The sequence below is a fragment of the Antechinus flavipes genome, chromosome 5, assembly GCF_016432865.1.
Source record: "Antechinus flavipes isolate AdamAnt ecotype Samford, QLD, Australia chromosome 5, AdamAnt_v2, whole genome shotgun sequence".
In the NCBI taxonomy this organism is placed as follows: Eukaryota; Metazoa; Chordata; class Mammalia; order Dasyuromorphia; family Dasyuridae; genus Antechinus; species Antechinus flavipes.
The window spans coordinates 166,062,864-166,207,042 of record NC_067402.1 but is presented as its reverse complement, the minus strand read 5'-3'; positions in this window follow the sequence as shown (position 1 = coordinate 166,207,042).

The following is a 144,179-nucleotide window of genomic DNA, read 5'->3' as shown; positions in this document are numbered from 1 at the left end:
TCTGATTCCTTCTCCACATGTAGAGATGCAAGCAAATCCTCTCCCCCAAGCAGTTAGCCTATCTGGTCTCTTCCATTCACCACTTTCTGGATCTCTCCACATCACCTGGCGATTATCTAAAGATAGTGGAGCTGCTCGCACTGGACACTGCTCTTCTGGTGGGTTATAAAACCTGTCTGCTGGAGCCAGTGCATCTTTATCAAAGATTAAAAAATTAATGGTATAGAGAACTAAATTTAGAAGTTCTCTAGGGTTACCCGTGGCTCCCCCTTTCTTTTGTTTTTGGAGAAGTGTCTTAATGTCCCTGTTTCTTCTTTCTACTATTGCTTGACCTTGAGGATTGAAGGGTATGCCAGTAGTGTGTAAAATCTTATACTGTGCACAAAACTGTTCAAAATGTTTGGAGGTATATGCTGGTCCATTATCTGTTTTTATTTCTTGTGGCACACCCATAATTGCGAATGCTTGAATGAGGAATTCAGTGACCACTCGGGCTGTCTCTTTTGCTGCTGGTATGGCAAAAGTGAATCCTGAAAAGGTGTCTACCACAACGTGAATAAAAGACAGACGACCAAAAGATTTATAATGGGTCACATCCATTTGCCAGATTTCATTGGGTCTCAAACCACGAGGATTCTTCCCTGGAGGCAGTGTAGGAGCATGGAAGGGAAGGCAAGCTGTACAGCTTTTTACTATGCTCCTAGCTTCTTCTTTTGTAATCCCAAACTGTAAACGCAGAGCTCGAGCAGCCTGATGGTATTTAGAATGGGATTCCTGGGCCTCCTGAAATAAAGGCGTACTGGCCAACATAGTTAAAAGGCTATCTGCCTTTGAATTTCCATCAAAAATAGGACCTGGAAGTCCACTATGTGAGTGGACATGCAGGATAAAAATCTTTCCTGGATGCTTTCTCACTTGCTCTTGAAGTTCCTTAAAGAGCTGATATATATTAGAAGCTGCAAATTTTATTTGGGCTGTGGCAATTCTTTGTACCACACCTACTGAATAGGCTGAATCAGATATTATATTTATGTTGCCTGGGTAATAAGTGAGAGCTAGCATGATCGCATATAATTCGTTCTGCTGAGTGGACTGAAAAGGAGTTCTGACTACTCTTTTTACGGTTAAATCATGAGAGTATACAGCACAAATATTTTGTTTGGCTGCGTCTGTAAAAATAGTTGGTCCTTCAAGAGGAACCTTAGAAACCTTCTCCTCAAAAATCCATTGCCAATTATGCAGTAGTCTGGTTATCTTTAATGGAGATCCATGTGCAAAATTTGGAGCCATGGTTAATAAAATTTGCCACTCTGGGATGGTTTCACAGCATACATTAATTTGTGCATTTGTATAGAAGGTGTATATCTTGTCAAGTCTTGTCCCAGATAATTGTACTGCTCGCTTAATGGCCTTTAATAGAATCCTAGCCACAAGCACTGGGTAAGGCGTAAGGCTTTGTTCTGGTTGTGCTGGGAGGTTCACCCACTCTATCACACTGTCTCCTTGATGAAGGACTGCTGTGGGTGCTTCTTTCGTAGCAAAAGCTGATATTTCCAAGGGTTCTTGAGTTACTCTTTCAACTACATTGGATAAAGCCAGTTCAACTTCTCTCAAGGTCTCTTGAGCTTCTTTTGTAAGCTGGAGTGGTGAACTTAAAGCAGTGTCTCCCCTTAGAATGTCATTTAGGGGTTGCAATTGATTGGTAGTTAAACCTAATACTGGACGCATCCATTGGATATCTCCTATTAATTTTTGGAAATCATTTAAGGTGTTCAACCTCTCTGTTCTTAAAGACAGTTTTTGTAGTGTAAGTGCCTTAGGATATATTTCATATCCTAAATATTGAAAAGGAGCATGCCTTTGAATTTTTTCTGTAGCGATATGAAGTTTGTAGTATCTTAGTGTTTCTATGGTTTTTTGTAAACATGCTTCTAGCATTTGTTCCTCAGGTGCACATCCCAATATATCATCCATATAATGTAATAGCATAACTTTTGGAAATGCTTTACTTATTGGAGCAAGAGCAGCAGCAACATACATTTGATACATAGTGGGGCGTTCTTCATTCCCTGTGGCAAAACTGTCCATTCATATCTTTTATAAGGCTCAGCTAAGTTAACGCTGGGCACTGAAAAGGCAAATTTCTTCATATCCTCCTTATCCAGAGGAATGGAATAGAAACAATCCTTGATGTCTATAACCCAAAGAGGCCATTCTCTAGGAAGCTGAGGAGGAGATGGAAGTCCAGGCTGAAGAGTTCCCATAGTTTCCATCTGTTCGTTCACTTTTCTTAAATCAGTGAGCATCCTCCATTTTTCCGATTTCTTTTTTACAATGAACACTGGGGAATTCCAAGGACTTAGAGAAGGTTGTAAATGCCCTTGTTCAAGCTGCTCCTGTACTATATCTAATAAGGCCTGAATTTTATCACTACTTAAGGGCCACTGTTCTATCCACACTGGTGTATCAGTTTTCCATTGGATAGGAACAGGTGAAAGTGTTGGCAGGCCTTCAACAGCAGCCCTGCTTAAAAAACCAAAGTACTCATTTTTAACCCCAATTGCTGTAAAATGTCTCTTCCCCACAGATTGATGGGGATTTTTTCAACTATAAAAGGAGTAAAAACTCCTGTTTTGCCTAAAAAAGTCCATCTCATAGGTGCAGAACTAACTTCAGCTGCTATTGATCCTCCTACTCCAGACATATAGGTATCTGCTTTAATCTTTGGCCAGTGACTGGGCCAACTGGCACCTCTAATAACTGTACGATCCACACCTGTGTCTACCAATCCTTCCAATGGTAGGCCATTTATATAGATAGTGAGCATAGGTCGGTCAGCCGTTACTGCTGCTGTCCAGTATATTCCTGGATTTTGTGGTCTAGAGTCAGAACCTGGGTGACTATCACGAGGCTGCTTATTAGGATTCTGTATGAGTAAACCTGATGCTACTACGTCTCCTGGGTGATAAGTCACACATTGCCTACCTGTATTAGTGACTGGGATATTATCTACACATTCCCCAGTTTCCCACATCAGTGTGTGGATGGACACTGTTTTGTACATACAAGGAGGTGAAATGGTCAAGCCTACTGTGCCTGGAGGTAGGGGATCCATAGGCTGGAGAGGAACAGATTTCACCTCTCCAGGGGGTATCTCAGTTGTCCCAGCTGCATACAGCTCTATTCTCCCCAATTGTAATTCCCTTCTGCCATTAGGTTGCTTCCTGGCTGGTTGACTGTGTAATCCCCTTCTCCCATCATATGGCTTTCTGGCTGATTGGTCATGTCTGGGTACTGGACTTCTAGGCACTCTCTGGGTGCACCATTGGCTGCCATCATGCCCCAAGTGTTTTTTGCCTTGGGCCCTGGGGCTGGGCCCCTCATCCCGTTTCCCTGAATCTGTCTGCATTCTGAGGCCCAATGGAAGCCTCTGTTGCATTTTGGACATGGGGTTTGGGGTCTTGTTCTCCCACCTTGTTTTCCCATTCTATCTCTATACCAACATTGAGCTTTCAGATGTCCTACTTTTCCACACTGAAAGCATCTACGAGTCTCTCTGGAAGTCCCTTGCCAAGAGGGACTCTGGCTTCTCATGTTTGGATTTTGGGAAGTCTGCATCATAGCCTGGCTATAAAAGGCACCTGTGTCCACTGTGGCACAGCGTCTTATGAGCTCCTCTAAAGGAGCATCCTTGCGCAGTCCTAGTATAATTCTTCTGCAAACCTCATTAGCATTTTCCTTAGCAAGTTGCCTTATCAAAATGTCTGTTATTGCATTTTCTCCATTTGTTCTTGTGATAGCTGTCTGCAAGCATCCCACAAAGTCAGCGAAGGGTTCATTTGGCCCTTGTGTTATTTTTGTGAAGCCCCCCCCCTTGTCGTCTTTATTGTGAAGAGAAGCCCACGCTTTGATAGCATTATCAGCAATTTGCTGATATGCTGCTACAGAATAACTAATTTGTGCTGCGACATCTGCATAAGGACTTGTACCTGTTAGTAGGTCACAGGTGATTGCAGTATGAACTCCACTTTGACTATTTTGTTGGGCTTGTATCCTACAGAGCTCACTATATTCAGAAAGCCACAAGTAGTTCTGTCCAGGTTCTAGGCATATTTTTGCTATAGATTTCCAGTCATTAGGGGTCAAGATTTCAAAAGACAAATTTTGTAATAGCATCTTAACATAAGCTGATGTAGCCCCATAAAGAGTGCAAGCTTTTTTCAGGTCTTTGAGGATTTCTATATCAAAAGGTGAGTATCTTCTACTTTCTTGACCTGAAGAATTAAACTGTTGAATTACAGGAAAAATGTGGTGTTGAAATTCTGATACATTTTCCCCTTATTCTCAGGCCTTAATTAGTCCCTTTTGCAATCTACTCATAGGAGCAGCTGGATGCTGGGGGGGGGGAGGTGCTGGATGCTGGGGGGGAGGTGCTGGTGCTGTCACTGCCCCCCCCACTACCCCTCCTCCCTCCATTCCGGAGGGTGGAGTTGATGGAGGAGAGTCAATTACCTGCTCCTCAGGTGGGGCTGAGGCTGCCTCAGATTCACCCCACCCTTGAGCCTCACTTAAGTCTCCCTGCCCTGTGGGGATATGGCCATTAATCTGTTCTCTGTCTTCCTCCTTTATCTCAGGCTTCCCCCTTTGGCTATCCCTAGAGTTTTTTCCTTTTCTCCTAGAACAAGTACGGTATTTTAAGGCCATCTGTATCATATTGTATAAATAGAATATTTCAATGGAAATTGAACGAGGACCATTTTCATTGTTATATGCAGAGATCTGTTGACCAACCAATGCCCAGTTTTTTAGAGAGATTTGCTCTTCCTCTAAGAACCAAGTGGAGGTGCGTTTTAATGTAGCCAGAAGTCTAGCTGCCTGTCCCCAAGTTACAAGTAGCGCTTGATCTTCTATCAGCTTAAGCAGGCTTTCTATAGCACCACTCCTGGGTGGGGCTGGGGTTGGGGGGGTTGGGGTGGGGGATGGAGAATCTTTACCTAGGATCTGTCCCATTTCAGCCAAAAAAGGTTGTACTCACTCAGTTCCTGGTCACTGGAGACTTCTTCAGTGAAAGTAGGGTCCTTGGTTCCCACGCTTGGGCACCAAATGTTAGAGTTCAAATGTTGGAGTTCTTGTTCTTCTCAAAGCACAGCCGGTTTAGAGGCTTAGAGCCCTTCGGATGTCTCCAAATCCAAAGGTTCTGTCCTTCAGTCTCTGCCTCTGCGTTCTTCAGCCTCCAACCAACACAGAGATGGAATGTCCAACCCTTCGTCTGCCACCAGAGTCACTCCTCTCGAGTCCAGCTGAGCTCTCTTCTGCGACCAGCCAGCTAAGAGGAAAAAATGTATTCTGCAATAGATCCCTCATCGCTGGCCTTTTATCTGACTCTTCTGAGAGAATGGGATTATGGGTTTTCTCCCATAGTGCTCTCTGGCCCAACGAGCTTTAAGGGAGGTGTAGACTCCCTTGAAGTTAGAAAGTATACTTTGTGAAGATAGCATACTTGTGGACTCCAATGAGAAAAGGTGTGAACACAAGCCTTGTATTAATTAGTTCTACTTAGTACCTTGTTTCAGGTTCTGGCCAAAATCTTCTTGTAAGATTAGATCAACTCTAATTAGTTAGCAGTTAGTAAGGATTCCAACACCTGGACTTTAATTCCTGGCTGAATTTGAGGTGATTATTACACTGAACTGAAACTAAGGCTGCCGCCAGAAGCCCCCAAGAAACCTGCTCCCAGAGAATGTTATATTTTAGAGAAGAATATTACACATACTCTTTGATACCCCTTTGATTCTATTGGGCTTGAATCCCAAAGAGATCTCAAAGAAGGGAAAGGGACCCACATGTGCAAAAATGTTTGTGGGAGCCCTTTTTGTAGTGTTAAGAAACTGGAAATTGAATGGATGTCCATCTGTTGAAGAATGGCTGAATAAATTATGATATATGAATGTTATGGAATATTATTGTTCTGTAAGAAAAAAAACAACAGGCTGATTTCAGAGAGGCCTGGATAGACTTACATGGGCTGATGTTAAATGAAATGAGCAGAACCAGGATATCACACAGCAACAAGAAGGTTGTATGATGATCAATTCTGATTGACATGGCTCTCTTCACCAGGAGATTCACCAATGATATGATTCAAACCAGTTCCAATTGTTCAGTGATAAAGAGAGCCATCTACATCCAGAGAGTAGAGGAGACTTTGGGAACTGAATATGGTTCACAACATAGCATTTTCATTTTTGTTGTTGTTTGCTTTCATTTTATTTTGCTTCTCTTTTTTTCTTGTGGGGCATGACAATTGTATAAATATGTATACATATATTGTATTTAACATATTTCTACCATGTTTAACATATATTGGACTACTTGCCATCTAGGGGAGGGTGTGGAGGAAAAGGGAAAAAGTGCAAGTCAATGTTTTGCAAGGGCTAATGTTAAAGAATTGCCCATGCATATGTTTTGAAAAAAGAAAATATTTAATAATAATAATAATAATAAATACCAGGATATCTTGTACAGAGTAACAGGCAGGTTGTGTGATGATCAAATATGACAGACGTGGTTCTTCTCTGTGGTTCTATGACTATCTCAATGCATTTTGCATGGAAAATGTTGTCTGCATGCAAAGAGAGAACCACAGAGAATGAATATAAATCAATATAAGCTACATTAATTTTTCCCCATTTCTCTTTTTTTTTATTTTATGGTTTTTCTGTTATATTCTGACTTTTCTCTCCCAACATGATTCGTGGGGATCTTTTTTTCTTTTTTTGTTGTTGTTTGTTGGTTGGTTTGTTTTTTTAATGATTGTACATGTATAACTAGAAAAAAATAAAACAAAAAGTTTTTAATAATTTTGTTTCTAACATCTCCACCAATCTACCCTCAACCAATCCTCTCTTCTTTTGCCTCTTGCCTCCTTCCTTCTTGAAGAGTAAGATAGATTTCTATACCTAAGAAGATTTGTGTCTTAATCCCTGTTTGAACCAATTTTGATGAGAACAAAACTCACTCTTCTTGTGTTCTCCCTTCATTCACTACACTGCAAAAGGTCTTTCACACTTCTTTTATGTAAAACAATTTACCTCACTCTACCTCTTTTCTCCCTTCTCCCACTGCATTCCTTTTTCACCCCTTAATTAATTTGTAGAGATATCACCTCATCATATTCAAACCACAACTTCCCCTCTATGTATGCAAATTCCTACAAAACTGCCTTAATAATAATCAAGGTTTGTTATCTTCCTATATAGGGATATAAACAAGTTGACCTTATAGAATCTCTAAGGGTTCTCTTTCCTACTTGCCTTTCTTTGCTTGAGTCGCTTATTTAAAAGTCAAATGTCTATTCACCTCTCATCTTTTCATCAAAAATATATGAAAGTTCTCAATTTCATTAATGTCCGCATTTTCCTCATAAAGGATTATATTCAGTTTTGCTGAATAGATAATTCTTGTGTGTAATACCCTGCATGTCTGTTGAACCAACTTCTAAAAAGTCAAAATAGATTCAAAATTATATTTACATATCCAAACATTTGTAAAATGTCAAATGTACAGTCACCTTTTCCACATTAAGATTTAATAAATAAAAATTTAAAAATCATTTCCCAATGTTGTATGGGGTTTCAACTATAACAGAACTGGAGCACTTTACTATAATAAAAGGCAATGTTTCTATAAACAAAAGCGGCTGTCTTCAGCTAGCCATTCTAATGGATAAGATTTCCATTTAATGTCACAAATTGGCTTTAGAAGAAAACACTCTAAATACCAAAGCTTTTGATTTTTTTAGCTTCTAAATTGTTTAAAGTAGAAATAAGAAATGGGTTAAGGAAATATTTAAAATATAGAAATTAAATCTCATTTTTGGGTGGGATATTTAATTGTTTTGGGAAAAAGAAGGAAAAATCAAGACTAAAGGTGTATCCCAAAAATATGCCAGAAGAAAGCTATTTGTACCATGATGTTATAGACTTTCCAGTATTAGAATGTAAATGCTACATTTTAAAATAAACCAGAACATGAAAGAATGTCATTTTCCCTTTATAACACCAGATCACAAAAGAAATGTTGCTCTCAGAATCAGGAGAAGCAGCCTCCTGAGTGTTCTGTGATCAAAGATGAGGAAACCACTCATGTGGCAAGACTTATCCCCATATTTTGCAAGACTTTTTTCCCTATTACTGGTAGTAATAGAAAGAACAGAAGACACCTTGGTATACTTAATCCATTTATAGAATCAATTTCTTTACAGGAAGGATAGGAAACACAAGAAAAGTCAAGTACTCAATACATAGAATATCTCCATTATAAGAAAATATATTTGCCAATTAGAAGTGATTCCTAATTGTGCTAAATGGATTTTAAAAAAAAAACACAACATAAAATAATACTTTTCTCCCCCATTTCCATTCAGAAATTATATTAAAATAACAAGCATTTCATTACCATACTATGCTATGTCATTCCAGACATCCTAACTAACCCCCTTCCCTGTCAATAGTCTTAAGGAATCTACATTGAACCACAAAACTGACAGAGTAGCTTTCATTTCATCTTCCCTGGACCAAGTCTTCACAAAACTATGAACAATCTGTGCTATACCACTGTATATAGAAGTCTCTATTCCTTTGGGGATCCTTTATGGGTTTCCTCCAAATGCTAGAATGTCAACATCTTGAGAGAAAGGGTTATGTTGTTTGCTTCTCTGTGTACTCTTAATACTTAGTACAGTGCCTGAATACAGTAAGAACTTAATAAATGTTTTATTTATGTTTCTAAAATGTTTTAAAAACTGTTTTAAAAAAGGAAACAAAACTTTTCACTCAAAAAATGGAGATTCAATATTGTTAACACAAAATATATTGATACAGATATATTGATATATAGACATGGATATCAGGAATGATGAAGGGAACCTTTGATTTAATGGAAGATAGTGCCTTTTCTGGAACTGGGCAGGTTTTCCACTTTCTCTGTAAGTGACTTTCATCCTCATGGGATAGCACAGAAAACTTCTAATCCTTTCTACCTAGGAAAGTACCAAGAAGATTTCCAGCTGAGAGAAAGAAAGACTTCTCAGAAGATAGTGGATTTCCCTTCATCTACATAAGGACTGAGTCAAAGCTACATTTTCCTTTTGTGAATTTTTTCTGGCATTTTTGGACTTCGAGTGGATAAAGGGGAAGGTGAAGATATAATTTCTCTTCCCATTTCCCCCCAAAGTAGTAGTCATATCTCGGGACACATGTGTTTGCCTTAGTTAGCCTGAGATTAGACCTTGCATCTCTATAAAGTAACCAAAGGAAGTAAAAAATAAGTACTCTTAGAATTAAGACAGTTAGTTCAAGTTCTGCTTCTTGTACATGCTGTCTGTGAAACCAAATCCCCAAACTCACTAAATCTTTCATTGTCTCCAGACAACCTAGTATAAGAGACAGAACAGTAATCAGTCTGTATTATTAAAGAAAGTTTCTTCACTGTGAACTCCTTACACAAATGAAAGTGCAAGTTCAGAAAAAAAAATAAAAAAAAAAATTCTACCAAAGAATAAAAAGCAATTACAAAAAGAAGAGAATGCTAATCATTTGTGTGAATGGATGTGTTTGTATTGGGGAAAGGAGATTCAGGAAATGTCTCATGAAGTGCCTGAATTGGCCTATGAATGAAATTAGGGATTAGGGAATATGAAAGTAAAGAGGAAGTGCAATTCAGATGCAGAGATACTGTGCATATGCATGAAGGTGGAAGATGCAATAACATATGTAAAGTAAGTTTAACAGATAAGTTTTGCTGTAATGGAAAAATCAGAATGTGGAATACTATAGAGATATCTAAGTGGAAATGAATAAGGTACCAAGTCTGGAATCAGGAAGACTTAAGTTTAAATTTTGCCTCAGACGCTTATTTTCTGACTCCATGCAATTCACGGAACCAGTCTGCCTCAGTTTCCTCATCTGTGAAATAGGGATAATAATAGCACATTTCTCAAAATTGTGAGGATTAAGTGAGATAACAATTGAAAAGTATTCTGAAAATTGTCTGTTCATATCCTTTGACCATTTATCAATTGGAGAATGACTTGATTTTTTATAAATTAGAGTCAATTTTCTATATATCTTGGAAATGAGGCCTTTATTAGAACCTTTAACTGTAAAAATGTTTTCCCAGATTATTCCTTCCTTTGAATCTTGTTTGAATTAGTTTTGTTTGTACAAAAGCTTTTTAATATGATATAATCAAAATTTTCTATTTTGTGATCAATAATGATCTCTAGTTCTTCTTTGGTCACAAATTCCTTCCTTCTCCACAAGTCTGAGAGGTAGGTATACTATCCTATGCTACTCTAATTTATTTATAATCTCATTATTTATGCCTAAATCGTAAACCCATTTTGACATTGTCTTGGTCTATGTTGTTAAGTGTGGGTCCATGACTAGTTTCTGCCATATTAATTTCTAGTTTTCCCAGCAGTTTTTGTCAAATAGTAAATTCTTATCCCAAAAGTTGGAATCTTTGTGTTTGCCAAACACTAGATTGCTATAGTAGTCTATTTCTTAGCCAATACAAAATGGTTTTCGTGACTGCTGCTTTATAATATAGTTTTAGATGAGATACAGCTAGGCCACCTTCATTTAATTTTTTTTTCCATTAGTTTCCTTGAGATTCTTGAACTTTTGTTCTTCCATGTGAATTTTGTTGTTATTTTTTCTAGGTCATTAAAATAGTTTCTTGGGAGTCTGATTGGTATAGCACTAAATAAATAGATTAATTTAGGTATTATTGTCATCTTTATTATATTTGCTCAGCCTATCCAAGAGAACTTAATATTTTTCCAATTGTTCAAATCTGACTTTATTTGTTTGGAAAGTGTTTTGTAGTTTTGCCCATATAATTCCTGACTTTCATTTGGCAGATAGTCCAAAATATTTTATGCTATTGACATGTATTTTGAATTGAATTTCTCTTTGTGGGACTTCTGGCCAAGATGGTGGAGAGGAGGCACACAGCTGTGTAAGCTCCACATTTTCTCTCAGAATCCATTTCATTACAAGCCTCTGAATTAATGCTTGACTGAAAAAAAAAAGCCCACAAATAGTTACCAAGAGAAGACATCCTTGAGATTCGCCAGGAAAGGTCTGTTTTTGCTCGAGGGCGGGGGAGGTTTTAGATGGGGCACAGGCTGAGAGCAGGTGGCAGCAGTGAGAGCCCAGCAAGCAGCTCATAGCCAAGCAGACTGGAGGGGGGTGGGTTATGATCTCTTCCATCTCTGTGGGGAGAACTTTGCTGCAGGATTGGATACTTTGCTCTGGCAGCAAGTCAGCAGCCCAGCAGAGAAGCTAAAAACACTGGGGATGAAGAATACAACCCCAAACAGCTGGAGTCTCTTGGGACCTGGCCATCTCTCCCCCATAGTGTCTCAGTACAATCTTGGAGTCTCAGAGCAAAGGCCCAGCACAGTCCTGCTAGTGCCTCGCTGCTGCCCCCGTAGTCTGTAGAGGAAGCTCGGTAACACCAGCCAGCCCCTCCCCCAAAAAAGCAGACTCCATTTAGGGTTTTGTTCTTTTTTTTTTTTTCTTTGCTAGTTTGTCTTTGATTCTTTGATAAAATGAATAAAAATTGAAACTGTGCATACCCTTTGATCCAGCAGTGTTCCTACTGGGCTTATACCCCAAAGAGATACTAAAGAAAGGAAAGGGACCTGAATGTGCCAAAATGTTTGTGGCAGCCCTGTTTGTAGTGGCTAAAAGCTGGAAAATGAAAAGATGCCCATCAATTGGAGAATGGTTGAGTAAATTGTGGTATATGAATGTTATGGAATATTATTGTTCTGTAAGAAATGACCAGCAGGATGAATACAGAGAGGACTGGTGAGACTTACATGAACTGATGCTGAGTGAAATGAGCAGAACCAGGAGATCATTATATACCGCAACAACGATACTGTTTGAGGATGTATTCTGATGGAAGTGGATCTCTTTGATAAAGAGAGCTTTAATTGATCAAAGATGGACAGAAGCAGCTACATCCAGAGAAAGAACACTGGGAAATGAATATAAACTGCTTGCATTTTTGTTTTTCTTCCCGGGTTATTTATACCTTCTGAATTCAATTCTCCCTGTGCAACAAGAAAACTGTTCGGTTCTGCACACATATATTGTATCTAAGATATACTGTAACCCATTTAACATGTAAAGGACTGCTTGCCATCTGGGGGAAGGGGTGGAGGGAGGGAGGGGAAAAATCGGAACAGAAGTGAATGCAAGGGATAATGCTGTAAAAAATTACCCTGGCATGTGTTCTATCAATAAAAAGTTATTTAAAAATTAATTAATTAATTAAAAAATAAAATAGTAATTGGACCATACTCTATTAATATATAAGCTTGGAGAAAGAATGGCCCCCGCCCACTCTTTGTGGAAGTCCTGATGTGTTGTATAGGAAATGACGATTCTGGTGGGTGGAGGCAGGGGAGTGAAAAAGGAAGGGGAGGAGAGCTCAGATCTCTCTCGCTCTCTCTGCTACCTGGCTTCCTGTTGCAGCTGCCCATATTGCTATCGCAATCCTTCTTGCCCATATTGCCATTGCAATCTTTTTTCACCTCTTCACTTCAATAAAGACTGAAGATTTTTCCCTTAATCTGAGTTCCTGACTCCAGCTGATTTTAAATATGCGATCATTACAATTGGCACCCAGGAAGGGGAGGAGATGGCTCAGTGGGTAGAGCACCAGCCCTGAAGTCAGGAGGACCTGAGTTCAAATCCAGCCTCAGACACTTAACAATTCCTGGTTGTGTGACCATGGGCAAGTCACTTAACCCCAACTGCCTCAGCAAAAAGAAAAAAAGAAAAAGAGAAAACAAAAAACAAAAGTTGTCAAAAGCAGCGAAAGCAAAAAGAAGAAGAGAAACAAGAGAGAGAGAGATCTGAGCTCTCCTCCCCTTCCTTTTTCACTCCCCTGCCTCCATCCACCAGAATCGTCATTTCCTATACAACACATCAGGACTTGCACAAAGAGTGGGCGGGGGCCATTCTTTCTATAAGCTTATATATTAATAGAGTATGGTACAATTACTATTTAGCCTCATGTGCTTGGGACCTCAGTGCATCAACTCAAGCCTCAGCCCATTACAAATATTTCTTAGAGTTTTGATTTGGGGATCTCTTTCTGTAGGTGACTGATGGATTCTTTCAACGTCTATTTTACCTTCTGTTTTTATAACATCTGGGCAGTTCTCTTTTATACTTTCTTGGAAAATAGTGTCCAGGTTCTTTTTTTTCATCATATTTATCAGGAAATGCAATAATTCTCAAATTATCTCTCCTTGATCTAATTTCCAGGTCTGTTGTTTTCCCAAGAAGATATTTCACATTTTTTCCCATTGTTTCTTTTTTGTTTTATTTTGTTTTTTCTTTCTTTCTTTCTTTCTTTCTTTCTTTCTTTTTTTTTTTTTTTTTTGTTTTGCTTGATTGATTCTTGGTGTCTCCTTGAGTCACTGAATTCCATTTTTTTCAATTCTGATTTTTAATGAATTATTTTCTTCACTCACTTTTTTATTTCTTTTTCTTTTTTATTCTTTTTATTATAGCTTTTTATTTTACAAGATGTATACATGGGTAACATTTCATCCTTGACAATTGCAAAACCTTTTGTTCCAACTTTTCCCCTCCTTCCCTCCACCCCTTCCACCAGATGGCAGGTTGACCAATACATGTTAAATATGTTAAAGCATAAGTTAAATACAATATGTGTATACATGTCCAAACAGTTATTTTGGTGCACAAAAAGAATCAGACTTTGAAATAATGTACAATTAGCCTATGAAGGAAATCCAAAATGCAGGTGGACAAAGGTAAAGAGATTGGGAATTCAATGTAGTGGTTCATAATCATCTCCCAGAGTTCTTTTCCTGGGTGTATCTGATTCAATTCATTACTTCTCTATTGGAACTGATTTGGTTCATCTCATTGCTGAAGATGGTCACATCCATCAGAATTGATCATCATATAGTATTATTGTTGAAGTATATAATGATCTCCTGGTTCTGTACATTTTACTCAGCATCACTTCATGTAAGTCTCTCCAGGCCTTTCTAAAATCATCCAATTGATCATTTCTTACAGAACAATAATATTTAATAATATTCATATACCACAATTTAGTCAGCCATTCTCCAATTGATGTCCATCCACTTAGTTTCCAGTTTCTGTCAACTACAAAGAGAGCTCTCATAAACATTCTTGCACATACAGGTCCCTTTCCCTTCTTTAAAATCTCTTTGGGATATAAGCCCAGTGGTAACACTGCTGGATCAAAGGGTATACACAGTTTGATAACTTTTTGAGCATAGTTCCAAATTGTTCTGCAGAATGCCTGTATGTATTCACAATTCCACCAATAATGTATTAGTGCCCCAGTTTTCCCACATCCCCTCCAACATTTTTTATTTCTTTTTCTAATTGTTCAATCGAGTTTTTACATGAGTTGTTTTGTTCTATGGAATTTTTTCCCATTTCACTAATTTTATTTTTTAGAGAGCTATTTTCTTTTTACAATTCACTAATTCTATTTTTCAAGGATTTGATTTCTTTATCCACTCTATCTTTTAATGCCTTATTCAGACCTTCTTGCCAAGCTTCCCTTTTCTTTTCCCACTTTTCTTGCAGCTCTCTTATTGGAATCATTTTAATTTCTTCTATGACAGCTTTATGTGCTAGGGACCAGATCATATCCCCTTTGTGGATTTATCTGTAGACACTCTGTTTTTAGTCTCCTCAGGATTTGAAGTCTACTCTCTATTCATATAGAAGCTATCTATAGTTAGAGCACACTTTAATTTTTTGCTACTTTTTGACAAAAAAGAATCAAAGAAAACAAACAAGCAAACAAAAAAATTAAATGTTGTCTGCTTTTTGGGGCAGTGTGGTATTACCACGCTTCCTCTATAGACAACTGAAGTAGCAGTGAAACAGCAATTGCTACATTTCCTGCATAGCAGCCACTCTCTGAGATTCTCAGAGCATGCTGAGTCATTCTGGGTGTTGGATGGGTGTGGTCAGGCCCTGAAAGACTCCAGTGTTTCAGGATTGAGGTCTTTACTACCTGTGTTTATAGCTTCTCTGCTGATCTACTGGATTGCTGCCAAGACAAAGAAGTTCACAATGGGTAAAGTTCTCTCTGGAAGTTTTTCAACAGCTGTGACTACACTTTGCCCGCTTTAGTCTGCTCAGTGTGAGCTGCCTTCCATGCTCTTACTATCTGCCTTCAGTATGCTCCTGATCTAACCATTCCTGCCCATGAGCAAAAACAGTTCTTTTCTGGTGAATTTTGAGGATATCTTCTGTTGGTAATGTATTCATGTCATAAAAAAAAAAAAGTATTCTGAGGGCAAGAAGGAGCTTAGATGAATGTGTGTGTCCTCTTCATCATCTTGGCCAGAAGGTTGTCATCAACTCTTCAATAAAAAATATGAATAAACCAAATTTGTGAGTTATTTTCTTCATTAGCTTTTTTTAACTTCTTTTTGTATATGTGCAATTGAGGTTTTAAATGAGTTGTTTTGCTCAATGGAATTTTTTTTTGTTTCACTATTTTTTTATGGAGTTATCTTCTTTTTTCCAATTCAAAATCCTACCTTTTCCAATTCATATTTCAGGAAGTTGTTTTCTTTTTCCACTTTATCATTTTTTTTTTCTTTAAGTGAGTTATAAGCCTTTTCTGTATTGTCTTGTGTAGCTTCTCTTTCCTTTCCCCATTTTTCTTCTAGCACTCTTTGAAGATTTTTTATAATTTCTTCTAGGAGATTCTTGTGTGATGGGGACCAGATTACATCCTCCTTTGGCATTTTGTCTGTACATTGTCTGCTATTAGTCTCCTTGGGCTTGAAAACCTGATCTCTTTCTGTATAGAAGCTATGAGTGGTTAGCCATCACTTGGCCTTCTTACTCATTTAAAAAAAAAATCCCTTAGGGTCTGCCTTCAGAGAAGGGGGTTACCAGCTTCCTCTGCAGAGCAGGGATAGATATATGGACAGTAGATATCCTGCAAATGGACTGCTAAGAGAAGCGGATTTGTGGAAATGTGCTGGGAAAAGCCCCACACTGGAAGTGTCTCTGCCCTGGGTAGCACTGGCCAATCTGCAGAAGTGTCCTGTGAAGACCCCCCCGCTGTGTGTATCAGTGATTGCTGAGGGGCTAGAGGCTGAGCAGCGAAAGTGTCACTGCCCCAGGTAGAATCCGAGTATGGGAATTAGCAGTTGCCCTGGGAAGAGCCCCACACTGGAAGTGTCTCTGTCCTAGAGAACACAGTTGGAAGTTCTGGGTGTTTTTCATTTGTTCCTTTTCTAGCTTTTTTAGTTGCAAACCCAATTCATTAACCTTCTCTTTCCCTATTTTATGCAAGTAGGCCTCTAGAGATATAAAATTTCCCCTTCTTACCTCTTTGGCTGCATCCCACACATTTTGGTATGACGTCTCATTATTGTCATTTTCTTGGGGGAAATTTTGTGGATGCCCTAGGCAAACACCCCCGCCCTGGTATGCAGAAGTGTGATTACTCTGGCAAAAGCCTTGTGCTGCAGAATGCTGCTGCACATATGTGCTGTGGTCTGTGCCAAGTCACTCACTTTGGGTTTTGGGTTTTTTCCATTTCTCCAATTTTGTTTTTTAGAGAGCTGTTTTCTGTTTCGAGTTCACTAATCCTATTTTTCAAGGATTTTACTTCTTTATCCACTCTCTCTTTAACTGACTTCTCCAGGCTCTTTTGCCAAGCCTCACTCTGCTTTCCCCATTTTTCTTCTAGCTCTCTTGTGAGAGCCTTTTTAATCACTTCTATGAGGTTCATCTGTGCTGAGGAACAGATGATCTCCTCCTTTGGGGATTCACCTGGGGACTGCCTGTTTTTAGTCTCCTCAGGATTTAGAGTCTGCTCTCTATCTGTATAGAAGCTGTCAAGGGTTAAAGTCCTCTTCAGCTTCTTGCTCATTCTGTCTAATAATCAAAGACAAACTACCAAAGAAAAACAGAAAAAACTGGAGTCTTTCTTTGGGGGGGGGGGGGGGCTGGGTGTGTTATCGAGCTTCTTCTACAGACAGCGGGGGGCAGCAGTGAGGCACTAGCCCGACTGTGCTGCGCGTGCGCTCTGAGATCCCAAAGCGTGCTGAGTCACTGTGGGGGGGGGGGGGAGGGGGAGGCGGCCAGGTCCTGAGAGACTCCAGCTGTTTGGGGTTGTTTTCTTCAGCCCCGGTTTTTTTAGCTTCTCTGCTGGGCTGCTGACTTGCTGCCGGAGCAAAGTATCCAAACCTGTAGCGAAGCTCTCCCCGCAGAGACGGCTGCGATCACTCCCCACCCCCTCTCCAGTCTGCTCCTGTGCTCTCACTGCCGCTGCCCGCCGCCTGCGCCCGATCTAAAACCGCCCCAGCCCTCCAGTAAAGACAGACCTTTCTTGGCGGATCTCAAGGATGGCTTCTCTTGGTAACTATATGTGGGTTTTTTTTCAGTCAAGCATTGATTCAGAGGCTTGTAATGAAGTGGATAGTGAGAGAAAGCGTGGAGCTTATGCAGCTGTGAGCCTCCTCTCCGCCATCTTAACCGGAAGTCCCCCATATATATTTTTAAAAGAGAAGGTGGAGAGAAGGACTTATTTGTACCATGAAAAATCAATAGGTTTTTTTTTACATTGCCAAAGAATTGGAAATCAAGGAAATGTCCATCTATTGGGGAATGGCTGAACAAGCTGTGAAATATGATTGTGTTGCAATATATTATTTTGCAAAAGAAGTAATAAACAGGATGATTTCAGAAAATGATGGAAAGACAGAAGCTGATGAAAAGTAAAGTGAGCTGAGCTAGGAAAACATTGTACACAGAAACAGCAATATTATACAATGAAGAGCTACAAATGACTTAGCTACTTTCAAAAATACAATGATTTAAAGTTTTCTGATCAAACATGCTATCTGAATGCAGAGAAAGAAATTATATTATCTAAATGTAGGGTGAAAGATACTACTTTACTTTCTGTTTTTGTTTTATTTCTTTGAACTTCTTGTGCAAAATGAATAATATAAAAGTGTTTTACATAAGTGAAGTATAAGCTATAACAGATTAATTAATCTAGTTACCATCTCAGGAACTCGGGGCAGGACAGGGAGGGAGGGAGGAATAGAATGTGGAACTCAAAACTTCATTTAAAAATATACAAAATGATTTTATTATATATATGGGAGAATGTGATATTTTTCTTCTTTTAAAATAGTTCTTTCTGGGAGAGAGCAGGTTTTCTGGAAACAGCCTTAGTTTCAGTTAAGAGTAATAATCACCCAAAATGCAGCCAGCTGGTAAAAATGCAAACATTTATTTTCTCCTTCCAAAATGGCCCGGTTAGTTGAAGCCTATATCTCTGCTTGGTTCTAAGAGCTCTTGCAGCTTTGTCCTTTGCTTCTGCCTCTGCTTTCTCCAGCCTCCAGCCAGCCAAGTGGAAAATGGAATGAATCTCTCTTGCCTTGGAGAGAGGGCTTCTGGCTCTCAATCTCCCAGAGTGCTCTGTGTCTGTCCCAGCGTGCTCCTCTCCAATCTAATTCAGCTGAACTCCCGACTGAGTCCACTTCTTATATATCATCTCCCAAAGGTTAACTCCTCCTTCTTGAGGCACATCTAAGGGAGGTGTGAATTCACAAAATTACAAAGTTTTCTTGGTGAATCTCCCATACTTGTGAACTCCAATGAGTAAAGGTGTGAACACAAGTATTGTATCAATTAGTTCTACTTAGTACCTTGTTTCAGGTTCTGGCCCAAAACATCCCCTTGTAAGATCAAATACTGAACCATGCTAAAATAGATAATTATTTTCTCTATCAGCTCTAATGACTTAACAGTGTAAGGATTCCAACAAGAGAAAATAAAATCTTATTCAAAAAAGAAGTCAAATTTTTTTAACTGAAAAAATTAAATAAAATTACCTTAAATACTTTATTTTCTTCAGAAGCATGAAAAATAATTTTTAAAGTGATAAAAATCCTAGGGATGTCATCTTTTAACAAAAAGGAAACCTTTTTTTAAAATCATTTTCCGACTTCCGGTTAAGATGGCAGAGAGGAGGCACACAGCTGCATAAGCTCCACGCTTTCTCTCACTATCCATTTCATTACAAGCCTCTGAATTAATGCTTGACTGAAAAAAAACCCACATATAGTTACCAAGAGAAGCCATCCTTGAGATTCGCCAAGAAAGGTCTGTCTTTACTGGAGGGCTGGGACGGTTTTAGATCGGGCGCAGGCGGCGGGCAGCGGCAGTGAGAGCACGGGAGCAGACTGGAGAGGGGGTGGGGAGTGATCGCAGCCGTCTCTGCGGGGAGAGCTTCGCTACAGGTTTGGATACTTTGCTCTGGCAGCAAGTCAGCAGCCCAGCAGAGAAGCTAAAAAAACCGGGGCTGAAGAATACAACCCCAAACAGCTGGAGTCTCTCGGGTTCTGGCCGCCCCTCCTTCCCCCCCCCCCCCCCCACAGTGACTCAGCACGCTCTGGGATCTCAGAGCGCACGCACACACAGTCCTGCTAGTGCCTCACTGCTGCCCCCTGCAGTCTGTAGAGGAAGCTCGATAACATACCCAACCCCTCCCCCAAGGAAAGACTCCAGTTTTTTCTGTTTTTCTTTGGTAGTTTGTCTTTGATTATTAGACAGAATGAGCAAGAAGCTGAAGAGGACTATAACCCTTGACAGCTTCTACACAGATACAGAGCAGACTCTAAATCCTGAGGAGACTAAAAACAGACAGTCCCCAGGTGAATCCCCAAAGGAGGAGATCATCTGTTCCTCAGCACAAATGAACCTCATAGAAGTAATTAAAAAGGCTCTCACAAGGGAGCTAGAAGAAAAATGGGGAAAGCAGAGTGAGGCTTGGCAAAAGGAGAGGGAAGCTTGGGAAAAGGAGAGGGAGGCTTGGCAAAAGAGCCTGGAGAAAGTTAAAGAGAGAGTGGATAAAGAAGTAAAATCCTTGAAAAATAGGATTGGTGAACTGGAAAACAAAATTGGCGAAATGGAAAAAAAATCCACAGAACAAAAGAACTCAATGGGACAATTAGAAAAAGATTTTTAAAAAGTGAGTGAAGAAAATACTTCACTGAAAATCAGAATTGAACAAGTGGAATTGAATGACTCGAGGAGACAAGAAGAATCAGTCAAGCAAATCCAAAAAAATCAAACAATGGAGAAAAATGTGAAATACCTTCTGGGGAAGACAACAGACCTGGAAAACAGATCCAGGAGAGACAATCTGAGAATCATTGGACTTCCAGAAAAACATGATGAAAAAAAGAGCCTGGACACTATTTTCCAGGAAATTATCAAAGAGAACTGCCCAGAAGTCATAGGAACAGAGGAAAAAATAAACATTGAAAGGATTCATCGATCACCCACTGAAAGGGATCCTAAAATCAAAACACCAAGGAATATAGTGGCCAAATGCCAGAACCCTCAGATGAAGGAAAAAATATTGCAAGCGGCTAGAAAAACCCAATTCAAGTATCAAGGAGCCACAATAAGGATCACCCAGGATCTGGCAGCATCCACATTAAAAGATCGAAGGGCCTGGAATATGATATTCCGAAAGGCTAAGGAACTTGGTATGCAACCAAAAATAACTTACCCAGCGAGAATGAGCATCTTTTTCCAGGGAAGAAGATGGACATTCAACGAAGTAAGCGAATTTCATCTATTTCTGATGAATAAACCAGAACTTAACAAAAAGTTTGATCTACAAATATAGAACTCAAGAGAAATCTAAAAAGGTAAAGATTAATCTTGGGAACTATATTTTGACTATATAGATGTATAAAGAATACATGTATACCTTGTTCTAGAAATTGATGTGGAAAGGACATTGTATCAGAAAAAGGGTAAAGTGGGGGTAGTACATCTCATGAAGAGGCATAGGAAACCTATTATATCTGAGAGAAAGAATGGAGGGGGATGAATATAGTGGGTATCTTACTGCCTTCAGAATTGGCTTTAAGTGAAAAATCTTAAGACATATTCAATCTATGGTGAAACTTCTCCCACCTCATTGAAAAGTGAGATGGGAAAAGTGAAAAGGGAAGGAATAAGCTAAGCGGAAGGGAATACGGGAACTGGGAGGGAAAGGGGTAAGATAGGGGGAGGAACTCTAAGGCGGGGGGAGGGATACTAAAAAGGGAGGGCTGTGAGAAGCAAGTGGTGCTCACAAGCTTAATACTGGGAAGGGGGGAAAGGGGAAAGAAGGGAGAAAAGCATAAACCAGGGTTAACAAGATGGCAAGTAATACAGAATTGGTCATTCTAACCATAAACGTGAACGGGGTAAACTCCCCCATAAAGAGGAAGCGGTTAGCAGAATGGATTAAAAGCCAGAATCCTACAATATGTTGTTTACAGGAAACACACCTGAAGCGGGGAGATACATGCAGGTTAAAGGTAAAAGGTTGGAGCAAAATCTACTATGCTTCAGGTGAAGTCAAAAAAGCAGGGGTAGCCATCCTGATCTCAGATCAAGCTAAAGCAAAAATTGATCTAATTAAAAGAGATAAGGAAGGGCACTATATCTTGCTAAAGGGTAGCATGGATAATGAAGCACTATCTATATTAAACATATATGCACCAAGTGGGGTAGCATCTAAATTCTTAAAAGAGAAACTAAGAGAGCTGCAAGAAGAAATAGACAGTAAAACTATAATAGTGGGAGATCTTAACCTTGCACTCTCAGAATTAGATAAATCAAACCACAAAATAAATAAGAAAGAAGTCAAAGAGGTAAATAGAATACTAGAAAAGTTAGATATGATAGATCTCTGGAGAAAATGTAATGGAGACAGAAAGGAATACACTTTCTTTTCAGCAGTTCATGGAACCTATACAAAAATTGACCATATATTAGGACATAAAAACCTCAAACTCAAATGCAGTAAGGCAGAAATAGTAAATGCATCCTTTTCAGACCACGATGCAATGAAAATTACATTCAACAAAAAACCAGGGGGAAGTAGAACAAAAAATAATTGGAAACTAAATAATCTCATACTAAAGAATGATTGGGTGAAACAGCAAATCATAGACATAATTAATAACTTCACCCAAGAAAACGATAATAATGAGACATCATACCAAAATGTATGGGATGCAGCCAAAGCGGTAATAAGGGGAAATTTCATATCTCTAGAGGCCTATTTGTATAAAATAGAGAAAGAGAAGGTCAATGAATTGGGTTTGCAATTAAAAATGCTAGAAAAGGAACAAATTAAAACCCCCCAGTCAAACACTAAACTTGAAATTCTAAAAATAAAAGGTGAGATCAATAAAATTGAAAGTAAAAAAACTATTGAATTGATTAATAAAACTAAGAGTTGGTTCTATGAAAAAACCAACAAAATAGACAAACCCTTAGTAAATCTGATTAAAAAAAGGAAAGAGGAAAATCAAATTGTTAATCTTAAAAATGAAAAAGGATAACTCACCACTAACGAAGAGGAAATTAGAGCAATAATTAGGAGTTACTTTGCCCAACTTTATGCCAATAAATTCGACAACTTAAATGAAATAGAAAAATACCTCCAAAAATATAGCTTGCCCAAACTAACAGAGGAAGAAGTAAATATCCTAAACAGTCCCATCTCAGAAAAAGAAATAGAACAAACTATCAATCAACTCCCTAAGAAAAAATCCCCAGGACCAGATGGATTTACATGTGAATTCTACCAAACATTTAAAGAACAATTAACTCCAATGTTATATAAACTATTTGAAAAAATAGGGATTGAAGGAGTCCTACCAAACTCCTTTTATGACACAGACATGGTACTGATACCTAAACCAGGTAGGCTGAAAACAGAGAAAGAAAATTATAGAACAATCTCCCTAATGAATATTGATGCTAAAATCTTAAATAAAACATTAGCAAAAAGATTACAGAAAATCGTCACCAGGATAATACACTATGACCAAGTAGGATTTATACCAGGAATGCAGGGCTGGTTCAATATTAGGAAAACTATTAGCATAATTGACTATATCAATAACCAAACAAACAAAAACCATATGATCATCTCAATAGATGCAGAAAAAGCATTTGATAAAATCCAACATCCATTCCTAATAAAAACACTTGAGAGCATAGGAATAAATGGACTTTTCCTTAAAATAGTCAGGAGCATATATTTAAAACCATCAGTAAGCATCATATGCAATGGGGAAAAACTGGAACCTTTCCCAGTAAGATCTGGAGTGAAGCAAGGTTGCCCACTATCACCATTATTATTTAATATCGTATTAGAAACACTAGCCTCGGCAATAAGAGTCGAGAAAGATATTAAAGGAATTAGAGTAGGCAATGAGGAAACCAAACTATCACTCTTTGCAGATGATATGATGGTATACCTAGAGAACCCCAGAGATTCTACTAAAAAGCTATTGGAAATAATTCATAATTTTAGCAAAGTAGCTGGCTACAAAATAAATCCCCATAAATCCTCAGCATTTTTATACATCTCCAACAAAACTCAACAGCAAGAGATACAAAGAGAAATTCCATTCAGAATAACTGTTGATACCATAAAATATTTGGGAATCTATCTACCAAAGGAAAGTCAGGAATTATATGAGCAAAATTATAAAAAAGTCTCCACAGAAATAAAGTCAGACTTAAATAATTGGAAAAATATTAAGTGCTCTTGGATAGGCCGAGCGAACATAATAAAGATGACAATACTCCCTAAACTAATCTATTTATTTAGTGCTATACCAATCAGACTCCCAAGAAAATATTTTATTGATCTAGAAAAAATAACAACAAAATTCATATGGAACAATAAAAAGTCGAGAATCTCAAGGGAATTAATGAAAAAAAAATCAAATGAAGGTGGCCTAGCTGTACCTGATCTAAAATTATATTATAAAGCAGCAGTCACCAAAACCATTTGGTATTGGCTAAGAAATAGATTAGTGGATCAGTGGAAAAGGCTAGGTTCACAAGACAGAATAGTCAACTATAGCAATCTAGTGTTTGACAAACCCAAAGCCCCTAACTTCTGGGAAAAGAATTCATTATTTGATAAAAACTGCTGGGATAATTGGAAATTAGTATGGCAGAAATTAGGCATGGACCCACACTTAACACCATATACCAAGATAAGATCAAAATGGGTCTATGACCTAGGCATAAAGAACGAGATTATAAATAAATTAGAGGAACATAGAATAGTTTATCTCTCAGACTTGTGGAGGAGAAAGAAATTTGTGACCAAAGATGAACTAGAGACCATTACTGATCACAAAATAGAAAATTTTGATTACATCAAATTAAAAAGCCTTTGTACAAATAAAACTAATGCAAACAAGATTAGAAGGGAAGCAACAAACTGGGAAAACATTTTCACAGTTAAAGGTTCTGATAAAGGCCTCATTTCCAAAATATATAGAGAACTGACTCAAATTTATAAGAAATCAAGCCATTCTCCAATTGATAAATGGTCAAAGGATATGAACAGACAATTTTCAGAGGATGAAATTGAAACTATTACCACTCATATGAAAGAGTGTTCCAAATCATTATTGATCAGAGAAATGCAAATTAAGACAACTCTGAGATACCACTACACACCTGTCAGATTGGCTAAGATGACAGGAAAAAATAATGATGAATGTTGGAGGGGATGCGGGAAAACTGGGACACTAATACATTGTTGGTGGAGTTGTGAACGAATCCAACCATTCTGGAGAGCAATCTGGAATTATGCCCAAAAAATTATCAAATTGTGCATACCCTTTGATCCAGCAGTGTTTCTATTGGGCTTATATCCCAAAGACATACTAAAGAAGGGAAAGGGACCTGTATGTGCCACAATGTTTGTAGCAGCCCTGTTTGTAGTGGCTAGAAACTGGAAAATGAATGGATGCCCATCAATTGGAGAATGGCTGGGTAAATTGTGGTATATGAATGTTATGGAATATTATTGTTCTGGAAGAAATGACCAGCAGGATGAATACAGAGAGGACTGGCGAGACTTACATGAACTGATGCTAAGTGAAATGAGCAGAACCAGGAGATCATTATACACTTCGACAATGATATTGTATGAGGACATATTTTGATGGAAGTGGATTTCTTTGACAAAGAGACCTGAGTTTCAATTGATAAATGACAGACAAAAGCAGCTACACCCAAAGAAAGAATACTGGGAAACGAATGTGAACTATCTGCATTTTTGTTTTTCTTCCCAGGTTATTTATACCTTCTGAATCCAATTCTCCCTATGCAACAAGAGAACTGTTCGGTTCTGCAAACATATATTGTATCTAGGATATACTGCAACATATCCAACATATAAAGGACTGCTTGCCATCTAGGGGAGGGGGTGGAGGGAGGGAGGGAAAAAAAATCGGAACAGAAACGAGTGTCAATATAAAGTAATTATTAAATAAAAATTAAAAAAAATAAAAAAATAAAATAAAATAAAATAAAATCATTTTCCTCAGTTACATGTGAAATATTTTTTAAATATTTTTTAAACTTTGGTTTCCAGAATCTCATCCTTCCCCCCCCACCCTACCCCCATTGAGAAGGCACACATGAAGTTATGCAAAACTTTTCCAAAAGAATCATGTTGAAAAAGAAGACATCATTTTCACCCAAAATAAACAAACAAATAATCCTCAAGGAAAAAAGTATGTTTCATTCTGCATTTGGACACAATTAGCTATTTTTCTCAGTATAAATAGAAATTTTCAGCATAAATCCTTCAAAGTAGTCTTTGATCATTGTATTGCTGCAAACAGCAATGTCATTCATAAGTCATCACGCCACAATATTGTTATTACTTTGTTCACAATACATTTCACTTTGAACTTATGGGGGATTTTCTTGGTTTTTCTGAGAGTATCCTCATCTTTTTTTATAGAACAATACTTCATCATAATCACATACCAGATTTTTTGTCATTCTCCACCTGATGGGCATCTTGTTAATTTCCAATTCTTTGCCCTTAAAAAAGAGACACAATAAATATTTTATACGTATAGGTTCTTTTCCATTTTTACAAAAATATCTACTGTAAAAAAAATCTCTTTGGGAATTCATGCCTTGTACTTGTATTGTTAGGTCAAAGAATCCATGAGCAGGAGCTCTGACACTCACAGACATGGAGCAGCCCCCAGGGATAGAGATGGACCACCGGCGGCCAGAGAACTGGTCACCGCTTTCTGAGCCACAGTCTGAACTTGTGACTGGGCAGGCGTGGGGCGGGGGCCATTCTTTCTCCAAGCATATATATTAATAGAGTATGATCCAATTAGTATTTAGCCTCATGTGCTTGGGACCTCAGTGCATCACCTTGAGCTTCAGCCCATTACATCTCCCACTTTTTTTTTTTGTTTTAGAACACAGGTGGTCATGCCATCCTTGACTCCTCAGGGAGGTCAGAGACCCCAAAAAGAGATGATCACACCCTCCCTGACTTCTCAGGAAATGAGGTGAAAGCACCGAAAAGGAGGTGATCACAACCCACCCCCCCCCCCGACTTCTCAGGAAGGGAGGTGAAAAGCACCAAAGGGTAGTGAGGGTTGCTAGTAGGTTTCTGGGCTGAAGGGTCTCATTATGCACAAACCCATCAGCATGGGAGGTATTACACAAGCACATAGAAATAACGCAGAGGCTATTAGTGATAACCCTCCCCTCAGTCAGTGCAGGCTTGATGTGGTGTAACAAACATCAATTGTACATGCAAGTAATGGTATAACAAACAATATAAATCAACATGGTGTTGTAAAAGATTGACAGAAGTCCTAGAAGGAGGGTATGTAAACGACAGGCACACATATGCCTTCTTCAGCAGCCAAGAGATAGTCCAAAACCAATTATTGTCCATTACTTCACATGTCAGGGAATCCAAGGATTTCCCCAAGTTTTTGAAATCCTACAAAAGTCTTTTTATGTATCAGGGAATCCAATGATTCCAGCAGATTTTGAAGTCCTGTAACAGTCTTATCATTTCTCAGAAAATTCAATGATTCCTGCGGGCTTTCAAGTCTTATGTCTCAGAGAATCCAATGATTCCTGAGGGTTTTCAAGTGCTTCAACAATCTTATGTCTCAGAGAATCCAATGATTTCTGAAGGTTTTCAAGTACTACAACAATCTTATCATGTCTCAGAGAATCCAATGATTCCTGAGGGTTTTGAAATCCAACAATTTTCGATGTCCATGAGTCAAATGCCAGAACAGCCTTGCTCTTTCAATGGTGAGCACAGTCAGCAACAGAATCACCCTATATTTCTTGGGTCTTCTCCTTCATTTCAAGGGTCTGCTCCATCTCTCTGTAATAGACAAGGTGAATACGGTTCGTTGGCACCCATCTGATTCCTTCTCCACCTGTAGAGATACAAGAAAACCCTCTCCCCCAAGCAGTTACCCTATCTGGTCCCTTCCATTCACCACTTTCTGGATCTCTCCACCTCACCTGGTGATTATCTAAAGATAGTGGAGCTGCTCGCACTGAACACTGCTCTTTTGATAGCTTATCAATTGGGGAATAGCTCTTATTTGTTTATTTTCTAATTTTTAACTTAATTCCCTAAACAGTGAGAAATAACTTCATTAGAGAAATATGCTTCAAAATTCTGTTCATAATTATTGCTAACTGTATTTTCTCCTTCTTTATTCTATTCCATCTTTCCTTTCACCCTGTCCTTTCTCAAAAAGTGTTTTGCTTCTGACCATTGGAGAATTCCGAAATTTGACTATAATATTCCTGAGTTTTCATCTTCAGACCTCTTTCAGAAAGCATTTGTGGATTTGTTCCATTTCTATTTTACCCTTTGGTTCTAGAATATCAGGGCAATTTTCTTTAAAACTTTCTTGAAAAATGATGTCTAAGTTCTTTTTTTAATCATGACTTTTAGGTAGACCAATATTATTTTTTTTAATATCTCCTGGATCTATTTCTCAGCTTATTTGTTTTTCCAATGATATATTTCACATTATTTTCTATTTTTTTCATTCTTTTGCTTTTGTTTTATTGTATCTTATCATAATGTCATTGGCTTCCATTTATTCAATTCTATTTCATATAAAATTATTTTCCTCAGTGAGCTTTTGTACCCCTTTCCCATTTAGTCATTTGCTTTTTTAGGCATTTTTCTCACAAGTAAGAGACAGAAAATAAAATGTTCTGGGCAATTATCATCATCATCATCTTGAACTCATTTTGCCTAAGACATTGATAAAAAAATTCCTAAAACCCTGATTGAGAGTTTTAAAAGTAACAAAATTTTAACACAATGCTAGAAACAATCATTGCAGGAAGAAACCTTTGTGGTTGTGTACTCTGCTCATTTATATGTATTCTGTTATAGCCATAACTGCTAAAGACAGAAAGAACAAAGTCTATCATCAATATCCTTAATTTTCAAACAGTTTATCATCAGAAACCAATTTAGTGAAAATGACATTAAAGAAGGGGTATTAACATCTGCTTTACCATTGTACCCTAAGCACAACAAGATTTTATTTGATTTTCAGATAAAATCTTCCTTATATTTTGTCTTCTTCTTTTCAATGTGAAATTCTTGAGATAATGACCATTATTTTTGTTTTCATGCACATAACTTATCACAAAATATTTAATCCTTTCATCCAGCTGATATTACCTATTAATGTTACTTAATTATCCTTATGCCTTGCCAATCAACTCACCATTGCTGTTGAAGGTTTATAGTCATTTATATTTGCCCTGCAAAAGAACTTTTTGTGTTGCCTCCCTCATTTACAGCATCAGCTGTAAGAGAATATGAATTCATGAGAATATGAATGCTATTATTTTTTATTTTTATGTTAGAGAACTTAGTATTTTTATCATATAATACATCCTATGTAAATTGTGTTTTTTTCATTCATTCAAAAATTCAAGATCATTCACCATTCTATAAATTTTTTATCTGAATGTTTGATAATATCTTTCCTAAAATATAGCAGCCAGTACTGAAAACAGTAGTATAAATATGCTCTGACTAGCACAGACTAAAACAGGATTTTTGTCTTTGTTATTCTGAATTCTGCGTCTTTCTTTGTGATGACCGTGTTTAGCAACCAGAGTATATTAGAATCAGCTGGAGTCAGAATAAGGGAAAATCTTGTTCTTTATTCTTTGTGGAGATGAAGGGAAATGGGAACTTCCGGGGGCGGAGCCAAGATGGCAGAGAAGGCACATGACTCTCTAAGCTCCTCTCATTCCCCTCATAACCAACTATTTAATTCAGCCTCAAAAATAGCTCTTCACTGCTTAAATTCATGAAAATTAGAAGCACTACAACTTACCAGCCGAAGTCAATCTGGAAGATCCCCAGGAAAGGTTTGTCCTGAGGGGCCAGGAACAGACTGGCACAGACAGCGAGAGACTAGCATCCTGAGCAGACCAGGGGTGGGGGTGACTTCTGTGGCTAGAGAAGTTACAGAGACGACTCTGCTATAGGCTAACTGCTCTGCCTTGACCACAAAGCAGTAAGCTGGCAGAGAAATTAAAGCCTAAAACAGAGGGTACTCTAAAAATGCCAGAACCTAATGAGATCTGGCTGTAACCACTCAAACCCAGAAGTGACTCAGGCACACTGTAAGGGAGCCCTGCAGCCACATCCTGCAGTTCAGGGCTTTTTCGGGGGCAGTTACTAATCTGCACAGCAGGGGGGGGGGCACAGCCTGGGTAGCCTCTAATCGGCAGAGTGGGGGGCTCAGCTTGGGGCAACAGAACTTCCCCAGCAGACTGTGCTTCCCCAGCAGACACTTCCCATCCCTGCAAATCAACTCACTGCTCAACTGCTAATACCCACAGCCCGAGGGAGGAATTTGGCTTGGGGTAGTGAAACTCTCACTTCTCAGCATCTAGCCCCAGGGCAGTCATTATCTCACACAGTGTTCTTTGCAGAGCACTTTCCCAGCTCAGCCCTGCAGCCCTGAGTTAGTCCCGGGTGGGGAACTCTTTCCCAGAGCACCCCAGTACCTCACTGCTTTTTGTAGCCCGCTGGCAGGACAGCTACACATCCATACACCTTTCACTGCTCTGCAGAGGAATATCCTAGCTCTGAAGGCAGACCCTACAGGCTTTAACAAAATGAGTAAAAAAAAAAAAAAAATTGATAGTTTCTATACAGAAAAAGAATAGCTTTTCAACCCTGAAGAGACTAATAGCAGACAGTCTCCAGACAACTGTTGGTCTCCAATACAAAAGGCTCTCCTAGAAGAGACTATTAAAAACCTTAAAAGAGAATTAGAAGAAAAATGGGGAAAGGAAAGAGAAGCTATGCAAGAGAGCAACAACTTTCTAAAATGTGAATTAGAAAAGGTAAAAAAAACTCCCAAGAAGAGCAGGGAAACAGAATTTGTGAATTGGAAAAAGAAAATAACTCACTAAAAAAAAAAAAAAAAAAAAAAAAAAATTAGTGAAATGGAAAAAAAATCCATAGAGCAAAACAACTCAATTGGACATATACAAAAAGAAGTAAAAAAAAAAAAAAAAAAAAAAGCTAATGAAGAAAATAACTCACTAAAAATCAGAACTGAACAAATAGAAATGACTGATTCATTGAGATATCAAGAATCAGTCAAGCAAAACCAAAAAAAAAAAAAAAAAAGAAAGAAAGAAAGAAAAAAAAAAAAAAGAAAGATTGGAAAAAATGTCAAATATTTACTTGGAAAATAGATCTAGGAGAGATAACCTGAGGATCATTGGACTACCCGAAAATTATGATGAAAAAAAAAAGTCTAGATACTATTTTACAGGAAATCATCAAAGAGAACTGCCCAGAAGTAATAGAATTGGAAGGTAAAATAGGTGTTGAAAGAATTCATCGAACACCTTCTGAAAAAGACCCTAAAATAAAAACTTCGAGGAATATTGTGGCCGAACTTCAGAATAATTTTCAGACTAAAGAAAAAATTTTACAAGCAGCCAGGAAAAAACAGTTCAAATACTGACATGCCACAATAAGGGTCACGCAAGATCTGGCTGGCTCAACATTAAAGGATCGAAGGACCTGGAATCAGATATTCTGAAAGGCAAAAGAGCTTGGAATGCAGCCAAGAATAAACTACACAGCTAAGCTGAGTATCTTTTTCCATGGAAGAAAACAGACATTTATTGAAATAGAAGGATTTCATTTGTTTCTAAGGAAAAAACCAGACTTAAATAAACAATTTGATCTCCAACAACAGGACTCAGGAGAAGTAGAAAAAGGTAAAAGGAACTCTTGGGAACTGTATTTCGTTTGTGGATATACAGAAAACCATATGTATAATTTGATTTTACCGATATAACATAAAAAAGGGAACTAGAAATGGAAAGGCTATAGTGTCAGAAAAAAAAGGGAAAAGGGGAGATAAAAAGAGGGAAACTACATATAACGATGAGGCAAAGGAAACCTATCATATTTGAGGGAACTTAGAGAAGGAAAGGAACATTATGTGAATCCTATTCTCATCAGAGTTGGCTCAAAGAGGAAATAATTGACATATTTGTTTTAAAGAGATTCTTCTCTCACTTCATTAAAAAGTGGGAGAGGAAAAGGGAAAAGGAAAAAGGGAAGGGTACAAGAAAGGGGAAGTTATTCAAAGGGAGGAGAGAGGGATACTAAAGAGGGAGAGCTGCGTGATGCAAGTGGGACCAATAAGTTTAATACTAGGGAAGAAGGGAAGGAGGACAGGAAAAGAAAAGTATAATCTGGGGATATTAAGATGGCAGGGAATACAGAATTAGTCATTTTAACCGTAAATGTGAATGGGATGAACTCTCTCATAAAGAGGAGGCAGATAGCAGACTGGATCAAAAGTCAGGACCCTACAATATGTTGTTTACAGGAAACACATTTAAAACAGGGAGATACATAAAGAGTAAAGGTAAAAGACTGGAGTGGAATCTATTATGCTTCAGGTGAAGTTTAAAAAGCAGGGGTAGCCATCCTTATCTCAGATCAAGCAAAAGCAAAAATTGATCTAATTAAAAATGATAAGGAAGGAAACTGTATCTTGCTAAAGGGTACTATAGACAATCAAGCAATATCAGTATTAAACATATATGCACTAAGTGGTATAGCATCTAACTTCCTTAAAGAGAAGCTAAGAGAGTTGCAAGAAGAAATAGACAGCAAAACTATAATAGTGGGAGATCTCAATCTTGCACTCTCAGATTTAGATAAATCAAATCACAAAACAAATAAGAAAGAAATTAAAGAGGGAAAGAGAATATTAGAAAAATCAGGTATGATAGATCTCTGGAGAAAACTTAATGGTGACAGAAAGGATAATACTTTCTTCTCAGCAGTTCATGGAACATAAAAGGACATAAAGGTCTCAAAATTAAATGTAGGGAGGCAGAAATAGTAAATGCTTTCTTTTCAGATCACAATGCAATAAAAACTACATTCAACAAAAAGTTAGGTGTAAATAGACCAAAAAGTAATTGGAAACTAAATAATCTCATCTTAAAGAATGATTGAGTGAAACAGCAAATTATAGACACAATTAATAATTTCACTCAAGATAATGACAATGGTGAGACATCATACCAAAATTTATGGGATGCAGCCAAAGCGGTAATAAGGGGAAATTTTATATCCTTAGAGGCTTACTTGAATAAAATAGAGAAAGAGAAGATCAATGAATTGGGCCTGCAACTTAAAAAGCTAGAAAAAGATCAAATTAAAAAACCCCAATCAATTACTAAACTTGAAATCCTAAAATTAAAAGGAGAAATTAATAATATAGAAAGTAAAAAAAAAGCTTCTGAACTAATTAATAAAACTAAGAGTTGGTTTTATGAAAAAAACAATAAAATTGATAAACCCTTGGTAAATCTGAATTGAAAAAGGAGAAAGGGAAATCAAATTAGTAGTCTTAAAAATGAAAAAGGAGAACTTTCCACCAATGAAGAGGAAATTAAAGAAATAATAAGGGGTTATTTTGCCCAACTTTATGCCAATAAATTTGATAACCTAAGTGAAATGGATAACTATCTCTGAAAAATAGGCTTCCCAGATTATCAGAGGAGGAAGTAAATTGCTTATTTAGTCCCATTTCAGAAAATGAAATAGAACAAGCTATTAATCCTATTAATCAACTCCATAAAAAAAAAAAAAAAAAAAACCTGGGACCAGATGGATTCACATGTGAATTCTACCAAACATTCAAAGAACAATTAGCCCCAATGCTTTATAAACTATTTGAAAAAATAGGGAATGAAGGAGTCCTACCAAATTCCTTTTATGACACAGACATGGTACTGATACCTAAACCAGGTAGATTGAAAACAGAGAAAGAAAATTATAGACCAATCTCCCTAATGAATATTGATGCTAAAATCTTAAATAAGATATTAGTAAAAAGACTACAGAAAACCATCCCCAGGATAATACAGAATAATATCAAGTAGGATTTATACCAAGAATGCAGGGCTGGTTCAATATTAGGAAAACTATCAATATAATTGGCCATATTAATAATCAAATTAACAAAAACCATATGATCATCTCAACAGATGCAGAAAAAGCATTTGATAAAATCCAACATCCTTTCCTATTAAAAACTCTTTAGAGTATAGGAATAAATGGACTTTTCCTTAAAATAATCAGTAGCATCTATTTAAAACCAGCAGTAAGCATCATATGTAATGGGGACAAACTGCAACCATTCCCAATAAGATCATGTTTGAAACAAGGTTGCCCACTATCACCATTACTATCTTATATTGTATTAGAAATGCTAGCTCTGGCAATAGGAGTTGAGAAAGACATTAAAGGAATTAGAGTAGGTAATGAGGAAACCAAATTATCACTCTTTGCTGATGATATGCTGGTATACGTAGAATTATGATGAAAAAAAAAGAGTCTAGATACTATTTTACAGGAAATCATCAAAGAGAACTGCCCAGAAGTAATAGAACCAGAAGGTAAAATAGATGTTGAAAGAATTCATCGAACACCTTCTGAAAAAGACCCTAAAATAAAACCTCCGAGGAATATTGTGGCCGCACTTCAGAATTTTCAGACTAAAGAAAAAAATTTACAAGCAGCCAGGAAAAAAAAAAAAAAAAAAAACAGTTCAAATACTGACATGCCACAATAAGGGTCACACAAGATCTGGGTGGCTCAACATTAAAGGATAGAAGGACCTGGAATCAGATATTCTGAAAGGCAAAAGAGCTTGGAATGCAGCCAAGAAATGAATGTAACTGTTTGCATTTTTCTTTTTCTTCCCGGGTTATTTATACCTTCTGAATCCAATTCTCCCTGTGCAACAAGAGAATTGATCGGTTCTGCATACATATATTGTATCTAGGATATACTGTAACCTATTTAACATGTAAAGGACTGCTTGCCATCTGAGAGAGGCAGTGGAGGGAGGGGAAAAATCAGAACAGAAGTGAGTGCAAGGGATAATGCTGTAAAAAATTACCCTGGCATGGGTTTAAAAAAAAAAGAGAGAGATGAAGGGTAATGGTGATACAAAGTGAGAGCAATCGCAACATGAATCTGGTCAGCAGTGCCTCTGCCTCTCTCCCTCCACTACCAAATCGTCTATGCAATGTCCTATATAACACATGAAACTTTCACAGAGAGTGGGAGGGGCCATTCTTTCTCCAAGCATATATTAATAGAGTATTGGACAATTGCTAATTATCTAAAAGTGCTAAGAGAGACCTCAGTGTAACGAGAGCTTCAAGAACTTCAGCCCATTACACCTCTTAATAGAGTTTAAAACAGCATTAGATTATTTGTCTATATTGTCATATCACTTGTTACATATTGAGGTTGGTATATAATGAAACCTCTAGTTACTTTTACTTTCAAATAAACCAAAAGAAGTCTCTCTCCACCATTTTATACTTTTATTTTTTTTAATTTTTCACAGGAGTGAGAAGATTTATATGTAACTTTATAAAATTTTGACTTAATAGTTTTTGCCCAACACCCTAATGTTCATAGATATCAAATGTTTCATACCTTGAAAGCTATACCTTGAAAGTTTGGACCAGGAAAAAATTGAGAAGCATTTTATGTATGCTTTTATCCAAAATATCATTACAATATTAATCAACATGGGGCAAATCAAAGATTCCTACGAATTTTATATTAAAGACTTCTTTCCAATGACAATTTTGAGTTCCTTGGATCCAGCTCTTCAGCAAGGTCTAATCTTACCTAATTATATTTTCAACTTTCTATCTCTATTCCAAAATAGCAGCAGACTGAATTAAAAAGTTTTGTTAAAAATCTAGATAAAGTAAATCTATACCACTTTCCCAATATATCAGCCTAACAATCCTGTCAAAAGAGAAAGGAAGTTTGTCAAACATGACTTGATCTTGAAGAAACTATGCTAAATATTGATGATGTCAGATTATTTTGACTACATAATCAGTAACCATTAATGACTTGAAAACTATGTCCATTTTTATTATATGAAAACATGTATATATGCACATATGTGTAAATATTTATATATATGAAACATAGTTCTATGTGCTATATAAACCTTGTATGTACAATACACATAGGGCATAGTGTAGTTATAGCTTCATGAATACTTAATCTATCTTTATGTAATTATAATGTTTCCTTAATGTTACTTGCTTAACTTATGAAACCAGACATTTAATATAGATTTTAATTTTGTTCAATTCATTAGGGACCTACTAAATCTTTATTTCATGGTGATACCTTTTAGTTAAACAAAAGAAATAAAACAGATGGTACCTCTCATAAAGGAATAGCCCTGTTATGGAGATAAGATAGAAGTATATGAATTGATCAAATGCATTAATGCATTCACTTATTCAATCATTCAATATTCTTTTTTATCATAGTAAGTTCATTTATTTTTAATACATATTGCTTTATGAATCATATTGGAAGAGAAAAATCAGAGCAAAAGGAAAAAACCATGGGAGAGATTAAAAGAAAAAACACAGAAAAAAAGAAGTGAACATAGAATGTGTTGATTTACATTTAGTCTCCTTAGTTTTTTTTTTTTTTTTTCCTGGATGCAAATGACATTTTCTGTCCAAAGCCTATTAGAATTGCTTTGGATCACTGAACTTCTGAGAAGAAACAAACTTTTTATCGTTGGTCATCACACATTCTTGCTGCTATTGTGTACAATGTATTCCTGGTTCTGTTTCCTATCCTCCACATCAGTTCATGTAAATCTTTTCAGGCCTTTCTATGATGAGCTTTCTCACCATTTTTCTTAATAGAACAATAATATTCCACTATTTTCATGTGTTAGAGCTTGTTCAGCCAATCACCAATTGATGGGTTTTCACTCTTTTCCAATTCTTTCCTACTCCAAAAAGAGCTGCTATAAAAATTTTGGCATATATGGGTCCTTTTCCCTTCTTTATGATTTCCTTAGGATAAGACCAATAATGGCACTGCTGGATCAATCATTCAACATTCTTTAAGTGCCCTTCATGTGAAATGTACTATTCCAAATGCATTTTTTTTTGTTTGGAGTCCAAATGATAAGAAATGTCATCATTAAGAAGTAGAAGAAATGAACAAGGGCTTGAATAGTAGATAAGGATATTATAGAGTGAGTGGAATTTTATATTATAATAAAAGATAAATATAAATATTTGTATAGTTGAATACATTGACTTACATGTCTAATAAACAGTTCTCTTTTAGACATATTAGTTAATTTAAAATGATTGTATTGGTTGTAGAAATGAGTACTTATCAAACCATAAAGTAATTTTGTTTTACTTACTGCTACTGGGGGAAAAATTGTCAAATATATTTAATCATTTTTAAACTCTGTATACATGTTGCCTTAAATGTGGCCTAAAATGAAACGTAGAAAAGTATAATGAAAGTGTTTCATTTGCAAGAACACAGGCAAATTGGAAAAATTAAGACATTTTACTTTCTATGAAGTAGAAGATGGGATTATTTTGTAATCTGAACCAGATCAATAATTTCATCTCTTCAAGTTTGCTAAATATCCATTAGCTCCAGGAATCTTTTGCTCTTGAACTGGGGAATTTAAAGCTTCACAAGATTCAGGATGTGTTACCCCAGTGCATTTTTTAATGAAAAATTCTGAAGTACATAAGAGTTTGTACAATATGTCCAGCATAATATGTGTTGTTACTTCACCTGAAACATCTATGTGCTCAAAAATTTTAGATTTCATAATAATCACAATAGTATTTTTCACTCTTCAAGTAAGTAATATTTGAATCTAGAGGAAAACTAGCTGATATTTGTCACTTTTGGATAAGCTGATGAATATAGCAAGAAGCAATATTTTTCACTCAAGTGTTGGCCATTAAGGGTGTGTCCAAGAGATGTGTTTCCTAATTACTTTGAGATTCTCATATTGTCACAAAATACTCTGTTAATGCCAAAGCAGATGGATCAAATTCTGAGAAAGTATAGCCACTAGAAAAAGTTTGTGAGAAACTTATATATTGAAAATTTGGGATTTAAGTCAGTAAGATGATATCCTACAAGGCTGTAAAATATAAAAGAGATAAGGAAGTGAATGTCTTTTATTAAGGTATTGTCAGTCAAACGGGCTTTTGCAAGATCCTGCCAACAAATAAGACTTTTTCACTTCACCTTCTTTAGCTACTTATGTAGTGTTTTTTTTTTTTTTTTAATAACTTTTTATTGACAGAACCCATGCCAGGGTAATTTTTTACAGCATTATCCCTTGCACTCACTTCTGTTCCGATTTTTCCCCTCCCTCCCTCCACCCCCTCCCCCAGATGGCAAGCAATCCTGTACATGTTGAATAGGTTACAGTATATCCTAGATACAATATATATGTGCAGAACCGAACAGTTCTCTTGTTGCACAGGGAGAATTGTATTCAGAAGGTATAAATAACCTGGGAAGAAAAACAAAAATGCAACAGTTTATATTCATTATATTCATTTCCCAGTGTTCTTTCTTTGGGTGTAGCTGCTTCTGCAGAGCAGTGAAAGATGTATGGATGGGTAGCTCTCCTGCCAGCCGCTACAAAAAGCAGGGAGGTACTGGAGTGCTCTGGGAAAGAGTTCCCCACCTGGGACTAACTCAGCCTGCAGGATTAGGCTGGGAAAGTGCCCTGCAAAGAACCCCTGCTGTGTGAGATAACTACTGCCCTGGGGCTAGATACTGAGCTGTGAGAGTTTCACTATCCCAAGCCAAAGCCTGCCCTGAGGCTGTGGTTGTTAGCAGTTGAGCAGTGAATGGATTTGCAGGGACCAGGAGTGTCTGCTCGGAAAGCACAGTCTGCTGCGGAAGTTCTATTATCCCAGGCTGAGCCCTACACTCTGCCGATTAGAGGCTACCCAGGCTGTGCCCCTCTGTCAGCAGATTTGTAACTGCCCCCGCAAAAGCCCCAAACTTCAGGATGTGGCTGCAGGGCTGCGTTACAGTCTGCCTGAGTCACTTCTGGGTTTGAGTGGTTACAGCCAGATCTCGTTAGGTTCTGGCATTTTTTAGAGTACCCTCTGTTTTAGGCTTTAATTTCTCTGCCAGTTTACTGCTTTGTAATCAAGGCAGAGCAGTTAGCCTATAGCAGAGTTGTCTTTATAACTTCTCTAGCCACAGAGATCATCCCACCCCTAGTCTGCTCAGGATGCTAGTCTCTTGCTGCCTGTGCTGATCTGTTCCTGGCCCCTCAGGACAAATCTTTCCTGGGGATCTTCCAGATTGACTTCGGCTGGTAAGTTGTAGTGCTTCTAATCTTCATGAATTTAAGCAGTGAAGAGTTATTTTTGAGACTGGATTAAATAGTTGGTTATGAGGGAAATGAGAGGAGCTTAGAGAGTCATGTGCCTTCTCTGCCATCTTGGCTCCACCCCCGTACTTATGTAGTTTTGAATAGACCCTATGTTCTGACCCATCAAAAGTAATAAGCCAAAATCAATGTTTTTGTAAAACAATTATTGTGTGAAAGAAAAGACCCATGCCTGTCCAGGGAGATTTGGCAATTTCCCAAAGGACATTTATGTAATGCTAAGTGCCATGCAAACACAAGAAGATGACTAAGCCCTCAATCCTACATACCTACAAATATAGAGAAGATACCTTGAATTCAAAGAAATATTAGAGAAAGTAATTTTGAACAAAATCAATGAGAGATCTATCTTTTTGAACCGAGAACCCCAGATGTTAAATCTCTTGATTCCCATCACCCTCAAGGCTGATTAAAAAAAAGGTTTTTCCATTAATTCAGTAAAATCAGTGTATCCCTGCTTGAGCTGCGATTTTATTTTAAACCCAAACCCATTTACTCTCACATGAACTATTATTGAGTCTAACATCCATAACTTTGCCAAATTCCAATCACTGTATTTAGATAAATATATTTGCTCTTAAGTTGGCAAGAGTAAACTATTCATTATTGCTTTTATGAAAGCTGACTTTTCTTTTGAACCCTCAGAACATTGTTTTCTTACACTATCATTATTTAAGAGTTTGGTAAATAGTATTCTAACTCTGTGAAGAGGATCGGGAAGGAATGATCACTTGATCATTTGTATACTGGATACTGTCTTATTCCTAGAGACAAATCCCTCCTCATATTCTGAACCAAGATGGAGATTATTTTTCCTCTTTGGAAATGTAAAATCAAGTTTTGCAGATTTCAAATAAAATATTTCCTTCTCTGTGCCATGTATGAGCCAGATATTTTATGCTAGAAACATTCACTATTATGATCTTCTTAAAATTAGGCATAACATTTTGCCTTAGTATCCGCAGCACATATTTTTTACTTAATTAACATTTATTGACTGACAATGACGATTACTACTGTTGTTGTTATTGCTATTATTATTATTTATTTTTATTATACATTTTATTTACAAGATATATGCATGGGTAATTTTTCAGCATTGAACCTTGCAAAACCTTCTGTTCCAATTTTTCCCCTCCTTGTCCCCACCCACTTCCCTAGATGGCAGGTAGACCAATACATGTTGGTTTTATATACATAAAGGTATATGCTAAATACAATATATGTATACATACATACACAGTAATTTTTCTGCATAAGAAAAATCGGACTTAAAAAATAAGGTAAAAATAACCTGAGAAGGAAATCAAAAATGAAAATGGACAAAAAACAGGGGGATTGAAAATGCTATGATGTGATTCACACTCATTTCCCATAGTTATTTGGCTGGATGTAACTGGTTCTCTTCATTATTGAACAAATGAAAATGATTTGGTTCATCCCATTGTGGAAGAGAGCCACATCAATCAGAATTGATCATCATATAGTATTGTTGTTGAAGTATATAATTATCTCCTGGTCCTGCTCATTTCACTCAGCATCAATTCATATAAGTCTCTCCAGGTCTTTCTGAAATCATACTGCTGGTCATTTCTTACAAAACAATAATATTTCATGGCATTCATATACCACAACTTATTCAGCCATTCTCCAGTTGATGGGCATCTATACAATTTCTGGTTTCTAGCCATTACAAAAAGGGCACTCAAAAACATTTTTACACATACAAGTCCCTTTCCCTTCTTTAAGATCTCTTTGGGATATAAGACCAGTAATAACACTGCTGGATCAAAAGGTATGTACAGTTTGATCACTTTTTGAGTATAATTCGAAATTGCTCTCCAGAATGGTTCTATGCATTCACAATTCCACCAACAATGTGGTGGTTTTCCCATATGCCCTCCAACATTCAGCATTATCTTTTCCTCTATTCTAGCCAATCTGAGAGGTATGTAGTGGTATCTTAGAGTTTTAATTTGGATTTCTCTGATTAATAATGATTTGGAGCATCTTTTCATATGGCTAGAAATAGTTTCTATTTCTTCACCTGAAACTTGTCTGTTCATATACTTTGATGATTTATCAATTGGAGAATGGCTTTATTTCTTATAAATTAGATTCAGTTCTCTATATATTTTGGAAATAAGACTTTTATCAGAACCTTTAACTGTAAAAAATGTTTTCCCAGTTTATTACTTCCCTTTTAATCTTGTCTGCATTAGTTTTGCTTGTACAAAAACTTTTTATCTTAATATAATCAAACTTTTCTATTTTGGGATCAGTACAGATCTCTAGTTCTTCTTTGGTCACAAATTCCTTCCTTCTCCCCCAGGTTTGAGAGATAAACTATCCTATGTTCTTATAATTTATTTATAATCTCATTCTTTATGCCTAGATCATAAAGCTATTTTGACCTTATATTGGTGTAGGGTGTTAAGTGTGGGTCAATGCCTAATTTCTGTCATATTAATTTCCAATTGTCCCAGCAGTTTTTATCAAACAGTGAATTCTTATTGCAAAAGCTGGGGTTTGGGTTTTGTCAAACATTAAACTATTGTAATTATTAATTATTTTGTCCTGTGAATTTAATCTATTCCACTGATCAACTAGTCTATTTCTTAGGCAATACCAAATTGTTTTGGTGACTACTGCTTTATAATATAGTTTTAGAGTTGGTACAGCTAGGTCACCTTCATTTGTTTTTTGTTTTTTGTTTTTCTTTTTGTTTTTCTTTTTTCATTACTTCCTTTGAAAGTCTTAACTTTTTGTTCTTCCAGATGAATTTTGTTGTTATTTTTTCTAGGTCAGTAAAATAGTTTCTTGGCATTCTGATTGCTGTAGCACTAAATAAATAGATCAGTTTAGGTAGAATTGTCATCTTTATTATATTTGTTTGCCCTATCCAGGAGCACGTAATATTTTTTCCAATTGATTAGATCTGACTTTATTTATGTGGAAAGCATTTTGTAGTTTTGCTCATATAGTTCCTAACTTTCCCATGGCAGACAGATTCCCAAATATTTTATACTATTTGTGTTACTTTAAATGGAATTTCTCTTTGTATCTCCAACTGTTGAATTTTTCTAATGACATATAAGAATGCTAATGATTTATGTGTGTTTATTTTGTATCTTGAAACTTTCACTAAAAATATGGATTATTTCTAACAGCTTTTTAGTAGAATCTCTGGGGTTTTCTAAATATACCATCATATCGTCTGCAAACAGTGATAATTTGGTTTCCTCATTAGCTACTCTTATTCCTTTTATCTCTTTCTCAACTCTTTTTGCTAAAGATAGCATTTCTAATACAATATTGTATAGTAATGGTGATAATGGGCAACCTTGTTTCACTTCTGATGTTATTGGTAATGGTTGCAGTTTGTCCCCATTATATATGATGCTTACTGATGGTTTTTAATAGATGCTACTGATTATTTTAAGGAAAAGTCCATTTATTCCTGTACTTGCATGTGTTTTTTAATAGGAATGAATGTTTAATTTTATCAAATGCTTTTTCTGCATTTATTGAGATGATCATATGGCTTTTGTTAATTTGGTTATTGATATAGACAATTATGCTAATAGTTTTCCTAATATTTAACCAGCCCTCTATTCCTGGTATAAATTCTATTTGGTCATGGTATATTATCCTGATATTTTATTTATGATTTTTTCATCAATATCCATTAGAGAGATTGGTCTATAATTTTATTTCTCTCTTTTCAACCTATTAGGTTTAGGTATCAGTACCATGTCTGTGTCATAAAAGGAATTTGGTAGGAGTCCTTCATTCCCTATTTTTTCAAATAGTTATATAACTTTGGAGTTAATTGTTCTTTAAGTGTGTGGTAGAATTCACATCTAAATCCACCAGGTCCTGAGGATTTTTTCTTAGGGAGTTGATTAATAGCTTGTTCTATTTCTTTCTTTTTTTTTTTTTTTTTATAAAATGTGAGTTTTTAAGCAATTTACTTCCTCTGTTAATCTGGGCAGCCTACATTTTTGAAGTTAATCAAATTTAGGTTATCACTTAGATTATCAAGTATATTGGCATAAAGTTGGGCAAAGTAACGGCTAATAATGGCTCTAATTTCCTCTTCATTGGTAGAAAGTTCTCCCTTTTCATTTTTAAGATTAACAATTTGATTTTCCTCTTTCCTTTTTCTAGCCAAATTTACGAAAGGTTAATCTATCTTATTGTTTTTTTCATAAAACCAACTCTCAGTTTTATTTATTAATTCAACAGTATTTTTACTTTTAATTTTATTAATTTCTCATTTTAATTTTAGAATTTCAAGTTTAGTATTTGATTGGGGGGTTTTAATTTGCTCTTTTTCTAGCTTTTTAAGTTGCAATCCCAATTCATTGATCTTCTCTTTCACTATTTTATTCAAGTAAGCCTCTAAGATATAAAATTTCCCCTGATTACTACTTTGGCTGCATCCCACAAATTTTGGTATGTTGTCTCATTGTTGTCATTCTCTTGGGTGAAATTATTAATTGTGTTTATGATTTGCTGTTTCACCCATTCATTCTTTAGCATGAGATTATTTAGTTTCCAATTACTTTTTAGTCTATTTACCCCTAGCTTTTTGTTGAATGTAGTTTTTTATTACATAATGATCTGAAAAAATGCATTTACTATTTCTGCCTTTCTGCATTTAATTTTGAGGTCTTTATGTTCTAATATATGGTCAACTTTTGTATAGGTTCCATGAACTGCTGAGAAGAAAATATACTCCTTTTTATCTCCATTCAGTTTTCTCCAAAGATCTATCATACCTAACTTTTCTAATATTCTATTTACCTCTTTAACTTCTTTCTTACTTGTTTTGTGGTTTGATTTATCTAATTCCGAGAGTTCAAGGTTGAGATCTCCCACTATTATAGTTTTGTTGTCTATTTCTTCTTGCAATTCTCTTAACTTCTCCTTTAGGAAATTAGATGCTATACCACTTGTTGTGTGTGTGTATATATATAATTGATAATGCTTCATTGTCTATGCTACCCTCTATCAAGATATAGTTTCCTTCCTTATCTCTTTTAATTAGATCATTTTTTTTTTTTGCTTTTGCTTGATCTGATATCAGGATGGATACCCCTGCTTTTTTGACTTCACCTGAAACATAATAGATTCTGCTTCAGCCTTTTACTTTTACTTTGTATGTATCACCCTACTTTAAATGTGTTTCCTATAAATCACATATTGTAAGATTCTGGCTTTTGATCCAGTCTGCTGTCCACCACCGCTTTATGGGAGAGTTCACTCTATTCATATTTATGTTTAAAACTACTAATTCTGTATTTCCTGCCATCTTCTTATCCCTAGATTATACTTTTCTTTTTCTTCCCCTCCTTATTGCCCTCCCCAATATTGAACTTATGGGCACCACTTTCCTCATGTAGCTCTCCCTCTTTAGAATCCCTCCCACCCCCTTTGAGTTCCTCCCCATTTCTTATACCTTTCTCTCATTTTTCTCTATTCCCTTCTATTTAGCCTACTCTTTTCCTTTTCTGTTTTCCTCTCCCGCTTTTTAATGAGGTGAGATTAGTTTCTCTGTAAATCCTCTGTGTCTATTATTTTCTCTTTGAGGCAAATCTGATGAGAGTTAAGATTCACACAATGTTCCTCCCCCTCTCTTAATTCCCTCAGATATGATAGATTACCTTTGTCTCTTAGTGGGATGTAATTTTCCTCTTTTTATCTCTCCTTTCCCCTTTTTCTGATACATTCCCCTTTCTACTTCTACTTCCTTTTTTATATTATAACAGTAAAATCAAATTATACACACACTCTTTATGTATGTCCATAACAGAAATGCAGTTTTCAAGAGTTCTTTTTTTTTTTTTATGCTTCTCTTGAGTCCTATATTTGGAGGTCATTTTTTTTTGTTTGTTTGTTTAGCTCTGGCTTTTTCATTAGGAATAAATGTAATTCATCTGTTTCATTAAATGTCCATCTTCTCCCCTGGAAAAAAATGCTCAGCTTAGCTGGGTAGTTTATTCTTGGCTGCATTCCAAGTTATTTCACCTTTCAGAATATCAGATTCCAGGCTTTTTGATCCTTTAATGTGGAACTGCTAGATCCTGAGTGATCCTTATTGTGGCTCCTAAGTATTTGAATTTTCTGACTGTTTGTAATATTTTTTCCTTAGTCTGATAGTTCTGAAATTTAGCTACAATATTCCTTGGAGTTTTTATTTTAGGGTCTCTTTCAGAAGGTGTTTGATCAATTCTTTCAATGCTATTTTACCTTATGTCTATTACTTTTGGGCAGTTCTCTTTAATGATTTCCTGTAAAATAGTGTCTAGGCTTTTTTTTTCATCATAATTTTCAGGAAGTCCAATAATCCTCCAAATATCTCTCCTAGATTTATTCTCCAGATCTGTCATTTTTCCAAGTAGATATTTAACATTTTTTTCTATTTTTTTTTCATTTTTTTTTTCTTGACTGATTCTTGATGTCTCAAGGAATCATTCAATTCTATTTGTTTAGTTCTGATTTTTGATGAGTTATTTTCTTCATTAACTTTTTTACTTCTTTTTTCTATAGGTCCAATTGAATTTTTAAATGAATTGCTTTGCTCTATGGAATTTTTTTTTCCATTTCACTAATTTTTTAAAATGAGTTCTTTCTTTTTCCAATTCACAAATCCTACTTTCCTGGGAACTTTTTATCTTTTCTAAATCACAAATTCTGTTACCCTTGGAGTTCTTTACTTTTTCCAATTTACATTTAGAGTTATTTTCTTTTTCAAATCTTTCTTTTAATGAGTTACATGCTTTTTTCATACTCTCTTGCAGACCTTCTCTTTCCTTTCCCCATTTTTCTTCTAGCTCTCTTTTAAGATCTTTCATAATTTCTTCTAGGAAAGCTTTGTGTGATGGGGATCAGGTTATATCCCCATTTGGGGGTTTGTCTGGAAACTGTCTGCTATTTAATGGCCTCAGGGTTGGAAATCTGCTCTTTTTTGTATAGAAGCTATCTATAGTTAGAGCTTGCTTTGCCTTTTTACTAATTTTTAAAAGCCCTTAGTGTTTGCCTTCAGGACAAGGAGGTTCCCAGCATCCTGTACAGAACAGGGACAAATGGACAGTAGCTGTCCTGCAAACATGCTGCAAAGAGCAGCCAAGCTGTGGAAGTGTGACTGCCCTGGGAAGAGCAAGAAGAGCCCTGCTCTGTAGAAGTGTGACTGCGCTAGGCAGAGCCCTGCTGAGCAGAACAATCACTACCTTGGGATAAGTGGCTGAGCTATGGAACAGTTGCTGATCTGGGACAAATGGCTGAGCAGTGGAAGTGTCACTGCCCTGGACAGAGCCCCGCATTGTGGAATGCAACTGAGCAGCTGTGCTGTGGTTGTGCTGAGTCACTCCTCGTGCTGAGTGGGTATGGTGTTTTCTTCTTTTTTATAATATAAATGATGGTTCTCTGGGAGCAGGTTTCTTGGGGAGGTTTTCTGGAGGCAGCCTTAGTTTCAGTTCAGAGTAATAATCACCCCAAATGCAGCCAGCTGATAAAATCCAAACATTTATTTTCTCCTTCCAAAATAGCCCGGTTAGTTTTTCTTAGAGGCCTATCTTTCTGCTTGGTTCCAAGAGCTCTTGCAGTTGTCCTTTGCCTCTGCTTTCTTTAGCCTCTAGCCAGCACAAGGGTGGAAGATGAAATGAATCTGATTTTGCTTCCAAGAGTGGGCTTGTGGGCTTCTGTATCTCCCAGAGTGCTCTCTGTGTCTGTCCCAGAGTGCCTCTGTATCTGTCCCAGAGTGCCTCTGTGTCTGTCCCAGAGTGCTCTTTGGCCCTGAGAGCTTCTTGCGTATATGAGCTCTCTAAAGGTGTGAACATAAGCACTGTGTCTATCAATTCCACTTAGTATCTTAGTTCTGGCCTGTTAGATCAGATAAATCATACTGAACCATGCTAAATTAGATAATTATTGTCTCTATAAATTCTAATGACTTAATAGCTTGTAAGGTTTTTAACAAGTGGGTGTGGCCAGGTTCTATTAAACTCTGGTATTTTGAGCTACATTCTACCTTTGGTATTTGTGTAACTTCTCTGCTGATCTACTGCTTTTCAACCAAAGCAGAGCAGCCAACCTGTGGTAGAGTTCTCCCTGCAAATTCTCCACTTGGAGAGACTGCACCCTACCCCCTGTCTACTCAGTGTGTGCTAGCTCCATGTTCTACCTCTCTACCTGCGCTGGCCTCCTCCCACCAGATCAAGACAGACCTTTTCTGGAAATCTTCCAGATTATCTTTGGCTAGTAATTTGTTGTACTCCCAACATTCATGTATTCTACCAATCAAGCACTATTTCAGAGGCTGAATTTTGTAATCAGTAAGTAAGGGTAGAAGGGAGCTCAGAATGAAGCATGTGTCCCCTCTGCCATCTTAACTCTTCTTTCCCCAGCTCTTAATATAGCTACTAGTACACAGTAGACACTTAATAACTGGTTCATGACTGACTGACTGAGACAGTAAGTTCAGATTCCTGCTATACAAATAAGGATTCATGCAAAGAATAGAATGTTTTATGGTATAAATAATATTGAATTTGAAATCAAAAGATCTAGTCTCTCCTCTAATTACTAGATTATAAATCTGAATAACTTAACCCTTTTGGGCCTCAGTTTCTTCATTTATAAAGTGCAGGAGTGGACTGCATAATTTTTGAGTCCTTTTCTACGTCTAAATCTGACCTAGAGCATGATTCTTTTTTCTAAAAATCTTCTCTGTATTTGGGAAAACAGGATATAAAATATAAAATATAATATGTTTTACAATATATTATTGTATAGATATATAATTAAAATGTAGAATAGAAAAATTGCATTCATGAACATCCATCTTTTCTTTACTTGTTAATAAATTTTATTTTGTTCTTTTTTGCACACTTTTTTAATTTTTATTTTCCCCCTTTCATCCTTCTCACCTTTCCTAAGCAAGCTATAATTAAGCAAGACTGTATGTATATATGTGTGTGTGTGTGTGTGTGTGTGTGTGTATGTGTGTGTATACATATATATATATATGTGTGTGTGTGTGTGTACATAGATAGATACACACATACACATGCCTGCCCTCCCCACAAATACATACAAACATATCTTTCCTATTGCTGCTAACTCTGTCTTAACTTGTCTTGCTATTACTTAACCTCCCATCACTTAAAAATCCCTCCCTTGTCTTTTTCTTCTCCCCTTTGCTTTCCCCTCAGCCCATTCCTCCCTCCCCTTATCTCTTTCTAGATTTTTGAGGTTGCAATATTCTTTATTGTATATATGTAGTCTTGCCTATTTAACCCATTCCCTATATGAGTAAGTTTTCAGAATTACAAGCCCTCTTCCTCCCCCCACTACTGAATATCTCGGTGTCTATTCTTCCTCTGTACTTCATTTGTATAACATAATTATGATTTTTATCTTAACTTTACCCCAATTGTTCTTTTAAGATACCCAATTGTTGATGTTAATTTTAAAAATATAGTCTACATTTCCATGTAAAAAACACAAACAATTTGTTCATGTTAAGCTCCTTGAAACCAATCGTTGATATTGGCTCTTATATGATAAATTTTCTATTGTGTTCAGATTTCATTCAAAGAAAATCCTGAAAATCTGCAAGTTCATTTGGTGTCACACTGCTTTAATTCCAACATGGGTTGTCATTGCCCCCTGACTTCTCAGGAAAGCAGAGAGCTCGGGATGCAGCTAGGGAGCAGAACCAGACTTTGTTAGCAAGTTCCCTCTGAGGTGAAGGGTCTTATAGCTTATCCAGAGTTCCTCCACTATCTGTGGCCCTCTACAAAACATAAGGTTTTTCAAGGATGAAATTTGAATGCTATGAATATGTTTTGAAAACAAAAAGCTTTATTAAAAATAAATGATGGGCAGGCTGATTTCAGAAAAACATGGAAAGACATATTAACTGATCCTGAGTGAGGTAAGCAGAAAGAAGAGAACATTGAGCACAACAACAAGATTGTGTGATGATCAATAGTGATGGATGTAGCTCTTTTCAACTTTTAGGGGATTGAAGAGTATTCCAACAGAATTGTGATGGAAAAAATCATCTGCATCCAGAGAGAGAAATATGGAGACCGACTATGGATCAAAGAATAATATATTCACCTGTTTGTTTGTTTTTTTTCTTTCTCATTTTCTTTATTTTCTTTCCCTTTTGATCTGATATTTATTGTGCTACATGATGAAAATGAAAATATGTTTAAAAGAATTGTACATGTTTAATCTATATCTGATTGTTTGCTTTTTTAGAATAAGAAAAGTTGGGAGGGAGGGAGAAAAGTTTGCTACACAAGGTTTTGTAGAGGTGAATGCTGAAAACTATCTTTGCATATATTTTGAAAAATAAAAAAGCTAATAAAAATGCAAGAAGGACATCCTCTAAACTTAGTTAGTCTGGAGGACAGAGGATATAAAAAGTGCTATAGTAGAATTTCCACTACCTTGGGGGATAATTTTATGAAGTAGCACTGTCATTTCTAGGGTGAATATGGATGAGAAATAATAATAGTATTTTATCACTTAGGTATTGTATTCTTTTTCATTTTATTCTAAGTAAGGTTGCTATTAATTGTTGTTTTTTTTTTAATAACAGGTTACTTAATGGAAAGGAAAATGAGAAAACTGGAAGATAGTTTTGGTGTAAGAAAGATAGCATAGGGATAGATTTGGCATAGTTACAAGAAAATCTGAATTTTGAGCAGAAAGGATCCTGAAATAGTTCTGTGCAATGTGAAAATCCCAGAAGAGAAAAACAAACAAAAAGTTTATTGCAGTCTATAGATACAAAGTCTTGCTCAGTATAACTGTTGATAGCAATTCTACAGGCTATCCATTGGCCCTTTCTCTTGGAATCAAGAGTCTATAACACAGCATTAACCCCAATCCCATTATCCAGGGGAAAAATAATTTGGAAAGTGGTTTTCAAATCATTATTTTTCCCCTAATTCCTTTTCTTAGGATGTTTATATTATATATTTTCTTTATTATCTCATTATCTTTTGCTTCTCTCATTATCTTTTGCTTCATTTCTTAGAATTCTCTGATCAAAGTTTAAGGAATTCCCACTTTTTTTTCATATATAAATTCATATATAGAACCACTATGGATTCCTAGATGATTTTTTCATTTTATTTTTCTCTTTCATTTTTACTTTCTCTCTTTCTCTCTCTCTCTCTCTTTTGCAAAATCACACTCTCCAAATGTAATTTATGTTTTTTAATGCACATATGGATAAACATTTTCAAACAACAGTAATCAATTAAGATCATTTTTTGGAATTAGGTATACATGAATCAAAAATTATATGAACACACACAGATATATGTATATAAATATACATATGTGTGTGTGCTTATATGTTTATGAATTTGTGTGTATATCTGTGTGCGTATACACACACACACACACACATATTATATATATATATACATATACACACATACATACATAAACAACTAAATAATCATTGGATTTCTTTTATACCAGCATCTTGCATTTAGCAACAGATGCAAATCTAACCAACTCAGATATTTTATAAATTGTTTCATTATACACCAACAGTATAGTATAATCAATAGGCCATTAGAATTAGGAAGGCCTCAATTCATATCTTTCCTAAAAAGTGTACTTGCTAGCTGTGTCACCCTGAATGAGTCACTGAAGTTTTTTGTGCCTCAGTATTCTCTTCTATGAATTAAGAAGACTGAATTCAATTGCCTCTGGTGTGCTCTGAAGCTCCAAATCAGTGAATCTAAGAAATATCCCAACAAACTTAAAACCTAAAATAGCTTTGGGATAGGATTTGAAAATCACATTGAACAAAAGAGTTATCTGAGAGTTTAAAACTCATTTCATTACACAGCTTTACAGGAATTTGTGTTTGTTAAAAGAGTTGAGATTATTTAGTCTAGAGAAGAAACATCTAAGAAATATCTTAGCATAGGAACATTGCACTGTAATGAAGATTCTAAAAACTATTCTCTATTTTTTACAGAGGACTAGGGAAAATGAGAGGTTTCAAGGAGGAACTTTCTATTGTTTGAATATATTTAAAGTGCTCACTGCATGCCACAAAGCTCTGTAATATGGGGAAAAGCGGAAGAGATTTGAAATCAGAAAATCTAAATTAGAAATCTAACTTTAATTTGGTGACCTAGGCCAAATCAAAGAACCCGGTATTCTTTTTTTCTTTTGTAAAATTAGAGGATAGGACTGGATAATCTCTAAAGTCTTTTTTGACTATAAAGCCCAATGATTTTTTGAGACTTTTTATAAACTTACCATAGGACTCATGAAATGTATAACTTAGACATTATGCAGGCTGTCCAGAAAGGTCTACTAATCATGGAAAAATATTGCTGAAAATCATCATCAAATCTAACCTCACTTTAGCAGGCTTGAATCAAAATAATTAAAAAAAATAACTTTTCCTAATGTTTAAGAAAAGCTTTCACTTTTACAGTTCAACCTGCAAAATACAGTGTTTGTAAATGACAATTGAAGACTTGTAAAAGTGAAGCTACTTTTTTTTTTTAAGTCTCCATTAAAAAAATAGTGGGAGGGGGAAGAAATATGCTTCTGTTCCTTTACAGCATGCTCAGAGACTATGGGGAAATATATTTTTAAAATCACTGTTAAATATTACTAATACAATCTAATATTAGAAATTATGATACAGTTTTATAGAATTAGATTTTCCTTCTTACAAAATGCTTTAAAAAGTAGTACAAAAATTCTCAACAAATTTAGATTATTAAAACAGAAGTTTTGACTTAGAATGGACCTTAAAGGCATCTGATCTAGTACCCACATTGTACAGATGAAGAATTGAGGTCTAAATAGAGTAAAAGACTTCCCCATAGTCACATACCAATGGTAAAGTAGAGATTTAAATTCAGGTCTTAATACTTAAAACTGTTGATTTTCTTTTTTTCTTTCATTGCACCAATCTGCATCTCATTCTTTATTAATCAATGGACCAGATCATTATATTAAAAAAAAAAACTCAATCAATCCTTAAATTTTATATTAATGGCTAATTTCAAGTAGCTACTATTGCCTGATATATGATTCTAAATTATTATGACTACAATGAAAAATTTTAAATCATTTTAAGACTCATACTTGGAATGATTTTGGCTTCATTAATCACCATTCCATGAAATATACATATCATTTTGACATGTGCCCTCTTTAAATATTTTGAAAAATTTATACCAACAGCATGCAGTTTTAATTACAATTTATAGTCTTGCATGTTAATTACATTTTAAACTAATTTGGTTTGTTCTTAAAGTTAATTAAATTCATTGGGAAAATATGTCTTGATGCAATTGAAAGGATAGAACAGATGTGGCGATTTATTGGTGTCTTTGAAAACAGCCTAAACTCTGAGGCATTCTTAGTCTTGTGCTAAACCAGCTTTTAAGACTGTTTTTTTTTTTTCACTCTGAAAATTGTTCAACTAAGTAGAAAGAGAAATACTACATTACCAGATTAGCCAAAAAAAATGAATTAAGTTTTGAATCCTTGTCTTCTGCATTCCAAGTTCTCCTGTATCTGTGGTTCCAAAAGCGCATGGAACTTCCTATCAGACAAAAAAATTCATCAAAATGAAATATGAAAAGGCAAAATGAAATTGTTAGAGGAATTTGCTTTTATCAAGCATCCAAAGACAAAAAGAACATATTTCCCAGAACATTGGCCATTTCATATTTCAATACTCATGATAAATATTTGTAATGACTATTGCCTTACTATTTGCAACTTATTGTGATCATTTCCTGCAAAGGATGGGGAAGTAAAGAAATTCTAGGAAGAACTATGTAGGATCTTTGTAATAAAATTAACACATAGATGCATTCTTAGTGATATCAGTTCAAAGGTGGGCACAGAAAGAAAAGTAGATTTACTTTTACTAGTCCTTATTCATCATCTGGCAAACATATTAACCAAATTACAGTTTCGCTGTAGTATTGAATTCTGACAAATGAAATGGATTCTTTCCCTTTCAATAACTGCACATAAAATAGAAAGTTCTAACTTTATCAAAGGAAATCAGGTCTATATAGGGAAAAGCTAAGCATAGAATTGAATAATTATTGAACAATTGTCAAAGATAAACAAATTAGAATGACCAGAATCTAGTCTTAAATATTTGAATTGGTCAACTGCATTGATTAAATATCTAAGGTAAGATGATGGCAATAATGAAAACTAATGAACATACATTATCTAACTCTCCTTGTCACTTATCTTCTGCCCTCTAAAAACTCAGTGACATTAAAACCTTTTTCTATCTAATTCCCATCATACTCATGATTGTTGATAATCCTTCTAATAGGCTACATTCACAGTGTTTTCAATTCTTCATTCCCTTTAACTTTCAAATTCATTCTGCTTTAGCAAATCTTAGATCTAAATTCTTCTGAATTGTTCTACTTCTGCAATAGTAAATTCAAATTCCCTTCATTAACTTGCAGTCTCCTGCCTTTCTATTTTTCCCATACCTATTGAACTTGTTGTTCAACATCAAGACCTCTATTCCTTTAACAACTGCTTATCAGCCACATAATAAATCCCTCTGAATTTGTCTGTCTCTCTTTCTCAGTTTCTCCATGGAGAACCAAATAAAGAAATAAAGAACATGACCATGTTAGTTTTATACTCCAAGGGAACAATAAGTATTCTATCATGGAATACTTAACATATTATATGTGTGTCTGTGTATTTTGTTTTTCCTTTTAGAATACCCCAAATATAATTAGAATTTTTATATCCATATTACTACATAAGGATATCCATTATCACCATTATACTAAAAATGTTCATTTTAGCAATAAGAAAAGACAAAAAATTTAAATGTAATGGAATAGACAATGAGAAATTAGAACTCTCACTCTTTGTAGATGATATGATGATATAGTTAGAGAATCCCAGAAAATCATCCAAAAACATACTGGAAATAATTCGCAGTTTTAGCAAAATTGAAGGATATAAAATAAACCCACACAATTCATCAGCATTTCTGTATATTACTGATAACACCCATCAGCAAGAGATAGAAAGAGACATTACATTTATAATTACTGTAGGTAAAATAAAATATTTGGGCATCTATGTGCTAGTAAAACCCAAGAACTATATGAACACAATTATAAAACACTTCTCATACAAATAAGCAGTTGGAAAAATATCAATTCATCATAGCTCAATCAAGGAAATAGAATAAAAATGACAATTCTATCTTAATTTCTCTACTTGTTCAGCACCATACCAATCAAACTGCTAAAACATTGTTTTATAGAACTATAAAAGTTAACAAAAGTCTCTAGAAGAACAAAAGGTCAAGAACATCATGGGAATCAAAGAAAAAAAAAATACAAAGAATGATGGCTTAGCAGTACCAAACCTAAAGTTATATCATAAAGCAGCAGTCATCACAACCATTTGGAACTAAGAAATAGAATAGTGTATCAGTGGAATAAATTAGATGCATATGACATAATAATCACAATCTCTAGTAATCTAGTATTTGATAAATACCCCAACTGCAGCTTCTGAAATTAGAATTTACTATTTGACAAAATTTGCTGGGAAAACTGGAAAATAATGTCAGAAACTCAGCATAAGCCTACATTTCACATGCCATACCAAAATAAAATGAAAATGGATACGTAATTTGGACATAAAGGATGATTCCATAAACAAAATAGAAGAACAATGGATAATGTATCTATCAAATATTTGGGGAAGGGAGGAACTTATGACTAAAGAAGAACTAGAGAACATTATGAAAGGCAAAATGGACAATTTTGATTACATTAAATTAAAAAAAAGTTTTTGCACACCAAAAAAAAAATAAAAATAAAAATAAAAACAGAAACAGAAACAAGATTAAAAGGGAAGTACAAAGCTGGAAAACATTTTATCCAGTATTTCTAAAATATATTCTAAAATATATGAAGAACTGTGTCACATTTGTAAGAATACAAGTCATTCCCCAATTGAAAATGGTCAACAGATAAATTTTAGATGATGAAATTAAAGTCATTTATAGTTATATGAAAAAATGTTTTGAATGCAAATTAACCAACTCTAAGATACTACTTCATGCCTCCCACATTGGGCTAAGATGACTGGAAAATATAATGGTAAATGTTGGCGGGAATGTGAGAAACCTGGGACACTGATGCATTGTTGCTGGAGTTGTGAAATGATCCAACTATCTGGATAACAATTTGGAATTATGGCAAAGGACTATAAAAGTTTGCATACCCTTTGACCCAACAGGGCCATTTCTGAGTCTCTATCTCAAGAAAATCATAAAGTATAGAAAAGAACCCACATGCGTAAAAATGTTTGTAGCAGCTCTTTTTGTGGTAGGAAAGAACTGGAAAAGGAGGTGATACCCATCAGTTGAGGAATGGCTGAACAAGCTGTAGTACATGAAGATAATGGGATATTATTGTTCAATAAAAATGTTGATCAAGCTGATTATAAAAAGACCTTGAAAAGTATCAATTGAGTTCTGATTCAGAGCCCTGCAAATTTTGAAGGTATAAATACATTGAAAATCTTACAATCCCTCTACTTAATCATAATCTTTTGTCATCCTACATTTCCTAAGGGCTTCTTAAAATACATAATTCTGTTCTTCATTCACTTACTTTCATGGCTTCCTCTCTGTCAGGCCACAAAGTCTGCATTGATTATACACTCAAATAATATCCTGCTCAACTTGACCTTCTGGATTACTAATGCAACACTACCATCCCTGTTTTCTTGGGTCCTTTTCCCCTTAACCTATTTTATTCATGGGATCTTACCACATCAATTGTAATGACCGTGTATTTAAAATCAGCCAGAGTCAGGAATTCAGGTTAAGGGAAAAATCTTCAATCTTTACTGAAGTGAAGAGGTGAATAAGGATTGCGATAGCAATATGGGCAAGAAAGATTGCGATAGCAATATGGGCAGCTGCAACAGGAAGCCAGCTAACAGAGGGAGATCTGAGCTGAAAGGGCCATTGCAATGGCAAATGCAAGCAGCCTCTCCTTCCCCTTCCTTTTCCACTCCCCTGCCTCCACCCACTAAAATCGTCATTTCCTATACAACACATCAGAACTTGCACAAAGAGTGGGCGGGAGCCATTCTTTCTCCAAGCTTATATATTAATAGAGTATGGTCCAATTACTATTTAGCCTCATGTGCTTGGGACCTCAGTGCATCAACTGAGCCTCAGCCCATTACAATCAAGTCCCAGACTTGGATCACTTATGCCATCCCCTGCCTTTTTTTCCCCATTTTTGTGCTTCTGAATCAAGTTGGAGAAAAATCATAAAACAGTACTGCATAGGTCCATCTTGAATTTTGATCACATAATCTCAACTGGGTGGGTAAAGCAATTATTTTATATCTTCCTTATTTATTCACTATCTCACTCTACCCCAACGATTTTTCAATTCTTCAGAAGACAGATAAAAAGGAGGTAAGAAGAGATTAAATGCAAGGGAACTAGAATAATCAATCAATTCCATATAGTCTTCTCTAGGCATTTAGCCACAAATGGAAGGAGAAATACAGGAAGAGAGCTAGCATTCATGTAAGTTAGCAGTGTTTTTTATTATTGTTGTTTGTTTGTTTTTTATGATAAGGGATACAAGGGTATATTTACAGAAAGTAGATGAATAAGGTATGAGTGTAGAGAGTGTGGTTTTCTCCTTTATTTATATTCCTCTTCAATTTTGTTTTTCTAGATCTTTATTCTGGCCATTACCGTTAACTATTGCTTTTTCACAAGGTTTTCTTGTGGGCCCTCTTTTCATCCCTTATTTCTCAATAATCTCATCAATTTCCACCATCTATTCAGATGTTTCTTCAAACTATTGATTCCATCCTCATTACTCTCCTGACTTCAGGTTTCATAATTCCAAGTACCTATTAGATATCTCAATCTATATATGCCACAAATATTTTAAGCTCAATATGTTCAAAACTGAACTCATTATCTTTCCCCCTTTCTTCTTTCTAACCTCTCTATTACTATCAAGGATATAGAGATGTGCTAGAGTCAGATTGAATGAGCTGACATGAGGTAACTATTAAAGTTTCAGTTTGAGCATATTCATCTTAGAAATTGTCAAATACTACAAATCAAGACTTGATTTATTACTTTCTTGATTATCTGGAGTCATGAAAGTGCCAAAGATAAATATTAATGATGTAAATTAAGCTTAAAACTTTGCAATACTTTTTTTAAAGATCCCATTGTTACATATTTGCCAAAATTCTCCTTGCCCCAACTATTCTCTCAAACAGGCTTGAAAACTATGCTAGTTTTGATTATTTTCTCTTACCCTCTATACATCTACTTTTTTTTTTCCAAATCATCCCATCTACCTTTAAACATATACTGTATAGCAGATCAGCAATCAAGACACTTGGTCCTAGATTAATAGCAGAACATACCAATGAGGTACCCTCCAATCCCAGCTCAAAAGGCATCCAGCCCATCAAAACTAGAAGCAAAATTGGGAAAAGATATGAGAGGCATGCTGAAGAGAGTCTAACAAATTGTGGGAGAAAGGATAAAAATGGAAGAAAACAATACCTTAAAAAACACAAGTGTCCAAAATTTAAAAAAAAAAATCCATTGAAGGAAATCTTGAAAAGTAGAATTAATGAAATGGAAAAGGAGAGGCAAAAGCAAACTGAAGAAAATCACATATTAAAAAGTAGAATGGGGCAAAATTACCACAATCAAAAATGAAAAGGGTGAACTTACCACCAATGAAGAAGAAATTAAAACAATAATTAGGAGCTATTTTGTCCAACTATATGCCAACAAATCTTACATCTGATTGAAAAGGATAAATACTTACAAACATATAAATTGCTCAGGTTAACAGAAGAGAAAATAAATTACATAAATAACCCTATTTGAGAAAAAAATTTGAAAAAAAGTCATCAGTGAATTCACAAAAATCTCCAGGGTCAGACGGATTTATAAATTAATTCTAACAAATATTTAAAGAACAATTAATTCCAATAGCATGTAAACTATTTGGGAAAAGAGGCAAAGAAGGAGTCTTGCCAAATTCCTACTGTGACACAATTATAGTGCTGATACATAACTAGAAAAAACCAAAACACAGAAAATTACAGACCAATATCCCTAATGAATATTGATGCAAAAAATTAAATAAAATATTAACAAAGAGATTACAGCAACTTATCAGCAAAATAATACACTATGACCAAATAGGATTTATATGAAGATTGCAGTGCTAGTTCAATATAAGGAAAAATCTTTGCGTAACTGACAAAAGTAACAGAAATCATATGCTAATTTCAATAGACACAGAAAAAGATTTTGACAAAATACTGCAACCATTGATATTAAAAAAAAATAGTAGAGAGCATGGGAATAAATGGAAGTTCCCTTAAAATGATGAGCAACATCTGTCTAAAATGATTCAGCAAACATTATTTTTAATGGAGAGAAATCAGACACATTTAAAATATGATCAGTAGTGAAACAAGAATACTCCTTTTCACTACTATTATTAAATATTGCACTAGAAATGTTGGTTTTAGCAATAAGAAAATAAAAAGAAACTAAAGAAATTAGACTAGGCAATAAGGAGATGAAACTTTTACTCTTTGCAGATTATATGATGTTATACTTAGAGAATCACCCCAAAATCTACTTAAAATAATTAAAAGCTTCAGGAAAGTTACAGAATATAAAACAAACCAACATGAATAATTAGCATTTTTGTATGTTATTAATGAAGGCCAGTAGCAAAAAATAGAAAGAGAAATTCCATTCAAAATAATTGTAAGCACGGTAAAAATATCTTGAAGCTGCCCTACCTTTAAAAAAAAAAAAAGTAAAAAAAAAAAAAAAAAAAAAAAAAACAGGAACTATATGAATAAAATTATGAAATACTGTTCCCAGGAATAATGTTAGATCTAAATAATTGCAAAAACTCCAGCTGCTGGGATAAGAACTTACTATTTCACAAATATTGCTTGGTAATTTGTACACGATTTGGGTTTAAAGGGTGATAATATAAGAAAAATAGAGGAGTAAGGGATAATTTACCTATCTGAGCTTTGGAAAAGGTAGCAATTTATTGTCAAAGAAAAACTAGAGAACATTATGAAGCAAAATGGACAAATTTGATTACATTAAATTAAATATTTTTTTTCACAAACAAAACCAATTAAGCCACAATTAGAAGGGAGCAGAAAGATGGGGGAGAAATGTTTACAGCCAGAGTAAAATAAATAAAGACCTCATTTCAGAAATATAAAAAGAAATGACTCAAATTTATAAGAAAATAAGTCATTCCCAACTGATAAATAGTCAAGGGATATAAACACAATTTTTAAATAAAAAAATTAAGCCATCTATGGTAACATGAAAATACTCTAAATCACTATTGATTAGAGAAATATAAATTAAACAATGCTGAGATACCACTTTACATTTTTCAATTGAATAAATGATATGAACAGATACTGATGAATATTGGAGGGGATGTGGGAAAACTGGGACATTAATCCATTGTTGGTGGACTTGTATGATCCAACCATTTTGGAGAGAAACTTGGAAGTATGCCCAATGGGTAATAATACTGCATACCCTTTTGATACAATAGTGCCACTCCTAGATCTGTATCCTAAAGAAATCATAAAGGAAGTAAAATAACCCACATATATAAAAATGTTTGTAGTAGTTGTTTTTGTGATAGCAAATAATTGGATAATGAGTACATGACTGTTAGTTGGAGAATGGCTGAATAAATTATAGTATCTAAAAGTAAAGGGATGTTATTGTTTTATGAAAACATGATGAACAACTGATTTTAGAAAGGCCAAAAAAGATGTACATGAACTTGTGCTGAGTGAAACAAGCAGAAGCAGGAAAACATTGTATCTAGTAACAGCCAGATTGTGCAATAATCAAGTTTGACAGTCTTGATTCTTCTCAGTGATTCACTGATCCAAGGAAATCCTTATATACTTTGGATGGAAAATTGAGAACCAGAGAGCTTTATTGATCCACTGAAGGTCACACTTCTAATAAACATCAGAAATGAGAAGTAAGCCCCAATGTTCTAACTGTAAACTCACATTTCCCATTATATGACTCTCACTAATTTATTCTTTTTATTATTTTATTCTTTATAAATAATGTGAAGAAAGAATATTCTTTATTGTTTTATTTTTTAATCTTGGATTTCCAAAAGAAACATAACTTAATGAGATTACTTTCAAAGATCACATCTATTCAAAATCCAGTGAAATAAAATATTAATTATTTTTAGTAATTGAATACAATCAGCAGTGGTAGATAAGCAGCTTATGTTAGACTCAAAAGTTGATCTTTGCTATTTGAATTAGTCAGTTTGGTTATCTACAGTGATTATATTCATTAGATAACTGCTTGATTGCCACTCATTTTACAGAGTATAAACAGAACTAATATCTGTCTCTATAAACATGAACAAAATAAAAGTGACTAACTTATCTGTTCTAAGGTGAATAAAAAGTATCATGGAAACTAAGAAACACCACTCTGATCAACCATGCATCATTAGCATGATACCAAGTGAATAAGGTAACTTTAGCCCTGGTCTGATTGACTTGTTATTTTACATGGTACTTATCACTTTTAAATAATTTTCTGTGTGAGATCCTATTTTCAATCAAATTTGTTTATCTGATACATTGAACTTAAATTTTAAATAAGTCACACTATTAGAACATTCATTCTAATATTATTTATATCCTCTCAAATTTTCTTTGAGTGTAAATTTACCACTTTGACAAAATCTGACTTATTATTCCAAAACTGTTTAAAAATAATAATAATTTAAAATTATTATGCCATTTTCTGTATTTGGCTAGATCCCTTTACCTTGAGGAGAAAAGAAGCCATTTAGTTGATTTCTAAACTGGAACTGAGAATACCTACTCAATTTACTAAATAGTCAAGACATTTTCTCTTTCTCAAAAGCCTCTTTGCATTTGGATGACAGAGACATTGAAGGAAGCCTCACATTCCCTCTCCTCAGAGCTAATACAAGCTGGTTAAGATGAACTTTTATTCTTAAACTTTTTAGTTTGTTTCTTTCTATACTTCTTTTAAGAAAGGTGGTGTTGAAAATATCATCATCATCAATCAATCAAAATGTATTGTGTCTTCTATCAGATGTCATGTTAAACTCTGAGAATACCAAAGGAAACAAAAGAGAGTACCTCTCTTTAAGGAGCTCACAATCTATCTACTAGATTTAAAATCTAAATATAATCATCACCATCATAAAAAGTATTTGTAAAGCATTTTTAGTTTGCAAGGCATTTTTCAAAAATTATTTCATTTTAGGTTAGGTGCTACAATTATCCCTATTATACAACTGAGGAATCTGAGGCAGACAGATATTAAATGACCTATTTAGATTCACACAGCTAATAAATATATGAGGTGAATTTTAAATTAACATCTTCTTGACTCCAAGTCAAGTTATAAGCTTATGAGCTACAAGATATATGGACAGTGAGCCAACATAATTGCAGTAAAGGGAACATGGACCAAAATTTGCTTTCAACTGAGGTATCAGCACAGTCCATAAGAATTGAAGCTAATCCAAATAGTAGCAGTGACATCTATTTGCCCATATGATATTCCAAATTCAGAAAAGAAGCTGGTGTGGAATATGCTTTGTGGAAATTGTTTAAAGTTTAAACTGCCCAGAATCCAATGTATAAGTAAGAGTTTGTCCCTAGTATTTGGGGATATGTTTATATTTTTGTTCTTACTATATCATTATTATTCAACATCTCTTGACAAAATTTTATTTGATGGGAGGCAGAGCCAAGATAGTGGAGAAAAGGTAGCAACTTGCCAGAGATGTCCACAACCCTCCTGTGAACATCTTCAACTAATACCATAAAACAATTTATATAGCAGCAGAATCCATAAAAGGATGGGGTGAAATAATTTCCCAGCCAAAGAAAACTTAGGTCAGCAAGAAAGGTCTTCCACACCTTAGTGAGAATAAAGTATAGTCCAGCCCAAGCCATGCTAGCTCAGAACTAGTCCTTTGTGAAAATAACAGGTCAGGGAAGAATACTATCACACCAGAACTTGTGGTAGTAGTGGAACACAGACCAGCATGGCAGAAAAGAGTGCTTGTGTTCACTCCTAGAACAGAGCAGAGGCCAGAAGAGGAGTAAACACAATTCTCATTAGGCTATACCATCTTGTTAAGAACTGAAAACTTAGCTAAAAGACACTCAAAGCAAATACAAAAGGCAAATTCTGAGCCTCTGAACTCCAGAATGTGGGACCTACCCAGCACCATCAGTGAGTCAGCAACACCAGTCCCCAGACAAATTAAAGTGGCTATTGCCTCTTTACCTTAAGATCAGATCTGTACTTTAAAAAAAAAAAAAAAAAAAAAAAAGAACAAAAAAAGCAAAAAGAATGCTCACAGGCAGCTTTTATGAAGAAAGAGGAGAACAGATCTCAAATCCTGAGGATCCTAAAGGAAAATCATCTCCAGATGAAGCCCTAGTGGGTGATATGAGTTGTTCCCCATTTCACAAGGCTCTCTTGGAAGAATTCAAAAAGGATCTTTAAAGTGTTAGAAGAAAAATGGGGAAAGGAAATGAGATCTTTGTAAGAAGGTGTTAGAATTCTTACAAGATGCTAAGTCAGTGGAATTAATAGAGACAATGGTTGTTTAGCAGGGTGCTTAACAATTCTCTAGAGGTACTTAGTATTTACTACAATTCCACAAGATTTACACTTTTAAGAGAGCATATATAAGGAGGAGCCCACTAAAGGACAAGCCCACCAAGAGACAAGCCCACTCTCAGAGGTGGAGACAGATTCATTACATCTTCCACCTTTGTGCTGGCTGGAAGTTAAGCTGGCAGAGGCAAAGGATTAATGGCAGGAGCTCTTGGAACCAAGGAGAGAGATAAGCCTCTAAAAAAGCTAACTGGGCCCAAGAATGGAGACAATAAAGGATTTGAACTTTAACTCCTGGCTGATTTTGAGGTGATTATTACACTGAACTGAAAGGAAGGTTGCTCCCAGAAGCCCCCCAAGAAACCTGCTTCCAGAGAACCTTATATTTTAGAGAAGAACATTACAATAAGGTATGAAAAAGGAAAAACAGAAATTGGCTGAGGAAAACTCCTTAAAATAGATTTGATGAAATGGAAAAAGCATGTAACTTCTTACAAAATAGATATGAAAAAGAAACCAATTTGTTAAAAAATAGCTCAATTGGCCAAATATAAAAGGAACTAAAAAAGATAACTTCAGAAAAAAAATTCAGCAAAAATTAGAACTGAAGAAATGTAAGTGAATGACTCAATAAGACTTTAAGAATCAAACAAAAATTTTAAAAATGAAAAAAATTAAAAGAAAAGATAAAATACTGCATTGGGGAAAAAACTGACCTAGAAAAATAGATCTAGAAGAGATAATTTAAGAATTATGGGACTTCCAAAAAGCCATAATGAAAAAGAGCCTTGATATCATTTTCAGGAAATCATCAAGGAAAACTGCTGGATATCCTAGAACTGGAGGGTAAAATAGTCATTGAAAGAATCCACCAATCACCTTCTGAAAGAGACCCCCAAATGAAAATTCCAAGGAACATCATACTTAAATTTGAGATTTATCAAATCAAGGATAAAATATTGCAAGCAGCCAAAAGGAAACAATTGAAATATCAAGGAGTCACAATCAGGATTACTCAGGATTTAGCAACTTCCACTTTAAAAGATCAAATGGCATGGTATCTCATATTCTGAAAGGCAAAGGAACTTGAGTTGTAGCCAAAAATCAACTATATAGAAAAACTGAATATCATCTTTCAGGGGAAAATAGGACATTCAAGGAAACAGGTGAATTTCATCTATTTCTAATGAAAAGACCAGAACTGAATAGAAAATTTGATCTTTAAATACAGAACTCAAGAGAAGCATAAAAAGGTAAAAAGAAATGAAAAAATAGCTTTCTTTTAAAAATTAAAAAGCTTATATCCCTATGTGGAAAGATGCTAAGTTTAACTCTGTATCTCTGTTATTGATATACTTAGAGGGTGCAAGTATAATTTTGATTTTGTTGTGATGATTTAAAAAAGAAACTAGAAAAGAAAAAGTGATTCTACTGGAAGAAGAGGAAAATGGAGTTAAATGGGGTAAATTACATCCTCATGAGGCAAAAATGACATTGCAATTTAGGGAAAGAGGGGAGTGGAAGGAGCATTTTTCACATCTTAATCACATCAGATGTAGCTCAAAGAGAACATCAGACACATTTAGCTTCACAGAGAAGCTTGTTTCACCCTACAGGAAAGTAGGAGGGGAAAGGGGAGAGGAAGAAGGGGAGGATAATAGCAGGAAAAACAGAAGGAGAAGGGGAAATATATAAGAAAGGAGGAGAAGGTGAAAAGGGAAGAGCTGTTTGAAAAGGAAAAGGTGATCAGTGACAAAATATTGGGGAGGAAGGAAATGGAGAAAGAAAAGAGGAAAATATAAGTGGGGATAAACAAAATGGCAGGAAATACAGAGTTAGTAATGTTAGCTGTGAATGTGAATTGGATGAACTCTCCCATAAAATAGAAATTGATAGTAGACTATATTAAAAAGTAGAATCCTGGGGGCAGAGCCAATATGGTGGAGAAGGCACATATGACTTTCTAAGCTCCTTTCATGCCCTCATGACCAACTATTTAAATTCAGCCTCAAAAATAGCACTTGAGTGGCAAAACCCACGAAGTTTAGAAGCACAACTTACCAGCCAAAGATAATCCAGAAGATTGCCAGGAAAGGTTTGTCCTGAGGGGCCAGGAACAGAACAGAACAGGCAGGGGGAGACTAGTGTCCTGAGCAGGACATGGGGGTGACCTCTGTGGCTAGAGACAATTCCTCTATAGGCTAACTGCTCTGCCTTAATTATAAAGCAGTAAACCAGCAGAGAAATTAAAGCCAAAGACAGAGGGTATTCCCTAAAAAACACCAGAACCTAACAAGATCTGGCTATAACCACCCCAAACCAGAAGTGACTCAGCTCAGACTGTAAGACAACCCTGCAGCCACATTCTGCAGTATGGGGCTTTTGCAGGGGGGCAGTTACAAATATGCACAGCAGGGGGGCACAGCCCAGGACTGCCTCTAATCTGCACAGTGGGGGGCTTGGCCTGGGACAATAGAACTTTTGCAGGCTGTGCTTCTCTGGGCAGGGACGCTTCAGGTTCCTGTGGGACTATTCACTGGTCAGCCACTAATACTCACACCCCCAGGGCAGGCTTTGGCCTGGGGTAGTGACACTTTCACTGCCCAGATTCTAGCCCCAGGGTAGTCCTTAATTCCCATAGAAGGGTTCTTTGCAGGGTACTTCCACAACTCCTCAGTGCAGGCCTGAGTTACTTCCTGGGGGAACTCTTTCCCAGAGCACTCCCATACCTCACTGATCTTTGTAGCTGGCTGGCAGACAGCTACCCATCCATATAGGGATAGGTGTACACCTGTCCCTGTTCTGCAGAAGTCAAGAACAAAAGGTCAAGAATTTCAAGGGAATTAATGAAAAAAAAATCAAATGAAGATGGGCTAGCTGTACCAGAGCTAAAATTATATTATGAAGCAGCAGTTACCAAAACCATTTGGTATTGGCTAAGAAACAGATTTGTGGATCAATGGAATAGGTTAGGGTCAAAGGACAAAACAGCCAATAACTTTAATAATCTAGTGTTTGACAAACCCAAAGACACCAGTTTTGGGATAAGAACTCACTATTTGACAAAAATTGCTGGGAAAATTGGTAATTAGTATGGCAGAAACTAGGCATTGACCCACACTTAACACCATACACCAAGATAAGATCAAAATGGGTTCACAACCTCGGCATAAAGAATGAGATTATAAGTAAATTAGAAGAGCATAGGATAGTTTACTTCTCAGACCTGTGGAAGAGGAAGGAATTTATGACCAAAGAAGAACTAGAGATCATTACTGATCACAAAATAGAAAATGTTGATTATATCAAATTGAAAAGTTTTCGTACAAACAAAACTAATGCAGACAAGATTAGAAGAGAAGCAATAAACTGGGAATATAATTTTACAGTCAAAGGTTCTGATAAAGGCCTCATTTCCAAAATATATAGAGAATTGACTGTAATTTATAAGAACCCAAGCCATTCTCCAATTGATAAATGGTCAAAGGATATGAACAGACAATTCTCAGACAAAGAAATTGAAACTATTTCTAGCCATATGAAAAGATGCTCCAAGTCATTATTCATCAGAGAAATGCAAATTAAGACAACTCTGAGATACCACTACACACCTGTCAGATTGGCCAGAATGACAGGGAAAGATATTGCAGAATGTTGGAGGGGATGTGGGAAGACAAGGACACTGATACATTGTTGGTGGAATTGTGAATACATCCAGCCATTCTGGAGAGCAATTTGGAACTATGCTCAAAAAGTTACCAAACTGTGCTTACCCTTTGATCCAGCAGTGTTTCTATTGGGCTTATATCCCAAAGAAATCTTAAAGAAAGGAAAGGGACTTGTATGTGCAAGAATGTTTGTGGCAGGTCTTTTTGTAGTGGCCAAAAACTGGAAACTGAGTGGATACCCATCAATTGGAGAACGGCTTAATAAATTGTGGTATATCAATATTATGGAATGTTGATTGTTCTGTGAGAAATTACCAGCAGGATGATTTCAGAAAGGCCTGGAAAGACTTACATGAACTGATGCTGAGTGAAATGAGCAGGAACAGGAGATCATTATATACTTCAACAACAATACTATATGATGATCAATTCTGATGGACATGGCTATCTCCAGCAATGAGATGAACCAAATCAGTTCCAATAGAGCAATAATAAATTGAACCAGCTACACCCAGAGAAAGAACTCTGGGAGATGACTAAGAACCATTATGTTGAATTCCCAATCCCTATATTTTTGTCTGACTGCATTTTTGATTTCCTTTACAGGCTAATAGCACACTTTTTCAAAGTTTGATTTTAGTTCTAGTTAAAAGAGATAAGAAAGGAAACTACACCCTACTTAAAGATACCATAGATAATGAAGTCATATCAATACTAAATACATATGCACCAAATAGTATAGCATCCATATTCCTAGAGGAGAAGTTAAGAGAGCTGTAAGAAGAATTAGTCAGTAAAACTTTACTCAGGAATCTCAAACTTGCTCTCTCAGAACTAGATAAATTGAACCACATAACAAATAAGAAAGAAATTAAGGAGGTAAATAGAATCCTTGAAAAGTTAGGAATTATAGACCTTAGCAGAAAATGGAATGGAGACAGAAAAGAATGCATATTTTTCTTGGCAGCACATGGAACCTATACAAAAATTCACCATATATTAGCACATAAAATCCTCAAGAACAAATGTAGAAAGGCAGAAATAGCAAATGCATTTTCTGTAGATCATGATGCAATAAAAATTATTTTCACTAAAAGGCCAGAGGAAATAGACCAAAATTAATTGGAAACTAAATAATCTAATCCTAAAGAATAATTTGGGTGAAAGAACAAATCATAGACAAAATCAATGACTTCATCCAAGAGAATGACAAATTCCAAAATTCGTAGGATGTAGCCAAAATGGTTATTAAGGGAAATTTTATATCTTTAGATTGTTACTTGTATAAAATAGAAAAAGTGAAGATTAATGTATTGGGCCTGCAACTAAAAAAGTAAGAAAAAGAACAAATTCAAACCATCTAATCAAACACCAAATTTGAAATTCTAAAAATAAAAGGGACCATTAATAAAATTGAAAGCAAGGATATGATTGAATTGGTAAACAAAAGTAAGAGTTGGTTTTATGAAAATAGTAACAAAATAGAAAAACCTTTAGTTAATTTGAATAGAAAAAGTAAAGAATATCAAATTGTTAGTTTCAAAACGGAAAAGGGAGAACTTTCCACTAATGAAGAAGAAATTAGAGCAATAAATAGGAGTTATTTTGCCAAAGTATAAGTGAATTAATTTGATAATCTAAGTGAAATGGAGGAAAACCTACAAAAATGCAGATTGCCCAGATTAGTACACTATTTCAAAGTCCGATTCTTTTTGTACAGCAAGAAGAGGAAATAAATTACTTAAATAGTCCCAATGTAGAAAAAGAAATAGAACAAGCTACTGATCATCTCCCCAAGAAAAAATCTCCAGGGCCAAATGGATTTAATGTGAATTATGTTACCCATTTAAAGAACAATTAATTGCAATACTATGTAAATGATTTGAAAAAATAGGGAAGGAAGGAGTTCTACTAAATTCATTTTATGACACAGAAATGGTGCTAATACCTAAACCAGGTAGGATCAAAGCAGAGAATGAAAATTATAGATCAATTTCCCTAATGAATATTGATGCAAAAAGCTTAAATAAAATATTAGCAAAGAGATTACTAAAAGTCATCCCCAAGATAATACACTATGACGAAGTAGGATTTGTAACAGGAATGAAAGACTGGTTCACATTGGGGGAACTATTAGCATAATTGATTATATCAATAAATAAACTAACAAAAATCATATGATTATCTTATTAAATGCAGAAAAAGCATTTGATAAAATCCAATACCCATCCCTATGAAAAACACTAGAGAGTGTAGGAATAAATGGAGTTTTCTTAAAATGATAGTAGCATCTATTTAAAACCATCAGCAAGCATCATATGGAAAAGAGATAAACTATAACAATTCCAAATAAGATGAGGGTTGCCCAACAAGGTTGCCCATTATCTCCATTATTATTCAAAATTGTATAGAAATGTTAGATTTGGCAAGAAGAGAAGAAAAAGAGATTAAAGGAATTAGAGTAGATAATGAAGAAACCAAATTATCACTTTGCAGGTGATATGATACTATATTTAGAGAATCTAGATAATCAACTAAAAAGCTACTAGAAACAATTCATAACCTTAGCAGAATGTCAAGGGAATTAATGGAAAAAATGCAAAGAAAAGGGACCTTGCTGTGTCAGATCTAAAACTAAATTACAAAACCACAGACACCAAAATCATTTGATACTGGCTAAGAAATAGAGTAGTTGATTAGTGGTATAGGTTAAGTTCACAGGACAAAATAGTCAATGACTGTAGCAATCCAATGTTTGACAAAACCCAAAGACCCCATATTTTGGGAATAAAAATTCACTATTTACAAGAACTGCTGGGAAAATTGGAAGCTAGTAGGGTAGAGACTAGGAATTGATGCACATCTAACAATGTATACCAAGATAAGAAAGAAATGGGTTCATGATTTAGACATAAAGAGTGATATTATAAGCAAATTAGAAGAATAAAGGATAATTTACCTCAAGGTCTATAGAGAAGGAAGGAATTTGTGGCCAAAGAAGAAGTTGAGTTCATTATTGAACACAAAATGTTTAATTTTGACTAAATTAAGGTTAAAAGTTTTTGCACAAACAAAATTAATGAAGAATAGATTAGAGGGGAAGTAATGGACTAAGAAAATATTTTTACATTCTAATATTCTGATAAAGGCCACATTTCTAAAATATATAGATAATTGACTCAAATTTATGAGAATTCAAACCATTCTTCAATTGATAAATGGTCAAGTGATATGAACAGATAATTTTCAGATGGAATTGTAATCATTTCTAGTCATATATAAAGGTGTTCTAAATCATTATTGATCAGAGAAATGCAAATTAAGACAACTATAAGGTACACTACACAACTCTGAGATTGGCTATAATTACAGGAAAAGATGACAGGAAATGAAGAATGTTGAAGGGTATGTTAAGAAAATTGGGACATTAATACATTGTTGGTGGAGTTGTGAATTGATCCAACCATTCTGGAGAGCAATTTGGAACTATGCCCAAAGGGCTACCAAAATGTGGATATAGTTCAATCCAGCAGTGATTCTATTGGTTTATGTCCCAAAAAGATCATAAAGAGAAATGGATCCATTCATGCAAAAATGTTTGTGTCAGTCCTTTTTGTAGTGGCAAGAACCTTGAAACTGATTGGATACAATAAAAAGTTATTTAAAAATAAAAATTAAAAAAAAAAACTGATTGGATACCCAATAGTTGGAGAATAGCTGGATAAGCTATGGTATATGCATGTTATGAAATATTATTGTTCTATAAGAAACTATCAGAAGGATGATTTCAGAATGGCCATGGAGAGACTTATATGAACTGATGCTAAATGAAATGAGCAGAACTAAGAGATCATTGTACATGGCAACAAGATTATGTGAGGATCATTTCTGATGGACGTGGCTCTTTTCAGCAATGAGATGCTTCAGGCCAGTTCCAATGATCTTATGATTAAGAGAGTCATCTACACTCAGAGAGAGGTCTGTGGAAACTGATTGTAGATGACAACATAGCATTTTTACTCTTTTTGTGGTGGTTGTTTGCATTTTATTTTATTTTTCATTTTTCCTTTTTGATCATATTCTACTTGTGCAGCAATATAGTTGTATAAATATATATGCATATATTGGGTTTAACATATATTTTACCATCTTTGATTTATTTGCCATCTATATGAGGGGGTGGAGCAAAGGGGAGAAAAAATAACAACACATGGTTTTGCAAATGTTAATGTTAAAAAATTATATATACATATGTTTTGAAAATAAAAAGCTCTAATAAAAAAATAAACCTGAGACCAGGGGGAAAAAACAGAATAAGTAAAATGATCAAATAAATACCAAAAGTCAGTGAGGAGAACACTGAAAAATAGAATTGAACAAATGGAAAAAGAAACATTAAAAAATTACTGAAGAGAAAACTCCTTAAAAAGTTGAATCAGCCCAATGGCCAATGGTAAAAAAAAAAAAAAAAAAAAAGATCACTGAAGAAAATAATTTCTTTAATATTAGAATTGAGCAAATAAAAGCAAATTACTTCATGAGAAATCAAGAAAGAATAAAAGGAAATATAAAATATTTCATTGGAAAAACACCTTAGTTGAAAAATAGTACTAAAAGAGATAATTTTAAAATTATTGGACTACCTGAAAATCATGGTTAAAAAAAAAAAAAAAAAAAAAAAAAAGCCGAGACATCATCTTTCAAGAAATTATCAAGGGAATCTGCTCTGAACATAAAAAAAAAAAAAAAAAAGAAAGAATTTATCAATTATCTCCTGAAAGAGATCCTTAAAATAAAACTCACAGAAATATTATAGTCAAATTCCAGGACTCCCAGTTCAAGGACAGAATATTGGAAATATTTGGAATAACAATTAAAATTTGTAAAGCCACAGTTGGGATAACACATGATGTTGCAACTTCTACATTCAATTATCAGAAGGCTTCAAATATGATATGTTGTAGGCCAAAGGAGCTAGAATTATAAACAAAGAATTCTCTACTCAACAAAACTGAGCATAATTCTTTAGAAGAAAAAATAGACAACTAATGAAATAGAAGACTTTCAAGCATTCTTGATGAAAAGCCCAGAGATAAAGAGAAAATTATAATTTCAAAGACTCAAGAAGAGCTTAAAAAGGTAATGAGAAAGTTTACAACATATACATCCCTACAGCTAAGATGATGCTTTTAAATCATGAAAACTTTCTCACTGCTAGGGCAGTTAGAACGAGTATAGGTAGAGGACACAAAGATGAGCTGAATATGAAGGGATCTTAAAAAATAAAATTAATGGATGAGAAAAAATGCAATTGAAATAGTGAAAGTGATAGGCTAAATGGGGTAAATTATCTTACATAAAAAGAGGAACAAAAAGGGTTTTTTACACTGGAGGTGAAGTTTGGAGAGATGAGACAGTGAGTGAACCTTACTTTAATCAAAATTGGTTTAAAGAGGGAATAATAAACACACTCCTTTCAATATAGAACTCTATCTTATCCTACAAGAAAGTAGGAGGGGAGGGGAATAAGAGAATGACTGATAGACAGAAGGGAAGATTGAAAAAAGGGTAGTGAGAAGCAAAACCTTTTGAGGAGTGACACAAAAAGGACAAATAGAATAGAATCAATACAGGGAGAGGAATAGGATGGAATGACATTGATTTAGTAATAGCAACTGTGAAAAAATTGAAGCCAACTTCTCTGGTAAATGCCTCATTTCTCAAATATATAAAGAATTAAGTCAAAATTTGAAAAATAGGAACCATTTCCCAACTGATGAATCATTAGGAGATATAGTTTTTAGATCAATTAATCAAAACTATAACAATATAAAAAAGTGTTCTATATTGCTTTTTAGTGGAGGCATTCAATTTGAGACAATTCTGAGATACTAGTTCATACTTATTATATTGGCTAATAAGACAGAAAAGGAAAATAACAAATGTTTGAGGGGATGTGGAAAAAGTGAGACATTCATGCACTGTTGGTAGGGTTGTGAAATGATCCAATCATTCTTTACAACAATTTGGAGCTATGACATTACTAGGTCGGTATCCACAAAAGATGAAAGAAAAAAAGATTAGTAGGAGGAACTTTATGTATGAAAATATTTGTAGCTACTCATTGCTGGAAATAATGTGTTGGAAACCAGGGGGATGCCCATCAATTGGGAAATGGCTGAACAAATTGAGGAATGTGACTATCAAAGAATTACTACTATGGGATAAAAAATGAATAAGCAGGATGCTTTCAGAAAAACCTTGAAAAATTTACATGTGCAAATGCAAAGTTAAATGTACTATATACAAAATAATAGCTATATTATAAAATAATCAGTCTATTCTCAGCAATACAATTATTCAAGACATCTCTGAGGAACTAAAGATGAAAAATGTTATCCATCCCCAGAAAAAAGAACTCATGGAGTCTGAACACAGATTATAGCATAATTAAAAAAAAAAAAAAGATTTTTTCTATTTTTTCTTTTACAACATGACTAATATGTAAATATGTTTTGTATGCCTATACATGTGTAATCTATATTGAATTCAATGAAGGGAGTAAATAGGGGTAAAGAGGGGAACTTGGAAGTCAAAGTTTTAAAAGCATTAAAAATTATTTTCACCTGTAATTGGAAGGAAATTAAAATATTAAAAAAAATTTTAAATCAAAAAGAAAAAGAAAACCTAATGGATGTTAATGATTTTGTATAATATAGAAGAGAACTTATTCAACTTTTTCACTTCACCCAAGAAATTTTTTATGTGATCCTAGTTATTAGCATATGTGAAGACCATATTAGCACCCTGAATACTTTAAAATCAGCAGGATCAGGATAAGCTTAAGTCCTTGATTTTTATTCTTTATTGAAGGGAAAGGAGAGAGCTCATGGACACAGGAATCTTTTCTTTCTTCTCCCACTCCAAGCCACCTCACATGTCCTACTCCACCCTCTTAATCCTGCCTCAATCTATCTATGCTCAACAGATCAAACCTGCACAGAATAGTGGGCAGGGCCATTCTTTCTCTAAGCATATGCTAATAAAGTATTGTCCAACTGGTAATTATTGCTTGGACTTCAGTGCAACTCAGTTACAGCCCATTACAAGAATATAAAATGAGTATGCAAATGAAACATTTATTGATAATAAATCATAATTTCATAACTCCCAATGCAGTTATGTGGCCAAATATGGGATCTTGAACCACAGTTTAAGAAGCTGGGATATAAGGAAATAGTGTTGCCTATGATTTCTATCAGGAGAAGATAAATTAGAATGAGGGATGGACTCAATATTATTTGGAAAAAAAAAATCAACTTGACCCATTAGACATTCTCCATCTCCCTGTGGGAGATGTCATTCTATGCTAAGGCATGTGACTCATATGTGATACTGAAGGATGCAAAAAACTTTAATTTTTGTTACATTAATGACAGCTACTTTATGATCATTTTGTAAAACTTCCATAATAAATTATCATATTAAAATTATGAAAATGTTAATAAGACTATTCTTTGGGTGAGGAATCTAAGGATCAGAGATATTAAATGACTTTCCCTTAGTGAAGTAGCTAATGATTATTAGAACTAGAACCTAAACTATTTTTCATGACTCCAAGGTCATTGTCCTCTATGGCGTACTTCAACATAATTTGTATAGATATGACTGTTAAGCTTTTATTTTGCTAAGATCTATTTGATATCACTTACTTTGAAATGAAATGAAAATTTTCTTAATATCATTGTTCATTATCATCTAATAATATTTCATGTTGGAGATACATAATGATATTTTATCTTCATTAAGTAAGGTATTTCATCAATGTTCCTATTAGTAGTTATATTGAAAATCATTGAAATTATAGAGCCTCTCTTTCATTTATAAAAACTGGCAATGAGACAACTAAAACCTTTTTAAATACCACTATAATTTTATAAATTTACAGGATATTTTCCTTAAGATAACTGTTATGATTACTACAATACTTCAATGGACCCATTATTTCTTTAATGCAATATTTCCTCTACTAAAGGAGATCACAACCCATCAAGCCCTGCCCAACACGTATGCCTTGTTTCCCTGTCCACCCATATGTAGTTTACCTCAGAATGTCAACTCATTATGTTTGGCACTTTCTTCATATTTCCCTGATAGCTCAATGATAGCAATGGGTCATGAATTACACTTGTATACTGATATGTGACCAACCTCTACTGTGCTTCAATAATACCTTTCTTTGATTCTATCATTTGCACCATTTTCCCAGGATAAATCTCTGTTTTCAATATAGCATCTCAACCCATAAAATGGTTAAATATCTCACCAAACACTCAGAGTTACTGTGGATCATTATAAAGTTCCAAGCAATCATTACAAACTATTCATTAGAGCTGACACTTAGAGGAGATTAAACCAAAGAAAGCAAGGAAAGAGGTTTTCATGGCTATCAAAATGAGAATAATAGCCAATGCATTTACTATCCCCCCACAAAGGGAATTCAAGTGACATCCAAATTCTCAAAATTCAAATGCTTACTTTATCCAGTATTTGTGGGTCAGTGACTTGGAAGCCATTGACACTGGAGTGTGAGTTTTAAACAGTGAGATTACAGTTAGCCTTTGGTTCTATTACTGCAGCAGAAACAAGCTTGCCACTGGTTTGTTAGCTTGTTTTGATTCTGCTATACTCTTGTTTCATTGACGTGCATAAGGCTGACATCCAGAGACACTCTTCTTGGGCAGTCATGTGTATCAACCCTGGTACTCTCACTGTCAGGTTGATAGGCCCACTAAATGACTGTGCATTGATCCAGAAGCAGCTCTTCTTCATATTGTGGAACATATTTGAGGTTTTATGCATACCTTACTGCATGACAGCTACTTTTTTGTTATTCATTATATTGAAATCTAAAATCTGCTACTGCCTTTTTTTTTCTTTACCATATAAATTTAAAGGATTTTTTAAACCTCTTTCAGCAAGTTTCATATTTCCAATACAGGCTCAAGATTTTGCCTTCCTCTTAATATTCCACTATCCTTTCTGTAAGATTTACTTTTATGGAGAATGATTGGCTTATGCATTTGTACAATGTCAGCATTTTATCTCTGCAAGAAAAATTCACAATGAGAAGCTGGAATAATGGACAAAATGTTGGACTTAAAGTTATATAACACTGGTTCAAAATGCACCTCAGATACTTGGTATGTCATCATGATTGTGTCACTAAGTATTTCTAAACTCAATGTACTCACATAAAAATTGGAATACTCATAGAAATCATGTCATAGGTTGGTGAATAAATGAATAAATCATTTATGAAAATATATTATATGCAAAATATTGTTGTGTACTGGGAAGACAATTAGAAAGGATAGTCCTTGTACTCAATCAACTCATATTCTAAGGAGAAATAACATATATGAAAGTTTTCAACTCCCATGACTTGAAAAGAAGGAAGGAAGGGAGGGAGGGAGGAAAGGAAGGAGAGAAATGGAGAAAGGGAGGCAGGGAAAGAAGGAGTAAGAAAACTTATTAAACTCAATAAGCACTTAATAATATCAGAACTAAACACATATATACCAAATGGTATATCATCTAAGTTATTAAAGAAAAAAAAATAATTATTGAAATAAATAGATAATAAAGCTATACTAGTAGGGGATCTCAACCTTCCCTCCACTAAGAGCTAGATAAATCTTATCATAAAGTAAATAACAAAGGAATCAAGGAAATAGATAGAATTTTAGAGAAGTTAAATATGATAGACTTCTGGAAAAAACTGAAGAGAGGTTCAAAATAGTATATACTTTTTTCTCAGCTATACCTGGCACCTTCATAAGAATTAAGGTATTAAATTAAATATGTTTTAAAGTATAAAAATCTCACAACTGAAAGCAAATGAAAAGAAATATTAAATTCATCCTTTTCAGGCCACAATACACAAAAATTACAATTAATAAAGGGCCATGTAACCAAAGATTAAAAGCTAGTTGAAAACTAAAAGATCTCATCCTGAAGAATGAATGTATTACAAAACAAATGATAGGAACAATCATTTCTTTAAAGAAAATGGCAACAATGAGACAGTATTCCAAAATTTGTGGGATATAGCCAAAATAGTACTCATGATAAATTTTATACTGTATAATACATAAATCAATAAAACAGAAATAACAAATCAAAGAACCAGGCATGAAACTAAAAAGAATAGAAAAAGAACAAGTAAAAAAAATCCCAAATAAACAGCAAATAAGAAATCCTGCAACTCAAAGGACAGAGTGATAAAACTGGAAGAAAAAAGTTGAAGTAAAAGATAAAATTAGGAGCTGTTTATGGAAAAATAAAATAAAATAAATAAACCACTGGCTAATATTATTTTACTAAAGAAAGAAAATTACAAAGATCAAAAATAATGCCAAAATTAAAGCAATTATTAGGAGTTATTTTGTCAAATTATATGTCACTAAAATTAATAATCAAGGTGAAATGAATGAATATATACAGTATAAACTTCCCAGTTTAACAAAAAAATGGAAACATTAATTAAATATCCATATATTAAGGAGGAAAAGTTGAAGAAGCCATTAAGGAGCTACCTAAAAACAAACAACAAAAACCATTAAAATAAATAACATAAATATAGCATAAAACAAAATATAGCATAGGATAAAAAAATCCATGCAGATGGATTCAAAAATGTATTCTACCACATATGTAAGAAATAATTAACCTCAATTTATATAAACTATTTGAAAAAATGGGTAAAGAATGAGTCCCACTAAATTTCTTTTATGACAAAACAATGTTTTTTATACCTAAAATAGGGAAGGCAAAAAACAGAGGGGAAAATTTACAGGCTAATTTCCTTCCTGAATATTGAAGTAAAATTTTAAAATAAATATAGCAAAGAGAATATATAACATTTCACAATGATTTTAGTGTGTTTTATATAAGAAATGAAGGGTTCTATCTATCAGCATAATTAATCATATTGATAATGAAAAAATAACAATTTATATAATTATATCAGCAGATGGATAAAAAGCCTTTGATCAAATACAACATTCATTCCCACTGAAAACCATGATTAAAAAAATGCTGTCTATTTCTAGAAAGAGAATTGATGAACATATTGAAGATTGAAGCATATTTTTCTTTGCTTTTTACTGGTTTTTGGTTTGGGTTTTTTCCAACATGGATAATTTGAAAATGTTTTGTATGATTTCATATGCATAATTGCTATCATTTTAAGTTATGAATACTGTGTATTTCCTTCCATCTTATTTGTGCTCACTTTCTCCTTTCATCATTCATTCTTCACTAGTGCTTTGTTTCTGACTACTATTTCCTTTGATCTGCCTTCCCTTCTGTCAATTTATATACCCTTTTAATTAATGTCTTCCCCCCAATTGTATCTCAGGTAAGATAGATTTCTATATTCCACTGATTGTATATATTATTTCATCATCATCATTACTTATGAAAGTAAGATTCAAACAATACCCCATCATCCACTTTCCCATATTCCACTCCACTGTAATAGGTCTTCCCCCTCACTGTGAAATAATCTAGCCCATTTTACCTCTGCCTTCCTTGTCCTCCCAGTTACTCCTCTTTCTTATCCTTTAATTTTTGTCATTCCCTCAAACTCACCTTTTACTTATACTCCCTGCCTATGTATATTTCATCTAAAAATACAATTTTTAAGAATTACAAATATCATCTTCCCATGGAGGGATATAACTGTTTAGTTCTATTAAATCCCTTGTATTTTCTTTCCATTTTTATCTATTTAAGCTTCTCTTTGGGTCATATAGGAGATAAATGTTAAGACTTAATTCAAGTATTCTTATGAAAGCATGAAAATCTATTTCATTAAAGCTCTTTTTTCTTCCTTTTTAAAAATTTTGCATGTTATTTTATGCTTAATTTTACTTGGTATGTGACTCTTGGATGTAGTCCTAGTTCCTTTGGCTTCAGAATAGTATATTCCATCTGATTTTTTAATGTTGCAATTGTTAAGTTCTATGTAATCCTCATACATACTCTACATACTTGGGTCTCTAATACTTGAATTTTTCCTTTACCTGATAATTCTAAAATGTGTCTATAATATTCCTTAGTTATTATTTTGGGACCTCTTTCCTGAGGTGGTTGTTCTAGGACAAATAGCTGTAGGCAGTTTTCCTTGATATTATCTTGAAAAAGTTGCCCAGGTTCTCCTTTTGACTGATTTTCCAAGTAGTTCAGTGATTCTGACATTGTCTCCTTAGATCTATTTTTCAAGTTAGTTGTTTTATTCCCATTTTCTATTGTTTTGCTTTCTCTTGTATTTGCTTGATTGATACTTGATATCTCCTAGAGTCATTAGCTTTCATTTAACCAATTCTAATTTTCAAGGAGTTGCTTATCTCAAATAGCTTTTGTACTTTTTTTTCCCCTAATTATCCAATTGTACTTTTAAAAAAAGTTTTCTTCAGTGGATTTTTTTAATCTCTCTTTCCATTTGGCCAATTATGCTTCTTAAGCATTTTTCCCAAGCTGTTGACTCTTTTTTCATAATTCTCTTTACATCACTGTCATTTCTTTTCCTAATTTGTCTTCTGCCTTTTGAACTCCATATGTTCTTTCTGGGCTTGAGATAATTTGTGCATTTTTTATTTGGGATTTTATCCAATGGTATTTTGCCATTGTTGACTTCTGATTTTGTTTCTTGATGATCCCTTTGATCATACTAATGTTCTACTGTCAGATTCATTTTTTCTTGTTTTTTTCCCACTCTTTTGGGGCTTTCCCTCTTTTGTTAAAATTTGAGTTGTGCTCTTGAGGTGGAAGAAGCACTGTCTAATGCTTTTTTGTTTCAGATACTGTAAGTTCTGGCTATTTACCTGGTGCTGCACTTGGTGTTGCCTTGAGGTTCACAGGGGATCCACTTGTCTCCTAATGTTCTTAGGGAACAAGTGAGGGATAACCAGCACTGTTGAATGAAGTAAAGATTTGGCAGCTCACAGAGTGCTGAGTTAGGGTCCCAGGACTAGTATTTGCTATGTGCTAAGGTCATTGGGTCACTTCTGCCTTTCCCTGAAGTCATACTGAAGCTCATAGAGATTCTGACCAACTCCAGTGGAGTTTACCCATTTGTCTAGGGTTAAGCCAAAGCATATGATGACTGCCTGTTTGTTTAAGCACCCTATGGTGCCCAGGATTATACTAAAACATGTATAGATCTGGTGATAGAACTTGCCTATTGTCATAATTCTAAAGTGAAGCACAGTGGTTCTTGGAGTTGGAATCTATCTATTCCCAAGGTCTTCCACTGCCCTAGAGCTCAGGATCTTCCACTGTTGCTATCCTAAACTATGCTGCCTTTTTACCTGATGAGATAGCCATTTCTTGAGTACAAAGATTGTTTCACCCCCTCTTTTTGCTTGTTCTGTATTATAAAATGTGTTGGGGGACACTGTTTATGGCTGCTTGAATGTGATTGAGGGAGAGGTAAGTAAGAGGTAAAGGAGAGGACAACTGCTTAGTCCTGAAGTCTGTATAACTGAAGTATCATTTGCTTTCTTAAGATGTGGGAGAGGGGCATGAGGAAGGGCTGGAATTTAAAAATCAGTTTTTTAAAAGTATGAATATTAATATGTCTATCATTCTTTCCTGCCTTCTACATTGACAATTCATCTTTTATAATCCTTCTCAATATCCTGTCTTAGAGGAGAAACTTCAGATTTATTTTTCTCTATTATTAAAAGAGACTTAGAGCAATTTTTCATGTCAATTAGTGACATTAATTTTGTTTGTAAAAAGATTTTTCAAATTCATGGAATCATAATTATTCATTTGACTTTTTATAATTTTTCTATCCATTATTCAGTTAAAAGTTTCCCTTTAGAGATCTGAGAAAGGTACTTGATCTAGTTTTCTTTTCGTTCCCTCTTTCTTTTTTAATGACACAATCTATAGTATACCTTTGAAACACCTGGAATTAGGAAAACCTGAATTTGAATTTTGATCACTTACTATTTGTCTGAACTATAACAAGTGACAATGCTGACAACCTAAGTTTCTCAATCTCTAAAATGCGGGTAATTGGAGGTACAACAGATATTTGTAAAGAGAATTCTAAGAGAATGTGTGAAAAGTATATTGAAAACTGTCAAACACTATATGAATGAATGCTATCTATTATTAAAAATAAATGTTGCTTATCAATTTTGGTTTTACTGTGGTATATGCTATAAGATATTGGTATAAGTGCAATTTCTGCCAAACTGATTTCTAGTTTTCCAGAAGTTTTTGTGAAACAAAGCATTTTTCTTCAAATAATTTAAGTTCTCAAGATTGTTAAACATTTTAAATGTCTTCCTGAAATTAAAACTGCTTATAGCCATATGAAAATATGCTCCAAATCATTAATAAATCAGAGAAATGCAAATTAAGACAACTCTGAGATACCACTACACACTTGTCAGATTGGCTAGAATGACAGGGAAAGATAATGCGGAATGTTGGAGGGGATGTGGGAAAACAGGGACACTGATATATTGTTGGTGGAATTGTGAACACATCCAACCATTCTGGAGAGTAATTTGGAACTATGCTCAAAAAGTTATCAAACTGTGCATACTCTTTGATCCAGTAGTGTTTCTACTGGGCTTATACCCCAAAGAGATACTAAAGAAGGGAAAGGGTCCTGTAAGTGCCAAAATGTTTGTGGCAGCCCTGTTTGTAGTGGCTAGAAACTAGAAAATGAATGGATGCCCATCAATTGGAAAATGGTTGAGTAAATTGTGGTAAATGAACGTTATGGAATATTATTGTTCTGTAAGAAATGACCAGCAGAATGAATACAGAGAGGACTGGCGAGACTTACATGAACTGATGCTAAGTGAAATGAGCAGAACCAGAAGATCATTATATACCTCAACAACAATACTGTATGAGGATGTATTCTTATGGAAGTGGATTTCTTCAACAAAGAGATCTAACTCAGTTTCAATTGATCAAGGATGGACAGAAGCAGCTACACCTAAAGAAAGAACACTGGGAAATGAATGTAAACTGCTTACATTTTTGTTTTTCTTCCCGGGTTATTTATACTTTCTGAATCCAATTCTCCCTGTGAACAAGAGAACTATTTGGTTCTGCACACATATATTGTATCTAGGATATACTGTAACCTATTTAACATGTAAAGGACTGCTTGCCATCTGGGGGAGAGGGAAGGAGGGAAGCAGGGGAAAAATTGGAACAGAAGTGAGTGCAAGGGATAATGCTGTAAAAAATTACCCTGCCATGGGTTCTGTCAATAAAAAGTTATTTTAAAAAAAAAGACACCTCTGAACCCCAAATCACAGCAGTCTCAACAGGATCATGCTCACTGCTGAAGATATTTTCTTCTTAATGTAATCAACCTTTGCTATATTCCTTGTCCACTAAGAAGTCTGTTTTCCTAGCAATATGGCTTCTTAGTGCAAATTAAACCCATTCTTTGCCACAAAATAAATAAATAAATGAATAAATGAATTAATAAATAAAGGAATAAATAAATAAATGTCTTCCTCATGGTTACCATCATAGGCAAAATAAATAAATAAATAAATTTATAAGTCTTCAATATGGGGATTTTCAAAATGTGTACCAAAGTTTAAAAATTAACCACAATAACACTGGACAGAAAAAGCTTGTATAAACAGAATTTTACTGGTTTTAAACAATTTTACTCATCCCCAATATTTCTCCTGCCAGTTTGCCATCATTTATGAAATTTTTATCATTAAAGATATATTTCTTTGGGTTAAAATGTTGTGTTTATAGCAGCCCCTTTTTATGAAGTCCTAATAGCAATGTAACAAACTATTTTCCAAAATCAATACATTAATTTAATTTTTACTTTCAAGTGAGAGAATGTCCATCTCTATCAAGTATTGACTCTCTTTTTAAAGAATATCTGAATATCTATCTTTAATGCAATTATGAACTTACCAAAATTTTTCTTTAGAAATTTGACCCTCTAATAATTCTAATTGAAGAGGGGCAGAACATAAATAAAATAAAACATCTGGAAAACATCATAATGAGCATTTTTGGTCCAGGAAACCTTTATAGGTAAAGTAACAGAGGAAATTTTAAGCTTAAAATTTAACAATCTATCACTCAAAATCTTACAAAAGATTTTTCTTGTCACAGGAAGTTATATTATTTTAATTATTTTTTTCTGAATATTGTTTGATCAAAAAAAGTATTTTTGAAATTTAAACAATTTTCTTCTAAGCCTTTTAGAAAAGTAAAACCAATATATGAATTTCTAGGTATTTTTGCTGTTTGTATTTCAATAAATTTTACATAGCTATTTTTGAAATATATTTAATAAATGCTTACTGTGTGCCAAGCATTGGGCTAATAGAAGACACAAATAGAAAATCATAATAGTCCCTCATATTAACGTGTGAAAGCAAATGTATGGAGGGAAGGGAATAAACATTTTATATAGCACCCATGATGTACTGGTCACGTTACTGATTTTACAGATTATTGGTTCTTTAATCCTCTCCTCTACCTTGAGAGGTATAAATTATTATTATTATTTCATTATTGAGGAAACTGAGGAAAACAGTGGATAAATAACTTGTCCAGAACCATACAACTAGTAATTATCTGACGTATCCGAAGTCAGATCTTCCACATTCTGTCCTGTGATTTATTCATTGAGTCACTAGATGTCTTATCCAAATTCCTGAATATTTTAAGGAACAAGAATAGAACAGATGTTCCCCCAAAATAAGATTCCCAAGGTCAGGGTGGAATGGAGCTTGGGATATCTCCAGCAAAATGCATATATGAAAATTAAAATCTATATGCATAAATAAATGTTGTATGTTAGATAGAATCTAGGCAATGGAGCAGTAAGGGCAGTTAGGGAATGGGAAATTCATGACTCTCATCAGTAGTATTAAGCAAGCAAGCCTATTATTATATTTCCTTTCCTCTTAGCTCCTTGAAGTGTTTTTTTTTTTTTCCTTTTCTTTGACCCAGAAATCCAAAATTTGTACATGCCATCTTGGGATACTTAATTTAATTTCTTTTAGGAAAAAAACCTATAAATTCTATTTTTTACTTTGCTATTTGTAAACAGTCTGGGACAGATTGCTTACAATATGTTGTACAGAGTTAGTTTTATTTCTTTATTTTAATCATCATTTTATGCAATAGGATTTTTGAATTATCTACCTTTTTTCCAAATTTATATTTTGTGTTTTTACTGTATTTTAATTAGAAGATATTTCATATCTTCTAAAGTTTCAGAATATTGTACTATTTTTTTTTCAAAGTATCCCTCCCTTTTTTTCAACCCTTCTATTTTGGACTGCTTTTCTTTCCAAATTCTCTAATTTTATATCTTGCTTCAGTCATTTAAATCTTAAAATCCTTGTGAATATTTTATTCATTTTCTAGAGATTTTACTAACAATTAATGTACTGTTATTTTTATTTTCTCAGGTATTAGTTTAAGATTCTATTTTTTTTTTCTGTAAAATGCTGCTATTGAATTGCTTTCATCTGTTTACTCATGATACCAGCCTCAGTTTCTGGACTAAGACTCAAGTACTACCAGAATAATGGATTGAGTGATAAGACCTAGTCCTCTTTCCCACAATATGGTAAAGTAGAATCATGACATGTTTACTCAAATTTCCTTCCTCTTACCCCTTTGGTAACCTGATCTACTACCCAATAAGAAAATGTCCCTTCTAGTTTGGTGTCATCCCTTTTCCCAGGAGACTCCATTTACTTATCCTTTCCCTTTGAAACTCTTACATCCTGCACAGCAGACACTCTGGGATGAACTGTATTAGCAATACTGAGTAATGGAGGAAGGTCGGTTAGGAGGGAGGCCTGGAATGGGAGATGTTCAGGGAGCCTTGGTGTCAAGATTAAAGATTCTGGCCTGTCTTGCCAAATTTATCTTGTCGATACAACTCCCTAATCCCAGAGGATCAATATTGAATCATTAGCATTTCTGTCTGATCCCTGTCTATAGGGGCCAGATGCAATTTAATCCATTCCCATAAGAGACAGACCATCCTGTAATTCCTTACCCTACCCCCCCTACTCAGGAAGGAATGGGTACCCAGACAGGTAAAGAAAGCATAAAGAACCAAGAGACTCTTTCTTCCTGCTCTCTACCCTTCCCCTCCCTTTTCCATTCTTTTTTCAATGTCTCTCTGTTCTCTTTTTCTCTCCCTCCTCTTTATATTTCCCTCCTCCTTCTTTTCCTCCTCCTCTTCTTTCTCCTCTTCCTCCTCCTCCTCCTTTTTCTCCTCTTCCTTTTCCTCCTTCTTCTCCTTCCTTTTTTACCATTGTAGGAGAACTGCTAGCTCATTAGCATACTTCACAAATTTGCTCTTTGAATGCTGAAACACAACCTTTCTTCTCTTTTTCATCACAGTTAATCTCACTTCCTTTAACCTTTCTCCAGTGATTCAACTTCTTAATCTTTAATAACTTTTTGTTCTCCTTAATGGTAGGTTTATATCTTACCACCAATTCAAGTCATTCACATTTATATACAAGTTATTCATACTCATCAATTCTAATATCATTTTATTTCATTTAATTAAAAAAAATTGAACACTTTCCACAGTAATTGTAAGAAACTTAGATATTTTATAAGGATGAGGTAACTGACCATTAAACTTTTTCTGTGAGGTAAGGCAGTATATATCAATGATAGTTTGAAGACAATCTGCACTCTCCAATTATCTTATTATAATGCCAAATTCTAAGAGCAAGCAAAATTTTAGAGTCTTCCTTGTCTTTCAAGATTTATGAAGGTGCTACCTTATATAGCAACCCTTTGGGCATTCTCTCCTTTTCTCCCTGCTTAGATATAGGATTTTGTTGGATCATCTTTCCACATTCAATTTTGCTTTTTATATGTACTTCACAGACTCTGGAAACATCATGTGATCCATATTTAAATTAAAAAATCAATCAATAAACATTAAAGGCCTACTACTATACTGAGCTAAACAATGGGAATATAAAAGGAGGCAAAAGAGAATATCTGACCTCAAGGAGTTTACAATCTACTAGAGAAACTAATATGCAAACAAATCTAAACAAAGCAAGCTATAAGCAGGATAAATAAAAAATAATTAACAAAAGGAATGTACTGAAATTAACATGGTTTAGGGAGGGTTCCAATAGAATATGGGGTTTTAGTTGGAATTTAGAGGAAGTCAGGAAAGACAGTAATTCCTGACCAGGAAAGAATGAATGACACAGGGGACAATATCTTTAATTCAAAGTGAAACAGCTCAAAGATAGTAAGTGAAAAGGAATCTGGTATCTTTAGAAATAATCCATTTCACTTTTAAATAATTTTGAATTTTAGAAAAAATTTATACCATATCATGCTTAAATACACCTCCACTAAGTCCACATATTGCTCTTAATCTGACCATCTGGAACTCAGTAGAACAAGCTGTAGCCCCCCCCCTTCCAGATAACAATAGTATTTTCAAATGCTGGAAAAGAGGTAAGAAATCCACTTACAGTCTTTTTCCCACTCCTGGCTAAACATGCCAATCACTTGCAACTGATATTCTCCATTCCTTTCTCAAGGTCAAGATTTCTTCTTCCAGGTAGGGCTACTCCAAGAAACTAAATCCTGTGTAATTTTAGTTACCAAATTGAAATACTTCATAGCAGGTATTAGGACATGATGTCAGTTCAATTGATCCGGAAGCTTCAGTTCAGTTATCATAAAACAGTCTCCATTTTACACAAGAGCTAGACCACTTGTTTTCTGTACATATTCTAATTTGATACATATTCTAATTTTTGCAGCCATTTTTGTTCAAGAGTTAAACATGGTACTGAAAAATCATTTGCTATAGTAATTGTTGTTTAAATGAACCTTATCCATCCCACACATGTGAAGAGACTATTTTTTAAGGTCTAGAACTTATATTTATTTGCATCAATTTATATCTCCTTAAATATGACCTATCACTCTAAGCTGCTGATCACTTTGGATATATTATTCAGCATGTTTTCTGTGCTCCTTAGGTTCTTGTCATCTGATTATTTGATAAGGCATACCCCCTATGTCTTCATCTAAATTATTGATTAAATATGCTGAAAAGCAAAGGGCCAAGTACAGATCCATAGGTTACTGTTCTTAAAAACATCCTCTCCGTGATGACATTGAGCCATAATAAATCTATTTGGGATTATTCATCCAGTTCCTTAATATAACAAATTGCATATAGCCCACACATTTCTGTTTTCTCCACAATAATGCCATGAAAGGCATCCTGCAATTCTATGCTGAAATCTAAGTATACTATGTCTACAATATTCTATACAACAACTAGTCTAATTATCTTGTCAAATAAAAAGTAAATGGGATGAGCTAGTAATCATATGTTTATTGTTTTTTCACTAATTTTGTTTTGATCTATCACATAACCCCCCACAAAAACCCTTTACAATTGCAGTAAATTCCCATCAATACATAAACTCTTGTAAACAACTAAATAAACTAGCATGAAATAACAATTGTTATTGATAATATTTATTTTAGGTATTAATTGTTATAAAATGAAAGAAAATGTTTTTAACACTGCCCATTTTTAAAATCTGATTTGGTTTTTTGAAGTTTCCATGAGATATATAGTTTTAATAATTGCTTATATTATTCCTATGTTTCTTTTTTTTCCATGCAGCATCACTTTAGGTATCTTTTTGTAGACATCTCATTTATTTTTCATTTCAATGCAATAAATAATATTTCATTCCACTCATATATGAAAATTTGTTTAAACATTCTCCAATAATTGATGATATCATTTGTATCCAGATTTTGACATATCAAATAATAGTGCTATTTATATATATATGTGTGTGTGTGTGTGTTTTAATTTATTTTATTTAAAGAAACAGAATAAGAAAAAAGAAAAAAGCAGAAAAGGAATGCAAAACAAAATGAAATAAAATAAAAGAGTACATTGTGATGTGACCAGCACAACATCATGGAAGATGTTTGTAGACATCTAATTTATTTTCTATTTCAATGCAATAAATAATATTTTATTCCATTCATATATGGAAATTTGTTTAAACATTCTCAATAATTGATATAATTTGTATCCAGATTTTGATATATCAAATAATAGTGCTATTGACATATATATATATGTGTGTGTGTGTGTATGTGTGTGTGTGTGATGTGTGTATGTGTGTATGTTTTAATTTATTTTATTTAAATAAACAGAATAATAAAAAAGAAAAAAGCAGAAAAGGAATGCAAAACAAAATGAAATAAAATAAAAGAGAACATTGTGATGTGACCAGAACAACATCAGGGAAGATTCCAAATATATAACAATAAATACCACTTCATGAAAGTATAAATATTAGTAGAATAACTTACATGCATGAGTGTTCATCTTTTCTTTATTGCTTGTAAATTATTCTTTTGTTCTCTTGTGCACCTTTTTTACTTTATTCTTTTCCCCCTTTCATCCCCATAACCACTCTCAGAAGCTATATTTAAAAGAGGATATGTTTATATATACATATATATGTATATACATATATATATAGATATATGCACACACACACGTAAATATACACATACACACATACACAAACATATATCTTTCTTATGTCTGCTAATGTTTTACTTAATTCTGCTCCTAACTTGTTTTGCTATTATTTAACCTCCTCCTATCCATGGATCTCTCCCATGTCTTCTTCCCTCATTTTTTGCTTCCCTGTTCACCCATTCCTTTACCCTTATATCTTTAGAGATTTTGGAAGGGGCGAGTATATATGTAGTGTTGTCTATTTAACCCATTCCTAATATGAGTAGATTTTCAGAACTATGAGCCCTCCTCTGCCTTCTAAGGTCTCTGTATTTATTCTTTCTCTGCACCTCATTTGTATGATATAATTCCTATTTTTACTTTAAATCTGCCCTAATATTTCTTTGGAGCTGCTCTACTTTTTGTCAATCTTAAACATATGGTATACATTTCCCATGTTAAAAAAAATAAATAATTTGTTCCTGTTGAGTTCCTTGAAATTGATCTTTGATATTGGCTCTTTTGTGTTAAATTTTTTATTAAGTTGAAATTTGGTTGATGGAAAGTTCTGAAAATCTGCAAGTTCATTGAATATTTAATCACAATGCCAGGCATATATACAAAGACTTTGATAAATGTTTCTAGACTGACTGATTGACCAACTCTTACATTGTGTATTCCTGCCTATCCTATTTAACCAAGTGGCATTGGTCTGCTTGATATTCCCCAAACAAAACAGTTCATCTCTATCTTCTCTTAGCATTTTCTCTGGCTATCCTTCATGTTTAGAACACTCTCCCTCCTTATCACTCTTTCGTGGTAGGCTAAGCTTCCTTCAAATACTAAGTAAAATTACATTTTATACAGGAAACCTTCCCCAGATACCTTTTAATTCTAGTATCTCCCTTCTGTGGATTATTTCCTATTCTTATCTCACACCGTTTGTTTGTATAAATTTATTTGCATGTAGTCTTTCCTATTAGGTTGTTAGCTCCTTAAGAGCAAAAATCCTTTTTCTATTCTTTTTTTTTTTCTTTATAGTAATTATCACAGTGACTCAACAACGTAGGAACTTAGTAAATATTTAATATGTGGGTCATGGCAGAGTCAAGATGATAGGAAAAAAAAAAAGACAGGGAATATCTATAGAATATTGCCTCAAAACAAACTCTAGAGGGGCAGAAGTAAAGGATGAAGTGAAATAATTTTCCACCCCAAGAAAACTTAGAAGATTATCAGGAAAGGTCTATCACACCATGGTAAAAAACAAACAAACAAATAAACAAAAAAACAGTCCAGCACAGGCTACACCAGCACAGAACAGGCCTAAGCAAATCAAGAGTAGACTTTGGGAGTTATTTGATAAGTAATATTAATGGTTGCTTACAGATCTCTTAGTCCACATATAGTTAGAGGGTCACACAACTGATCAGAAAGAGATTTCAAGAGTCCATATGCTGGGCTCAGGATTCTGTTGCATTGTTCAATTCTGGATCTCAGTCAAAGTCTTAGAAAACAATTGCAGAGTGAGATGTACTAGCATATCTAAGTTTGTGACTCCAGGAGAAGAGGGACCATGATCAGGATCACTCACAAACCAGAGAACAGAATGAAAGAATAATACAGACCTCTTAGATCATACTACTGGGAAAAACTGGTAGACACCCAGAACTACCTCTGAAAATAGCAGCACAAAAAAACTGAAGCTTAGAAAAGTGTTGCCCCAACTTGAGAACAAAATCCAATTTTAATAGAATTAAAAGTGAAGAAAAAATGAGAGGAAAAAATTCTAAGTATAGAAATTTGCTATTTAATAGGTAAGATCAAAACACATACTGAGAAGACAACAAGGTCAAAATAGTTAAATCCAAAGCCTCAAAGAAAGAATATAAATTGGTTCAGGACACAGACAGCTCAAAAAGGATTTTAAAATCAAGAAAGAGAGATAGAGAAAAATGGAAAATGAAAATGAGTAATGCCAGAAAATCATGAAAGTCAATACCTTATTTTTAAAAATCCACACCAAAAATAATAAAGAAATTAACAACTTGAACAAACATAATAGGTCAGATGATAAAAGAGGGACAAAAATCCTATGAGAAGAAGAATGCCTTAAAAAGCCAAATGGATGTGTGTGTATGTGTGTGTGTGTATACACACAAATATACATATATATATATATATATGCATATATACACACATACATATATACATATACATACACAAACACACATATTAAAAAATCACTGAAGAAAAGAACTCCTTAAGAAGCGGAATTGGCCAAATTGAAAAAGAAAGACAAAAATACATTGAACAAAATAATTCTTTACAAATAAGAATTGGGCTGGAAATATAAATACAGTATAACAGAGAACTTTCAGGTAATCTTGATGAAAAGACCAGAGCTCAATAGAAAAATCTGACTTTTAAATATGACACTCAAAGATGCATAAAAGAGTAAACAGGGAAGGGAAATCATAAGGGAATTAATAAAGTTAAATACTTTGCATTTCTAGATGGGGAGATGTTATTTGTAACTCTTAAGATTTATCTCATTATTAGGGCAGTTAGAATGAGTATATATAGACAGAGAAAACAAGTAAATAAGAAAGGATGAAATCTTAAAAAAACTAAAATTAAGGGGTGAAGAAAGCAATTCATTGCTAAAGAGGGAAAGCGAGAGGTAATTGTGGCAAGTTATTTCTTTGTTTATATATCTTTTTATTTACAAGTTATATGCATGGGTAATTTTACAGCATTGACAAGTGCCAAACCTTTTGTTCCAATTTTTCCCCTCTTTCTCCCCATCCTATTCCTGCGATGGCAGATTGACCAATAAATGTTAAATATGTTAAAGTATAAATTAAATACAATATAAGTATAAATGTCCTAAGAGTTATTTTGATGTACAAAAAGAATCAGACTTTGAAATAGTGTACAATTAGCCTGTGAAGGAAATCAAAAATGCAGGCAGACAAAAATAGAGGGATTGGGAATTCTATGTAATGGTTCATAGTCATCTCCCAGAGTTCTTTTGCTGGGTATAGCTGGTTCAATTCATTACTGCTCTATTGGAACTGATTTGGTTCATCTCATTGTATATAATGATCTCCTGGTCCTGCTCATTTCACTCAGCATCAGTTCATGTAAATCTCTTCTCCAGCCCTTTCTGAAATCATCCTGCTGGTCATTTCTTACCAAACAATAACGTGGCAAGTTATTTCACATAAAAGAGGTAAAAAATGGCTTTAACATTAGAGGGGAAGATAATGGAGATGGGGAAAAGGGAGCAAATATTGCTACCAGAATTGATTCAAAGAGGGAATGACATGAATATTTAATTGGGTATAGGAATCTGTAATATCCTACAGGAAAGTAGGAGAGGAAAAAGGTAAGACAATGAGGGACAGGTGTATAAAAGAAAGAGGATAAATAGAAGCAAAACACATTTAAAGAGGAACAGAGTAAAAGAGACAAAGCAAGATAAGTGGAACAGGGAGTAGGAGATAGGATGGAAGGTAATACAGTTAGCAATAGTAACTAAAAAGAATGAAGCACTTTTTTTTCTGATAAAGGCAAATTTATATAAATAAGAGCCATTCCCTAAATGAAAAAAAAAAAGATCAAAAATATAAAGTTTTCAGATTACATAATCAGCTCCTAAAAGGTAGAGAGTCAAGATGGCAGAGAACAGATATGATTTCTATGGCCTCCTCTGACCTTCTCTCAACCCAATAGCAAAGTAAGCCTCTAAACTGGTTTTGAAGTCTAAGAATCCACAAATATTTGGAGTATAACACATTTCCAGAAAAAAGATGCCTTGGAATAACTTCAGAACAGGTTTATTTCAAAGAAGCAGGGGGACAATCTGCTGAGTCCAGACCACAGCACAGGGAGACTAGGGCAAGGAGCTAAGTTGAGAAATCAGAGCATTACAGTTTTTATGCACTTCAAAATCTTCTGTGAGCCTCTTAACCTAATCTATCCTGTTACAAGCAGAAGGTTTGGATGATTTTCTGCAAAAGGCAAATTTTAAAGCACTAAGCTCTGGAAGAATGCAGCATCTAAGTTACCAGCATTGGAAGTCAATTAACAGAACTGGTCCAAGGCAAATTAATGGAGCTGTTGGTCCTTTGCATTGAGAAGACCTCAAGTCTTAAAAAATTGAGTGAAAATAAAAAAACAAAAAGAACTCTCACCATAGACAGTTTTTATCGAGAGAGAGAACACACCAAAAACCCTGAAGTTCCTAAAGACAAAGCAACTCCAGATGAAGCAGCAAAGGGAGATATGAGCTGGTCAATGTAGAGGACCAAGTGTACTTGAAACAAGTACAGTACATTTTGTCACCCCAACTTGGGGGCTCTAGAAAGCAAGATTTTACATTGAGATGTGCAGACTGCTGACTAGATTTCTGGAGGTTCTCTGAATGGGCCTTGGTTTCAGCAGAATTATCACCACAAGAATAGTGAGGGATAAAGTTCAAATTCTTTATTGTATCCTTCAGTCTCCCGTTTGAGTCAGCAATCTCAGTCAGTCAGCCAGTAAGCAGTCTGCTTTTTAGAGCTCCCACACTGGGGTGGATTAAAATATAGTGTCCAGACTAGCTCTCTGGAGGATCTCAGAACCAACCCAAATCCTTGATCTTAGTGGAGAAGTGATGAAGATAGGAGAGTCACCATGAGGCTGGTCAAGTCTTCTTCTCTGTGGCTGAGTTTATCCCCAATTTATATACTCTATTACAATTAAATCAATTTATCATACTGAGTATAAACCAATCATTATATCACTAGGGAACTGTTATTTGTTATAAGATTAAGTCAATCATACTGAACTAGAGAACTATTAATCACCATGCTAAACTAGATAACCATTGTCTTATCAATTCCACAGAGTTAACACCTTGTTTTAAGAATCCTTTCCTCAAGTATATTTTTCCTGAGTTCTGGCCCATTATAGGTCCCCATTTCACAAGTCTTTCTTGGAAGATTAAATAAAGGTGCTTAAAAGAGGGAAGAAAAGTGGGGAAGGATCTTTGCAAAAAAGGATGGGAAAATTACATAATGACCTACAAAATAGATTTGACGAAATGAAAAAAGCATATAAACCCTTACAAAACAGCTATGAAAAAGATGCCAATTCATTAAAAAACAAAATTTGTGAAAGGGAAAAAATGCAATAAACAAAACAATTCAATTGATGAATTACAAAAGGAACTAAAAAAGGTAACTGAAGAAAATTATACACTAAAAATTAGAATTGAACAAATGAAATTAAATGATTCAATAAGACATAAAAATCAATCAAAGAAAAGAAAAAAGTTTTAAAAATAAAAGGAAATGTGAAATACCACCTTGGAAAAACAACTGACTGGGTAAATATATTTAGGAGAGTCAATCTAAGGATTATTGGTCTTCCTGAAAGCCATGATGAAATAAAGAATCTAGATTTTGTCTTACAGGAAATTCTAAAGAAAACAGCTTTGTTGTCTTAGAATCAGAAGGTAAAAAAAGCAATTGAAAGAATTCACCAATTACCTCCTGAAAGAAACCCCAAAATAAACCCCCCAAGGAATACCATAGCTAAATTTCAGAACTATTGCACCAAGGAAAAGATATTATAAGCAGCCAGAAAGAAGCAATTTAAATACTGAGGAGCCACAATTAGGATTACTTAGGACATAGTTGCTTCCACATTAAAGGATCAAAGGGCCTGTAATCTGATATTCTAAAAGGCAAAGAAACTTAGATTGTAGCAAAAATTAAACTATCCAGTTAAGTTGAGTGTTATCTTTCAGGGCAAAAGATGAACATTAAATGATATAGGTAAATTTCACCTATTTTAATGAAAAGACCAGAACTAAACAAAAAAAAAAAATTGATCCCCAAACACAGAACTCCAGAGGAGCATAAAAAGGTAAAAAAGAAAGAACTCTTGAAACTTATATTTCTCTTATGGGTAAACTCAGGGAGTGCAGGTAATAATTTAATTTTATTTTGATAATGTGAAAAAGAAACTAGAGATGGGAAGGGGATTGTACTGAAAAAAGAGGGAAAAGGAGGTAAAATAAAGGAAATTACATCTCAAAAAGAGGTAAAGAAAACCTATTATAATTAAGGAAAAGACTGGAAGAGGATGAGCATTGTGTGAATCTTACTTTCATCAGATTTGGCTCAAAGAGAAAATATCAGACATACATTGTTTTTCAAGGAAACTTGTCTCACTTTATAGGGAAGTAGGAAGGGAAAAGTGAAAGAGAAGGGGAGGCTAATAGAAGGGAAAACAGAAGAATTAGAGAAGAGGTGTGCAAAAGGGGGAGGGGCTCTAAAGGGAAAGGGCTACTTGAGGGAGATGGTTCTCAAAATCAAAATGCTGGGGAGGAAGGAAGGGAGAAAGAAAGAGAAAAGCATAACATAGGGTAAAGAAGATGGGAGGAAATATGGAATTAGTTATTTTCACTGTGAATGTAAATGGGATGGAGTCTTCCATAAAATGAAATCAAATAGCAAAATATCTAATTAATCTAATTAAATAATATTAGGCATTGACCCACAACCATATGCCAAAATAAGGCAGAAAAGGGTTCATGATCTAGACATGAAAAATGATATTATAAACAAATTAGAAAAACATAGATTAGTTTACCTCTCAGATCTGTGGAGGAGGAAGGAATTTTGACCAAAGAAGAACTAGAGATCATTAATTAATCATCTAATTAAAATTAATTAAATTAATCCAAATTTTAAAAACCACATAGGTTAGTTTACCTCTCAGATCTGTAGAGGGGGAAGGAATTTATGACCAAAGAAGAACTAGAGGTCATTAATTAATCATCTAATTAAAAGCCAGAATCCTACGATATGTTATTTACAAGAAACACATTTAAAGCATTGTGATATATACAGAGTAAAGGTAAGGGCTGGAGCAGAATCTATTATGCTTAAGGTAATGTAAAAAAAAAAAAAAAAAAAAAAAAAAGCAGGGATAGTAATCCTGATCTCAGATCAAGTAAAAGCAAAGAGAGATAGGGAAGGAAACTATTTTACTAAAAGGTACCAAAGACAATAAAACAATATCAATACTAAACATACATGCACCAAGTGATATAGCATCCAAATTCCTAGAGGAGAAGTTGAGAGATGCAAGAAGAAATAGACAGTAAAATTAGTGAGGGATCACAGACTTGCTCTCTCAGAACAAGATAAACTAAACCGCAAAATAAATAAGAAAGAAGGTAACAAGATAAAGAGAATATTAGAAAAGTTAGATATGCTAGATTTTTGGAAAAAATTGAGACAGAAAGGAGTTTACTTTTTTCTCAGAGGTTCATGGAAACTATATAAAGTTCACCATATATTAGGGCATAAAAACTCACAATCAAATGCAGAAAGGCAGAATTAGTAAATGCATTTCTTTTCAGATCATGATGCAATAAAAATCACATGCAATAAAAGGTTATGAGAAAATAAACCAAAAATTACTTGGAAATTAAATAATCTAATCCTAAAAAAAAATGAATGGATGAAACAACAAATCATAGGCACAATAAATAACTTCATCCAAGAGAATGACAATAATGAGACAACATACCAAAATTTACGGAATGCAGGCAAAGTGGTTATAAGGGGAAATTTTATATCTCCAGATGGTTACTTACATAAAATAGAAAAAGAGAAGATCAAAGAATTGGACTAACAACAACAACAACAACAACAACAACAACAAAAACCTAGAGAAAGAACAAATTACAAACCCTTAATTAAATGTCAGATTTGAAATTCTAAAAATAAAAGGGGAGATTAATAAAATTGAAAATAAGAAAACTACAGAATTAATTTTAAAAAACCTGAGTTGGTTTCATGAAAAAGCAAATGAAATAGACAAAGCTTTAGTTAATTTGATTGGAAAAAGTAAAGAAGAAAATCAAATTGTTAATCTCAAAAATGAAAAGGGAAAACTTTCCACCAGTGAAGAGTAAATTAGAGCAAATATATGCCAATAAATTTGATAATCTAAATGAAATGGAGTAATATCCAAAAAAATTAGAGATTTCCCAGGTTAATAGAAGAGTAAATAAATTATTTAAATAGTACCATTTTAGAAAAAGCTATTAATCAACTGCCTTAAAAAAAATCTCCTAGGGCCAGATAGATTTACAAGGTAACTCTACCAAACATTTAAAGAGCAATTAATTCTAATACTATGTAAACTATTTTAAAAATAGGGGAAAAAGGAGTCCTACCAAATTATTTTTATGACACAGATCCGGTGCTGATAGCTAAACCAGGTAGGGAGAAAAAAATATTATAGACCAACTTCCCTAATGAATATTGATGCAAAAATCTTAAATAAAATATTAGCACAGCGATTACAGAAAATCATCCCCAGGATAATACACTATAACCAAGTAGAATTTATACCAGGAATGCAGATCTGGTTCAATATTGGCAAAACAATTAGCATAATTTTTTTTTTCAGAATTGATCATCATATAATATTGATGTTGTCAGGTACAGTGATTTCCTAGTTCTTCTCATTTCACTTAGCATCAGTTCATCAAGTCTTTCCAGGCCTTTCTAAAATCATCCTTTCGATCATTTCTTATAGAACAATAATATTCCATAATATTCAAATACCATAACTTATTCAGCCATTCTCCAACTGATGGACATCCACTCAGTTTCTAGTTTCTTGCCACTACAAAAAGGGCTGGCATAAACATTATTGCACATGTGGGTCCCTTTCCTTCTTTAAGATCTCTTTGGGAGATAGGCCCAATAGAAACACTGCTGGGTCAAAGGGTATGTACAGTTTGATAACTTTTTGAACATAGTTCCAAATTGCTCTCCAAAATGGCTGAATCCATTCACAACTACACCAGCAATATATTAGTGTCTCAGTTTTCCCACATCTCATCCAACATCCTTTCTTGTCTTTTCTTGTCATCTTAGCCAATGTAAGAGGTTTATAGTGGCATCTCAGAGATATCTCAATTTGCATTTCTCTGATCAATAGTGATTTAGAGCACTTTCTTATATTATCATGGTATATGGTGTTAGTTGTGGTCAGTACCTAGTTTCTGCCATACTTGTTTTCAATTTTCCCAGCAGTTTTTGTCAAATAGTGAATTCTTATTTTAAAAGCTGGGGTCTCAAAGAGATACTAAAGAAGGGAAAGGGACCTGTATGTGCCAAAATGTGGCAGCCCTGTTTGTAGTGGCTAGAAGCTGGAAAATGAATGGATGCCCATCAATTGGAGGATGGTTGAGTAAATTGTGGTATATGAACGTTATGGAATATTATTGTTCTGTAAGAAATGACCAGCAGGATGAATACAGAGAGGACTGGAGAGACTTACATGAACTGATGCTAAGTGAAATGAGCAGAACCAGGAGATCATTACATACCTCAACAACGATACTATTTGAGGATGTGTTCTGATGGAAGTGGATCTCTTCGATAAAGAGAGCTAATTCAGTTTCAATTGATCAAGGATGTACAGAAGCAGCTACACCCAAAGAAAGAACACTGGGAAATGAATATAAACTGCTTGCATTTTTGTTTTTCTTCCCGGGTTATTTATACCTTCTGGATCCAATTCTCCCTGTGCAACAAGAAAACTGTTCAGTTCTGCACACATATATTGTATCTAGATTATACTGTAACCTATTCAACATGTAAAGGACTGCTTGCTATCTAGGGGAGGGGATGAAGGGAGGGAGGGGAAAAATTGGAACAGAAGTGAGTGCAAGGGATAATGCTGTAAAAAATTACCCTAGCATAGGTTCTGTCAATAAAAAGTTATTAAAAAAAAAAAAAAGAAGGAATATAGTGAGATCTTTTGAGCCTCCAAATGAAAGGAGAAAAACAAAGGTTCATTAAAATTGGCATTTCATGAAAGCACCATTCAGAGAAGTGTAAAGATAAAAAAAAAAAAAAAAACTGGGGTCTTTGGGTTTGTCAAATACTAGATTAATATAGTCCTTGACTATTTTGTTTTGTGAACCTAACCTATTCCTTGGATCAACTATTCTTTTTCTTAGCCAGTACCAAACGGTTTCCATGACTTCTGCTTTATAATATGGTTTTAGGTCTGCTCAGCTAAGCCACCTTCATTGGCATTTTTTTCTCATTAATTCCTTTGAAATTCTTGATCTTTTTTTTTTCTTTCAGATGAACTTTGTTAGTATTTTTTCTAGATCTGTAAAATAATTTCTTGATAATTTGATTAGTATAGCACTAAATAAGTAGATTAATTTAGGTAGTATTATCATTTTTCTTATATTTGCTCAGCCTACCCATGAACACTCAATATTCTTCTAATTGATTAGATCTGACTTTATTTGTGAGGAAAGTGTTTTCTACTTGTGTTCATATATTTTCTGACTTTTTCTTGTCAGATAGATTCTCAGATTTTTATATTATCAACAGCTATTTAAAAGAAGTAAACATATAGAGATATAAAATTTTCCCTAATAACCACTTTGGATACATCCCATAAATTTTGAAATTTTGTCTCATTATTGTCATTCTCTTAGATAAAATTTTTGATTATGTGTATGATTTGTTTCACTTCATTCTTTAGGATGAGATTGTTTACTTTCCAATTATTTTTCATTTACTTTTTCATTTATTTTCTCCTGGGCTTATATTGCATGTAATTTTAATTGCATCATGATCTGAAAAAAAATGAATTTTCTATTTCTGCTTTCTGCATTTGATTTTGAGGTCTTCATTACCTAATACATGATCAATTTTTGTGTATCATGAGAAAAAAGTGTACTCCATTCTATCTTCATTCAATTTTCTCCAAAGATCTATCATATCTCACTTTTCTAAAGTTCTATACCTCTTTAACTTCTTTCTTATTTATTTTGTGGTTCAATTTATCTAGTTCTGAAAGGGTAAGGTTGAGATCCCCCCATTATTATAATTTTACTCTCTATTTCTTCTTGTAGCTCTCTTAACTTCTCCTCTAGGAATTTGGATTCTATACTACCTGGTACATATATGTTTGGCATTGATATTACTTCATTATCTATGGTGCCTTTAAGTAGGTTGTAGTTTCCTTCCTTATCACTTTTAATTAGATCTATTTTTGCTTTTGCTTGATCTGAGATCAGGATTGCTGCCTGTGTTCACCTGAAGCATGCTAAATTCTGTTCCAGACTTTTACCTTTACTCTAAATGTATCACTTTGCTTTAGATATGTTTCTTGTAAAAAGCATTTTATAGGATTTGGGCTTTTAATGTGCTATTTGCTTACATTTTATGGGAGAGTTCATCCCATTCACATTCACAATTAAAATGACTGATTCTATATTTCCTGCCATCTTATTTACCCCAAGTTATACTTTTTCTCTTTTCTTTCCCCATTTCCTTCCTCACCAATATTTTGCTTCTGACCACTACCTTCCTTAAAGTGTTATTTCCTTGTGCAGCTGCCCCTCTTTCTTATACCATTCTTCCCCTTTCTTATACCATTCTCCTCCTACTTTTTCTCTTATATTAGCCTCTCCCTTTCCTTTCCCCTTTCCTCTCCCACTTTTCTTTAAGGTGAGACAAATTTCTCTGAGAAACCAAATATATCTAATATTGTCTCTTTGAGCCAAATCAGTTAAGAATAAGATTCACACAATGTTCCTCACCTGTTAAGGAGCAGTTCAATTCTCTGAGAGCCTCCAAGGCTGTGGATCATTACATCTGAAGGAATTTCAATGCAGCCTTTGCAGGTGTTGCAGACTGGGAATAAGATAAATTGGAGACAGAGGGAAGAGCAGAAAGGTCAGACAATGCAACAGCCTCTCAGTCAGAGAGGTAAGAGAACAGCAAATGCCTCTCAGTCTCCTTGTACCATCTTCTCACGAAAGGACATCCATTTTGCAGATCTGGGTTGGATCTCCAGCAGCCACTGTCAGGTAGCTCCCATGTATTTCAGCTGCTCTTCTATGTATTCTAACATATGGCATCTGAATGTGGGGCAAGAATTACAAGAAGAACCAGATCTGTTCATGAGAAAGATCCTTCCAGAGTTAAGGAAGAAGAGCCCCTGTAAGACTTTTTTTTTAGTTGGGGTAATTAAATGGGCCAACACATCAAAGGGCCAAGCCAGGATGAGAGAATTAAATGCCTGTTCTGACTATAGTCCTCTTCTCCATTTAAAAGATTGCCTTTATCAACATTTGCTACAACCATCCAGAAGTGATAGTGCTGCTGGCATTCCTCAGTGTGTGGACCATGCTGTGGGGGGAAATAACAGCAAAAAAGAAAAAAAAAAAGGGAATTGTTAAGGGACAGGGCAATTCTCCGAGAGCTTCCACAGTTGTGGATCATAACATCTGAAGGAGTTGCAAGGCAGCCTTTGCTGACAGAGGTGTTGTGGATTGGGAATAAGATAAATTAGAGGCAGACGGAAGAGGAGAGAGGTCAGAGAACAGCAACTGCCTCTCAGGCTCCTTATATCATCCTCTCACAAGAGGAGATCCATTCCTGGTTGGATCTCCAGTAGTCATTGTCGGGTGGCTCCTGTGTATTCCAACAATCACCCTACCTTCTTTCCCTGAATTATACTGGGTTTTCATTGCCTCTTCATCAGATATAAATTTCCCTCATTTTACCTCTGGTCTTTTCATCAGAAATAAATGAAATTTGAAGAAAAGGCATTTTGGAAAGGAGGACAATAGTTGTTGGAGAAATCAAGAAAGATTTCATAGAGGTCATGTTCGTAGAGGGCTGAAATTCTGAATAGGTATACTTGAATCGGACAACTGAGCACTTAAAGCTAATTACCTATTCAATATGAGACAATGACTCTATTAGCATATGTTTGGATAAATTGCTCTTCTCACAGTTGATGCTGGCTGAATGTTTGGTATTAAATAATCGTAGGCAAGGATTAGGGGGTGGGATGAGAGAGGTGAGAGTGACTTTGGGGCAGGATGAGGAGGAGAGAGGCTGATGGCTCTGGACTTGAGAATTCAGGGTTCTGTTTAGCTGCTTCTTTCACTTCTTCCCCTAAAGACCAAGAACTTTGATTTATCCTGACTCTGGCTGATCCTGAAGCCTTCCAGAGAGCTAGCCCATAGTTCACAATTCTTCAGATATGTCTTAAAGCAAAAATGAATTTTATGAAGTAAAAGTAAAAACAAATTGTATTCCAGGCATAATGGATGGTTTTTGCAAAGGTATGGAAATGAGTGATGGAAAGACATCTATGAAAAACAACCCATAGGCTAATCTAGCCAGATCATAATGTGTGGAACAATGAGTTATGCATAGTGAGACTGGGAAGATAGATTTGGATCAAGTTGTTGGATCAAGTAATGAAAACAATTTATATTTTATTGTAGACACACAAAGAAACTATTTAAGTTGACTAAACAGATACATAATGTGGTCAGATATGTAGAAAAGGAAATTCACTTTGGTAGCAGCATGAGATAGACTAGAATGGGGGAAACTGGCAATGAGAACAATTAGAAGTCTTGTGTGAGTAGAAACCATGGCTTGGTCATAAGAGATATAATGGAGATAGAAACAAGAACTGAGAAATTATCATATATGTGAGATAAGGAAGAGTAAGGAACTGAGGATAATGATGAGGTTATAAACTAGGACAGGGGTCCTCAAACTACGGCCCATGGGCCAGATGCAGCAACTGAGGATGTTTATCCCCCTCATCCAGGGCTATGAAGTTTCTTTATTTAAAGGCCCACAAAACAAAGTTTTGTTTTTACTATAGTTCAGCTCTCCAACAGTCTGAGGGACAGTGAACTGGCCCCCTATTTAAAAAGTGTGAGGACCTCTGAACTAGGGAGACTGAAAGAAGTGGGAGACGATCTCTAAGGTAATAATCCTATTGCAATATATCCAATAGGCAACTGATAATGCAGGCTTCAACTAAAAGAATAATTCTAGATATACAGATCTAAGAGCTATTTGCATAGACCTGATAATTAAATGCTTCATTACTAATTAAAACCTAGTATGGCCCTCATAAAGTCACGAGTTTGTCATATAAGGGATTTGTACTTCAAAGATTGTGACTTCATTGCTAATGGATTTTAAATGACAAAGTGTGTGATATTAATGACAATATATCATTTCAAGTGTCTCTCCCACATACCCTGGTGATTTGTTTGAAGACAAATGGACAGTAGGCTTGTCAGGTCCTAATTAAGTCCAGGCACCCAGGTGTTCTTTACTGATATAAGTGTTATACATGTTTTTGCTTGCTTTCCATATGTCTAATCATATCTAGTCAACTTCCAGTGAGTTTAATTTTCCCAGCTGAAGTTCAGAGGCTAAGTTGTCATAAACCACAAAGAAGGGACTCTTGGAATTTCTCAGACTTTATGGATTTGGTAAGGAATGCATAAATCATGTAGTGTTTCCCCACATACTTTATGAAGAAATCAAAACCAAATGTTATAAATGAATTTTCTAAGGTCAAAAAACTAGCTGTCCAAGACAATTAATAAAACAATAACTTCAATAAGCATTTATCACAATAAGCTATAGGTAATCTCTAAACTATTTTGCATTCTTTTAGCAGAATGAAATCAATAAATGTTCCCAAAATGTGATTCTTATAGAATAAGTATTTCTAGGTGTAAATGAATGCTGTTAGTGGATCCTGTGAAGTGGTCCATATATTTCAGTTTGCATATTTCCATTAGAATAAAATCAGTTATTATATTTTACATAATTATAAATTGAATAATGTGAATTTGGATACATGAGATCACTTCATGAGACTCATTACTCTTGCTAATCAGGACCTATCTCTGTTCATTCAAAATTATTCACAGAATATACAAACTGTCATGCTAAGCCATTGTTTTATTTTTAGAAACAATTCCCAGTAATAAAGACTTTAAAAGACCTTGTAGAAGATCATGAAGGTAGAAAGCATCACTATTAAGTCTCCTAAATAACTTTTTAATATTTTAAGTTATACATGAATTGCTAATATATATTAGTTAGGAGCGTTTCCATTCCAGGAATTCCTCTCATGGAAGAAATCATAGGTCCAAAGAAATGAATTAATGGCAGAGCTGGAAGCGAAATCCAAGCACCTATGTTGCACTCATCACAACATGTTGTCTTTTTTATCATTTTATGTTTCTTAATATATTACCTCTTCAATAAATATTTATATTTTATTATGAATAATAATATTGAAACTCTTTTGACTATTTTCAGAGGACAATCAAAAATATTCAAAAACTGGCCTTAATCTGCCTTTCCAACTGCTTTCCAATTTAATCTGTCCAACATAGCCAAACTGGTTTGTTGACTGAATCCAATACATATTTTGAACTTTTCAATTAAATTAATGTCTCATTTTTCTCCAAAGTTTCTATCCATTCTTCAAATCTCAATGAAAATCTGTGTAGTTTTTCCTAACATTATCAGCTAGCAAGAGTCTGACCCAAAATCATACACACACACACACACACACAAATATATATATATATATATATATATATATATATATATATATATATATATATATTCTGTCTATAAATAAAAGCAGGCACTTCCTCAGATTCAGAATTTGATCATTTACTTTTAAACAAATTATTTCCTACAGCCTCTCTTTAGCATTAGATACATCTTAGCCTGCTTTCAATATCTTCCTCTTTATCTTTCCAGTGATTCAATCTCAATATGTACAATTAATCTTTTCTCAATAACTTTCCTCAAAAATCTGTGCTTTTTTTTTCTTCTCAATTTTTATGTTACTAATACTTATACAGCATAATCATGTTTTACAGATAACTTAAATACAGTGGCTTAACCTTTGCAATAACTCTAAAAGAAGTTAACACAAATATCAACACTATTTTTTTTAATAATTATAACTTTTTATTGGCAGAACCCATGTCTGAGTAATTTTTTACAACATTATCCCTTGCACTCACTTCTGTTCCAATTTTTTCCCCTCTCTCCCTTCACCCCCTCCCCAAGATGGCAAGCAGTCCTTTACATGTTAAATATGTCACAGTATATCCTAGATACAATATATACGTGCAGAACCGAACAGTTCTCTTGTTGCACTGGAAGAATTGGATTCAGAAGGTAAAAATAACCCGAGGAAAAAAAAACAAAAATGCAAGCAGTTTACATTTATTTCCCAGTGTTCTTTCTTTGGGTGTAGCTGCTTCTGTCCATCATTGATCAATTGAAACTGAGTTAGATCTTCTCTTTGTCAAAGAAATCCACTTCCATCAGAATATATTCTCATACAGTATCGTTGCTGAAATATATAATGATCTCCTGGTTCTACTCATTTCACTTAGCCTCAGTTCATGCAAGTCTCTCCAAGCTTCTCTGTGTTCATCCTGCTGGTCACTTCTTATAGAACAATAATATTTCATAACATTCATATAACACAATTTACCCAACTATTCTCTAATTGGTGGGCACCCATTCATTTTCCAGTTTCTAGCCACAACAAATAGGGCTGTCACAAACATGTTGGAACATACAAGTCCCATTCCCTTCTTTAGTATCTCTTTGGGGTATAAGCCCAGTAGTAGCACTGCTGGATCAAAGGGTATGCACAGTTTGATAACTTTATGGGCATAATTCCAGATTGCTTTACAGAATGGTTGGAAGGAAGAAAGGAAGGAAGGAAGGAAGAAAGGAAGGAAGGAAGGAAGGAAGGAAGGAAGGAAGGAAGGAAGGAAGGAAGGAAACAAATAGGGGCCATTCTATGATTGATAAATGGTAGAAGGATATGAACAGGCATTGTCAAAGGAAGAAATTAAATTGTCATTAGCAATATGGAAAAATGCTTTAAATCACTAAAAATTAGAGAAATACAAAGTAAAATAATTCTGAAAAATCACCTCATATCCATTAGATCAAATTAATGTTACAGAAAAGAAAAATAACAAATGTAGAAGATCATATAGATAAATAAGTATACTGATATACTATTGTCAGAAATATGAACTATCCCTACCATTCTGTAGAATAATGTGGAAGTATGTCCAAAGTTCCATAAAATTGTCTATATCAAATTTGACCCAATAATATTACTAGTAGGTCTATACCATAAATAAAAAGGAAAAAGACTCATACATACAAAACTATTTATAACAGTTCTTATTTTAGGAAAGAAAATACTGAAAACTGAAAGGATAATCATTAATTGGGAATTGATGGATTTGATTTAGGTTCTGTGAAATTATGAAAGTCAGAACTTTTGATAGAGGACCACTTAACGGAACTTTCCCCAAATTTCCTTCCAAACAACTTTAAAATAACATCTGAAATAAAATTTTCAGATGACAGAACAAAAAATTGGAATGACATCCTTTCAGGATAAAAAGTTAGAAAGTGAGATATGTGACACTAGGGAGGAACCTGATCTGGAACACAGGTGGATGAAACTATAGAGGTGGCACTATGTGATGATGACAGAAGCTGTAGCACCTTCAAGAATATTCCTTTTTTTGTGACTTTTTATTTATTCTTGGGGCCTGAAGTGCTACTACTGTTCAAGGTTTCAATTTCTTCTTTCATTTGTTTATGTGTCTGTTTGTTTTTATTGTAGTTTTTTTATTATTTTCAAAACAAATGCAGGAATAATTTTTCAACATTGAATCTTGCAAAATCTTGTGTTGCAATTTTTCCCCTTCTACCCCCCTCCCCTAGTTGCCAAGTAATCTAAATTATGGTAAACATGGTAAAAATTTATGTAAATCATATATAGGCATATATATATATACATATATATATATATATACATATATATATATATATATATATATATATATATATATACAATTATCTTGTTGTCCAAGAAAAATTTGTTCAAAAAGTAAGAAAATGAGAAAGAAAATAAAATTCAGGCAAACAACTACAAAGGAAGTGAAAATGTTATGTTGTGATCCATACTCAGTTCCCACAGTCCTCTCTCTAGGTGTAGATGACTCTAATCATCACAAGATCGTTGGTCCTGAACCATTGTTGACAAGAGTCATATCCATCAGAATTGATCATCATATAATCTCACTGTTGCTGTGTACAATCATGTCCTGGTTATACTCATTTCACTTAACATCAGTTCCTGTAAGTCTCTCCAGGCCTCTCTGAAATGATCCTACTATTCATTTCTTATACAACAATAATATTCTATAACATTCACATAAGATAACTTAATTATCCATTCTCCAACTGATGGATATCCATTCAGTTTCCAGTTTCTTGCCACTACAAAATGGACTGCCACAAACATTTTTGCACCTATGGATCCCTTTCTCTCCTTTAAGATCTCTTTAATATGTAAACCCAGTAGGAACACTGTAAAGAGCTGAAACTCTTAAAAGGTGTGCTTGAATCAGACAACTGAGCATTTAAGGCTAATTACCTATTCCATATGAGACAATGACTCTATTAACATAAGTTTGGAAGAATGGCCCTTCTCACTATTCAGTGCTTACTCAGTGTTTGGTGTATATAGATAACAGGCAAGCATTCTCCAATTGATAAATGGTCAAAGGATATGAACAGACAATTCTCAGACGAAGAAATTAAAACTATTTCTAACCATATTAAAATATGCTCCAAATCATTATTAATCAGAGAAATGCAAATTAAGACAACTCTGAGATACCACTATACACCTGTCAGATTGGCTAGAATGACAGGGAAAGATAACGTGGAATGTTGGAGGGGATGTGGGAAAACAGGGACACTGATACATTGTTGGTGAAATTGTGAACACATCCAGCCATTCTGGAGAGCAATTTGGAACTATGCTCAAAAGTTATCAAACTGTGCATACCCTTTGATCCAGCAGTGTTTCTACTGGGCTTATCCCCCAAAGAGATACTAAAGAAGGGAAAGGGACCTGTATGTGCCAAAATGTTTGTGGCAGCCCTGTTTGTAGTGGCTAGAAGCTGGAAAATGAATGGATGCCCATCAATTGGAGAATGGTTGAGTAAATTATGGTATATGAATGTTATGGAATATGATTGTTCTGTAAGAAATGATTAGCAGGATGAATACAGAGAGGATTGGCAAGACTTACATGAACTGATGTTAATTGAAATGAGCAGAACCAGGAGATCATTATATTCCTCAACAACGATACTGTATGAGGACGTATTCTGATGGAAGTGGGTTTCTTCAACAAAGAGATCTAACTCAGTTTCAATTGATCAAGGATGGACAGAAGCAGTTACACCCAAAGAAAGGACACTGGGAAATGAATATAAACTGCTTGCATTTTTGTTTTTCTTCCCGGGTTATTTATACCTTCTGAATCCAATTCTCCCTGTGCAACAAGAGAACTGTTTGGTTCTACATACATATATCGTATCTAGGATCTACCGTAACCTATTTAAGATGTATAGGACTGCTTGCCATCTGGGAGAGGGGGTGGAGGGAGAGAAGGGAAAAATCAGAACAGAAGTGAGTGCAAGGGATAATGTTGTAAAAAAAATTACCCTGGCACAGGATCTGTCAATAAAAAGTTATTTAAAAATAAAAAAAGAAAGAAAAAAGAAATGACCAGCAGGATGAATACAGAGAGGACTGGCAAGACTTACATGAACTGATGCTAAGTGAAATGAGCAGAACCAGAAGATCATTATATACCTCAACAACGATACTATTTGAGGATGTATTCAGATGGAAGTGGATCTCTTTGATAAAGAGAGCTAATTCAGTTTCAATTGATCAAGGATGGGCAGAAGCAGCTACACCCAAAGAAAGAACACTGGGAAATGAATATAAACTGCTTGCATTTTTGTTTGTCTTCCCAGGTTATTTATACCTTCTGAATCCAATTTCCCCTGTGCAACAAGAGAACTGTTCAGTTCTGCACACATATGTTGTATCTAGGATATACTGTAACCCATTTAACATGTATAGAATTGCTTGCCATTTGGAGGGAGGGAGGGAGGAGAAAAATCGAAACAGAAGTGAATGCAAAGGATAATGTTGTAAAACATTACCCTGGCATGGGTTCTGTCAATAAAAGGTTATTTTAAAAAAAGAGAAAAAAAAAAAAAAAACAGGTAACAGGCAAGGATTAGAGGGTGGGGAAAAACAAACCAGACTTCACTTGGCTGCAGAATGGGGAGGAAAAAAGTGTGGAGATTCTGGACTCTAGTTTTTAAGAAGGGATCCTTGGCAAAACTCCTGGCAGTTTTGTCTATCTCTTTTACTTCTCCCCCCAAATACCAAGGACTTTTGCTTATCTTGATTTTGGCTGATCCTGAGGCTTCCAGGGAGCTAGCTTGGACTTTACAGAGCACTGCTTGATCAATGGGTATGCACTGTTTGATAGCCATTTGAGCGTAGTTCCAACTTGTTCTCCAGAATGTTTGGATAGTTCACAATTCCTCCAATAATGCATTAGTATTCCAGTTTTCTCACATCAAACATTTCATCATTATGTTTTCCTTTCATCTTAGCCAATCTGAGAGGTATAGAGTGGAACCTCAGAGTTGTATTAATTTGCATTTCTCTGACAAATAGTGATTTAGAGCACCTTTTCATACGATTAAGCATCATTTCCCTCTTAATCCAATGTGTTCCTCTCTACCTTTGCACTGTGACCCAGAAGTGAGTAAAACTGATAAATGATCAAAGAATACAAATAAGCAGTTTTCAGATAAAGAAATCAAAACTATTGATAGTCATATGGGAAAATGCTCTAAATCATTGATTAGAAAAATGCTAATGAAAACAACTCTGAGCTACCACCTCAAACCTATTAGATTAGCTAACATGACAGAAAAAAATTATCAAATAATAGAGAGGATGTGGGAAAATTGGTGATAGTATGAAATCGTCCAAACCTCCTAAAGAGCAGTTTGGAACTATTTCAAAGGGACATATAACTATACAATGAAATTTTAAAAGCGGTTGGGGAGAAGAGAACTTATTTGTACAAAAATATTTGTAACAACCATTTTTTACAATAGGAAAGAATTAGAAATGGGGATTCTCATCAACTGGGTAAAGACTGAACAAGTTATGACATATTGTAATTATAATGGAGAATAGAATAAAAAGTGAAATGAGCAGAACCCAGAAAAAATTGTACACAGTAAAAGCAGCAGTCATCAAAACCATTTGGTACTGGCTAAGAAATACAGTAGTCAATCAGTGAAATAGGTTAAGATCACAGGACAAAACAGGCAATAACTATAGCAATCTTGTGTTTGGCAAACCCAAAGACCCCAGCTTTTGGCATAAGAACTCGCTATTTGACAAAAACTGCTGGGAAAATTGGAAACTAATATGGAAGAAACTAGACATTGACCTATATCTAACACCACATACCAAGATAAGATCTAAATAGGTTCATGATTTAGACATAAAGAGTGACATTATAAGCAAATTACAAGAACATAGGATAGTTTACCTCTCAAATCTGTGGAGAAAGAAGAATTTGTTTCCAAATAAGAACTGGAACTCATAATTGAATACCAGATAGATAATTTTTATTATATTAAGTTAAAAAATTTTTGTACAAATAAAACTAATGCAGATAAGATCAGACGGAAAAGAATAAATTGGGAGATTGTTTTTATATTTAAGGGTTCCGATAAAGGCCTCATTTCTAAAATATAGAGAATTGACTCAAATTTATAAGAATCCAAGTCATTCTCTAATTGACAAATGGTCAAAGGATATAAACAGACAATTTTCAGATGAAGAAATTAAAACTTTCTAATCATATGAGAAGGTGCTCGAAATCACTATTGACCAGAGAAATGCACATTAAGACAACTCTGAGATACCACTACACACCTGTCAGATTGGCTAAAATGACAGGAAAAGAAAAGGAAGAATTCTGGAGGGAATGTAGGAAAACTGGAACACTAATACATTGTTGGTGGAGCTGTGAAGGGATCCAGTCATTCTGGAGAGCAATTTGGAACTATGTTCAAAAAGTTATCAAACTGTGCATACCCATTGACCCAGCAGTGTTTCTTTTAAGCCTATATCCTTTGATCCAGCAGTGTTTCTATTGGGTCTATAACCCAAAGAGATCTTAAAGGAAGGAAAGGGACCCACATGTGCAAAAAATGTTTTTGGCAGCCCTTTTTGTAGTGGTCTAAACTGGAAACTGTGTGGATGCCAATCAGTTGGAGAATGGCTGAATAAGTTATGGTATATGAATGTTATGGGATATTATTGTTCTGTAAGAAATGATCAGGAGGATGATTTTAGAAAGGCCTGGAGAAACTTACATAAACTGATGCTAAGTGAAATGAGCAGACATTTGTATACAACAACACCAATATTATACAACAATCAGTTCTGATGAACATGACTCTTTCCAACAATGTAATGATTGATTCCAGTTCCAAGGATCTTGCAATGAAGAGAACTATCTACATCCAAAGAGAGGACTGTAGGAACTGAATGTGGATCACAATATAACATTCTCACTCTTTTTGTTGTTCACTTGCATTTTATTTTCTTACTCATTTACTTTCCTTATTTGAACTGATTTCTCTTGTGCAGCAATTGTATAAAAATATTTATACATATTAGATTTCACATATATTTTAACATGTTTAACATATATTGAATTGCTTATCATCTAGGGGAGAGGGTGGTGGGAAGGAGGAGAAAATCTGAAACACAAGGTTATTCAAGGGTCAGTGTTGTCAAATTATCTGTACATAGGTTTTTTTTTTTTTTTTTTTTATAATAAATTTTATTTTATTTAATAATAACTTCGCATTGACAGAATCCATGCCAGGATAATTTCTACTCGACATTATCCCTTGCAATCACTTATGTTTCGTTTTTTCCCCTCCCTCCCTCCTCCCCCCCCCCCAGGATGGCAAGCAGTCCTATATATGCTAAACATGTTGCAGTATATCCTAGATACAATACATATTTGCAGAACCAAACAGTTCTCTTGTTGCACAGGGAGAATTGGATTCAGAAGGTAAAAATAACTCGGGAAGAAAATCAAAATTGCAAATAGTTCACATTCATTTCCCAGTATTCCTTCTTTGGGTGTAGCTGTTTCTGTCCATCATTTCTCCAATGAAACTCAGTTAAGTCTCTTTGTCAGAGAAATCCACTTCCATCAGAATACATCCTCATACAATATCGTTGTCGAAGTGTATAATGATCTCCTGGTTCTGCTCATCTCACTTAGCATCAGTCCATGTAGGTCTCTCCAAGCCTCTCTGTATTCATCCTGCTGGTCATTCCTTACAGAGCAATAATATTCCATAACGTTCATATACCACAATTTACCCAGCCATTCTCCAATTGATGGGCATCCATTCATTTTCCAGTTTCTAGCCACTACAAACAGGGCTGCTACAAACATTTTGGCACATACAGGTCCCCTTCCCTTTTTTAGTATCTCTTTGGGGTATAAGCCCAATAGAAACACTGTTGGATCAAAGGGTATGCACAGTTTGATAACTTTTTGGGCATAATTCCAGATCGCTCTCCAGAATGGCTGGATTCGTTCACAACTCCACCAACAATGCATCAATGTCCCCGTTTTCCCGCATCCCCTCCAACATTCATCATTGTTTTTTCCTGTCATCTTAGCCAATCTGACAGGAGTGTAGTGATATCTCAGAGTTGTCTTAATTTGCATTTCTCTGATCAATAGTGATTTGGAACACTCTTTCATGTGAGTGGTAATAGTTTCAATTTCTTCATCTGAAAATTGTCTGTTCATATCCTTTGACCATTTATCAATTGGAGAATGGCTTGATTTTTTATAAATTTGAGTCAGTTCTCTATATATTTTGGAAATGAGGCCTTTATCAGAACCTTTAATTGTAAAGATGTTTTCCCAGTTAGTTACTTCCCTACTAATCTTGTTTGCATTCGTTCTGTTTGTACAAAGGCTTTTTAATTTGATATAATCAAAATTTTCTATTTTGTGATTGGTAATGGTCTCTAGTTCATCTTTGGTCACAAATTTCTTTCTCCTCCACAAGTCTGAGAGATAAACTATCCTATGTTCTTCTAATTTATTTATAATCTCGTTCTTTATGCCTAGGTCATGGACCCATTTTGATCTTATCTTGGTATGTGGTGTTAAGTGTGGGTCCTTGCCTAATTTCTGCCATACTAATTTCCAGTTATCCCAGCAGTTTTTATCAAATAATGAAATCTTATCCCAAAATTTAGAATCTTTGGGTTTGTCAAACACTAGATTGCTATAGTTGACTATTCTGTCTTGTGAACCTAACCTTTTCCACTGATCAACTAATCTATTTCTAAGCCAATACCAGATGGTTTTGGTGACTGCTGCTTTATAATATAATTTTAGATCAGGTACAGCTAGACCACCTTCATTTGATTTTTTTTTCATTAATTCCCTTGAGATTCTCGACTTTTTATTGTTCCATATGAATTTTGTTGTTATTTTTTCTAAATCATTAAAATATTTTCTTGGAAGTCTGATTGGTATAGCACTAAATAAATAGATTAGTTTAGGGAGTATTGTCATCTTTATTATATTTGCTCGGCCTATCCAAGAGCACTTAATATTTTTCCAATTATTTAAGTCTGACTTTATTTGTGTGAAAACTTTTTTGTAATTTTGCTCATATAATTCCTGACTTTCCTTTGGTAGGTAGATTCCCAAATATTTTATGCTATCAACAGTTATTTTGAATGGAATTTCTCTTTGTATCTCTTGCTCTTGGATTTTGTTGGTGGTGTATAAGAATGCTGAGGATTTATGGGGATTTATTTTGTATCCTGCTACTTTGCTAAAATTGTGAATTATTTCTAATAGCTTTTTAGTAGAATCTCTGGGGTTTTCTAGGTATACCATCATATCATCTGCAAAGAGTGATAGTTTGGTTTCCTCATTGCCTACTCTAATTCCTTTAATCTCTTTCTCGACTCTTATTGCAGAGGCCAGTGTTTCTAATACAATATTGAATAATAATGGTGATAGTGGGCAACCTTGCTTCACTCCAGATCTTACCGGGAAAGGTTCCAGTTTTTCCCCATTGCATATGATGCTTACTGAAGGTTTAAAATATATGCTCCTAACTATTTTAAGGAAAAGTCCTTTTATTCCTATGCTCTCAAGTGTTTTTATTAGGAATGGCTGTTGGATTTTATCAAATGCTTTTTCTGCATCTATTGAAATGATCATATGGTTTTTGTTTGGTTGGTTGTTGATATAGTCAATTATGTTAATAGTTTTCCTAATATTGAACCAGCCCTGCATTCCTGGTATAAATCCTACTTGGTCATAGTGTATTATCCTGGGGATGATTTTCTGTAATCTTTTTGCTAATATTTTATTTAAGATTTTAGCATCAATATTCATTAGGGAGATTGGTCTATAATTTTCTTTCTCTGTTTTCAGCCTACCTGGTTTAGGTATCAGTACCATATCTGTGTCATAAAAGGAGTTTGGTAGGACTCCTTCAATCCCTACTTCTTCAAATAGTTTATTTAGCATTGGAGTTAATTGATCTTTAAATGTTTGATAGAATTCAGATGTAAATCCATCTGGTCCTGGGGTTTTTTTCTTAGGGAGTTGATTGATAGTTTGTTCTATTTCTTTTTCTGAGATAGGAGTGTTTAGGATATTTACTTCTTCCTCTGTTAGTTTAGGTAAGCTATATTTTTGGAGGTATTCTTCTATTTCATTTAAGTTGTCGAATTTATTGGCGTAAAGTTGGGCAAAGTAACTCCTAATTATTGCTCTAATTTCCTCTTCGTTAGTGGTGAGTTCTCCCTTTTCATTTTTAAGACTAACAATTTGATTTTCCTCTTTCCTTTTTTTAATCAGATTTACTAAGGGTTTGTCTATTTTGTTGGTTTTTTCATAGAACCAACTCTTAGTTTTATTAATCAATTCAATAGTTTTTTTACTTTCAATTTTATTGATCTCTCCTTTTATTTTTTGAATTTCAAGTTTAGTGTTTGATTGGGGGTTTTTAATTTGTTCCTTTTCTAGCATTTTTAGTTGCAAGCCCAATTCATTGACCTTCTCTTTCTCTATTTTATACAAATAGGCCTCTAGAGATATGAGATTTCCCCTTATTACCGCTTTGGCTGCATCCCATACATTTTGGTATGATGTCTCATTATTATCATTTTCTTGGATGAAGTTATTAATTATGTCTATAATTTGCTGTTTCACCCAATCATTCTTTAGTATGAGATTATTTAGTTTCCAATTATTTTTTGGTCTACTTTCCTGTGGCTTTTTATTGAATGTAATTTTCAATGCATCATGGTCTGAAAAGGATGCATTCACTATTTCTGCCTTACTGCATTTGAGTTTGAGGTTTTTATGTCCTAATATATGATCAATTTTTGTATAAGTTCCATGAACTGCTGAAAAGAAGGTGTACTCCTTTCTGTCCCCATTACATTTTCTCCAGAGATCTATCATATCTAATTTTTCTAGTATTCTATTTATCTCTTTGACTTCTTTCTTATTTATTTTGTGGTTTGATTTATCTAATTCTGAGAGTGCAAGGTTGAGATCTCCCACTATTATAGTTTTACTGTCTATTTCTTCTTGCAGCTCTCTTAATTTCTCTTTTAGGAATTTAGATGCTACACTACTTGGTGCATATATATTTAATATAGATACTTCTTCATTATTCATTCTACCCTTTAGCAAGATATAGTGCCCTTCCTTATCTCTTTTGATTAGATCAATTTTTGCTTTAGCTTGATCTGAGATCAGGATGGCTACCCCTGCTTTTTTGGCTTCACCTGAAGCATAGTAGATTTTGCTCCAACCTTTTACCTTTAACCTGCATGTATCACCCCGCTTCAGGTGTGTTTCCTGTATACAACATATTGTAGGATTCTGGCTTTTAATCCATTCTGCTAACCGCTTCCTCTTTATAGAGGAGTTTACCCCGTTCACATTTATGGTTAAAATGACCAATTCTGTATTACTTGCCATCTTGTTGACCCCGGTTTATGCTTTTCTCCCTTCTTACTCCCTTACCCCCTCCCTTACCCCCTCCCTTACCCCCCTTCCCAGTATTAAGCTTGTGAGCTCCCCTTGCTTCTCACAGCCCTCCCTTTTTCAGTATCCCTCCCCTCCCCTTAGAGTTCCCCCCCCCCAACTTACCCCTTTCCCTCCCAGTTCCCGTATTCCCTTCCACTTAGCTTATTCCTTCCTTTTTCACTTTTCCCTTCTCACTTTTCAATGAGGTGGGAGAAGTTTCACCATAGATTGAATATGTCTAAAATTCTTCTCTTACTGCCAATTCTGAAAGCAGTAAAATACTCACTATTTTCATTCCTCTCCATTCTTTCTCTCAGATATACTAGGTTTTCTTTGCCTCTTCATGAAATGTAGTACCCCCATTTTCCCTTTTTTCTAGTACAATGTCCTTTCCTCAACTAGTTTCTAGAACAAGGTATACATGTATTTTTTATACATCTTTACAGCCGAAATATAGTTCCCAAGATTAATCTTTACCTTTTTAGATTTCTCTTGAGTTCTGTGCTTGTAGATCAAATTTTTTGTTAAGTTCTGGCTTTTTCATCAGAAATAGATGAAATTCGCTTATTTCGTTGAATGACCATCTTCTTCCCTGGAAAAAGATGCTCAATCTCGCTGGGTAAGTTATTTTTGGTTGCATACCAAGTTCCTTAGCCTTTCGGAATATCATATTCCAGGCCCTTCGATCCTTTAATGTGGATGCTGCCAGATCCTGGGTGATCCTTATTGTGGCTCCTTGATACTTGAATTGGGTTTTTCTAGCCGCTTGCAGTATTTTTTCCTTTGCCTGAGGGTTCTGGCATTTGGCCACTATATTCCTTGGTGTTTTGATTTTAGGATCCCTTTCAGTAGGGGATCGATGAATTCTTTCAATGTCTATTTTACCTTCTGTTTCTATGACTTCTGGGCAGTTCTCTTTGATAATTTCCTGGAAGATAGTGTTCAGGCTTTTTTTTTCATCATACTTTTCTGGAAGTCCGATGATTCTCAGGTTGTCTCTCCTGGATCTGTTTTCCAGGTCTGTTGTCTTCCCCAGAAGGTATTTCACATCCTTTTCCATTGTTTGATTTTTTTGGATTTGCTTGACTGATTCTTCTTGTCTCCTCGAGTCATTCAATTCCAATTGTTCGACCCTGATTTTCAGTGAGGTATTTTCTTCACTCACTTTTTTAAGATCTTTTTCTAATTGTCCAATTGAGTTCTTTTGTTCTGTGGAATTTTTTTCCATTTCGCCAATTTTGTTTTTTAGAGAGCTGTTTTCTGTTTCCAGTTCACTAATCCTATTTTTCAAGGATTTGGTTTCTTTATCCACTCTCTCTTTAACTGACTTCTCCAGGCTCTTTTGCCAAGCCTCCCTCTCCTTTTGCAGAGCCTCCCTCTCCTTTTCCCATTTTTCTTCTAGCTCCCTTGTGAGAGCCTTTTTAATTTCCTCCATGAGATTCATCTGTGCTGAGGGATATAAGGTCTCCTCCTTCGGGGATTCACCTGGGGACTGTTTGTTTTTAGTCTCCTCAGGGTTTGGAGTCTGCTCTTTATCTGTATAAAAGCTGTCCAGGGTTAAATTCTTTTTCAGTTTCTTGCTCATTCTGTCTATTTATCAAAGACAAACTATCAAAGAAACAGAAGGAAAAAAAACCCCTTGAATGGAGGCTGCTTTCTTTGGGGGAGGGGCAGGGTATTCGTGAGGCACAGGTCCTACTGTGCTATGGCGCCTGCGCGCTGAGATCCGAGCGCTCTGAGATCCGAGCGGGCTAAGACACTGTGGGGGAGGGGTGGCCAGGTCCCTAGAAACTCCAGCTGTTTGGGATTGTATTCTTCACCCCCGGTGTTTTTAGCTTCTCTGCTGGGCTGCTGACTTGCTCCTATAGCAAAGCTCTCACCGCAGAGACGGCTGCGATCCTACCCCCTCTCCGCTCCACCCGTTCTGAGCTGCTATCTGTGCTCTGGTTGCAGCTGCTGCTACCCGCAGACTGCTTCCAAATACCGTCCCCGCCCTCGCGCAAAAACAGACCTTTCTTGACGAGTCTCAAGGATGGTTTCTCTTGGTAAGTAATTGTATGGTTTTTTTTTCAGTCGAGCATTAATTCAGAGGCATGAAATGAAATGAATAGTGAGAGAAAAACACGGAGATTACACAGAAGTGTATTTCCTCTCCGCCATCTTGGCCGGAAGAGTCTGTACATAGGTTTTGAAAATAAAAATCTTTATAAAAAAACATTGTATTTTTCCATTTCTTTTTTTCCACATGATAGAGAAGATATACAAACATAACTGATCTTTAAATTCAGATTGGCATCCACACTATAGTAAGCAGTCTCCTATTATTCTTTCTTCCTTGGTAGGGGATTCCAGCTTTTGCTAACATTTGTTCTCTTAATTAAAATGAAAATTAAAAATAGAAAAATAGCAGATTTTTTTTTCAAAGATGAATTATTCTCATTGTGCTGCAATCCCTGACCTCATGCCAATGTTCCAAGGCTTCTGCCTCTTCCCCTTCTTTATTGTTCAGTTGTTTCAATTGTATCCAACTCAATGTGATTGTCTTTGGAGTTTTCTCAGCAAAGATAATAGAGTGGGTTCACTATTTCTTTCTCCAGTGGATTTATTTCATTAGACAATCAATCAGAGGGAAAGTGACTGCTCAAGTAGCTAGAAGGTGTCAGAGAAGTTCCAGACTCCAAGCCCAGTGCTCTATCCAATGAGCCACCAGCTACTTCTTTTCTCCTTATATCCCTACCAAAATAAAACTGAAATTATCTTCCCTGCTTCTTTCCTTAAGTTTGGCATTCTCTATTTATGGCTATGGACAACAAGCAAGAGTTTGATTTAGTTTGTTTGTTTTCCATTTAATTGCAGAGGGTAGAATTAGAAAAATAAGCTGAATAATAATAAATGACATTTATATATTTCTTAAATTTTGGAAAGCACTTTTCATACTTTAACTCACATTTTCACATACTTAAACATACTTTGAGCCTCCCAAATAATCCTATGAGAGGGGTGCTTCAAGTGTTATTTTCCCATTGTACCAGTACAGAAATAAAGCCAGATCTATGACTTACTCATGGTCATCCAATTAATTAGTCCAGATAGCTTTTGAGTCCAGATATCCCCTTTCCTAGGTTTCCCTTTCCCATGAAATGACAAATTAGGTACCGAAGGGGACAACATTTCATATGCCTTGTATATGAACTTCCAAAGTACTTGGAAGTACTATTAAAATTGTTCATTTGTAGATGCAGTAACATCTAAGTGAGTGATATTGGCAAGTGCTACCTTCAGTTTTCTCATCTGGAAAGTCCAGATGAACTCTCTTCTGAGTGAAGTGAATAGAACCAGGAGAATATTATAACAGTAACAGCAAGATTATGTGATGATGAACTATAGACTTAACTCTTCTCAGCAATGTAGTGTTCCAAGAGAATTCCAATAGAATTGGGATGGAAAATGCCATCTGCATCCAGAGAGAGAACTATGGAGTCTGAATATGAATTGAAGGAGAGTATTTTTTAATTTTTCTTTTTTTGCTTTTTCTGTCTCATGGTTTTGCCCTTCTTGTTTTTCTTTCACAAAATAATAAAGATGGAAAAATGTTTAAAATGACTATACATGTAGAACCTGTGTCAGATTACTTACTGTCTTGGTAAGGAGAGGAGGAAGAAAAAAAGTGGAATTCAAAATCTTACAAAAATGAATACTGAAAACTATCTTTACATGTGATTGGAAAATATAATACTATTGACAAAATAAAAGACTAACTCTCTTGATTGGGGAATTGAACAAGGTAGGTTGTCCATCCATTCCCCAAAATTAAGTCTGTGCTAAAAGGATAACGTTTCCCATTTCTTAAAAGAGCCAAAACCTGTTTCCCAAACTCTAAAATGCTTTTAATTATAACTAAGCATATAAATAAGGCAATAATATAGAATAGAATCAAACAAGATAAAGAATTGAAATAAGCACTGGCCTTTTTTATTGTGGATAGCAACTATGAAAATGTGATCTTTTTTTCCCCTACTTTCTCCTTGACTAAGCAGGGAGTAGGATAGGGTCTGTTGCAAGTATCCTGTAATTTTGAGTGCCACTTTGCTGAAGTCTTAATCATGCCAGAGTCTCAGAGGACGCAGAACTGCTATCCAGAGATCAGACTTTATCCACTATTGGCTGTCTCATTTTTTTCTTGTTGTAAAACAAAGATGGAAGATTTTCTGACTTTCTCTTCCCACAAGTCCCAGTGTCCAGTTCAAAAACATGTTAACAAACTTATGAGCCTTAGAATAGAGCCTATTCAGTCATTTCCAATATCTAGCACCTCTAGCACTTTTCAGTTAGCAATCCTGGAGATGAAGGGTTACAATTATTTCTGTATGTATTATATCCCTAGCACTGGTAGAATGTAAGATCTTTGAAAATAAAATCTGTTTTGTTGTTCAATTCCCAGAACTCCCATATGATAGTCACTAATATATATTTGTTGCACTGAATTGAAAACGAATTTATCCTTAACATTCCCAACTGGAAAAGGTGGTTGTGGTAAGAGAAGTTCTGAAAACAAAGCCTTTGAAGCAAGGTAGATGGCTATCCCATTCTCCTCAGAACACTTACTTATTTTTCCATTAACAAAGAACAAGAAAAGGAAACTCTTTCTGAAATCTTGGTTCAGGGCACCTCCAATAGTTAAATCTGTGTCACTGATAGAAAGCATACTGTTTCTCAGAGTTAAGGAGGCAGCTGTACAGCTAAGCTACTTATCTTTTATTTCTGGTCAAGCAGTTCATTTTCCTGAGAGAATCCTAAAGTCAAATTCTATCTAAAAGATCTTAGCTTACAGCTCGCTTCCCAGAAATGAGTTCTCAAGCAATTTAAGACAGAGTGCAGGCTCCTGCCAGCAGATTGCTGCCCTTGCTGAACAGAGGTTGTCACCTATTCAGACAGTGTGGTACCCAGTAGGTTAAAAAAGATGCCCTAGGTCCTCTTGGGGCAAGACACTCATTGCACTGTGTCTCTTAATATTGGATATTTGCTTTTCAACACCTCAGACCGTGAAATGAAATTTCTGAAGTTCTTTGGAAGCAGCCCCTTTTTTACCACTGCAAGTTTGATCATTTACACCCTTTGCTTGCTAGGGTACAAGTCTGTTATCCTACATTTGTCTCAGAGGGAGGATTACTCCCTTCTTCAAAGGATAAAGGAGAATATTCCTTGGAAAATAGAATCATTCTGTTCGGCTGGCATTTCCTGCATGCCATCTTCTTGCTTCCCAGGCTCTTATAAAATTCACATTTTCTCCCATCCCCCACACCCATATACATTTGTTTCTTCAATTTAACTGCCAAATGTTAAAATGAATGCATCGCAGAAACTTCAGATAGCATGATGGTGCAAAAGAGAATTAAAATTCAAATGGTAGCTTAGATCATATCAACAAATTCAACTTCCCTGTCATTTTTGGTTTAGTAAACTATGTGAACAAATGTCTAGTTTGATTCTAGAAACAGAGACATTTTCATAACTCAGTCTTAGACTAAACAGTAGCTATTCTAGTTTTCCTTCTTATATTGAATGTTAAAATACATTTGTAATCAATCACTCTTAACATGGAAATCATTGCCTCTCCCAAATACATCTGATGAAAAAATGGAAGACTCTAATCATGGTCAACATCTTTAGGACAGAGAAAGCATAATACTTTCCCAATTATACAACTTTAAAAAAAATCCCTTCACCTTTGTAGGACTGATTTCTTACATAGGTAAAATTTAAAGTTTGAATCAGATGATACTGGAGCTCTTTCCAGTTCTAAGATGTTATTATTGTAAGTAGTTTGTTCCTAAGAAGTAGCAAAGTGTAGTCAATAACATGGATGGACGGATTGACAGATGATCAATACTTATTAATATTCAAAACATACTAAATACTGTGTTAAAAGTTATGAATATAAATACATAAACAAAAACAGTTTGGCATCACGGAACTTTTATTCAAATTGGAGAAAGTAACTTAATTAGAGAAATGATAGCCAGAAAGAAGTTACAGAGATGGTGAATCTCACTGTCATAGGGGAGTAAATTGACTTATAACCTCTGGGGAGCAAAGGAATAATAGATTTTATTATTGCTCCAGAAGTTATCTCAGTTTCATTAACAACTGGGTTCAAATTCTACCACATATATTTACTGGAGGCTTGACTCTAGGCAAGTCAATTAATTTCTCAGAACATGTTTCTCCATTTGTAAACATTGTAAAGAAACTGTAAACCTTAGTCTCCACCTCACAGGGTTGCTAGGAAGATGAAAGGAGGCTAATGTATGAAAAGTAATCTGTAAACCTCAAATCTCATAAAATGTCAGCCTATGTTCTTATTTTCTAACTCTTTCCTTCCCAGTCTCAAAAGAATAGATCAGTTTCAGTGGGTCATTAACAGTCCTACATCTAATCATACCCATAACAACAGAGAAAGTTAAAGAATGCCTCTTTTGAGATGTTTCCTACATCTGTAGCTCAGAAAGAACAGAATAAAAAAAGTTAATAGAATGTTCAAAGTCCTTTCCTATACTCTCTACACTTGATACAAAGTATAAGATGTAAGCACATTTATAAAATAGGATTAAAAAAATAAAGATAATGTGTATAAAGTATTTTTTCAAATCTTAATATGTTATATAAAAGGTAACAATTGGGGTGGGGGAGGACACAGAAGTATAAATGCAATTCTTTCTTCAGCATTGACATTCCCTCCACTGATACACATCAGCAAGTTCTCTTTAACTTATATTTTGAAAGAATCTACTGGAATTGATGAGAGGTTAAACAATTTACCACAATTTACTGATAAGACATGAATAGCAAGACTTGCAAACTGAAAATTGGCTCTCTATCTACTATGAAGAAATAATAAAGTGGGTAGCTATTCTGTGGTCCAATTAGCTTGGGAGAAAACTGTTTTAAACTGAGTTTTCTTCTGCCCATTTTAAAAAGAAGGCCCAAGATATAATCCATTAGTTATAGTTGGTGTGTTCCTTCTGGATGTCTATCCAGAATCTATCATATTAGCATCTTGGTTGAGTTAGGATTCTCAATATGTTGAATAAATATTAACTTGCTGCTCTATAGATTCAGAGTTTTTTCTGCTTACCTTTCAAAGCAACTGAGTGAGCCTTTGGAGACTTTATTGCATTTGAGTTGGGGAAAAAAGTGTTTTTGTTGTTGTTGTTAATGATAGTCAAACCTCAGTCTTCACAGACTGCTTGGTAAAGTGCTGAGCTATAGTTTTTGCAGCTGCCAGAAATGCAACAATACTTTACAAATTAACTCCATTAATGTATTCAAAGTGTATATTTTATGGAGAATATGACTCTTGAACATTCTGGCATATCTGAAGGGGAAAAATGTCTAAGAAAGATGGAGAAACTCTGAAAAACGTATGTTCATTGTGAAACTGTTGACTATAACATGACAAAGGCAAAAAGAATAAGCTAAAAACATATCCTATGCATAATTAAATATCACAAACAAAATTATTTTTAATTGTGGTGAACATCTTTTAGAGTAAGTGAAACTTTTATCTTTTCTGGAAAATTTGGGAGATTATATCTTTCCATTTCTCTAGTTTGAAAACAATTAAGAGCAATATTTGAAGAGATGCAGTACTAATGTAATCTCCCTTGGGATATGTGTGTGTGTGTGTGTGTGTGTGTGTGTGTGTGTGTATACACACACATTATACAACTAAGCCATGGAATTACCAATTAGATAATCCAAGTTATTAAAATAATTTGGAGAGAGGAGTAATTAATCGGAAGATCCTAGATCAATTAATTCCCTATATTTACACCTTTGATCCCTAGCCCAACTGATAAAATTACAGAAGGGGCAAGTAACAAACAAGGGGCAGAAATATTAAAGAAATCAAAATACACATATAGTCATCAGTTTCATGTGTGTGTTCATGTACATACATATATATTAAAGAAAGTCAGAGGGGGATCTTCATTTTGTTATCCCATTTAAGTTCTTCCTAAATGGTATTAGAAAGATGGTTTTCCACTGACTGGCAATGGATTAATCTTGTCCCTGATGGCCTTTAAAAAGGTAACATGGACACTTCTTCTGGAGGTGGAAGAGCAGAAATATACCTCCCTTCTTTACTTTCCACAGCTTCACTAAAACACGGGTCCTACGCCACCTCGGGCATTTCATCCCTCCAGCACTGCGTTCAGCAAAGGCCTTACTCTGCCCGCTAGTCAATTTTGTCAGCTTGGACCCTGTGGATACTGATGCACAGTTAGACAGCAGACATAGTGGTAGGTGAGCAACCCCAGGATCAAGATGTAATTGTCACCAGCACCCAGGCAAGCCTCATGGCAAGCCTCCGGCTACTAGAAGGGTCCCAACTAGAGAGTCCCAAGAGCTCCATGTCTAGGGCCTGCAGCCCCTAAAGAAATAGCTTTGTCTGAGGCCTACATCAGGTCTACGAAGTTGAGCTTCTGACTCAGAACGGCAGCCATCCTATCCTCACCACTGGTGCCTCTGTTCTTCCTCAGAAATTTGGTTTATAGTCTCTTCCCAGCGCTTCTAACACACAGGCCCTCCTTCCATGCTGGAGCAGCTACTCCTGCTCAGCTGCTGACCATGGAACCCCAGACCCAGACCCAGACCCAGAATCAGATACCGAATGCAATCCAGTTTGCCGGAACTCCAAGCTCTTCTGGGACTAGATGCCCCAGAGTCCCATAGGCCTAAGCCCGTCTCTGGGGAGAAGTGTCACTGTGAGAGATGAGCCTTCCTGGGCCAGTATCCTACAAGCTTCCCCCTCTTATTAAACTCCATGGAAGAGGAGGCACGGAGGCCAGGCAGCACTGCATCTAATGCTTCTTCCTCCACTGAAGCATCTTAATTTCCCAGGAAACTCTCTTCTGCTCCATGAAGGGGTGGGGGGTTCCTGTGTCTTCCTGGCTCCCCTTCAGCAAATATCCCTGAGGCAGAGAAGGAAGAGGAAGTCAGTTTATGCAGAAGTATAATTTTTTTTTATTGGAACTTTCTTCCCATTTGGGCTAGTTGCTCTTTCATGTACTCTCTTCCTCGCCTGCACCCCAATTATTTAATTTTTAAAAATTAGGATGTAGGTCAGTCTTTGTCAGACTCTGAGAGACGGGGGAAAATATTCACTTCCATGGGTCTCATTTCTTGTATTCAATGGGGAAAAATGTATAAAGCCCTCAAAATATTTGAATGAATTTTAAAGGATTACTTTTCGAGTAAGTTTGGAAAAAATAATAGCTTGCCATTCTCAGACACACAGTAAACACAAAAGTCTAAGGCATTGTGACCTTTTAAATTCAGAGAAGAGATCAGGTTCCAAAGGAAGAAGCCAGTTTTGTGAGGAGGACACCTCTTTGTCTTTCCCCTTTCACCTAAACTAGAAAATAGAAGTATATATGTTGGAATTTCTCTCATCACCGAAACACATACATGCAAGCTCTCGCGTGCACATATGCATGCACTTATACAGTGGAGGTGAGTATAATGAGCAAGAGGACTAATAGTGGAGATTTAAGCTTACAATTGAATCAAAAAGTTCAATCAGCCCTGGTTGTCAGAGGGCTGGGCACCTAGCTACATAATCCACCCAGTAGATCCTCTCTCAGAAGGCAGCATGTCTACAGCAATTTAAGGAGCGGGGAGGGGAGAGGGAGAAGAGAGATCATCAGAACCTAAACTTGTAGATATATGAGTTGCCTAGTCACATGCCTTTATGTGTACATCTTATTACTAGGATATTTTATATATGTGCCCACTAACACAACAACAATGCATTTGTATGACAACATGCTCCACATTTATGGAGGGCAATTTGTGCATAGTATTATAATATCATTTTAGTGAAATGTCTTTTCTTTTGAGAAAATTGTCTCTAATGGGTACCTATTAAAGGGCAGCCCACTAGTAGGCACTCCTGCATCATTGTTGTAGGAATTTGAACACCTTGAGTAGCTTTGAATTTTGAAGGTGGCCCTCTTCCTGACCTACTATAGCAAATACTTAGTTGAAAGAATCTTTGAGCAGTTATTGTCTTTGTATAGTTCCAAGTATAAATGTCTAAAATTAATGACTGAAAAAATCAATCACATATACTTTTATATGAATTATATTTAATATAGATCATAAAGTTCTCCCCCCCCCCTTTTTCAAACAAAGAGAGTTTAGGACTCAAGTAAAAGATTAGATGAAATTAGGCAAGGAGAATCAGCAATGAGTCCTAAAGGATATGATCCACAATTCTGAGTAGCATTTTTAGAATTGGCAAGCACAAAAAACCTGGATTCAAATTCCAGCTCTGAAGGCAAATTACTCTGGGGATTCAGGTTTTCTGAAATAATGAATATTTTCTAATGTACCACTTCTGAAATATAGTAATACCATGTACCAAAGTGCACTTGCCAGTTGTATTTTTGTTTTGTTTTGTTTTGTTTTTTAAGTATCCTATCTAGACCTTTTTAAAAGGAATTCTTAGGAACTACATAAAGTAATTTTTTTTCAGAGTAGGAACTTTTTAAAAACTTTGTATTAGACGCAATAAATACCTGTAGATTCGTTGGTTGATTGCTCAATATAGCATCCAGTTGTTGAATTATACAAACACAAGACCTTTAGTGTATGTACACAAAATAAGTGTAAAGTTTGGTTCTGTTATACTCACTGCTCAAGCTAAAATTTTAGATTTGCTGTACTACAATTGTAGTCCAGAAGAAGTTGTCCACTGTCTTTGTGAATAATATTTTAATTGGTGGTAGCTGACAGAAAGAGGGTGGGGAAGAAAAGGAGGTTGTGTTCCTCTATATCTAAAGGAGTGTCCCTATGAAATTTCATCCAAAATGAATAGAAATGAACATGTTGGTAAATGAATTGCATTCATCAACTGTTTCTTTTTTCTCTTTTGTTTATTTTTGCTTTATAGACTGAACAGAGTCATTTATTGATCTTTATTTGTTAAACAGGATTTCAAGATATAAAATACTAACAGAACTAAATCAAAGCACTCTTCACAGTGCCATTTACCTATACAATTATATAGCTTTTCTAAGGACTGGGAGTTTAATTTTAAGACATGTTCTGAATAGCAACTGCCATAGTTAAGGGTACACAATATATGGTGGGTGAATAGCGTGAGGAGATTCTAACTAACTGTGATGTGTGGGCATCCTCAGGTTCCTATTCATTAAGCTTACTCTGACAAGTGAAGGAATAAATGAAGACCACTTCTGAAAGCTAACATTTTCTTTTTTCCCCTCAAGTATGAAGCTGTGCTAAAGTATCAGCCTTTAATAGGGAACATGCTTGTCAATTTTTAGCTTTATAAAACTCACTGTGAAATCTCATGGAAGCAAGAGCTTTCTGGACTGGGCCAGAACCAGATAACTTCTAGGTTGTAACCCCTTTTCCACCAGTAACTTCTATGTCAGAATAACCAAATCTAAGACCCTGTGTCTTTCTAGTGCTGGGATATAAAAAAGAAGGTGTATTTCTATTTTCCTGAATCAGGGGGTTTATGAAGAAAAATTGAATAAGCTCTTTTCTATAAAGCACTTGAGCTGCTAGGAGAAGGGCATTATGAAAATATGATTTACTATAAGAAAAATTCTTAATATTGCTCATAATTATTTTATGCATCATAATGAACAATTATTTGATGTTTATAATGTACCTAAACTTAGTGAAAATGGGAAATGTAGCTGAAAATGTTTATTTTTAGCATTTTTCTGTAATCGCAATAAGCTCTAGTGTTTTTTCATTCTGTCAAACAGTCCACAAATATGAACCCATAAGGTTCTTTTCTTGCCACCTCTTCTACTTTCCCTAGTAGAATTAAAAAGGACGATCTAATCACCCCTAGAGCAAATGCATTTTATTTTTATCTACTCTACAATTTTAAAATTCTTTCATTTTTTTCCCCCTGCAAGGGAAGTTTAATGAGGCATATTTGCTTGTTTCCATGGTATTTCAAAGAAGGATTACTAGCTGAAGGCAAGAAAATATCTAAGAAAAAAGCTAGGGATAAATGATGGTGCTTACAAAGAAAAGACAAACTTTAGTTTCCAAATGAATTCCAGTGGATAGGGGTTATTCGTTTGTAAGCTGTAAAACAATGTCAATCACTTTGAGTGTTGCTTAAGGACCAATGTTTCCTACAAAAATGAATAATAGACAGTAAATTCTTCATTTGTCATTACAAAAATGCAAAGAAAATATGTTCAGTTCTAAATAGAAATAAATTTACTCCTAAATGGTAATATTTCAAGAAAGAAAAATGAGGAATAAAATGCAGTTTGCATTATACTTGTTTTCAAAGAATCACAAAATGTCAGAACTGGAAAGGATATCATAGTCTTTAACACAACTTGGGCCTATGTAAGAATGACCTCTATAAAATATATCTAATGAGCAGTCATTCACCTAACCAGTAAGCCAGTCAACTTGCAATTACTATGCAAGCTCTGGGGGGTGGGAGAAGGTATATAGAGAATATATGTTCTCTGTTTTCAAACAATTCCTGATCAAATCAGGGCAGAGAGAGAAAGTACATGCAAACAACTAAGAAGAAACAGAATATATACAGTATTAAATTAGAAGTAATCTCAGAGAGATAGCTCAAGTACTAAGCAAGGATTAGTAAATGGTTCTTACAGGAAGGAATTCAGCTGATAGTTGAAGGAAACTAGGAAAGCTGAGAGGCAGAGATGAGGAGGGATAGAACTCCAGGCATGGGAATATGATCAGAGTTAGGTGATGGAGTGTCTTGTTTGAGGAACAGTAAGAAGGTTGGTGTCACTAAATCCTTCAATTAAATGTATAAAAAGGAATAAGGTTTAAGAAAGTGAAAAGATGAATGGGTACCACATTATAAAAGTTTTGGAAATCTGATCCTGAAATTAACAGGGAGCCTGAAGGGATGGGGAGAGGAGGAGGTGATATTGTGAGACTTGCAATTCAGTAAAATAATTTGACAACTGAATGAAAGTTTAATCAGAGTTGAGAAAGACTTGAGGAAGCAAAAGCATACAGCAAGCTAATGCAATAGTTCAGGCAGAAATGGTAAGGACTTCAATTATGATGGTTGCAATGTCAGAGTAGATAAGGAAGTAAAAGGGAAAATGTTATAATGGTAGAAATGACAAGATTTGATCTCTGATTGAATATGGGGAGGTAAGAATCAGGGTGACACCTAGAATATGAGTCTGTATAACTAGAAATTTTAATATTAACTAACAAACATAAGTAGTAATTTTAATATTTAAAGTTACTTCAAAAAACAGTCCTGGAATAAGCAACATGAAATGTGCTTTTATATTTATCTCATACAACAAACTTAGTTGTAAGGGAAGGGAGGTGAGGAGGTAGTGAGACCCAGAGGCATACATGAAAATGGTTGCTTTCTATTTTAATTAGTTTTTCTTTCTAATTTTAGTGTGCATGTTGGTTGTTTCCATGTTCTTAAAATAGTGAACACTTTCTAAATTCTTATGCCTTTTGGCAAGATCCTAGTCTCCCTAAAATATTGAGTTAAGAACTGAACATAATCATCTAGGTGTATTTTGAACAAGAGAGCTATCTAGTTCATCCCCACTCTGTACACTTTGCCTTTCAAGAAAACAGATTCCATTAGCTTTTTTGGTTGTGATATCATATTTTCAACTCATTGAGCTTTTAGTCCACCACTAAAACCCCCTGATCATTTTCAGATGTTATGTATTCTCTTTTTAGATGTTCAATTTATTATCCAATATGTTAACTGTCCTTTCTAGTTTTTATCATCTATAAATTTGAAAACTGTCATTTGTGACTTGAACAAACTAATTATTTTTAAGTGGAACAGAAGAGGGCCAAGATAGATCCTTAGCATACTGCTCTAATGATCATTGCTAAAAGCTGTAAATTCTGCTTAAAATCAGGACAAATACTTATACTACATCTTTCTTCCAGCAAAAAAAAAAAAAAAAAAAAAAGTATTGTGAGTATATGCTCTTATTCCTATTACATGACCTATTTTTGCCTCTGAATAGCAGGTAATACATATTTATCAGACATTTAAATTTTGTTCCACATATTGTTATTGAAGGCAAATATATACCTGCTAAACTATTGATCCTAGAATTTCAAACAAAAATATGTGCTCTGTTATTATAATTCTGAAAACTATCACATGTAAAAATAGCTTATAGCAGTGATTTATTATTCTTGATAATTACATTTGTATATTATATTTAATTTTGTTAATATTGATCATTTTAGCTAATCCTAACATATCAGAATGTCATATTCAGCCTATGCCTATTCTTGGTATAATGAGTTCTACAAATTTACAAGCTTTTGTATCATAGTGACCTATACTGTTGTACAATCACTGCCAAATGTAAAGAGTAGAGACCAGTTACCATTAAATAGCAAAATACCCTTGCAGGTGACTAGAACAGATTAAAACATTGGTCTCTAGCATACAACACAATTATTCCAGAATGATTCTTGGAAACTTCACTATATGAACTTCACTCTTTCCTTGGCAAATGCCCTAGTGGTTTGTTCACAACAGTATCTTGACCCAAAAGAATTTTCTGCAATTCCCCATAAAGCTTATTCTTGCCACAGATTTCTCTCTGGCTCTTTTACTTTTAGGGACTTAAGATAGAGCTTACAGTCCTTAGCCTCTCTTTCTTAGGAGTCTTCTCAAAAGAAATATATACTTGGTTGCTAGGACTACATTTCCCAGCGTTGTCTTCCAAAGGCATTCCTCCCCACCCCCTTTTTCTCCAGCAATTTGTCCTATATAATCAAAACATTTACTTATTGGGGTTCTAATGCTAATACTACAGAATTTAGACAAAATAATTGTATTAAGTCAGTTCTTAAAAAACTTTAACTTGCATGATTTTATGTCCTGTACTACCTTTTCTTGACCTTTGGATTTTTTGACAGAGATTTATTCTTTTTAGTTAAGAGACAAAAGTTACTCTTCATAGTATGACGAGAGATAAAGATTCCTTCCTAGTCCATTCACCTCTAGTTTTAAAAACTTATCTAGCCCACAGATGGCAATTGTTCACATTAGAAATACGGTCTCAGCAAATGATATTTGCCTATTTTTAACTGGCTATAATAGAAACATTAAAAGAAAGGAAGAAGGTAGAGAATTAAAGAAGGAAGGAAGAAAAGAAAAGGAAAAAGGAAGGAAGGAAAGGTGATGGAGAAGAGGAAAAGAAATAAAAGAGATTTCTGACCAGATTGTTCTAAGTTTAGAATAATGGAAGAATGCAGATGAAGTAATAATGGAGAAGTGTTAAATTAAATGTATGTTTATTGATCCCCATTCATGCACACACAAAATTTATTTTGTGGGACTTTTTTTTCCCCATTAGCTTTCTAGAAAATTAAATAGAAGACATACTAAAGATAGATAGAATTGTCACAAGATTAAAATAGACTCCCTCACTCCGAATTTAGATCCCCAAAGTCCTATGCATAAAAAACTATCAAGTAATGTGAGCCATTTTAATATTTACATATTTTATTAAAATTATTAAAATTTCCTTATGTATTTGTATTTTGTTATATCTTTGTGAGGAAGGGAAAGGAAGAAAAATATGAAAGAACTATTCAACTAAAGTGTTAAATATTCTCCAATATCTAGAGCTAACAACTTCTCGGCATGGGTTGAGCTGAATTTCAAAACCATTGTCATTCTGGAGACAACCTGTAGTTTTAAATGACTAGGCTGTCAGCTTTTTAGTTCTCTGCATTTGCCTTTTCTGCTTTACTGAATAGTAACAATTACATTGCAAACAGCATGTTATTTCCAACTGTTTTTTGACAGAAATCTTTGTGTTACAAATATTGCAAACTTCAGTTAGTTTGCATGATTAATTTTTTATGTATATTTTAAGGGGTAGAGGATTTTCTTTAAACTGTTACAATGCATTTTGGACTTTGCAATGATATTGACTTTTCTGTCTTGAAAAACTCTTTTGAATAGGGAATCTGTAAAGGGTGACAGAAGTTTGGAAACACTTTCACATAATACTCAGGTTAGTTTATGGAGCTTTGGGTAGCAAGAGTTCATTTGTCACTCTTGAAGGTAAAAAGGTTATCTCTGAACAAGAAAGTTAGAGATTAATTGATTTTTCAACTGAACTTTAAAAAAATACCAAATACCTACTATGTACAATATTGTATGCTAAGCACAGGGTACACAAAGACCAAAGCCACAATTTTTACCTTCAAAGGAGTTAAATCTACCTGAACAATGTACCACGAATACATATAAGTAAATACAATGAATTTGTAGAAGAGCTTCCAACTGAGGAAAATATTTCAGTTATAATGTGCAATCTTCTCTTTAATTTGTTTAGTTAGTTTGAACAGGTATAACTGAATCAGAAGATTTTTCCATTTTCTTTTCTATAAGAAAAGTGTCATGAGCTTATAACATGAGTTTATAAGATTGGGCCTAGGACTAGCTCCTGAGATGACATAACTTCACCTTCAAATTGCTGTGAAATTTGAATGAATTTTGAGCCATCACAAACCTTGAAAAACCTCACAGGACTAAACACCATTAAAGTATTTATTTTTCTATCACTTTAGAGACTAAAACTTATAGTTGTGTTCTTATTTTCTATTAAATTCATATTACTTATTATTTATTCATCACTTTAGGCTCCTGATCTGTGGTAGTAGTGGTGATAATATTGATAATAATTTATATGATTCTATCATCTCTAAGTTCCTTTCTAGCTCTAAAAATCAATGGCTCTGTGAAGAATTTCTTGACCAAAACATTTCCCTAGGCAGTGTAGGAAATGCAAAGGCATATTACACATGGTAATCCTGACCAAGTTATTTCCCTTCCTTTCCTCGGTTTCTTCATCTGTGAAATGTTTTAAAAAATGAAGGGGTTGTCTTAGATGGATTTTAAAATCACTCCATCTCTGAATCTCTGATCAATGATTCAATAATCTATGGTCATATGAGGATAAAAGTCATGAAGACAAACAAATATAATATAAGACAATATAAGTAATATCTGAGTTTAATACAAAGTAACAACAATGGTCACAAAAGTTATAAATCACTATCATAATTACAAACATATGTACATGTATATATATATATATATATAATAGTCATAGATGGTAAGAAAAATAATAAGTCACCATCACAGTTACAAATATGTGTATGTATCATGTGTATCTCCCAAGTTTCTTTATTATATAAATATATATTATACAAGCATATAACTTTGCAATTTTGAAAACAGTGATTTCTTCTCTGTATTTGTGTAGTAATTCTATATAAAGTTCACATGCAAATTTGTCTGTATATATTTTTGTTCCAAGGAAATTCAATCCACTGAAAAAAGACTGTCATTTCACATGTAACTCAGTTTTATAGATTTGGCTGGGAGCAATAAAGGGTGAAGTGTTTTGTACAGCATTATCCAGATAGTATACGTCACTGACTGGATTTGAACGCAGGGGTTCCTGATATCAAGTGTGATACAAAATGTTTGTTGCCTCTCAAGGATCAGAACAATATTTGCATTTATGTATGATTTATCAAGGTATTTTATGTGGCAGATTTCTTTTCCTTTCATACTTTTTTACTTCATGTATTATCTTGAAGAGTACTAACCCAGTAGTGCCTCTACAATATTCCTTAGTAATCATTTAAGGAGAATGAGAATTTGAGGTCTGCTCCAAATAATATTTGTCTTTATTTGAAGACAACACCTATTATCCTGGTTTCAAAACCCTGAGATATTTTACAAACTGTTATTTCAGCTGTTTATCATTGATTGAAAGCCTGCTAATTCCATGCTACTGACCTATATGAGGGACAGAATAGGTATTGTAGAATAAAGTATCTGGAAACAGAAAGAAAGAATCAAATGTGTCCTCTCCCTAGCTCTCATTCCATTCTGTGTTTCATGCAGAATTCCACTACTTGAGGGAGCATCCTCTGTACCAAAGAAGAGAATCTCTTCTAAGAAACAGCTCTCAAAAAGCATTACAGTTTTGAAACCCAGGCTACCGAACACATTTGAAGCAGGGCATGCTAATCATTCTTTATATAACTTCTAAATTTCTGCTAAAATATAAAATGTGATAATTTGGGAGGCTTTGTTTATTTCGGCCCAGTTATTTCCTTTTACCAGAAAATCTATCATGTATACTGTAAATATTTCCTCTAACACTGAAGACATCAAAACAAATATATATGCATATATGTATGTACACACACACATATATATATTATTAATATCTTTTCTGAACACGTGAACATCAAGAGTAAAAAGGGATTGTACAATTAACATTAATTTAACCTCTGACTGAGTAGCAAGCATTTTTATAATACCCCCAACTAGTGATCATCCAACTTCTATTTGAAGACTGCCAAAACCCATTCAGTTTGAAGCAGACCATTTTTCTTTGGAAAAATTAGAAAGTTTATTTTCACTCCCTCCCTCCCACATCACACTTAATTTTTTTTCACTGAAATTTCAATTCATTGTTTGAAGTTCTGCCCTCTAGCATTATCCTGATACATTTTTCATATGACAATCCTTCATCTTTAACCACTTAAATAAAGATGTCATATCCTACTTTCCTCTGCTTCAACACATCCCAACCTGATACAAATAGGTATACTGCTTTTTACCAATGATTTCCAAAACCAATGAGTTTCCAAAATTACCTCCTGTCTTCTACCCTAGAAGTCTTCTCATACTAGCAATATCTAATCTCTTACTGTCTCTCTTCTACACAAACCATATTCTTTTCAAATTCAGACCAGCTCATGATTCCCTCAAACTACTTCATCTTCTATCTCTTCTTACCACCATTACCTTTTTGGCTCTCTACTGTTTGTTTTCCCTCCTTAGAATGTAAGTTCTTTAAGGGTAGTGACTATCTTTGTTTTTACTTGTATAGTCAATAAGAGTGCAAGACACTATACAAAAGTAGACAATAAAAACAAGAGAGATAATGAGAATAATTGGATTAGATACACAATGCTCAAAAATTTTATCAATGATACATAAAAAAACAAGAACATAATTAAAGCAACAGCATAATTCTATACATATTGAATGGTTAAGAGATATATAAAGAGTATCTTGTCTGTGGCTTTGAGCTTCAAGAGAAAGTTTGGGAGGCTACAGTTCTCAAAAGACATGGAAAGATGGGATGGGAGGGGAAATATGTTAATCCTCCTTTGACTATAGCTGTTACTACACAAGAAGATATAAATAATGTCAATTTACCTTGAGAAAGACCTTAAGTTTGCTTTTGGAATGGCTGATGGAATGATTGTAGCTTATGAGTTATTTTGAAGTGGTACAATGTTTTTGAGTTCTCACATTCTTCTGCAAAGAAAATTGAAAATGTCCCCTAGTATAGTAATTATGTTGGAATAAACTTGTATTTGTGAAATGCTTAGTTTCTTACTATTGCCCTTTGTCATCTATCTATCTATCTATCTGTGTATCTATTCATTTATCATCTACTACATTATCTAAGTTTTCCTTTCTTCAAACTAAACAGATTATTAACTGATTTTGTATGTCTGCTCGCCATCTCTTGCCTTAGGATATGTTGCTGATATCACACTTATTATCTCTGCATATCTTGACAAGTTATTTAAGTTCTCTTTGCCTTAGTTTCCTCATCTATAAAATGATAATAATAACACTTATTTCCCAAATATGTTTTAAAAATAAATTGAAATAAAATGTGAAAAATACTGTGGAAATCTTTTAAAATTATATAAATGTAATTATTATCATTTTTCTTTTTTAAAACATGAAGCCTTTTATGAACCATAATAATACAAATTGGTTTGATCAATATAAAGTACAAGGAAAACCATTATCTCCCTTATTTATAAATGTGCTTTTTTAAATCCTGTTTAAGAGCCTTTTAAATTTATTTTAATCTTAAATCATGATTTTGAGTCAAATATACCAAAAAGTAGTAGTAGTAGTAGTAGTAGTAGTAGTAGTAGTAGTAGTAGAGTACTAGTAGTAGTAGTAACAGTAGTAGTAGTAGCAGTAATGGAATGAAGAGGAAGAGGAAAGGGGAGGAAGTAGAAGAGGGAAAAGCAGAAAAGAAGGGGAGGAGGAAAGGAGAGGAGGGAAGGGGAGGACCTCCTTCTAATAATATAATTAACAATAATAACAGTTTATATTCATATATTGCACTTTATACTCTACAGAGTACTTTCCTCATAACTCTCAAATAGATAATAGAGATATTTCATAAACATATAAATGGAATCTTCTTGGTCACACAGTTAAGCAATGTCAGAGTCAGGTCTGTACCATTTTCTTTGAATAATACTTGGTTGGCAGCAGGGAACATTGAAGATTTTTGAATGGATGGTAAAGAATGACAATTCTCATTTGATACACATCAAGTGAGTCTGGCATTCAACCACCTTACCATCCTTTCTCTACTTATATCAATTCTTAATATAAACGAAAACTTTAGATCTCCAAGGCTACATCTACACATAAAGAAACAAGGTGGAAATTAAAAGTAGCATGAGAGACAGATGTTTCAACTTTCCATCCTCATCAGTGATTCTAGATATTAAAGAGAAAATCTTTGGGATTCAAAGTAGTTAGAAAATTACCTCATCTCTATATTTTACTTTATACACATACAATCTAATTGCCTTCAGCCTTTTCTTCCTTCTTCAGGGTAGAGGTTTCTGTAAGACTTGGCCAGTGCTCTCTTACATCCATATCTACATATATACACTCAGCCAATTATCATGTACTAAAATAAACTTTGTCAAAAGACAAATATGAAATCTTTCCCCCCCTGGAATAGTGTCTAGTTTGGAACAGACTTGTGTGATTAATCAGCCTTAAACTTGTGTGTGTGTGTGTGTTGATAGATGTATTTCTAGTTCATTCTTATACATTTCTTTTTCAAAATTTTTATCCACCAAGCTGCTTGGGAAAACAGATGCTGTTTATCACTGTCTGTGCTTTCTCCAAGCTGCTGTTAATTTTAGAAGTCAATGAGAAACATTAACTGTAAAAGCTAAAAACCTTTGTCAAATTAAATGTGGCAAAGAAGACATCAGAATATTACAGCAATATATTGAAAATGTATGTGCTCATTGGTTCTTGTATAGTCTTCTTCCTGTGAAGATCTATATTTATGCAGGTTCCTTGTTTGCTTCCTTGGAAATCTATAAATTATATCTATATCTGTCAGTCTGACAAATGTATTACCCTATACACCAAAGGAGAATTTTATCAGAAGAATTTTAATGGCTGACAGCTATTGAACATACTCAGTGACAAACCATTTCTTCTAATATTGACCATACTTTTAAAACAACATAGTAGAGTATCCAACAAAAGCTACACTTGGTACATTAAATTACAATTAGGAACTGTTAGGGAAAAATGCAGACATCATCAACGTCTATGTTTTTTTTGAAATTACAATTATATGATGGAGATCATTTTAATGCTTTGGTTTTGACTGAAAGGAGAAGAATGGATACGATGATGTATTATCAACCCTTCTAGCCCAATTATGTCATCTTTTTACAATTTCCAATTAAGCAAGCATTTATACTTGGCTATTTGAAAGGAATATTTAATTCTAATTCTCTTACCCAGCCAAGGACTTTACTTATTCTAGACTTTCTGGTTTTTGATGACCCATTGACAATCAGGGCTTTTGGCAAACAGGGAGAAACAAAACTAAGGTCTGAACTAAGATTCTCTCACACCAAATTCAATGCTCATTCCAATCCATCAGAAAAAAAAGAGATATGAGCCACAGCAATTTAGCTTTATGGTGAAATTGAGGCATGAACTAGTGCTTCTACACACTAAAAGAAGAAAAAGCTTCAAGGTGAAGAAAATTACCTAGAAAAAGTATCAGATCCAACAATGACCTTGACATTCAAGGATGACATTGAAGATAGCCTATCTAGAAAGACAGATTTGTTGTTGTTATTATTGTTAGTTTGTTTGTTAAAGAATGATAAAAGATAAAGTTGCCTCAATAGAATAGTAGCAATTTGTGGAAGGTCTTGAAAACCAGCATGACTATTTTCTATACCTTCCCTCTTTATTATTTATTCCATGTATAATTTAATTTATATGTATGTATAATATATATCTATATGTATGTATAAAATGTGTGGGATAGAGAACATATATGTGTGTGTGTATATACACACACACACACACACATAAAATTTGTTTGCATGCTGTTTGTCCCATTAGATAGTAGGTTTTTTGAGGCCAGGGACATTTTTTTTTTTTGGTCTCTTATTGTATCTCCATTGATCAGCACAATGTCTAACACATAGAAGGAACTTAATAAATGTTTATTGATTGATCAATTGAGTCTTTTGAGAAATTAGAGAGATTGATACTGTAATTGGATCAACCAGTGTTTCTAGCTGAGGTAAACAGTTTCATGACTCCTACTCTAGTTCACCAGGCTTTAAGCTTTAAGAGCACAGTAACAACTTGGTTGTTAGGTAGAATCAGTGTGAAGTCAAGGATCAGTATGGAGGTGAAAAAGCCTTAATTTGAAGATCTGAGACAGTGTCTGGTAAGTTCCCCAGGACTTCATTAGAGCCTGAAGTCAAAGGGTTAATGCTTCCATAAAGCTCTCTGGGACCTATTGTAACAATAGAAATATCTGTGACAACAGCTGATTTAATGGTTATTTTTTCAACAGATTTATTGGCTCTGTCCAGGTGTATATGACTGGTCCATCTAAGTTTAAAACTTTTTCTCAAATCTCTGACTAGGCTGCCTCAGTATCAATATCCGGCATTCTTTGGATGATAGGGGAAGTCTACAGTGGATTACAGGAGTGCATTAAAATTTCTGATATATAATCCTTAAGACTTTCATCATCACAGTGGTCTTCTAGTACATGGAAAGATACCCAAGTCACAAGAACCATGAGAAAGAGCTATGCAACAAATTGTATATGGAATACGAAAGGAACAGAACACTTTAATTTGGTCTCAGCATCAGGATGATTGTTTCAAGTTCTCCTACTAACAAATACTAGCAACTCACTTAATCTTTTGGTGTTCCAGGTAACTTTCAAAAACTGGCAGGAGTCAGTTTGCATTGGTGAAGAGAATAACTCACTGGGAGGTTTCCATCCTAGTAAAACCACAGTTCAAGTCAAAATAATAATAATGTTAAAGAAGGGGACTTAGAATAGTTATAGTAGTTTAATCATGACTTGAAGAGCGCTAAGAAGTAGGTAATGGGAATAAAGAGGAAGAAAGAAATAATACAACAGAAAATTTTGATGGAAAAATCAACAGGACTTACTGAAGTCTTATTGAATGGGGTTGGGGGAGAAGAGTCAGAGAGAAGAAACCTATAGTTTCTTCTGTCAAAAATTATATTATATATGTATATATAATATCATATACTTACATATATGTACACATTGATAAACATGTATTTATGCTGCATAACATCTGATATATGTGCACATTACATACTATTTATGCATAAACATGTATATATGCATAGTGATTCTTCATGTTTGAACATACATTACATATATATCATACAAACATAAATGTGCATGTATGAATATATAAATATATAGATGTAAATATAGATAATTTCTTGTAGACACATATTTTTCATTCCTTTTACTATATCTTCAATGCTTAGGGCAATGCCTGGAACACTGTAATTGCCTCTTGACTTGACTTGACCACATTAAACATTGCAAATGCTTCAGTTTCATATATACATCCTAACTTAAACCAATTTTTCCCTGAACTCAATTACTAAAAGCTCACCATTATTTTACATCTTTAGACATCGTTGTAATCAATCATCATTCTCTTTAGTACTCTCTCACAATGACAGTGCTATTCAGGCTGTCCCATAGGACTGAGCCTCATTACAAGATAAATCTGCCCTCAGATATTGCAAACTCTATATATGTCTCTGTGTCTCTGTCTCTCTGTGAGTCTTTCTCTTTGTCTATATCTCTCTCTGAGTTGTCATGAAGATGAAATGAGATAATATTTGTGAATTATATTGAAAATATTAAAGTGGCATGTAGTCATTTTCTTTATCCTAAAGATTTGCCAACAAAAATATAATTGTCTTTGTCCTCAAGGTCTTCTCATTCTTTTGGGAAGTCGAAAGAGATATGTATATATTAGTATATGCAAAATATATATAAAGTACATATAAGCTAATTTCATTAAATGAATAAAAATATCTGCAGGAAAGGCTTCATCTAGAAGGTGGCACTCTAATTGAGGTTTGATGAATGCTCAAAATTTTAAAAGATAGAGAATGGTCCTTTAAGACAAAAGGTTCTGTCTTAGAAACAGAATGAGAACCACTTAGACTGTCTGAACTACAGAATATATATAATCTAAGCTCTCTTTTACATGACATGCTATAAAATAGCATTGATTGGAAAAAAACACTGAATTTTGTGTTACATGACCCAAGTTCAAAAATGATCCCATGTCTGTGAGAGTGTTAACTTAAAAAGGTCACCTAATATCTAGAAACATCTAGATGGAATAGCAGATAGGGCACTGAGTCTGGAGTTAGGAAAACCTGAGTTCAGATTTATTCTCAGATATTTATTAATTAGTATGAGATGCGGGGTAAGTTATTTAACCTTTGTTTTCCTTAGTTTCCTCAAGCATAAAAAGAGAATCATAATAACACCTTGCTTATAGGGTTATTGTGAAGATCAAATGAGAATGAGATAGAATAATACAATGTTTGGCACATAAAAGGCATGAAATGCTTAGCGTCCTCTTTAGTTCTCATTTTCCTCATCTATAAAATTAGAGAGATAAATTAAGTGACTTCTATGGTTCTTTACAATTCTACATCTATCACTTTATGATCCTTTTTTTGCATCTCCTGTGAGCTTTTTTTTTCCTTCTATAGATGAAACATGTCCAATTATTCCAGTATATACCATAGAATGATTTCCTGTCTTGACATTAGCTGGATTTGCCTTAATTTGGCCTTCTCTTGATTGTCAATATTTTCCCGAAAATATTGTCTCTAGAACTAACTAAAATTATCTAGAAGTAGTGAGAAGAAGCAGAGTACATCGAGAACCATAACATCTTCATTCTGAACAATATATCTTTATTACATTTCTACTCTGCTCCATACATTGCCATGCTATCTTTGGCCACCACAAATATTTTGAACACTCATTAACTTGAAGGTCACTAATTAATATTGGAACTCTGTAATAGATACTTTCATATGAAGATGGAAATTTGTAGAATCAATGTTAATCAAAGATTTGAGCATTCTTAGTGTTTGTATCAAAGTGTAAAAATGAATAGAAAGAACAATTTAAAAAAAAAAAAACTTGCCTATACCATTCGAAACTTTTAAACATCTTGCTTTCCCCCAGGAAAAATCTGGGAAGGATTTTGCTTCAGACTATTTTAATGTAAGTGGTTTTCCCTTAACGATGCAGCATTGATTTTGTAATGTCTAATTTGAAAGGGCGGTCAGCATCCTACATAATCTTGTGTAAAAGAAAGACAAGGTTATTTATGTTACCTAACTCCAGATACAATGTAAAAGTTCCCATCTACTAACAAGTACATAATTCATGCCAAATGCCATTAAGGAAGTTTCTGCAAAGCTTACAAAGATCCCTAGAGGCAGTGGCAGGGATCTCTCAGTATCTACCCCAAGACTCAGCAAGGCATATTGAATAGGAACCAATTAAAATGTTTACTATGGGGCTGGCACTCTTCTAGGAACTGAAGATACAACTACAAACAGAAAACATTGAATATATGACATGTTTGATGTGAATATTTCAATAATATAGATCCCAAGCCATTCATACCTTCATTTTACATGATTCTTCTCCACTTTCTCTTTTAGACCTTCTAAAGACGCTCCAAATAATATGCCACAGATCTTTAAGTTTTAACTTTTATCTGAGCACCATTACAGCAGATAGGTTGTTTCTTATTCTTCATTTTCGCTTAGAAGTCCGTTACACTCCTGTTGTAGTCATGTACCTCCTTGTCTACCTTTGCCCTTCTCACCATGCTCCTCCAGCTGCTGTTATGCTATCCAAAATAGAACTCCTGCCCAAGGAGCCTATGTTTTCCTAATTGGTGAGACACCACTCTATCTAGGCAGCCCCAGACCTTGCCATAGCCTTTTAACCTGGTCATCTTTTTTTTTCCTTGTGTAGCCCTGCCCTCCCCAACATACAGTGCTTGCTTTGGGAGTTATAAAAAAAATCAACAATACCATTCATTGTTCTGAAAAGGACACAACCCTATTTTAAATTCTCATCCCTGTGAATTCCTGTCCTGTTCCCCTTGCTCCAACAAATGTTCTCCCAGATCTTTCTTTCTCACTAAGCTATCAATCATTAATAAAAGATTAAAAATCACATTTCCTATGGTCACATCCATTTTGAACATGAATCAGTGTCTTAAAATGAATTGCTTAATTTCCAGTATCAATTAGAGGGCAGCAGGAAGAAAGTATGTGAAAGGAGGGAAATGATGCCTTCCTGGATTTGAAATCATATAGTGTAGTTTATAAGTACTTCACCTCTACCTAAAGCCATAATGTAGGAGGTCATGTAGTAAAGATAAAAAACTGTTGATTGTGCATATTCTTTTATGATTGTTCTGCTCCATTTACACTCTCATTTTGTTTCATGGTGGTAGAAAAATCAAGTCATTTTCATGTATTCAATATTTTAAATTTACTACAGTTTGGCAAGAGAAGAATTAAAAATAGTTACCAAGATGAGGTGAACAATGAATTCTTGAGCCCAGCCATTCTGGAATTTAGGGATCAAAATTAATAGTCAGATGTGGAACACTACTATCTTTACTCCATCCTGCACTTACTTATACAACATCATTATCTTCCCTCATCTCTTCTCCTTGTCATTCTCATCTTTCTATCAACTAGGTGGCACAGTGGATAGAGTACCAAGCCTGAAGTCAGAAAGACTTAAGTTCAAATGTATCCTCAGAGAGTCAGTAGCTGTGTGACTTTGGGCAGTCAATTAACCTTTTGTTTGTTTGTTTGTTTGTTTGTTTGTTTTGTTTTGTTTTAAATTTCTTCAACTGTGATATAGGGATATTAATAGCATCTCTTTTACAGAGACGTTGTGAGGATCAAATAAAAACATGCTTATCAAAATTCCTACATATAAAAGGCATTTATACTTGCTTAATAAGTGCTTATTTCAATTTTCTCTTCCTGCTTTCACCTTTACTAAACTTTAATTCATTTTTATCACTTTGACATTAACTTAAGCATTCATTCCTAATCCCCACTAGCCTTTTTGTTAATTCAAAAATGGAACTAATAGGTGTTGTGATATGGGAGCCACCTGCCAGTAATTGCTGGAGGTCTAACTCAGACCTGTAGAATGGATCTCTTCATGTGAGAGGATGCTGATGATACAAGGAGACTGAGAGGCATTTGCTGTTCTCTGACCTCCCTACTGAGAGGCTCTTGTATTGTCTGACCTCTCTCCTCTTCCCTCTGCCTCTAGTTTATTTCATTCCCAATCCACAAGCAACACCTGTGTCAGTAAAGGCTGCTTTGCAACTCCTTCAGATCTATGATCCACAGCTGTGAAGGCTCTCAGAGAATTGACCTGCCCCTTCACTTAGGCATGGTCCTTAACAAATAAGGAATATTATAAACTTAGTAGGATCAATATGACTTTTTGTTAATAGTGAAAAGGTAGTTGTCTTCAAATATTTGAAGAATTGTCCTTGGAAGTGGGAAAAGATTTATTTTACATTACTGCACCATAAAGAGTTAGAATTAATAGTCAGAAGTCACCCAGAAACTGTATGTCAGGAAAGACATCTTCAAACAGTCTCTCCTTGCTATGTCCAGCTAGTTTCAGATGACCACCTGTACCTAGGATTTCTATATTGGTGGGGAGAGGGTGGAATAAAGCATTGCTAAGATTCCTTTTAATTTTAAGATTTTGTATAGGTATCTCATAATATTTATGCACATAATTTGAACTTGATACACTGGGGAACAGGCTTTTACTCTGAAAAATAGGATTAAAGAATTCTGATATACAAATATAGAAATGAACTGAGTATGCTCCCTTCTTTTATTCCTTACCCCCACCCCCATAACCATTTCTTCTTTTCAACTTTTTGATCTTTGCAAATGGCACTGTCATTATTCAGGTCCCTAGACTCACAATCTTAGCATAATCTTTGATTTCCTCCTTTTCCCCATCCCCTCCCTGTCATTTCATATCTGTTATGAATCTTTGCTTTTTATATCATGATTCTCAGATTTGACTTGTCTTTTAAAAAATTTTCTAGCCATGCAGATTCCTCAAGTTTTCATTCACTGACCAGTGGATTGTTTCAATAAATTTTTAGTGGATCTCCCTGTCTCTCTGTTTAAATTTTTTATATCAATATATGAATGAATTCCTCTGACCTACTAGAGAGCAAACTAATTTTTATGCCTTCCAAACATAGTTTCTATATTTTTTTTTCAAAAAGGAAACTAGACCAGTGATAATAGCGAATTTGGTAATGTGATGATTTAAAGTTGATATACATACTATTGTCGTCCTGAAATCCTGAGTTTTTAAAACTTTGGACTCATTTTCGAAGTCAATAAAATAAGTCAATATGAACAATAAAAGGGGGTGTTAGAAAGAAAGATTGGTTTATTGAGATCCTTATTTTCACACAAGTGACAATTTGCCTATTAAAGAGATTTCTTTATAGTTTTACTATGAAAAGAATGGCTGTTGTATTTCCTTCCACTAAAGTAATGAAGGCACAAATTGCCCCATAGGCTCAAAAGCATTCCACCAGACTCTAGTAGGCATAGGCCCTTTCAATTTCCAAGAGAAATGATTTAGTAGTTCAGTCCCTGCTGCTTGAAATTTCGTATTCTCTATTTAAAGTGTCAAAAAGCTATGTCTAATTATTCTCATAGCAATGATAATCATACCAATTATGATTCTTAAAAGAACTGAATAGACAAAACTACAGATAAGGCTCACAAAGACAAGACAGACTGGGGGAGGGGGAGAAGAGTGATCTCAAAAGTTGAAAACCTACGTAGTCTTTTCCCTTTGAAAAAGAATAACAATTGCAGTTTTATGAAAGGTTCAAATTATCCCCATTGAAACCATTGAAGGTGGGTGAACCATTTTTGTCATCATCATAGCTACTTTCATACATGAGGGCTACTGCCAACTTCATGATTTTCAAAACCTTGCCTTCTTTCTATACCAAAAAAAAAAAAATCACAAAAAAACA